The 137,228-nt window shown below is 54.0% G+C and overlaps 8 protein-coding genes, 1 long non-coding RNA gene, 9 pseudogenes and 8 gene segments (V, D, J or C); 25 read left to right on the top strand and 1 right to left on the bottom strand.

The window, feature by feature from the left end:
* The first annotated feature begins 13,850 nt into the window (after positions 1–13,850).
* On the top strand, positions 13,851–15,339 carry LOC148221151 (T cell receptor alpha variable 4-like). The segment is given in 3 exon segments: positions 13,851–13,902; positions 14,337–14,771; positions 15,296–15,339. Coding segments are annotated over 3 exon segments (531 nt in total).
* A 1,506-nt stretch (positions 15,340–16,845) lies between these two features.
* LOC148221150 (T cell receptor alpha variable 1-2 pseudogene) lies at positions 16,846–18,118 on the top strand (annotated as a pseudogene).
* An 838-nt stretch (positions 18,119–18,956) lies between these two features.
* On the top strand, positions 18,957–23,901 carry LOC148221149 (uncharacterized). Its single transcript, XM_088179503.1, has 4 exons — positions 18,957–19,008; positions 19,514–19,948; positions 22,924–23,159; positions 23,887–23,901. Exons 1-4 carry the CDS (start codon positions 18,957–18,959, stop codon positions 23,899–23,901), a joined length of 738 nt encoding a protein of 245 aa, XP_088035629.1.
* Positions 23,902–37,289: 13,388 nt separating this feature from the next.
* Positions 37,290–39,194, top strand: LOC148221148 (T cell receptor alpha variable 4 pseudogene; annotated as a pseudogene).
* Positions 39,195–40,278: 1,084 nt separating this feature from the next.
* On the top strand, positions 40,279–41,542 carry LOC148221147 (T cell receptor alpha variable 1-2 pseudogene; annotated as a pseudogene).
* Positions 41,543–42,409: 867 nt separating this feature from the next.
* On the top strand, positions 42,410–43,497 carry LOC148221146 (uncharacterized). The gene is made up of 2 exons (XM_088179502.1): positions 42,410–42,461; positions 42,899–43,497. The coding sequence occupies exons 1-2, from the start codon at positions 42,410–42,412 to the stop codon at positions 43,495–43,497; spliced, it is 651 nt and encodes a 216-aa protein (XP_088035628.1).
* Positions 43,498–49,866: 6,369 nt separating this feature from the next.
* LOC148221144 (T cell receptor alpha variable 1-2-like) lies at positions 49,867–53,505 on the top strand. The segment is given in 3 exon segments: positions 49,867–49,915; positions 50,784–51,064; positions 53,440–53,505. Coding segments are annotated over 3 exon segments (396 nt in total).
* LOC148221145 (uncharacterized) lies at positions 51,990–53,077 on the top strand. The gene is made up of 2 exons (XM_088179463.1): positions 51,990–52,041; positions 52,479–53,077. The coding sequence occupies exons 1-2, from the start codon at positions 51,990–51,992 to the stop codon at positions 53,075–53,077; spliced, it is 651 nt and encodes a 216-aa protein (XP_088035589.1).
* A 2,996-nt stretch (positions 53,506–56,501) lies between the features above and the next one.
* Positions 56,502–57,379, top strand: LOC148221143 (T cell receptor alpha variable 4 pseudogene; annotated as a pseudogene).
* A 2,001-nt stretch (positions 57,380–59,380) lies between these two features.
* LOC148221142 (T cell receptor alpha variable 4-like) lies at positions 59,381–61,259 on the top strand. The segment is given in 3 exon segments: positions 59,381–59,432; positions 59,917–60,306; positions 61,189–61,259. Coding segments are annotated over 3 exon segments (513 nt in total).
* Positions 61,260–62,399: 1,140 nt separating this feature from the next.
* On the top strand, positions 62,400–63,691 carry LOC148221141 (T cell receptor alpha variable 1-1-like). The segment is given in 2 exon segments: positions 62,400–62,448; positions 63,308–63,691. Coding segments are annotated over 2 exon segments (411 nt in total).
* Positions 63,692–64,508: 817 nt separating this feature from the next.
* Positions 64,509–68,948, top strand: LOC148221140 (uncharacterized). The gene is made up of 4 exons (XM_088179500.1): positions 64,509–64,560; positions 65,047–65,433; positions 68,426–68,678; positions 68,942–68,948. The coding sequence occupies exons 1-4, from the start codon at positions 64,509–64,511 to the stop codon at positions 68,946–68,948; spliced, it is 699 nt and encodes a 232-aa protein (XP_088035626.1).
* A 681-nt stretch (positions 68,949–69,629) lies between these two features.
* Positions 69,630–70,717, top strand: LOC148221139 (uncharacterized). The gene is made up of 2 exons (XM_088179499.1): positions 69,630–69,681; positions 70,119–70,717. Exons 1-2 carry the CDS (start codon positions 69,630–69,632, stop codon positions 70,715–70,717), a joined length of 651 nt encoding a protein of 216 aa, XP_088035625.1.
* Positions 70,718–76,996: 6,279 nt separating this feature from the next.
* LOC148221138 (T cell receptor alpha variable 4 pseudogene) lies at positions 76,997–78,354 on the top strand (annotated as a pseudogene).
* A 1,628-nt stretch (positions 78,355–79,982) lies between these two features.
* On the top strand, positions 79,983–81,433 carry LOC148221137 (T cell receptor alpha variable 1-2-like). The segment is given in 2 exon segments: positions 79,983–80,031; positions 80,890–81,433. Coding segments are annotated over 2 exon segments (411 nt in total).
* A 656-nt stretch (positions 81,434–82,089) lies between these two features.
* LOC148221136 (uncharacterized) lies at positions 82,090–94,764 on the top strand. Its single transcript, XM_088179498.1, has 4 exons — positions 82,090–82,141; positions 82,579–83,013; positions 85,996–86,231; positions 94,726–94,764. The coding sequence occupies exons 1-4, from the start codon at positions 82,090–82,092 to the stop codon at positions 94,762–94,764; spliced, it is 762 nt and encodes a 253-aa protein (XP_088035624.1).
* A 573-nt stretch (positions 94,765–95,337) lies between these two features.
* LOC148221134 (uncharacterized) lies at positions 95,338–98,421 on the bottom strand. Its single transcript, XR_015808572.1, has 2 exons — positions 97,303–98,421; positions 95,338–95,575 (listed from the first exon to the last, which is right to left on the bottom strand). It is a non-coding gene; the product is annotated as an uncharacterized LOC148221134 (long non-coding RNA).
* LOC148221135 (T cell receptor alpha variable 4 pseudogene) lies at positions 95,951–97,193 on the top strand (annotated as a pseudogene).
* Positions 98,422–98,924: 503 nt separating the features above from the next.
* LOC148221133 (T cell receptor alpha variable 1-2 pseudogene) lies at positions 98,925–100,197 on the top strand (annotated as a pseudogene).
* Positions 100,198–101,035: 838 nt separating this feature from the next.
* LOC148221132 (T cell receptor alpha variable 26-2-like) lies at positions 101,036–102,600 on the top strand. The segment is given in 3 exon segments: positions 101,036–101,087; positions 101,592–102,026; positions 102,551–102,600. Coding segments are annotated over 3 exon segments (537 nt in total).
* A 3,585-nt stretch (positions 102,601–106,185) lies between these two features.
* On the top strand, positions 106,186–115,377 carry LOC148221131 (uncharacterized). The gene is given in 5 exon segments (XM_088179496.1): positions 106,186–106,237; positions 106,675–106,818; positions 106,821–106,994; positions 114,367–114,641; positions 115,363–115,377. Coding segments are annotated over 5 exon segments (660 nt in total).
* A 236-nt stretch (positions 115,378–115,613) lies between these two features.
* Positions 115,614–120,485, top strand: LOC148221130 (uncharacterized). The gene is made up of 5 exons (XM_088179495.1): positions 115,614–115,665; positions 116,100–116,534; positions 117,486–117,548; positions 119,508–119,743; positions 120,471–120,485. Exons 1-5 carry the CDS (start codon positions 115,614–115,616, stop codon positions 120,483–120,485), a joined length of 801 nt encoding a protein of 266 aa, XP_088035621.1.
* A 236-nt stretch (positions 120,486–120,721) lies between these two features.
* LOC148221129 (T cell receptor alpha variable 4 pseudogene) lies at positions 120,722–123,873 on the top strand (annotated as a pseudogene).
* Positions 123,874–125,832: 1,959 nt separating this feature from the next.
* LOC148221128 (T cell receptor alpha variable 2-like) lies at positions 125,833–127,706 on the top strand. The segment is given in 3 exon segments: positions 125,833–125,884; positions 126,371–126,805; positions 127,636–127,706. Coding segments are annotated over 3 exon segments (558 nt in total).
* A 1,144-nt stretch (positions 127,707–128,850) lies between these two features.
* On the top strand, positions 128,851–130,253 carry LOC148221127 (T cell receptor alpha variable 1-1-like). The segment is given in 2 exon segments: positions 128,851–128,899; positions 129,768–130,253. Coding segments are annotated over 2 exon segments (420 nt in total).
* Positions 130,254–130,977: 724 nt separating this feature from the next.
* LOC148221126 (T cell receptor alpha variable 4 pseudogene) lies at positions 130,978–131,905 on the top strand (annotated as a pseudogene).
* Positions 131,906–137,228: the final 5,323 nt, after the last annotated feature.

Below are 137,228 nucleotides of genomic sequence, written 5' to 3'. Positions count from 1 at the left end.
AGAAAAGGAAAAACTGCCAGAGATGTGTATGGGATCAGCAAGGATGATTGCAGGTTTCTTGTGTCAGCACAAGTGCTGGGAAGAATCCTCATCTCTTTGCACATCTCCTACCATCTTTTCTCTGCTCTGAGGCCTAAGAATGTAAAAGATTTGAAGGAGACCATAGAAGGGTAAGCCTTCACCTGGAAAATCTGTGACAACTTCAGGATCCTCCACTTCTCTAGAAACCTCCTTCTAAACCATGGAGGAGTGCAACATCTGCATGAAAATGTTCCTTTCACACCCATGATGATTACCTGCATCTTTGAACAACTTAATCCAGGAGAATTTTTATGAGAAACCTGTTATAGAGAAAGACCAAATGACCAGTAGGGGATCACTCTGGAGTTGATATGGAAAAGAGGGTGGGAGTGAGGGACCTGGGAAAGAGGCATTTGTCCCAGGAAGAGGAAGAAGGGAACAGGAGAAGGGGCAGAGACAGAGGAGTCCCCTGTTCACAGACGAAATTGCAATGAGCCCACACAGGTGAGAAAGCTCAGAGGGGAAGGAGCCGCTGAGCTCGCAAATGCCCAGCACGGGGTGTGCAGCAGAGCTGGCGATTGCAGCTGGGGAGGGGAGGACTCCACTGCGAGCTGAGCGGGAAGAGCCCCTTGCCATGGCTGAGGCCCCAGAGGCACGGAATGCTCCCAATGCCACTGGCTGAGGGACAAACGGCGGCTGCTGCTGGACGAGCCACAAACGCAGCAGGAGCATTTCAGGCACGCCAAGGACAGGCCATTGCTCTGCCTGCTCCCGCTGCTGCTCCCTTGGCTCCCGCACAGAGGCGTTTCCGGCACCTCTGTTCTCTCGCCGCTGCGACGTGCTTTCTGACTCTTCCTCACTCAGCAAACACGCAGCTTGCTCTCGCCATGCACCTCGCACATCTCATCCTCACCGTCTTGCTGGGACAGCTCCTGGGTAAGTCCTGCCTTTTCCCCAAGGCACCCGGCGCCTTCTACTTACTCCTTCCCCCAGGAAACCCTCAACAGCCCGTTCAGGAAACTGTAGAGAAATGTGGCGGATTCGAAGGGAAAGGCTGAGAAAAATCGTCTCCTCTTTGTGATTTTGCATGTGTTTGCTCAAAAAGCTCTTGGATTTGTAAAAGAAAGTGGAAGGGGAGAAGAGAAACCTCAGATCGCTTCTCTGTCTTTTCTCTCCCCTTCAATCCATCTCCTTCTGCCTCTCTTCTCATCCTCCTGCTGTCACCTCAGCAGATCGCAGCTTTCTCTTCTGTCCCACATTCTACCTCTTTATATGTAAATTCCCAGATCCTATCAAACCTGCCCCGAAATCCCAAATTCTTATTTCACTGACTTGAATAGGCTGTCCCTGTTTGCCTCCAAGCTGACACAGCTCTGCCATGCCTTCCAGTGATCGATCTCTGGGCTGGCAGCACAACCAGGGCTCCCTCATTTCAAGCTCAGCTTTGTCGGTACTCAGGGATCGAGGAGCCCTCAGAGGTGACAGGGATGTGAAAGCAGGATGAAACCCTTTGTTGAACTTTGGTGAGTTCCTCAGGCAGTTGGAAGAGTGCTGGTTACAGCACACGATGTTCAGCCAGGACAGGCTGTTGCCTGGTACGCTGAGCAGGAGGAGCCGGAGCAGAGACGCAGCCCAGCTCTCGTTTGGGTGATGCAAAGCAAAGAGCTCTGAACTCATGCCCGAAATCTCTCTGGACTCTTCTTTAAGCCAGGGAGTTTACTCCACCAGGGCTTTCTATACACTTCGTATTGCTTCCGTAGTCCTTCCCTGAGGAGATGCTGACATTGACTTTCTTCCAGGCACCACGGGGCAGATCACGGTCACCCAGGAAGATGGAGAAATCACGGTGAAGCAGGGACACCCCTTCCACACCACCTGCAAATACCAGATCACTGGTTTTCCTGCGGTGCTCTGGTACCTGCTGAAGAAAGGCCAATCCCCCCAGCTGGTCTCCTATCAATCAGGGACTGGCCCCAAGCACAGCGGCCGTATCACCACGCACCTGAACACCACGGGGAAATACAGTGTCCTGAAGGTGGAGGAAGTGGAGCTGTCTGACAGCGCCTTGTACCTGTGTGCTGTGCAAGACACCCTGGTGCAGGGAGCTTCCTCGGCTGTGCAACAACCCAGGGGAGGGAGGGCATGGGTCAGTGAAATCCTGCTTTTCAGACAGTGAAAAAGATCTCACCCCAGTACTCATCAGAAGTTGCATCTAATCTGTGTACAATGGTGTCTTGGTTTAGTTTTGATTTCTTGGCCAATGCACCAAATTAATGTCTTTGTTTTGAGTTGTCTATTTAAATAAACTTATTTTTGCTGTTGTGAGACAGAACCAGGAGTAAAAGAGGAAGGCAGGCTTAAAACTTGAGAGATTATAAAAGAAAATTTATTAATTACACAAACAAAGAGAAAGGAAAAAACATTCAGACTAAGATTTTTCAGATCACTCCTTCCCTCCCTTTCCCAATCTTCATAACAACAAAACAAACATAACAAATACTTCGGTCAGTTCCTAATTTAGTTTTTTCCGTTCTTTTCTGGAGAGAGAATTTTTTTCTTGTTCAGGTTGTAGGGATTTTTCCTACAAGAAGGAAAAAGACAGTTCTTTTGTGGTTTTGTTTTTTATGATTTCTATCTGCCTGGGAACTTGTAACTGTGACACTCCTTCCAACTTCACAGCTGTCCTAAAACTGTAAATTTGGGCCATGTCTGTCTTATGGGGTATTATTTTTAAGAATGAAATGTTCGACAGCAAAGATTTTCTCTGTCTCTTTTTTTTCTGCTCAGGCTTCATTTTCAGAAAACTGAAATCTCTTTCTTTTCTCAGGGCAGAAATTCTCAACACAGATACTCTTTAGTTAAAATATCTTAAATGGAATATTTCCATTCCCCCATGGGTTTTTTTTTCTATGGTTTATAGGAATATTCAATACATCAGTTCATTCCTACGATTTTACAAAAAGATTTTCAGTTATTTTAGCATTTTTTCATTTTCCTTTCATCTTAAAAACTTAGCTCTTATGTTACTGACTTCAGAAATCTTCTTATTTTCTTTCAAATTTAAAAGAAAGACCGGAGGCTTTGTAAATCTTATTTCAGCACTAAAGAAGTAAAATTTAACACAACTACAAAAGTTGGGCCAGGCTCAGGCCGCGCTGGGGGGGGGGGGGGGGGAGGGCAGCTGAGGTGTCAATCAGCCTTTTTGGGACTGGGCTGCAGCCCCACACTGCTCATGGCCACCCGGGCAGGCCCGGCCCGTCCGGCAGCAGCAAGAGTCGGCCTCCCCCCCCCACGCCAGAGCCGCAGGCCCGTAGAGAAGGAAGCCGTGAAAGTCTTATCACACAATTATTTTTCCTCCCGGCCACTGGGTCCTCTCGTTGGCAAAAGGAGCCCAAGCGACCTCCCGAGCCTCCCCCTTGCATAGGGGAGGGGGAAGCTTGGGTTGGTCTTACCTGTTCAGCCGCCGGAAAAAGAAAAAGAGTAAATTCCGAATTACTTCCTTTAAAACGTGTGTTCACGAAACAAATTAACTTTCTTCAATTAACTGTTACAGGTGTCCCAACCCCCACAAAAAAATTGCCTTAGGAAGAACTTCTCTCTAAGTTTCTTCTTCCTAAGTCAACCTATCATAAATGGTCTGATGGTTTTTACAACATCCATCCTGACGTTTCCCTTGGGAAAATATTCTGGACAATTGTGATTTATTTCCACATCGTGCAGTCTCGAAGAAAAATCTCGCTTGTGCATACTTGGGACCTTGTCCTTCCACACTCCACCCATGCTGCTTTTGGCCCCACATGTTCTCAGCACAGCCCAGGGCTGGTTCTGTGTTCCTGCCCTGCGTGCTCTTGCAGCAGCCCCCTTTGCATGGACACACGTCAAGCACAGATTTGTGGATGGCTCCACACTGCTGTGCACGAGCCTGTGTCTGTCCGTGTGTGTCCCTCATCGCGAGGGAATTCCCTGACTGTGCCAGGGACACCGAGCACTGCTCTGGCCCTGCACAGCACAGAGCAGCAGCTTCCCAGGCTCAGAAGGAGCCCGAGTGCAGCTGAGTGCTGACGGCAGCTGCTCGCTGCAGATGTGTGCAGGGAAGAGGCGCGGAAATGCAGCCCCTGTGTGCCGAGCCCTCCCTTTCGTGTCCTTGCAAAGCTGACGCTCCTCTGATGCGGATGGATGTGCTTGCGATGCAGTGTGGGTGGTGTGTGGGACGGGACCCAGCTGTGTCCTGTCCCTGGCCGTGCCAAACGTCCTTGTGTCGCTCGTTGTGCTGCTGCTGCTGGCAGAGGCGGGGGCTGAGGCCGGCCGGGGCGGAGCTGGCGGCGTGCGAGAGGAGGCGGCACGGCCGCAGCAGAGAGCCGGGGCTCAGGGCCACAGCGATGCTCGGCCGGCGGAGCGGCGCCATGCGGCGGGCTCGGGGCGCGGGGCTGGCGGCGCTGGCCGCGCTGCTGCTCGGTGCGCGGGGGTGGCGGTCGCGGTCACCGGGCTACGTGAGATCGGTCCCTGCCCAGGAATCATTTCTTTCTCTCCTGTTCCTTTCGGGTCTTGTTTAGCCCGTGTTGTGTCCTCTGTCGTACTACATTATTCCCTCCGTGAAGTCATTGCTTTCAAATCTGCCTTTTTTACTCCACGTCGTTATTCAGACATCCATACGTGCATGTATGCATATATCCCGCGCTCTCAGCCATTGCATTTTTGTAACTCTCTTCTGTTTTTTTTTCCTCAAACCGACCCTTATTGATGCTTTTCTTCAAACAAATACGCTCACTGAAATAATCTCTCCATATTTTATATCCAGAACATATCCCAGTTCGCTGTGATCCGTCTTCCTCTTCCTTCTGCCCCTGCATGGTCTTTTCTACTAAAGAAATGTTGTTCTTTTATCCCGTACAGTGGCTGCAGGCAGAGCCCAGGTACAGCAGGAGCTGTCAGTGGAGACTACGGAGGGCACTGGAGTCAACATCAGCTGCTCACACGCCAATATACAGATAGGCGAGACCATCTTCTGGTACCGTCAGCTCCCGGGCCGAGGACTCGACTTCCTCGCACTCACTGTGAAAGCGTCCAAAGAGCTGCCGGAGATTGCAGGACTGCTGTGGGTGTCGGCAGATCGCCGTTCGAGCTCGCTGTGGCTCAGGGGGCCCCGGCGCGGGGACGCGGCCGTGTATTACTGCGCGCTGGGGCCACGGGCAGAGGAGCCGGGGCTGCGGCCGGGCACGAACCGCCGCGGGCGGGGCCGGGCGGGGCCGGGGGCACAGCGCCGCCCGCGGCCAGCAGGGGGCGCTGCCGCTCCGCCCGCCGGGGCAGCCTCGCCCCGCTCGTCCCCGCCCAGCAGGGGGCGCTCCCCACACCGGAACCGACACCGGCACCGGCAGCTCCAACTCGGAGTCTCCGAGCGCGCTCAGCCCCTCTTCTCACTGCGGCCTCCGTGCAGCTCAGCTCCTGACGGCAGCAAACAGTCCCGCCCGGCCACAGCTCCCTGTGCACACTGAGATGGTCTGTGTGAGGCACGGACCGCAGCAGGGTCCTGCACAAGCCATCTCTTGCTCCTTCCCAAAGGGCTCTGTTCCTTCTGGGGAACGTGGCATCCTCCGGCCTGTCTACAAAGGTCTGCAAATATTGTCTCTAAAATACATCCATGAGGGCACACATTCCCACCCAGCCCATGTCAGGCTGGTTCTCCTCTTACCTCTGTTCTTCTCTTCCCACCGCTGCTGAGCTCTTTTTGCCTTTTCTGAAGGTCAAGTGACAGCTCAAGTTCGTTGCTCTGACCACACAGCACTGGGAGTTCATCGGAAAACAAATTACTTGATCCTGATATATTCTGTGTTGCTGTGGTCATTCTTGAATCTAGATTCGGCTGCCACTATTTAGGGAAGGCATAAAGCAAAATATGTCCCGCGGTGGGGAACTGAGATGATGACTGAGTTTTAAGAAAGCCCTGTCACGAGAAATTGCTAACTTTGTCTTAATCCAGGTTGCAAAAAAGTATTCTGCAAGATGACTCTACTACAAAATATTAGGAAAAAGCTTATTCCCTTGTCTTCCCTTCCCGGAACTTCCCTTCCTTCAATACCCATCTGGGACATGACGCCTCCATCTGCCTTAAGCTGCACTCTGGGCACACACAACACCACCACAGCTCACAGCCACACATCTTGCTCACCTGCTCAGGCCTGTTACAACATGTGCCCATTGAAATACAGCTGGACTGCAACTCCCACTCAAACAGCTCATTCCAGAAAAGCTGCACACATCAGGTCTCACTCAGCTCTCCTGCGTGCTACTGGGTTGCCCACCAGGATCTTCCCTTTAGCAGGGGCATCAATCAAGGTCACTCCTCAAGGCTGAGGAATCCTGATCTTATACTTGGTGTGTCAGTTGGCAAGAAGAGCACTGAAGCCTTGAAATCTTAGCTAAGTGATAGAAAGGATGCATGGTCCAAGATAGAATTGTTTAGACTTAAAGCATTGACCAAGGCTGGGACAAAGCCAGGAGCCAGCTGCACGTGAACTCCCCATATGAGAAGGAGTTTGGAATGCAAGGGGGTCCTTTCTCAACTTCCTGACTCACTGGCAGTCTCCCTGACAGCTTTAGCTGACCCTGTAAATAATCAAGTGGACTTTGCTAACAAATCTATGTAAGCCACCCTCGTCTTAACCTTCTTACCTCACTACTTCACATCAATCCAATGTCTTGCTGCTTTTCCCCCACATGTATGGGGTATCATCAGAAACAATGCTCAAGACTGAACCAACTGCTTGCTTAGGTAGCACACATACACAGACATACACAAATCTACATCTCCAGTCCTCTTGAGTTCATTGAGAAGCCTCAAGCCAGCCAAAGAGGCTGCTTGCACTCTCCACGGCCACTGCACAACTCTTGGACTAGGCAGAGTCAAATTGTGCAACTCGGGTTTCCAGGCCTTCTGTGTGGCTGGGAAAAGAGTGATGGGAGTTCGCTGAGAGTGGGAGATGCCCACCTTGAGCCCACTCACCCACACTAAAGCCCTTCCCTGCACTGTGCCTGAGTATTGCGGCTGTGGTGTTGGGAGGAATAGGTGAAAAGTGGGCCAGGGCTGAGGAGGATTGTCATTCATCAAGTGACCTTGCAGCTGCAAAGAGCCCTTGGGAAAGTGGTGTGCAGAGCCCATGGTGATCCTTTAGCATGCACCGAGTTTCACTGTGCCTGCATCTCTGCTTTTGTAATTCTGCCCACAGGTGGCTTCAGGGATCCCAAGGTACCTGAGAGAAGGGAATCACATTTTTCATTTTAGCTGTGGCTTGGGGATTGTTCTGTCTGTCTGCCAGTGCTGATTCACACACAACTCTCTGTTCAATTTCACACACAACTCTCTCAATTTCTTACCTGGCACTGAGAGACCCTTGCCTTTCTGATTATGGGGAGACTCCCTATTAGCAACAGATCATCACAAGATTTCATGATGGATCAATACTCACGAAATGCGTGCAGTCAATTCCTTCAGACATAAGCGATTGTCTCAGTCTGACACTAAGTTTTGACTGAGACACACCAAAGCTCCATCAGGTGTTTTAAAAGCAGCAAGGGGTTACAATCTAAATGTTAGGAGTCAATGGGAGGGCTCTAATACACTTTGGAATGTTTGGTCTCTGTATACAACATTCTGGTTTGCTTCTATCTTGTTTTTTCTAAGTATTTTCTTCCATGTAGTAGCCATAGAAATAGGCAGGAGTAATTGGTAAGACCTCAGGGATTAGATCTGCCTATCTTTACTGCCCTTCATTTCCACAGGCCTAGAGGACACCTTTGCACAGGGAACAATTTCCCCACAAGCTCATCTGAGTGCAAACCAACACACCTAATGCTGGAGGCTGTGCTTTTATTTCCTGCACTGCTGCCCTTTCTTTTCCAGGTTTGGGCCATGCCCATTCCAAACAGAAGGCTTCTTCTGAACACTGGGATGAAAGGCTCCAGGATATTTTGGACAGGGACACAGCAGTAAAGGCAGAAGCCTCAGCTGCAGTGCTGAATGGATCCACAACAGGAGAGTGATGTGTCAGCCAGCGTGCCTCTGCTTTTATCACTCCCAGGAGGAAGCCCCAGTCATCCTCAATGGGACACTCATGGGCTGTTGTGCTGGATGACATCCCCCAGTCCTGTCTGGCCTTCTGCCCCAGCTCATGCCGATGTTCAGTCCTGGTTCTCTCCCCACGGGTGTGCCTGTCCTGCTATGATTGCCCTCAGGAAGGTATGCTGGTCTAGTTTGACTCATCTCCATTTTGGGTACAACAAAACCGTTGCACTTTGCTTAACTGGAACCTCGTCCTTCCACACAATGCCCCTGCCCTGCTACTTCTGGCACCGTGTGTCCTCAGCAAAGTCAACAGCTGATATTGCTCCTTCGTGTGTTCCTGCCTTGTGAGCTCTTGGAGCAGCAGCGTTTGCAGGGACACATGAGAAGCACAAATTTCTGAATGACTCCACACTGGTGTGCACAAGCATTTGTGTATCTGTGTTTGTCCATGAGTGATCCTTTATAGGAAGGGAATTCCCTGACTATGGCGGCAGGGACACCGAGCACTGCTCAGGCCCTGCACAGCACAGAGCAGCAGCTTCCCAGGCTCAGGAGGAGCCTGAGCATAGCTGAGAGCTGACAGCACCTGCCCGCGAGAGATGTGTTCAGGAAGGATGTGCTTGCGGTGCAGTGTGGGTGGTGTGTGGGACGGGACCCAGCTGTGTCCTGTCCCTGGCCGTGCCAAACGTCCTTGTGTCGCTCGTTGTGCTGCTGCTGCTGGCAGAGGCGGGGGCTGAGGCCGGCCGGGGCGGAGCTGGCGGCGTGCGAGAGGAGGCGGCACGGCCGCAGCAGAGAGCCGGGGCTCAGGGCCACAGCGATGCTCGGCCGGCGGAGCGGCGCCATGCGGCGGGCTCGGGGCGCGGGGCTGGCGGCGCTGGCCGCGCTGCTGCTCGGTGCGCGGGGGTGGCGCCCAAGGGGCAGCGCCCGGGTCACGGGGCTATGTTAGACCGGCCCCAGCCCAAGATTCATCTCTTACCCTCCTGTTTCCTTTCCGTTCTTATTTCCCCTCTGATCTGTCCTCTGCCAGAACTCTTTCATCCCTCCGTGAAGTCATTGCTTTCAAATCTGCCTTTTTTACTCCACGTCGTTATTCAGACATCCATACGTGCATGTATGCATATATCCCGCGCTCTCAGCCATTGCATTTTTGTAACTTTCTTCTGTTTTTTTCCTCAAACCGACCCTTATTGATGCTTTTCTTCAATCAAATACGCTCACTGAAATAATCTCTCCATATTTTATATCCAGAACATATCCCAGTTCGCTGTGATCCGTCTTCCTCTTCCTTCTGCCCCTGCATGGTCTTTTCTACTAAAGAAATGTTGTTCTTTTATCCCGTACAGTGGCTCCAGGCAGAGCCCAGGTACAGCAGGAGCCGTCATCGGAGACTACCGAGGGCACTGGAGTCAACATCAGCTGCTCACACGCCAATATACAGATAGGCGAGACCATCTTCTGGTACCGTCAGCTCCCGGGCCGAGGACTCGACTTCCTCGCACTCACTGTGAAAGCGTCCAAAGAGCTGCCGGACATTGCAGGACAGCTGTGGGTGTCGGCAGATCGCCGTTCGAGCTCGCTGTGGCTCAGGCGGCCCCGGCGCGGGGACGCGGCCGTGTATTACTGCGCGCTGGGGCCACGGGCAGAGGAGCCGGGGCTGCGGCCGGGCACGAACCGCCCCGAGCCCGCGCACAGCGACACAGCGTTTCAATTCGTAAAGGGGCTCTCTCACTCCCACCTACCAGCTGAAACTGGTTGGTCCCCTTTCCTACACCTTAGTATCCTCTCAGGTATACAAAAGCATATGACAATGTTTAGCACAGTTGCAACGGTTTGGGGGACACTCTTGAAAGAATGAGCTCCACATGGGCTTTCACTCCACACACATTCCCTACAAATTCCATTTCATTTGAGGGCAAGAGCTTTTCTGCACCTTCAGGAACTCATTGGAATGAGCAAGTTCAGCAGAGGCCACAGTCAGGACATGTAAAGGGCGAAAATGTCTGGCTCTCTAAGGTTCACATCACGTCCGTTTACCTTTCCAAGGGAAGAACAACGAAAAGGGAAAGCGATGACAAAAGCACACATTTACACCAATGTAGCAGTCGGTGATAAGGGATTCAAAGGGGGAGCTCAGAGTTCATCAGCCTCTAATTGATGAGCCTTTAGGAACCAGGGGCTGTGGCTGTGAATTGGCTCCGGCTGAGCTTTGTCAAGGGTAAAGGGTTAGAAAAGATGAGAGAGAGCATGAAACCCCCAGGAAAGGAGAGACTGCAGTGATGTGTATGGCATCAGCAAGGACGGTTGCAGGTTTCTTGTCTCAGTACAAATGCTGGGAAGAATCCTCCTCCCCTTGAACATCTTCTACCATCTTTTCTCTGCTCTGAAACCTAAGAAGGCACAGTCTTGGAAGGAGTCCGTAGAAGCACAAGCTTACAACTTAAAAATCTGTGAGACGACAGGACCCTCCACTTCTCCTTCGAAACTATGGAGCGGTGCAACACCTGCATGAGAATGTTCCTATTATACAAGTTGTCAGTCCCTGCATCATTTTTCATGTTATTCCAGGGAGTTTTGTGTGACAAACGCGTTTTGGACAAAAACAAAATTATTATAATATCACTGTGGAGTTGATACGGAAAAGCGGATGGGAGTGAGGCACCTGGGAGAGAGGTGTTCGTACCAGGAAGATGAAGAATGGCAGGGGAGAAGGCACAAAGACAGAGGAGTCCCCTGTTAACAGAGGAAATTGCAATGAGCCCACAAAGGTGAGAGGAATGTTGAATTTGTCTTTCCAAATGAGCTGTGGATCTGCTTGTAGATAAGGCTAGCTCTGAGAGATAAAAGAAACACTGGGATGGATTCCACTGATTGATGAATGGAAAAAGATATTTGCCTTTACAAACAAACTGTAGGGCTGCTGATAAATGAAATTGGATATCGAAAGATGAAAGAAGCAACGGGGGGAAAACCATGAATTCTATAAGAATTAAAAATTAAAAGGGAGGGTTATACATTAGAGGAGAATTTCAGGTATCAGGCGTTCCGGGAAGTCTGTTCCTCTCAAGTGCCACAGCCAAAGGGAAAGGAGAGAGGGAAATTCGGCCGGGAAAATAGGATAAAAAGGAGGCTGCGTCCTCCAAAAATTTGAGAGCTTCCAGAGGAATGTCCCATGACCTCTACCTTTATTCGAATAAAGCAAAAGGGACACTTCTGTTTACTTTTTGGACATAAAACCTCTGGTGTTTATGGATTAATTTTCCTGACACAGGTGAGAAAGCTCAGAGGAGAAGGAGCCGCTGAGCTCGCAAATGCCCAGCACGGGGTGTGCAGCAGAGCTGGCGATTGCAGCTGGGGAGGGGAGGACTCCACTGCGAGCTGAGCGGGAAGAGCCCCTTGCCATGGCTGAGGCCCCAGAGGCACGGAATGCTCCCAATGCCACTGGCTGAGGGACAAACGGCGGCTGCTGCTGGACGAGCCACAAACGCAGCAGGAGCATTTCAGGCACGCCAAGGACAGGCCATTGCTCTGCCTGCTCCCGCTGCTGCTCCCTTGGCTCCCGCACAGAGGCGTTTCCGGCACCTCTGTTCTCTCGCCGCTGCGACGTGCTTTCTGACTCTTCCTCACTCAGCAAACACGCAGCTTGCTCTCGCCATGCACCTCGCACATCTCATCCTCACCGTCTTGCTGGGACAGCTCCTGGGTAAGTCCTACTTTTTCCCCAAGGCACCCGTCTCCTTCTTCGTATTCTTTTCCCAGGAAACCCTCAACAGCCCGATCAGGAAGCTGTTGAGAAATATCGGTGATTCGAGGGGAAAGGCTGAGAAAAATCGGCTCCTTTTTGTGGTTTTGCATGTGTTTGCCCAAAAAGTTCTTGGATTTGTAAAGGAAAGTGGAAGGGAGAGAAACCTCAGATACTTTCTCCGTCTTTTCTGTCACCTTCAATCCATCTCCCTCTGCCCCTCTCTTCTCATTCTCCTGCTGTCACCTCACGACATCTCAGCTGTCTCTACTGTCCCGCATTGTTCCCATTTACATGTAAATCGTCCGATTCTGTCAAACCTGCCCCGGCATCTCAAGTTCTCATACCACTGACATTGACAGAGTGTCCCTTTCTGCCACCAGGCTGACACAGCTCTGACACAGCTTTCAGTGATCGACCTCTGGGCTGGCAGCTCAACCAGGGCTCCCTCATTTCAAGCTCAGCTTGGTGTGTACTCAGGGATCGAGGAGACCTCAGACATGGACAGGGATGGGGAAGCAAGATAAATCCTTCTGCTGAACGTCGGTGTGCTCCTTAGCCTCCCTTAGCACACAAAATTCAGACTGTTCCGATGTCGTCTGAGCGGTGAAGTAGGAGCAGGGACCCAGCCCAGCTCCTTTCAATGTCTGGTTGTGCTGAGAGCTCTGAAACCCTGCCCAAAATCACTCTCATCTGTCTGTCTGCACATCTCAGGTCTTCCCTGCAGGGCAGACTGCTTTCTCCACTAGGGTTTTGCACCCAATTTGCTCTTCCTGCCTCTAGTTCTTCCCTGTGGAACTATTGACATTGACTTTCTTCCAGGCACCGCGGGGCAGATCACGGTTACCCAAGAAGATGGACAAGTCACGGTGAAGCAGGGACACCCCTTCCACACCACCTGCAAATACCAGACCAGTGGATTTTATGCCTTGTTCTGGTACCAGCTGCGGAAAGGCCAATCCCCCCAGCTGGTCTCCTATCAAGCAGTGACTGGACCCAAGCACAGCGGCCGTATCACCACGCACCTGAACACCACGGGGAAATACAGTGTCCTGAAGGTGGAGGAAGTGGAGCTGTCTGACAGTGCCTTGTACCTGTGTGCTGTGCAAGACACACTGGTGCAGGGAGCTTCCTCGGCTGTGAAATAACCCAGGGGAGGGAGGGAGAGAGAGATTTACATGTGCGAGCCTGAATTTCGAGGAAGGGACCCAGGGCTGACCTCAATGCTCACCAGAAACTGCCTGTCCACCTGTCGACTATGATCTCATGGGTCTTAGAGCATCCATTCTAGCACTTTCGTTTTGTCGTGCTGGACTGTTTTGACTCATTTCCACATTGACAAATCTCTAACTAATGAAAAAAATCCCCTATGAATGCCTTTGACTTTGTCCTTCCACACTCGAGACCACCTGCTTTTGGCCCCACATGTTCTCAGCACAGCCCAGGGCTAGTTCTGTGTTCCTGCCCTGCGTGCTCTTGCAGCAGCCCCGTTCCAATGGACACACGTCAAGCACAGATTTGTGGATGGCTCCACACTGCTGTGCACGAGCCTGTGTCTGTCCGTGTGTGTCCCTCATCGCGAGGGAATTCCCTGACTGTGCCAGGGACACCGAGCACTGCTCCGGCCCTGCACAGCACAGAGCAGCAGCTTCCCAGGCTCAGAAGGAGCCCGAGTGCAGCTGAGTGCTGACGGCAGCTGCTCGCTACAGATGTGTGCAGGGAAGAGGCGCTGAAATGCAGCCCCTGTGGGCCGAGCTCTCCCTGTCGTGTCCTTGCAAAGCTGACGCTCCTCTGATGTGGATGGATGTGCTTGCGATGCAGTGTGGGTGGTGTGTGGGACGGGACCCAGCTGTGTCCTGTCCCTGGCCGTGCCAAACGTCCTTGTGTCGCTCGTTGTGCTGCTGCTGCTGGCACAGGCGGGGGCTGAGGCCGGCCGGGGCGGAGCTGGCGGCGTGCGAGAGGAGGCGGCACGGCCGCAGCAGAGAGCCGGGGCTCAGGGCCACAGCGATGCTCGGCCGGCGGAGCGGCGCCATGCGGCGGGCTCGGGGCGCGGGGCTGGCGGCGCTGGCCGAGCTGCTGCTCGGTGCGTGGGGCTGGCGGCCGCGGTCACCGGGCTACGTGAGATCGGCCCCAGCCCAGGAATCATTTCTTTCTCTCCTGTTCCTTTCCGGTTCTTGTTTAGCCCGTGTTGTGTCCTCTGCCGTCATACATTCTTCTCTCCGTGAAGTCAATGCTTTTAATATGTCTTTTTTTACTCCACGTCGTCATGCAGACATCCATACGTGCATGTATACATATATCCCGCGCTCTCAGCCATTGCATTTTTATAGTTTTGTTCTTTTTTTTCCTCAATCGCCACTTATAGATGCTTTTCTTCAAACAAATACGCTCACTGAAATAATTTCTCGTTATTTTATAACCAGAACATATCCCAGTTCGCTGTGATGTGTCTTTCTCTTACATCTGACCCTGCACGGGATTTTCTAGTAAAGAAATGTTATCTTTTCTCCTGTACAGTGACTGCAGGCAGAGCCCAGGTACAGCAGGAGCCGTCAGTGGAGACTACGGAGGGCACTGGAGTCAACATCAGCTGCTCACACGCCAACATAGGGACAGGGGATACCATCTACTGGTACCGTCAGCTCCCGGAGAAGGGCCCTGAATTCCTCTTCAGCGCTTTCCAAGGCGTCAGAGAGCTGCCGGAGATGGCAGGACAGCTGTGGGTGTCGGCAGATCGCCGTTCGAGCTCGCTGTGGCTCGGGCGGCCCCGGCGCGGGGACGCGGCCGTGTATTACTGCGCGCTGGGGCCACGGGCAGAGGAGCCGGGGCTGCGGCCGGGCACGAACCGCCGCGGGCGGGGCCGGGCGGGGCCGGGGGCACAGCGCCGCCCGCGGCCAGCAGGGGGCGCTGCCGCTCCGCCCGCCGGGCCCCAGGCGGCTCCGCAGCTCCTTCGTGTGCCCCGAGCCCGCGCACAGCGACACCGCACAGCCCGGCACGGCCCCGACACACGGCTGCCAGCCTGCCTGCTGCGGGACACAGCCGCCACACACAGCCCCGCCTGCCCTCGCTCCCGAGACGCCCTCTGCCTCTCACCAAACTGCTGCGCCCGCCGCCTCTGCCATCGCCTTCGGCCCTCCGCCCACGTCTCATGCTGCTCTCAGCCTGCTTGGCAAAGCAAACAGCTGCTCCGGGACAGCATCTGTGCTGGCAGCTGACAAAGCAGCTGCACTCACAGGCAAACTGGGACTCATTCAGCTACTGTTGTCTCCTCAGTAGGTCATGGCATGAGAAGTGTTTATAGGGATGCTTTCTGAGGTGACAAAGAAATCTCCATCTCTGTCCCCGCAGAAATGTCTCTGTTCCGTACTGGAACGTGTGTAAGAAGCTGCATACTCACCTGGATGTGTAAGGGACGGGTACTTTGAATCTCAGATGATATTTCAAATAGTTTCTCTACATTTTCTTCTCTTCCACAGGTTTCCCATACACCCATGTATCTGCATTCAGCACCTTCGTGTAGGACTAGGACATATAGGACGGAAAAGAATAAATTTCTTGAACTGTAGGAGCATTTCGATTCATCTTATACACACCTTCACCCCTAACTTATTGCTCCCTTTTCCTTCACATTAGTAACCTCTCAGGCATGCTGAAAAGCAGATGCCAAGGTTTCAGCAGTCTTGCAAGTGTTCGGGACAGACACTTGAAAGAGTAAGCTCCACATGAGGTTTCTCTCCTGAGAATCGCTCTAGAGACCCCCATTTCCTCTGGGGACAGGAGCCTTTCAGCATCCTCAGGAAATCATTGGAATGAGCAAGTTCAGCAAAGACCACAGCCAGGGCATGGGAAAGGCAGGAATATCTAGTTCTCTAAGGCTCAAATCACGCCCATTTTCCTTTCCAGGGGAAGAACAAGGAAAAGGGAAAGCGATGAGGGAAGCCCACAATGACACCAATGTAGCACTAGGTAATAAGGGAATGAAAGGGGCAGCTCAGAGCTCATCAACATATAACTGGTCAGCCTTGAGTAACCAGCGGCTATGAATTGGTTCAGGCCGAGTTTTCTCAATGGAAAAAGGTTAGAGATTATGAGAGAGGACATAGAAGCCCCAGGAAAGGAGAATCTGCGGTGATGTTGCTATAGGGTCAGCAAGGATGGTTGCAGGTTTCTCTTCTCAGCACAAATGCAGAATTCTCATCTTCCTGTACATGTCTTAGCGTCTTATTACCTCTCTGAAGCCCAAGAAGGCACAACCATCGAAATAGCTTTTAGCAGAGAAAGCCTAATCCTGTACATTCAGCTGGTAAATCTGTAACAACTTCAGGACCATCCACTTCTCTAGAAACCTCCTTGTAAATCATGGAGCGCTGCAATACCCGCAGGAGAATGTTCCTATTGCACCCAATATCATTATTTCCTTAGCTGTTCACATCGTTCCAGGAAATTTGCTGTGAAAAATACGTTTTAGAGAAAACCAAAATAACCAGTATGGGAACACTCTGGAGTTGATTTGGGAAAGAGGAGGGGAGTGAGGGACCTGGGAAAGAGGCATTTGTCCCAGGAAGAGGAAGAAGGGAACAGGAGAAGGGGCAGAGACAGAGGAGTCCCCTGTTCACAGAGGAAATTGCAATGAGCCCACACAGGTGAGAAAGCTCAGAGGAGAAGGAGCCGCTGAGCTCGCAAATGCCCAGCACGGGGTGTGCAGCAGAGCTGGCGATTGCAGCTGGGGAGGGGAGGACTCCACTGCGAGCTGAGCGGGAAGAGCCCCTTGCCATGGCTGAGGCCCCAGAGGCACGGAATGCTCCCAATGCCACTGGCTGAGGGACAAACGGCGGCTGCTGCTGGACGAGCCACAAACGCAGCAGGAGCATTTCAGGCACGCCAAGGACAGGCCATTGCTCTGCCTGCTCCCGCTGCTGCTCCCTTGGCTCCCGCACAGAGGCGTTTCCGGCACCTCTGTTCTCTCGCCGCTGCGACGTGCTTTCTGACTCTTCCTCACTCAGCAAACACGCAGCTTGCTCTCGCCATGCACCTCGCACATCTCATCCTCACCGTCTTGCTGGGACAGCTCCTGGGTAAGTCCTGCCTTTTCCCCAAGGCACCCGTCTCCTCTTTCTTATTCCTTCTTCCAGGAAATCCTCAACATCCCGTTCAGGAAACTAGAGAAGATCGCTGATTAGAGGAGAAATGCTAAGAAAAATCTGCTCCTCTTTGTGATTTTGCATGTGTTTGCTCAAAAAGCTCTTGGATTTGTAAAGAAAAGAGCAAGAGAGAGAAGAGAATCCTTAGAGCCTCTCGCTGTCTTTTCTCTCCCCTTCAATCCATCTCCCTCTGCCCCTCTCTTCTCATTCTCCTGCTGTCACCTCACGACATCTCAGCTGCCTCTACTGTCCCGCATTGTTCCCATTTACATGTAAATCGTCCGATTCTGTCAAACCTGCCCGGCATCTCAAGTTCTCATACCACTGACATTGACAGAGTGTCCCTTTCTGCCACCAGGCTGACACAGCTCTGACACAGCTTTCAGTGATCGACCTCTGGGCTGGCAGCACAACTAGGGATCCCTCTTTCCAAACTCAGCTTTGAATATACTCAGGGATCGAGGAGACCTCAGACATGACAGGGATGGGGAAGCAAGATAAATCCTTCTGCTGAAGGTCGGTGGGCTCTTCAGCCTCCCTTTGAACACAGAATTCAGACTGTTCCGATGTCGTCTGAGCGCTGAAGTAGGAGCAGGGACCCAGCCCAGCTCTTGTCACGATCTGGCTGTGCTGAGATCTCGCAAACCCTGCCCAAAATCACTCTCATCTGTCTGTCTGCACATCTCAGGTCTTCCCTGCAGGGCAGACAGCTTTCTCCACTAGGGTTTTGCACCCAATTTGCTTTTCCTGACTCTAGTTCTTCCCTATGGAAGTATTGACATTGACTTTCTTCCAGGCACCACGGGGCAGATCACGGTCACCCAGGAAGATGGACAAGTCACGGTGAAGCAGGGACACCCCTTCCACACCACCTGCAAATACCAGACCAGTGGTTTTACTGCCTTACACTGGTACCAGCTGCGGAAAGGCCAGTCCCCCCAGCTGGTCTCCTATCAAGCAGTGACTGGCCCCAAGCACAGCGGCCGTATCACCACGCACCTGAACACCACGGGGAAATACAGTGTCCTGAAGGTGGAGGAAGTGGAGCTGTCTGACAGTGCCTTGTACCTGTGTGCTGTGCAAGACACCCTGGTGCAGGGAACTTCCTCGGCTGTGCAACAACCCGGGGGAGGGAGGGCACTTGTCAGTGCAAGGTAGAGGATGGAAGGGACTCTGATATCCCCAATATGCTCACCACAACTTGCAACCCCTGTGTGCACAATGGTCTGATAGTTTTCACTATGTGCATTATGTCGTTTCCCTTGGGAAAATATTCTGGACAATATTAACTAATCTCAGCATTATGCAGTCTCTAAGTAAAGAAAAATATCCCCTTTGCATACCTGGGACTTTGTCCTTCCACACTCCTCCCATGCTAGTTTGTCCCCACATGTTCTCAGCACAGCGCAGGGCTGGTTCTGTGTTCCTGCCCTGCGTGCTCTTGCAGCAGCCCCGTTTCAATGGACACACGTCAAGCACAGATTTGTGGATGGCTCCACACTGCTGTGCACGAGCCTGTGTCTGTCCGTGTGTGTCCCTCATCGCGAGGGAATTCCCTGACTGTGCCAGGGACACCGAGCACTGCTCTGGCCCTGCACAGCACAGAGCAGCAGCTTCCCAGGCTCAGAAGGAGCCCGAGTGCAGCTGAGTGCTGACGGCAGCTGCTCGCTACAGATGTGTGCAGGGAAGAGGCGCTGAAATGCAGCCCCTGTGTGCCGAGCCCTCCCTTTCGTGGCCCTGCAAAGCTGACGCTCCTCTGATGTGAACTGATGTGCTTGCGATGCAGTGTGGGTGGTGTGTGGGACGGGACCCAGCTGTGTCCTGTCCCTGGCCGTGCCAAACGTCCTTGTGTCGCTCGTTGTGCTGCTGCTGCTGGCAGAGGCGGGGGCTGAGGCCGGCCGGGGCGGAGCTGGCGGCGTGCGAGAGGAGGCGGCACGGCCGCAGCAGAGAGCCGGGGCTCAGGGCCACAGCGATGCTCGGCCGGCGGAGCGGCGCCATGCGGCGGGCTCGGGGCGCGGGGCTGGCGGCGCTGGCCGCGCTGCTGCTCGGTGCGCGGGGGTGGCGCCCAAGGGGCCGCACCCGGGGCTGGGCTCATCCCGCACGTCCCTGGAGGCTGCTCTCCTTCCTGGCTAATTCACACAACTCTTCTTTCGAACTCTCCTGCTGTTCATCCCTCCCTTTTCTCCGTCCCATACTCTCACAGAAATCTCCTGATTCCATTCTATGCCCATCCCTGCACTAGCATTGCTTCTTTATAACACATGAAGTCAGTTTTTAACCCTTGTTACCTTTCTTTTTATCTTTTCTTGTTTTTTCCCATCTCCTCTCTTTTTCCAGTGACTCCACCGATCCTCCTATCATTCAGGCATTCATCTCTCCACAAAAGATTCATGGACGCTTCCGTTCCTACCTATCTTAAAATCATTTGGAAATTCTTTTCCTCGTCGTCTCTTTGTGCTTCGGTCTGCTTCTGTGGGCTTTCTTCTGGGGATTGGCGGGCAGGGCTAAGTAGAAAGTAAGAGTTGAGTTTTGTTCTTTTTGTCTGCTTGGCAGTGGCTGGGGTCACAGCCCAAGTACAGCAGGAGCCATTCCTGGAGACCACTGAGGGTACCAGTATCGATATCAAGTGCTCCCACCCCAATATCCGGATGGGAGATTTCATCCATTTCTACCGTCATCTCCCGGGACAAAGACCTCAACTCCTGGCGGTCACTGCTAAAGCAACCAAGGAAGTGCGAGCTCCTGAAGGGCGTCTGTTGGTGTCGGAGGATCGGCGTTCAAGCTCGCTGTGGCTCAGGCGGCCCCGGCGCGGGGACGCGGCCGTGTATTACTGCGCGCTGGGGCCACGGGCAGAGGAGCCGGGGCTGCGGCCGGGCACGAACCGCCGCGGGCGGGGCCGGGCGGGGCCGGGGGCACAGCGCCGCCCGCGGCCAGCAGGGGGCGCTGCCGCTCCGCCCGCCGGGCCCCAGGCGGCTCCGCAGCTCCTTCGTGTGCCCCGAGCCCGCGCACAGCGACACCGCACAGCCCGGCACGGCCCCGACACACGGCTGCCAGCCTGCCTGCTGCGGGACACAGCCGCCACACACAGCCCCGCCTGCCCTCGCTCCCGAGACGCCCTCTGCCTCTCACCAAACTGCTGCGCCCGCCGCCTCTGCCATCGCCTTCGGCCCTCCGCCCACGCCTCATGCTGCTCTCAGCCCGCTTGGCAAAGCAAACAGCTGCTCCGGGACAGCATCTGTGCTGGCAGCTGACAAAGCAGCTGCACTCACAGGCAAACTGGGGCTGTAACCTCTGTAGGTCATGGCATGAGAGGTGTTTGCAGTCATGCTTTCAGAGGTGACAAAGAAATCTCCATCTCTGTCCCCGCAGAAATATCTCTGTTCCATACTGGAACGTGTGTAAGAAGCTGCATACTCACCTGGATGTGTAAGGGACGGGTACTTTGAATCTCAGATGATATTTCAAATAGTTTCTCTACATTTTCTTCTCTTCCACAGGTTTCCCATACACCCATGTATCTGCATTCAGCACCTTCGTGTAGGACTAGGACATATAGGACGGAAAAGAATAAATTTCTTGAACTGTAGGAGCATTTCGATTCATCTTATACACACCTTCACCCCTAACTCATTGCTCCCTTTTCCTTCACATTAGTAACCTCTCAGGCATGCTGAAAAGCAGATGCCAAGGTTTCAGCAGTCTTGCAAGTGTTCGGGACAGACACTTGAAAGAGTAAGCTCCACATGAGGTTTCTCTCCTGAGAATCGCTCTAGAGACCCCCATTTCCTCTGGGGACAGGAGCCTTTCAGCATCCTCAGGAAATCATTGGAATGAGCAAGTTCAGCAAAGACCACAGCCAGGGCATGGGAAAGGCAGGAATATCTAGTTCTCTAAGGCTCAAATCACGCCCATTTTCCTTTCCAGGGGAAGAACAAGGAAAAGGGAAAGCGATGAGGGAAGCCCACAATGACACCAATGTAGCACTAGGTAATAAGGGAATGAAAGGGGCAGCTCAGAGCTCATCAACATATAACTGGTCAGCCTTCAGGAACCAGCGGCTATGAATTGGTTCAGGCCAAGTTTTCTCAATGGAAAAAGGTTAGAGATTATGAGAGAGGACATAGAAGCCCCAGGAAAGGAGAATCTGCGGTGATGTTGCTATAGGGTCAGCAAGGATGGTTGCAGGTTTCTCTTCTCAGCACAAATGCAGAATTCTCATCTTCCTGTACATGTCTTAGCGTCTTATTACCTCTCTGAAGCCCAAGAAGGCACAACCATCGAAATAGCTTTTAGCAGAGAAAGCCTAGTCCTGTACATTCAGCTGGTAATTCTGTGACAACTTCAGGATCCTCCACTTCTCTAGAAACCTCCTTGTAAATCATGGAGCGCTGCAATACCCGCAGGAGAATGTTCCTATTGCACCCAATATCATTATTTCCTTAGCTGTTCATATCGTTCCAGGAAATTTGCTGTGAAAAATACGTTTTAGAGAAAACCAAAATAACCAGTATGGGAACACTCTGGAGTTAATATGGGAAAGAGGAGGGGAGTGAGGGACCTGGGAAAGAGGCATTTGTCCCAGGAAGATGAAGAAGGGAACAGGAGAAGGGGCAGAGACAGAGGAGTCCCCTGTTCACAGAGGAAATTGCAATGAGCCCACACAGGTGAGAAAGCTCAGAGGAGAAGGAGCCGCTGAGCTCGCAAATGCCCAGCACGGGGTGTGCAGCAGAGCTGGCGATTGCAGCTGGGGAGGGGAGGACTCCACTGCGAGCTGAGCGGGAAGAGCCCCTTGCCATGGCTGAGGCCCCAGAGGCACGGAATGCTCCCAATGCCACTGGCTGAGGGACAAACGGCGGCTGCTGCTGGACGAGCCACAAACGCAGCAGGAGCATTTCAGGCACGCCAAGGACAGGCCATTGCTCTGCCTGCTCCCGCTGCTGCTCCCTTGGCTCCCGCACAGAGGCGTTTCCGGCACCTCTGTTCTCTCGCCGCTGCGACGTGCTTTCTGACTCTTCCTCACTCAGCAAACACGCAGCTTGCTCTCGCCATGCACCTCGCACATCTCATCCTCACCGTCTTGCTGGGACAGCTCCTGGGTAAGTCCTGCCTTCTCTCTCAACCACTCGTCTCCTTCTTCCTATTCCTTTCCTCACGAAATCCTCAACAGCCCCTTGAGGACCGTGTTGGGAAATGTCAGTGATTCGAGGGGAAAGGCTCAGAAGAATCGGCTACTCTTTGTTGTTTTGCAAGTGTTTGCTGAAGAAAGTCTTAGATTTGTAAAGGAAAAGGGCAGAGAGAGTGAAGAAAACTCCGACCCCTTCCCTGTCTTTTCTCTCCCCTTCAATCCATCTCCCTCTGCCTCTCTCTTCTCATCCTCCTGCTCTCAGCTCAGGACATAGAAACTGTCTGTACTCTCTAACATTCTTTCGATTTGAATATAAATGCCCAGATCCTGTCAAACGTCTCCCAGGCACCTCAAAGTTCGCATTTCACTGACATTAACAATGTGTCTATTGCTGCCCTCAGGCTGAAACTGCTCTGCCACGGCTTCCAGTGATCGATCTCTGGGCTGGCAGCACAACCAGGACTCCCTCTTTCCAAGCTCAGCTTTGTGTTACTCAGGGATAGAGGAACCCTCAGAGGTGACAAGAATGGGGAAGCAGGATGAATCTTTTCTACTGAACCTCGGTGGGCTCCTGAGGCTACTGAAGGTGTGCTAGTTACAGCAAACAAAGTTCAGGCATGACAAGTTGTTCCCTGGTCCATTGAACAGGAGGAGCAGGAGCAGGGACACAGCCTAGCTCAGCTTTGGGTGATGCAAAGGAAAGAGCTCTGAACTCATGTCCTAAATCTGTCTCAGCTCTGCTTCAAGGCAGGGATCTTTCTCGATTAGGGTTTTCCATGCACTTCGTAGCTTCCCGTAGTCCTTCCTTAAGGAGCTGCTCACCATCACTTTCTTCCAGGCACCACGGGGCAGATCACGGTCACCCAGGAAGATGGACAAGTCACGGTCAAGCAGGGACACCCCTACCACACCACCTGCAAATACCAGACCAGTGATTTTCGGGGGTTACTCTGGTACCAGCTGCAAAAAGGCCAATCCCCCCAGCTGGTCTCCTATCAAATAGGGACTGGCCCCAAGCACAGTGGCCGTATCAGCACGCACCTGAACACCACGGGGAAATACAGTGTCCTGAAGGTGGAGGAAGTGGAGCTGTCTGACAGTGCCTTGTACCTGTGTGCTGTGCAAGACACCCTGGTGCAGAGAGCTTCCTCGGCTGTGCAACAACCCGGGGGAGGGAGGGAGTGAGGGAGGTGATTTATCTGTGCGAGGCTAAGCTTGGAGGAAAGGACCCAGGGCTCATCCCAATGCTTACAAGAAACTGCCTCCCCACGTGTCCACTGTGGGCTCGTGAGTTTTACACCATCCATCCTAGAACTTGTCTTGTGCCATTCTGGACTCTTTTGACTCATTTCCACATTGTGGAATCTCCAAATAAAGAAAAATATCCCCTGGGCATACCTAGGACTTTGTCCTTCCACACTCCAGCTCCGCTGCTTTTGGCCCCACATGTTCTCAGCACAGCCCAGGGCTGGTTCTGTGTTCCTGCCCTGCGTGCTCTTGCAGCAGCCCCCTTTGCATGGACACACGTCAAGCACAGATTTGTGGATGGCTCCACACTGCTGTGCACGAGCCTGTGTCTGTCCGTGTGTGTCCCTCATCGCGAGGGAATTCCCTGACTGTGCCAGGGACACCGAGCACTGCTCTGGCCCTGCACAGCACAGAGCAGCAGCTTCCCAGGCTCAGAAGGAGCCCGAGTGCAGCTGAGTGCTGACGGCAGCTGCTCGCTACAGATGTGTGCAGGGAAGAGGCGCTGAAATGCAGCCCCTGTTTGCCGAGCCCTCCCTTTCGTGGCCCTGCAAAGCTGACGCTCCGCTGATGTGGATGGATGTGCTTGCGATGCAGTGTGGGTGGTGTGTGGGACGGGACCCAGCTGTGTCCTGTCCCTGGCCGTGCCAAACGTCCTTGTGTCGCTCGTTGTGCTGCTGCTGCTGGCAGAGGCGGGGGCTGAGGCCGGCCGGGGCGGAGCTGGCGGCGTGCGAGAGGAGGCGGCACGGCCGCAGCAGAGAGCCGGGGCTCAGGGCCACAGCGATGCTCGGCCGGCGGAGCGGCGCCATGCGGCGGGCTCGGGGCGCGGGGCTGGCGGCGCCGGCCGCGCTGCTGCTCGGTGCGCGGGAGTGGCGGTCGCGGTCACCGGGCTATGTTAGACAGGCCCCAGCCCAACATTCCTCTCTTACCTTCCTGTTCCCTTTCCGTTCTTATTTCCCCTCTGATCTGTCCTCTGCCGGCATACTTTCTTCCCTCCGTGAAGTCATTGCTGGTCAGTTTGCATTTTTTGCTCCACGTCTTTATTCATCCATCCATGTATGCATGTATGCATGAATCAATCAATCTCAGCGACTCTTTTTCGAAAAATCTTCCTGATTTTAACTCAAAACACCCCTCATAGGTTCTTGTCCTCAAACGAACAAGCTCAGTGAAGTAATCTCTCCGTCATTCATAATTAGACCATATCCCGTTTCGCTCTGATTTTTCCTTCTCTCCCATCTCCCCCTCCATGGTATTTTCGATAAAGGAAAGTGATTGTTTTTTTCTCCCATACAGTGGCCATGGCTAGAGCCCAGGTACAGCAGGAGCCGTCAGTGGAGACCATCGAGGGCATCGGAATCAACATCAGCTGCTCGCATCCCAAAATCCAGACCAACGACTGGATCCAGTGGTACCGACAGCTCCCGGGGCAAGGGCCCGAACTTGTGGCGGTCACTGCTAAAGCGTCCAAAGAGCTGCCGGAGATTGCAGGACAGCTGTGGGTGTCGGCAGATCGCCGTTCGAGCTCGCTGTGGGTCGAGCGGCCCCGGCGCGGGGACGCGGCCGTGTATTACTGCGCGCTGGGGCCACGGGCAGAGGAGCCGGGGCTGCGGCCGGGCACGAACCGCCGCGGGCGGGGCCGGGGGCACAGCGCCGCCCGCGGCCAGCAGGGGGCGCTGCCGCTCCGCCCGCCGGGCCCCAGGCGGCTCCGCAGCTCCTTCGTGTGCCCCGAGCCCGCGCACAGCGACACCGCACAGCCCGGCACGGCCCCGACACACGGCTGCCAGCCTGCCTGCTGCGGGACACAGCCGCCACACACAGCCCCGCCTGCCCTCGCTCCCGAGACGCCCTCTGCCTCTCACCAAACTGCTGCGCCCGCCGCCTCTGCCATCGCCTTCGGCCCTCCGCCCACGCCTCATGCTGCTCTCAGCCCGCTTGGCAAAGCAAACAGCTGCTCCGGGACAGCATCTGTGCTGGCGGCTGACAAAGCAGCTGCACTCACAGGCACACAGGGACTCATTCAGCTACTGTTGTCTCCTCAGTAGGTCATGGCATGAGAAGTGTTTATAGGGATGCTTTCTGAGGTGACGAAGAAATCTCCATCTCTGTAACCGCAGAAATGTCTCTGTTCCTTACTGGGCCGTGCATAAGAAGCAGAATTCATATAGGGACGGGTAGGGAAGTGTACTTTGAATCATAGATTAGGCTGGCATTCACTTCTCAACGTTTTCTTCTCATCTACATGTTTCCCCAAACACCCCTGCATCTGCATGCAGCTCTTTCCTAACACAATAGAATATCTGGGAAAGAAAATAATCATTCTTTTGGAGTAGAGAAACTTTTCAAATCAACTGAGGGCTCTGTAACACCCACCTCCCACCTGAAACTCATTGGAGCCTTTCCCTTCACATTAGTAACCTCTCAGGTATCCTGGAAAGCAGATGCCCACGTTCAGGAACGCTGCAAATGTTGGAGTGAGACACCTGAAAGAATGAGCTGCTCATTAACTTTCTCTCGTGACACTTGCTCGAGAGACCTCAATTCCTTTAGGGACAGTAGCCGTTCAGCATCGTGAGGAGACCATTTGAATTAGCAAGTTCAGTAGAGGCCGCAGTCAGAGTGTGTGAAAGGCGAGAGTGTCAGGTTCTCTAAGGTTCACATCACGTCCATTTACCTTTCCAAGGGAAGATCAAGAGAAATTGATGATCAAAGCACACAATGACACCAATGTAGCAGTAGGTGATAAGGGATTCAAAGAGGGAGGTCAGAGCTCATCAACCTCTAATTGATGAGCCTTAAGGAACCAGCAGCCGTGGCTATGAATTCGCTCAGGCTGAGCTTTCTCAGCGAGAAAGGGTTAGAGATGATGAGAGAGGACATCAAAGCCCAAGGAAAGAAGAAACTGCTAGTGATGTGTCTCCGGGATCAACAAGAATAGTTACAGCATTCTCGTCTAAGCACAAATGCTGGGAAGAGTCCTCATCTCCTTGAACACCTCCTGCCATCTTTTCTCTGTTCTGTAGCCTAAGAAGGTACAATTTTTGAAAGAGCCCGTAGAAGGGTAAGCCTTCAACCGGAAAATCTGTGACAACTTCAGGATCCTCCATTTCTCTAGAAACCTCCTTCTAAACAATGGAGGAGTGCAACACCTACATGAAAATATTCCTCTCATACCTATTATTATTACCTGCTTCTTTGATCAACTTAATCCAGGAGAATTTTTATGACAAACCAGTTGGAGAGAAAGACCAAATGTCCAGTAGGGGATCACTCTGGACTTGATATGGAAAAGAGGGTGGGAGTGAGGGACCTGGGAGACAGGCATTTGTCCCAGGAAGATGAAGAAGGGCAGGGGAGAAGGGGCAGAGACAGAGGAGTCCCCTGTTCACAGACGAAATTGCAATGAGCCCACACAGGTGAGAAAGCTCAGAGGAGAAGGAGCCGCTGAGCTCGAAAATGCCCAGCACGGGGTGTGCAGCAGAGCTGGCGATTGCAGCTGGGGAGGGGAGGACTCCACTGCGAGCTGAGCGGGAAGGGCCCCTTGCCATGGCTGAGGCCCCAGAGGCACGGAATGCTCCCAATGCCACTGGCTGAGGGACAAACGGCGGCTGCTGCTGGACGAGCCACAAACGCAGCAGGAGCATTTCAGGCACGCCAAGGACAGGCCATTGCTCTGCCTGCTCCCGCTGCTGCTCCCTTGGCTCCCGCACAGAGGCGTTTCCGGCACCTCTGTTCTCTCGCCGCTGCGACGTGCTTTCTGACTCTTCCTCACTCAGCAAACACGCAGCTTGCTCTCGCCATGCACCTCGCACATCTCATCCTCACCGTCTTGCTGGGACAGCTCCTGGGTAAGTCCTGCCTTTTCCCCAAGGCACCCGTCTCCTCCTTCTTATTCCTTCTTCCAGGAAATCCTCAACAGCCCGATCAGGAAACTAGAGAAGATCGGTGATTAGAGGAGAAATGCTAAGAAAAATCGGCTCCTCTTTGTGTTTTTGCAAGCGTTTGCCCAAAAAGTTCTTGGATTTGTAAAGGAAAGAGGAAGGGAGAGAAGAGAATCCTTAGAGCCTCTCTCTGTCTTTTCTCTCCCCTTCAATCCATCTCCCTCTGCCCCTCTCTTCTCATTCTCCTGCTGTCACCTCACGACATCTCAGCTGTCTCTACTGTCCCGCATTGTTCCCATTTACATGTAAATCGTCCGATTCTGTCAAACCTGCCCCGGCATCTCAAGTTCTCATACCACTGACATTGACAGAGTGTCCCTTTCTGCCACCAGGCTGACACAGCTCTGACACAGCTTTCAGTGATCGACCTCTGGGCTGGCAGCACAACCAGGGCTCCCTCTTTCCAAACTCAGCTTTGTGTGTACTCAGGGATCGAGGAGACCTCAGACATGACAGGGATGGGGAAGCAAGATAAATCATTCTGCTGAACGTCGGTGGGCTCTTAAGCCTCCCTTTGAGCACAAAATTCAGACTGTTCTGATGTCGTCTGAGCGGTGAAGTAGGAGCAGGGACCCAGCCCAGCTCCTTTCAATGTCTGGTTGTGCTGAGAGCTCTGAAACCCTGCCCAAAAGCACTCTCATCTGTCTGTCTGCACATCTCAGGTCTTCCCTGCAGGGCAGACTGCTTTCTCCACTAGGGTTTTGCACCCAATTTGCTTTTCCTGACTCTAGTTCTTCCCTATGGAACTATTGACATTGACTTTCTTCCAGGCACCGCGGGGCAGATCACGGTCACCCAGGAAGATGGACAAGTCACGGTGAAGCAGGGACACCCCTTCCACACCACCTGCAAATACCAGACCAGTAACTTTAATGGCTTGTTCTGGTACCAGCTGCAGAAAGGCCAATCCCCCCAGCTGGTCTCCTATCAATCAGTGACTGGACCCAGGCACAGCGGCCGTATCACCACGCACCTGAACACCACGGGGAAATACAGTGTCCTGAAGGTGGAGGAAGTGGAGCTGTCTGACAGTGCCTTGTACCTGTGTGCTGTGCAAGACACCCTGGTGCAGGGAACTTCCTCGGCTGTGCAACAACCCGGGGGAGGGAGGGCATGTGTAAGTTCATGGTTGGGGATGGAAGGGACTCTGATCTCGACAAGATTGTCGCCACAATTTGCATCCAGTGTTTGTACAAAGCTGTGATAGTTTGCATTAGGTCCATTCTGACACTTTTTTTGGGAAAATATTCTGGACAATTTTAACTGATCTCTGCATTATGCGGTCTCTAAGTAAAGAAATATATCCCCTCTGCATGCCTGGGACCTTGTCCTTCCACAATCCACCCGTGCTGATGTTGGCCCCACATGTTCTCATCACCGCCCAGGGCTGGTTCTGTGTTCCTGCCCTGCGTGCTCTTGCAGCAGCCCCGTTTGCATGGACACACGTCAAGCACAGATTTGTGGATGGCTCCACACTGCTGTGCACGAGCCTGTGTCTGTCCGTGTGTGTCCCTCATCGCGAGGGAATTCCCTGACTGTGCCAGGGACACCGAGCACTGCTCTGGCCCTGCACAGCACAGAGCAGCAGCTTCCCAGGCTCAGAAGGAGCCCGAGTGCAGCTGAGTGCTGACGGCAGCTGCTCGCTACAGATGTGTGCAGGGAAGAGGCGCTGAAACGCAGCCCCTGTGTGCCGAGCCCTCCCTTTCGTGGCCCTGCAAAGCTGACGCTCCTCTGATGTGGATGGATGTGCTTGCGATGCAGTGTGGGTGGTGTGTGGGACGGGACCCAGCTGTGTCCCGTCCCTGGCCGTGCCAAACATCCTTGTGTCGCTCGTTGTGCTGCTGCTGCTGGCAGAGGCGGGGGCTGAGGCCGGCCGGGGCGGAGCTGGCGGCGTGCGAGAGGAGGCGGCACGGCCGCAGCAGAGAGCCGGGGCTCAGGGCCACAGCGATGCTCGGCCGGCGGAGCGGCGCCATGCGGCGGGCTCGGGGCGCGGGGCTGGCGGCGCTGGCCGCGCTGCTGCTCGGTGCGCGGGAGTGGTGCCCAAGGGGCCGCGCCCGGGGCCGGGCTCATCCCGCACGTCCCTGGAGGCTGCTCTCCTTCCTGGCTAATTCACACAACTCTTCTTTCGAACTCTCCTTCTGTTCATCCCTCCCCTTTTTCCGTCCCATATACTCACAGAAATCTCCGGATTCCATTCTCTGCCCATCCTTGAACTAGCATTCCTTCTTTATAACTCATGTAGTCAGATTTTAACCCTCGGTAACTTTCTTTTTATCTTTTCTTGTTTTTGCCCATCTCCTCTCTTTCTACAGTGACTCCACCGATCCTCCTATCATTCAGGCATTCATCTCTCCACAAAAGATTCATGGACGCTTCTTTTCCTACCTATCTTGAAATCATCTGGAAATTCTTTTCCTCGCCGTGTCTTTGTGCTTCGGTCTGCTTCTGTGGGCTTTCTTCTGGGGATTGGCGGGCAGGGCTAAGTAGAAAGTAAGAGCTGAGTTTTGTTCTTTTTCTCTGCTTGACAGTGGCCGGGGCCAGAGCCCAAGTGCAGCAGGAGCCATTCCTGGAGACCACTGAGGGCACCAGTATCGATATCAAGTGCTCCCACCCCAATATCCGGATGGGAGATTTCATCCATTTCTACCGTCATCTCCCGGGACAAAGACCTCAACTCCTGGCGGTCACTGCTAAAGCAACCAAGGAAGTGCGAGCTCCTGAAGGGCGTCTGTTGGTGTCGGAGGATCGGCGTTCGAGCTCGCTGTGGCTCAGGCGGCCCCGGCGCGGGGACGCGGCCGTGTATTACTGCGCGCTGGGGCCACGGGCAGAGGAGCCGGGGCTGCGGCCGGGCACGAACCGCCGCGGGCGGGGCCGGGCGGGGCCGGGGGCACAGCGCCGCCCGCGGCCAGCAGGGGGCGCTGCCGCTCCGCCCGCCGGGCCCCAGGCGGCTCCGCAGCTCCTTCGTGTGCCCCGAGCCCGCGCACAGCGACACCGCACAGCCCGGCACGGCCCCGACACACGGCTGCCAGCCTGCCTGCTGCGGGACACAGCCGCCACACACAGCCCCGCCTGCCCTCGCTCCCGAGACGCCCTCTGCCTCTCACCAAACTGCTGCGCCCGCCGCCTCTGCCATCGCCTTCGGCCCTCCGCCCACGCCTCATGCTGCTCTCAGCCTGCTTTGCAAAGCAAACAGCTGCTCCGGGACAGCATCTGTGCTGGCAGCTGACAAAGCAGCTGCACTCACTGGCACACAGGAACTAATTCATTTGCTGCTGTACCTGACTCGATCATGGCATGAGAGGGATTTGAAGTGATGCTTTCTGAAGTGACAAAACTATCTCCATCTCTGTCTCTGCAGAAATGTCTCTGTTCCATACTGCAACGTGCATAAGAACCAGCATTCTCACCGGTATAAGTAGGGGAGGTGGACTTAGAATCCCAGCTGATGCTAGAATTATTTTCTCTACAATTTCTTCTCTTCCAAAAGTTCGCCCAAAACCCCATGGAATTGCATTCCATAGCTTTCTGAAACACTAGAATATCTGGGACGGAAAAGAGTAACTCTGTTAGAGAACCATTAAAATTCATATAAGGGCTCTCTCACACCCACCTCCCACCTGAAACTGGTTGGTCCCCTTTCCTACACGTTAGTACCCTCTCAGGTCTAATAAAACTCAGATGCCCTAGTTTAGCAATGCTGCAAGGCTTGGAGGGAGATATTTGAAAGAATGGGCTCCGCATGGGGTTTCACTCCACAGACGTGCCCTACAGACCCCATTTCCTTTGGGGACAGGAGCCTTTCTGCATCTTCAGGATCTCATGGCAATGATCAAGTTCAGCAGGGGCCACAGTCAGGGCATGTAAAGGGTGAGAGTGTCTGCTTCTCTAAGGCTCGTGTCACGTCCGTTTTCCTTTCCAAGGGAAGAACAAGGAAAAGGGAAAGTGACGACCAAAGCACACAATGACACCAATGTAGCAGTCGGTGACAAGGGATCCAAAGGGGCAGCTCAGAGCTCATCAACATCTAATTGATGAGCCTTTAGGAACCTGGGGCTGTGCCTGTGAATTGGCGCAGGCTGAGATTTCTCAGGGAGATAGGGTTAGAGACGATGAGGGAGGACATGAAAGCCCCAGAAAAGGAAAAACTGCCAGAGATGTGTATGGGATCAGCAAGGATGTTTGCAGGTTTCTTGTCTCAGCACAAATGCTGGGAAGAATCCTCATCTCTTTGCACATCTCCTACCATCTTTTCTCTGCTCTGAGGCCTAAGAATGTAAAAGATTTGAAGGAGACCATAGAAGGGTAAGCCTTCACCTGGAAAATCTGTGACAAACACAGGACCATCCACTTCTCTAGAAACAGCCTTGTAAATCATGGAGCGCTGCAATACCTGCAGGAGAATGTTCCTTTCACACCCATGACGATTACCTGCATCTTTGAACAACTTAATCCAGGAGAATTTTTATGACAAACCTGTTGTAGAGAAAAAACAAATGACCAGTAGGGGATCACTCTGGAGATGATATGGAAAAGAGGGTGCGAGTGAGGCACCTGGGAGAGCGGCATTTGTCCCAGGAAAATGAAGAAGGGCAGGGGAGAAGGGGCAGAGACAGAGGAGTCCCCTGTTCACAGAGGAAATTGCAATGAGCCCACACAGGTGAGAAAGCTCAGAGGGGAAGGAGCCGCTGAGCTCGCAAATGCCCAGCACGGGGTGTGCAGCAGAGCTGGCGATTGCAGCTGGGGAGGGGAGGACTCCACTGCGAGCTGAGCGGGAAGAGCCCCTTGCCATGGCTGAGGCCCCAGAGGCACGGAATGCTCCCAATGCCACTGGCTGAGGGACAAACGGCGGCTGCTGCTGGACGAGCCACAAACGCAGCAGGAGCATTTCAGGCACGCCAAGGACAGGCCATTGCTCTGCCTGCTCCCGCTGCTGCTCCCTTGGCTCCCGCACAGAGGCGTTTCCGGCACCTCTGTTCTCTCGCCGCTGCGACGTGCTTTCTGACTCTTCCTCACTCAGCAAACACGCAGCTTGCTCTCGCCATGCACCTCGCACATCTCATCCTCACCGTCTTGCTGGGACAGCTCCTGGGTAAGTCCTGCCTTTTCCCCAAGGCACCCGTCTCCTTCTTCTTGTTCCCCCAGGTAATCCTCAACAGCCCGATCAGGAAGCTGTTGAGAAATATCGGTGATTCGAGGGGAAAGGCTGAGAAAAGTCGGCTCCTCTTTCTGGTTTTCCAAATGTTTGCTCAAAAAGCTCTTGGATTTGTAAAGGAAAGTAGAAGGGAGAGAAGAGAAACCTCAAAGCCCCTCTCTGTCTTTTCTCTCCCCTTCAATCCATCTCCTTCTGTCTCTCTCTTCTCATCCTCCTGATGTTATCTCACGACATCTCTGCTGTCTCTACTGCCTCGCACTGTTCCCATTTATGTGCAAATCGTCCGATTCTGTCAAATCTGCCCCGGCATCTCAAGTTCTCATTCCACTGACATTAACATAGTGTCCATTGCTGCCACCAGGCTGACAGCTCTGCCACGGCTTTCAGTGATCGACCTCTGGGCTGGCAGCACAACCAGGGCTCCCTCTATCCAACTGAGGTTTGTGCGTACTCAGGGATCGAGGAGCCCTCAGACATGACAGGGATGGGGAAGCAAGATCAATCCTTCTGCTGAACGTCGGTGGGCTCCTCACGCAGCTGGAAGAGTGCTGGTTGCACCACACAAATTTCAGCTAGGACAGGTTGTTCCCTGGTCTTCTGTACAGGAGGAGGAGGAGCAGGTGCAGAGGCGCAGAGCAGCTCACCTTTCTGAGATACAAAGAAGAGAGCTCTGAATTCATGCCCATAAAGTCTCAGGACTTCATTGCTACAAGGCAGGGATCATTCTACTCCAGAGCTTTCCATGCACTTCCTTTTGCTTCCCGTAGTCCTTCCCTAAGGAGCTGCTGACATTGACTTTCTTCCAGGCACCACGGGGCAGATCACGGTCACCCAGGAAGATGGACAAGTCACGGTCAAGCAGGGACACCCCTTCCACACCACCTGCAAATACCAGATGAGTAATTTTGGTGGATTACTCTGGTATCAGCTGCGGAAACGCCAATCCCCCCAGCTGGTCTCCTATCAATCAGTGACTGGACCCAGGCACAGCGGCCGTATCACCACGCACCTGAACACCACGGGGAAATACAGTGTCCTGAAGGTGGAGGAAGTGGAGCTGTCTGACAGTGCCTTGTACCTGTGTGCTGTGCAAGACACCCTGGTGCAGGGAGCTTCCTCGGCTGTGCAACAACCCGAGGGAGGGAGGGGATTGACCTGTGCCGGCTTGAACTTGGAGGAAAGGAAGCAGGGCCCATCCTAATGCTTACCAGAAACTGCCTCCCCACGTGTCGACTGTGGTCTTAAGAGTTTTACACCATCCATCCCAGCACTTCCCTTGTGCCATTCTGGACTCTTTTAACTATTCTACATTGTGCAATATCTAAATAAAGAAAAATATCCCCTGCAATTTCCTGCGACTTGAGTCCTTCCACACTCCAGCTCTACTGATTTCGGCCCAACAAATGTTCGGCACAACCCAAGACTGGTTCTGTGTTCCTGCCCTGCGTGCTCTTGCAGCAGCCCCCTTTGCATGGACACACGTCAAGCACAGATTTGTGGATGGCTCCACACTGCTGTGCACGAGCCTGTGTCTGTCCGTGTGTGGCCCTCATCGCGAGGGAATTCCCTGACTGTGCCAGGGACACCGAGCACTGCTCTGGCCCTGCACAGCACAGAGCAGCAGCTTCCCAGGCTCAGAAGGAGCCCGAGTGCAGCTGAGTACTGACGGCAGCTGCTCGCTACAGATGTGTGCAGGGAAGAGGCGCTGAAATGCAGCCCCTGTGTGCCGAGCCCTCCCTGTCGTGTCCTTGCAAAGCTGACGCTCCGCTGATGTGGATGGATGTGCTTGCGGTGCAGTGTGGGTGGTGTGTGGGACGGGACCCAGCTGTGTCCTGTCCCTGGCCGTGCCAAACGTCCTTGTGTCGCTCGTTGTGCTGCTGCTGCTGGCAGAGGCGGGGGCTGAGGCCGGCCGGGGCGGAGCTGGCGGCGTGCGAGAGGAGGCGGCACGGCCGCAGCAGAGAGCCGGGGCTCAGGGCCACAGCGATGCTCGGCCGGCGGAGCGGCGCCATGCGGCGGGCTCGGGGTGCGGGGCTGGCGGCGCTGGCCGCGCTGCTGCTCGGTGCGCGGGGGTGGCGGCCGCGGTCACCGGGCTACGTGAGATCGATCCCAGCCCAAGAATCATTTCTTACTCTCCTGTTCCTTTTCGGTTGTATTTTACCCTCTGTTCCCTCCTTTGCTATCATACTTATCTGCCTCCGTAAAGTCATTGCGTCTGAGTTTGCGTTTTTTCCCCCACATCTTTACTCAGCCATCCATGAATGCATGTGTGCATCAATACCTCCCTATAGCCATTGTATTTGTGTAATTTCGTTCTGATTTTTCCTCAAACCACCCTCACAGATCCCTGTCCTCTAACGTACAGGCTTCCTAAAATAATCTCTCCATAATTTATAATCAGAACACATCCCAGTTCGATCTCATCTGTCTTCCTATCCCATATCTCTCTGCATGATATTTTCTACAAAAGGAAAATTATTTTTCTTTTCTCCGGTACAGTGGCCGTGGCCACAGCCCAGGTGAAACAGGAGCCGTCACGGGAGACTGTCGAGGGCACCGGAATCAACATCAGCTGCTCACACCCCAACATAGGAACAGGGGATAGGATCTACTGGTACCGTCAGCTTCAGGAGAAGGGCCCTGAATTCCTCTTGAGCGCTTTCCAAGGTGTCAGAGAGCTGCCGGACAGTGCGGGACACGTGTGGGTGTCGGCAGATCGCCGTTCGAGCTCGCTGTGGCTCAGGCGGCCCCGGCGCGGGGACGCGGCCGTGTATTACTGCGCTCTGGAACCACGGGCAGAGGAGCCGGGGCTGCGGCCGGGCACGAACCGCCGCGGACGGGGCCGGCAGGGGCCGCTCCGCTCCCGCCTGACGCCGCTGGGCGGGACCGGGACCGAGCCACGCGTGGAACCCGCCGGACCCCGGCCGGGAGCCACCACGGGCCCAGCCTTCCACGAGAGACTCCTTCGAGCACAAGGATGCTGCCCTGCAATGTGTACAAAACAATTCTGCTGGAGAGGGACATTTAGCAGCGGTCGAGGGAATCACGGAAGGTGTTTCTGAGCGTAGTGGTGGCCGAAGAAAGGCTCAGGAAATGTCGGCTCGTTGCTCGGTGAGGAAGGGGACCTGCTCAAACGACAGGGAAAAGGCTGACACACTCAGTGCCTATTTGCCCTCATTTTAACTGGTGTCGCTTCTCCTCAGTTCCAGCACATCGCTGAGCCTTCATGAAGACTTTCTGGGAATAAATCAGCACCCAGAGTAGAAGAAGAAGAAGTAATTCAAGAACTCCTACTGCACATGCACGAGTTCACAGTATCACAAAGACACTCTGGAGCTTGGACACACCCAAAGAGTAACTCACAGCTCTGCATTTATGAAGAGGTGTGTGCACACACATTTCCAAAGCTGACCCTAGCACTGACACTTCTCCTTCTGGCATGTCCCCACCGATGTGCAAACACACACGCTCACTCCTATTCCTGCTCCTGCACCCAAGTCCTTGCACACACATCTACGTGAACATTCCGGTCCAGAGATGTGCACACATAAAGCACATCCCAAGATGTATCTATTCCCACACACTTACACATACGCCCTCCCTTCTTCCCTCCTCAGCTCACCCTGATGCTCACCGGTTTTTGCCTCCTGATAGGTCAGCATTGGGCTGCTGCTTTCGATCCTGCCCTGTTAAAAGTGCCTTCAGGAAAGTATTGGGGCCTCGTTGGACCTCTTACCCACTGTTCAGCCTGCGAGTACACAAACTATGCCATGGCCTTGCCTGACTCCTTGTCCTTCCCCACAAGGCTCCAGCCCTGCTGCTGTTGGTCCCAGGTTTCCTCAGCAGCGTCCATGGCTGATTGTGTCCTTCCCTGTGTTCCTGGTTTGTGTGTGCTTGTGTTCAGGCAGGGTCCACGAGAATCCATATGGGAGCACAAATTCATGCAGGAATCCATCCCGATGTGCACGACTGTGTGTGTGTGTGTTCTATTGTGTTACTCAACAGTGAAATGTGTTGATCGCACTGGAGACGCTCTCTGCTGCTCTGCCCTGAGCATCACAGAGCAGCATTTTCCCAGACTCAGAAGGAGCTTGAGTGCAGTTGAACAGCGATGTAGCAGCCTGTATTAGATGAGTCCAGGGAAGAGGTGCTGAAATGCAGCCCCTGCTTCCCGAGCCCTCCTTTTCCAGCTGCTCTAAACATCATGCTCTGCTACTGCCAATGGCCGGCCCCAAGAAGAATGGTATCACCCAAGTTTGGCTCTTTAGCTTAATCCTGTTTGAAATGTTCGCAATGTCTCAGCATGGCTGTGAGTGCTCACACAAACAAAAACACAGACACACGGACACACAGATACACGGACAGGTCTCTGCAGCGCAGTGCACAGCTGTTCTCCCCTGTGCTCTATCAGGTTGGTTTCATGGACGAGGAGAAAGGCTGAGGCTTCATTCCGACCTTCCGGATCCCGTGTGAGGGGATTTCTTTCCAGTGCCCTGAAGGACAATTCAGGAGTCCCCACATGACAGCAAAAGAAGGACGTGACGAAGCAGGTTATGGGAGGGAAAGAAGCACAGGTATTGTCAATCTTGAGCTCCATCACACCAGCCCGACCCTCTGCCATCCACCCCGGCCCCGCTGCTCCCGACGTACAGACACCCGACCGCCGCCCCACTCCCACCGCGCTCGCCTCCCCTCCGTGCCCTGCCCAGACTCGCCGAGCAGCGGCGGCGCAGGGCGCTGTCCCGGGGCGGAGCTGGAGGCGGTGGAGAGGACAGGAGAGGAGTGGAGGCGTGCGAGACGAGGCGGCACGGCCGCAGCAGAGAGCCGGGGCTCAGGGCCACAGCGATGCTCGGCCGGCGGAGCGGCGCCATGCGGCGGGCTCGGGGCGCGGGGCTGGCGGCGCTGGCCGCGCTGCTGCTCGGTGCGCGGGGGTGGCGGTCGCGGTCATCAGGCTACGTGAGATCGGCCCTACCCCAAAACTCATTTCTTACTCTCCTGTTCCTTTCCGGTTCTTGTTTAGCCAGTATTGTGTCCTCTCCCGTCATACTTTCTTCCCTCCGTGATGTCATTTCTTTTTAATGTGTCTTTTTTACTCCTCGTCCTTATTCAGACATACATACGTGCATGTATATATTAATCCCGCAGTCTCAGCCATTGCATTTTTGTAATTTCGTTCTGATTTATCCTCAAACCTCCCGTAATAGATTATTTTCTTCAAACAAATATGCTCAATTAAATAATTTCTCATATTTCATAGTCAGAAAATATACCAGTTCGCTGTGATCTGTCTTCCACTGCCATCTCCACCTGCACAGTATTTTCTACTAAAGACATGTTGTTCTTTTCTCCGGTACAGGGGCCGTGGCCAGAGCCCAGGTACAGCAGGAGCCATCATCGGAGACTACCGAGGGCACTGGAGTCAACATCAGCTGTTCACACGCCAACATAAGGACAGGGGATACCATCTACTGGTACCGTCAGCTCCCGGGCCGAGGACTCGACTTCCTCGCACTCACTGTGAAAGCGTCCAAAGAGCTGCCGGAGATTGTAGGGCAGCTGTGGGTGTCGGAGGATCGGCGTTCGAGCTCGCTGTGGCTCAGGCGGCCCCGGCGCGGGGACGCGGCCGTGTATTACTGCGCGCTGGGGCCACGGGCAGAGGAGCCGGGGCTGCGGCCGGGCACGAACCGCCGCGGGCGGGGCCGGGCGGGGCCGGGGGCACAGCGCCGCCCGCGGCCAGCAGGGGGCGCTGCCGCTCCGCCCGCCGGGCCCCAGGCGGCTCCGCAGCTCCTTCGTGTGCCCCGAGCCCGCGCACAGCGACACCGCACAGCCCGGCACGGCCCCGACACACGGCTGCCAGCCTGCCTGCTGCGGGACACAGCCGCCACACACAGCCCCGCCTGCCCTCGCTCCCGAGACGCCCTCTGCCTCTCACCAAACTGCTGCGCCCGCCGCCTCTGCCATCGCCTTCGGCCCTCCGCCCACGCCTCATGCTGCTCTCAGCCTGCTTGGCAAAGCAAACAGCTGCTCCGGGACAGCATCTGTGCTGGCAGCTGACAAAGCAGCTGCACTCACAGGCAAACTGGGACTCATTCAGCTACTGCTGTCACCTCAGCTTGATTATGGCGTCAGAGATGTTTGCAGTGATGCTTTCTGAAATGGCAAAAGAATCTCCATCTCTGTCCCCTCAAAAATGTCTCTGTTCCGTACTGGACCGTGCATAAGAAGCAGAATTCATATAGGGATGGGTAGGGAAGTGTACTTTGAATCACAGCTTAGGCTGGCATTCACTTCTCAACGTTTTCTTCTCATCTACATGTTTCCCCAAACACCCCTGCATCTGCATTCAGCTCTTTCCTAATACAATAAAATATCTGGGAAGGAAAAGAATAACTCTTTTGGAGTAGAGAAGGTTTTCAAATCAAGTGATGGCTCTGTCACACCCACCTCCCACCTGAAACTCATTGGAGCCTTTTGCTTCACATTAGTAACCTCTCAGGTATCCTGGAAAGCAGATGCCCACGTTCAGGAACGCTGCAAGTGTTGGAGGGAGACACCTGAAAGAATGAGCTGCTCATGAACTTTCCCTCGTGACACTTGCTCGAGAGTCCACATGTCCCTTAGGGATAGGAGCCTTTCACTATCGTCTGGAAATCACTGGAATTAGCAAGTTCAGTAGAGGCTACAGTCAGAGTGTGTGAAAGGCGAGAGTGTCAGGTTCTCTAAGGTTCACATCACGTCCATTTACCTTTCCAAGGGAAGATCAAGAGAAATTGATGATCAAAGCACACAATGACACCAATGTAGCAGTAGGTGATAAGGGAATGAAACAGGGAGGTCAGAGCTCATCAACCTCTAATTGATGAGCATTTAGGAACCAGCGGCCGTGGCTGTGAATTGGCTCAGGCTGAACTTTCTCAGTGAGAAAGGGTTAGAGATGATGAGAGAGGACATGGAACTCCCAGGAAAGGAGAGACTGCCAGAGATGTGTCTCTGGGATCACCAAGGAAAGATACAGGATTCTAGTCTCAGTACAAATGCTGGGAAGAATCCTCATCTTCCGGTATATGTCTTACCGTTATTTTTCTACTCTGAAGCCCAAGAATATAGATTTTTTGAAAGAGCCCAAAAAAGGATAATTTTTCAGTTGGAAAATCTGTGACAACCACGTCTCCCCACTTGTCCTTCTAAGCCGTGGAGCGGTGCAACATCTACATGATAATGTTCCTATTACACCAATTCTCGTTACCTACAGCACTGGTCACGTTATTCCAGGAATATTTTTATCACAAACCTGTTTTAGTGGAAACCAAAATGACCACTATGGGATCACTCCGAACTAGATATGGAAAAGAGGGGGAGTGTGAGGCACGTGGCAGAGTGGCATTTGTCCCAGGCAGATGAAGAGGGGCAGGGGAGAACGGGCAGAGACAGAGGAGTCCCCTGTTCACAGACGAAATTGCAATGAGCCCACACAGGTGAGAAAGCTCAGAGGGGAAGGAGCCGCTGAGCTCGCAAATGCCCAGCACGGGGTGTGCAGCAGAGCTGGCGATTGCAGCTGGGGAGGGGAGGACTCCACTGCGAGCTGAGCGGGAAGAGCCCCTTGCCATGGCTGAGGCCCCAGAGGCACGGAATGCTCCCAATGCCACTGGCTGAGGGACAAACGGCGGCTGCTGCTGGACGAGCCACAAACGCAGCAGGAGCATTTCAGGCACGCCAAGGACAGGCCATTGCTCCGCCTGCTCCCGCTGCTGCTCCCTTGGCTCCCGCACAGAGGCGTTTCCGGCACCTCTGTTCTCTCGCCGCTGCGACGTGCTTTCTGACTCTTCCTCACTCAGCAAACACGCAGCTTGCTCTCGCCATGCACCTCGCACATCTCATCCTCACCGTCTTGCTGGGACAGCTCCTGGGTAAGTCCTGCCTTCTCTCTCAACCACTCCTCTCCTTCTTCCTATTACTTTCCTCAGGAAATCCTCAACAGCCCCTTGAGGACCGTGTTGGTAAATTTCAGTGATTCGAGGGGAAAGGCTCAGAAGAATCGGCTCCTCTTTGTTGTTTTGCAAGTGTTTGCTGAAGAAAGTCTTAGATTTGCAAAGGAAAAGGGCAGGGAGAGTGAAGAAAACTCCGACCCCTTCCCTGTCTTTTCTCTCCCCTTCAATCCATCTCCCTCTGCCTCTCTCTTCTCATCCTCCTGCTCTCAGCTCAGGACATAGAAACTGTCTGTACTCTCTAACATTCTTTCGATTTAAATATAAATGCCCAGATCCTGTCAAACGTCTCCCAGGCACCTCAAAGTTCGCATTTCACTGACATTAACAATGTGTCTATTGCTGCCCTCAGGCTGAAACTGCTCTGCCACGGCTTCCAGTGATCGATCTCTGGGCTGGCAGCACAACCAGGACTCCCTCTTTCCAAGCTCAGCTTTGTGTTACTCAGGGATAGAGGAACCCTCAGAGGTGACAAGAATGGGAAGCAGGATGAATCTTTTCTACTGAACCTCGGTGGGCTCCTGAGGCTACTGAAGGTGTGCTAGTTACAGCAAACAAAGTTCAGGCATGACAAGTTGTTCCCTGGTCCATTGAACAGGAGGAGCAGGAGCAGGGACACAGCCTAGCTCAGCTTTGGGTGATGCAAAGGAAAGAGCTCTGAACTCATGTCCTAAATCTGTCTCAGCTCTGCTTCAAGGCAGGGATCTTTCTCGATTAGGGTTTTCCATGCACTTCCTATAGCTTCCCGTAGTCCTTCCTTAAGGAGCTGCTCACCATCACTTTCTTCCAGGCACCACGGGGCAGATCACGGTCACCCAGGAAGATGGACAAGTCACGGTGAAGCAGGGACACCCCTTCCACACCACCTGCAAATACCAGACCAGTGATTTTAATGGCTTGCTCTGGTACCAGCTGCGGAAAGGCCAATCCCCCCAGCTGGTCTCCTATCAATCAGGGACTGGCCCCAAGCACAGCGGCCGTATCAGCACGCACCTGAACACCACGGGGAAATACAGTGTCCTGAAGGTGGAGGAAGTGGAGCTGTCTGACAGTGCCTTGTACCTGTGTGCTGTGCAAGACACCCTGGTGCAGAGAGCTTCCTCGGCTGTGCAACAACCCGGGGGAGGGAGGGAGTGAGGGAGGTGATTTATCTGTGCGAGGCTAAGCTTGGAGGAAAGGACCCAGGGCTCATCCCAATGCTTACAAGAAACTGCCTCCCCACGTGTCCACTGTGGTCTCATGAGATGTAAACCATCTATCCTAGCACTTCATTCGTGCCATTCTGGACTCTTTTGACTCATTTCCACATTGTCAAATCTCCACAAAAAGAAAAATATCTCCTGGGCATTCCTGGGACCTTGTCCTTCCACACTCCATCCATGCTACTTTTGGCCCCACATGTTCTCAGCACAGCCCAGGGCTGGTTCTGTGTTCCTGCCCTGCGTGCTCTTGCAGCAGCCCCCTTTGCATGGACACACGTCAAGCACAGATTTGTGGATGGCTCCACACTGCTGTGCACGAGCCTGTGTCTGTCCGTGTGTGTCCCTCATCGCGAGGGAATTCCCTGACTGTGCCAGGGACACCGAGCACTGCTCTGGCCCTGCACAGCACAGAGCAGCAGCTTCCAAGGCTCAGATGGAGCCCGAGTGCAGCTGAGTGCTGACGGCAGCTGCTCGCTACAGATGTGTGCAGGGAAGAGGCGCTGAAACGCAGCCCCTGTGTGCCGAGCCCTCCCTTTCGTGGCCCTGCAAAGCTGACGCTCCGCTGATGTGGATGGATGTGCTTGCGATGCAGTGTGGGTGGTGTGTGGGACGGGACCCAGCTGTGTCCTGTCCCTGGCCGTGCCAAACGTCCTTGTGTCGCTCGTTGTGCTGCTGCTGCTGGCACAGGCGGGGGCTGAGGCCGGCCGGGGCGGAGCTGGCGGCGTGCGAGAGGAGGCGGCACGGCCGCAGCAGAGAGCCGGGGCTCAGGGCCACAGCGATGCTCGGCCGGCGGAGCGGCGCCATGCGGCGGGCTCGGGGCACGGGGCTGGCGGCGCTGGCCGCGCTGCTGCTCGGTGCGCGGGGGTGGCGGTCGCGGTCACCGGGCTATGTTAGACCGGCCCCAGCCCAAGATTCCTCTCTTACCTTCCTGTTCCCTTTTCGTTCTTATTTCACCTCTGATCTGTCCTCTGCCGGCATACTTTCTTCCCTCCGTGAAGTCATTGCTGGTCAGTTTGCATTTTTTACTCCACGTCTTTATTCAGCCATCCATGTATGCATGTATGCATGAATCAATCAATCTCAGCGAATCTTTTTCGAAAAATCTTCCTGATTTTAACTCAAAACACCCCTCATAGGTTCTTGTCCTCAAACCAACAAGCTCAGTGAAGTAATCTCTCCGTCATTTATAATTAGACCATATCCCGTTTCGCTCTGATTTTTCGTTCTCTCCCATCTCCCCCTACATGGTATTTTCGATAAAGGAAAGTGATTGTTCTTTTCTTCCATACAGTGGCCGTGGCCAGAGCCCAGGTACAGCAGGAGCCGTCAGTGGAGACCATCGAGGGCATCGGAATCAACATCAGCTGCTCGCATCCCAAAATCCAGACCAACGACTGGATCCAGTGGTACCGACAGCTCCCGGGGCAAGGACCCGAACTTGTGGCGGTCACTGCTAAAGCGTCCAAAGAGCTGCCGGACATTGCAGGACAGCTGTGGGTGTCGGCAGATCGCCGTTCGAGCTCGCTGTGGCTCGGGCGGCCCCGGCGCGGGGACGCGGCCGTGTATTACTGCGCGCTGGGGCCACGGGCAGAGGAGCCGGGGCTGCGGCCGGGCACGAACCGCCGCGGGCGGGGCCGGGCGGGGCCGGGGGCACAGCGCCGCCCGCGGCCAGCAGGGGGCGCTGCCGCTCCGCCCGCCGGGGCCGCCTCGCCCCGCTCGTCCCCGCCCAGCAGGGGGCGCTCCCCACACCGGAACCGACACCGGCACCGGCAGCTCCAACTCGGAGTCACCGAGCGCGCTCAGCCCCTCTTCTCACTGCGGCCTCCGTGCAGCTCAGCTCCTGACGGCAGCAAACAGTCCCGCCCGGCCACAGCTCCCTGTGCACACTGAGATGGTCTGTGTGAGGCACGGACCGCAGCAGGGTCCTGCCCAAGCCATCTCTTGCTCCTTCCCAAAGGGCTCTGTGCCTTCTGGGGAACGTGGCATCCTCCGGCCTGTCTACAAAGGCCTGCAAATATTGTCTCTAAAATACATCCATGAGGGTACACATTCCCACCCAGCCCATGTCAGGCTGGTTCTCCTCTTACCTCTGTTCTTCTCTTCCCACCGCTGCTGAGCTCTTTTTGCCTTTTCTGAAGGTCAAGTGACAGCTCAAGTTCGTTGCTCTGACCACACCGCACTGGGAGTTCATCGGAAAACAAATTACCTGATCCTGATTTATTCTGTGTTGCTGTGGTCATTCTTGAATGTAGATCCGGCTGCCACTATTTAGGGAAGCCATAAAGCAAAATATGTCCCGCGGTGGGGAACTCAGATGATGACTGAGTTTTAAGAAAGCCCTGTCACAAGAAATTGCTACCTTTGTGTTAATCCAGGTTGCAAAAAAGTATTCTGCAAGATGACTCTACTTCAAAATATTAGGCAAAAGATTATTCTCTTTATTCCCTTGTCTTCCCTTCCCGGAACTTCCCTTCCTTCAATACCCATCTGGGACATGACGCCTCCATCTGCCTTAAGCTGCACTCTGGGCAAACACAACATCACCACAGCTCACAGCCACACATCTTGCTCGCCTGCTCAGGCCTGTTACAACATGTGTCCATGTGTCTAAATACAGCTGGACTGCAACTCCCACTCAAACAGCTCATTCCAGAAAAGCTGCACACATCAGGTCTCACTCAGCTCTCCTGCGTGCTACTGGGTTGCCCACCAGGATCTTCCCTTTAGCAGGGGCTTCAATCAAGGTCACTCCTCAAGGCTGAGGAATCCTGATCTTATACTTGGTGTGTCAGTTGGCAAGAAGAGCACTGAAGCCTTGAAATCTTAGCTAAGTGATAGAGAGGATGGATGGTCCAATATAGAATTGTTTAGACTTAAAGCATTGACCAAGGCTGGGACAAAGCCAGGAGCCAGCTGCACGTGAACTCCCCATATGAGAAGGAGTTTGGAATGCAAGGGGGTCCTTTCTCAACTTCCTGACTCACTGGCAGTCTCCCTGACAGCTTTAGCTGACCCTGTAAATAATCAAGTGGACTTTGCTAACAAATCTATGTAAGCCACCCTCGTCTTAACCTTCTTACCTCACTACTTCACATCAATCCAATGTCTTGCTGCTTTTCCCCCACATGTATGGGGTATCATCAGAAACAACGCTCAAGACTGAACCAACTGCTTGCTTAGGTAGCACACATACACAGACATACACAAATCTACATCTCCAGTCCTCTTGAGTTCATTGAGAAGCCTCAAGCCAGCCAAAGAGAGGCTGCTTGCACTCTCCACGGCCACTGCACAACTCTTGGACTAGGCAGAGTCAAATTGTGCAACTCGGGTTTCCAGGCCTTCTGTGTGGCTGGGAAAAGAGTGATGGGAGTTTGCTGAGAGTGGGAGATGCCCACCTGAGCCCACTCACACACACTAAAGCCCTTCCCTGCACTGTGCCTGTGCCTGAGTATTGCGGCTGTGGTGTTGGGAGGAATAGGTGAAAAGTGGGCCAGGGCTGAGGAGGATTGTCATTCATCAAGTGACCTTGCAGCTGCAAAGAGCCCTTGGGAAAGTGGTGTGCAGAGCCCATGGTGATCCTTTAGCATGCACCGAGTTTCACTGTGCCTGCATCTCTGCTTCTGTAATTCTGCCCACAGGTGGCTTCAGGGATCCCAAGGTACCTGAGAGAAGGGAATCACATTTTTCATTTTAGCTGTGGCTTGGGGATTGTTCTGTCTGTCTGCCAGTGCTGATTCACACACAACTCTCTGTTCAATTTCACACACAACTCTCTCAATTTCTTACCTGGCACTGAGAGACCCTTGCCTTTCTGATTATGGAGAGACTCCCTATTAGCAACAGATCATCACAAGATTTCATGATGGATCAATACTCACGAAATGCATGCAGTCAATTCCTTCAGACATAAGCGATTGTCTCAGTCTGACACTAAGTTTTGACTGAGACACACCAAAGCTCCATCAGGTGTTTTAAAAGCAGCAAGGGGTTACAATCTAAATGTTAGGAGTCAATGGGAGGTCTCTAATACACTTTGGAATGTTTGGTCTCTGTATACAACATTCTGGTTTGATTCTATCTTGTTTTTTCTAAGTATTTTCTTCCATGTAGTAGCCATAGAAATAGGCAGGAGTAATTGGTAAGACCTCAGGGATTAGATCTGCCTATCTTTACTGCCCTTCATTTCCACAGGCCTAGAGGACACCTTTGCACAGGGAACAATTTCCCCACAAGCTCATCTGAGTGCAAACCAGCACACCTAATGCTGGAGGCTGCGCTTTTATTTCCTGCACTGCTGCCCTTTCTTTTCCAGGTTTGGGCCATGCCCATTCCAAACAGAAGGCTTCTTCTGAACACTGGGATGAAAGGCTCCAGGATATTTTGGACAGGGACACAGCAGTAAAGGCAGAAGCCTCAGCTGCAGTGCTGAATGGATCCACAACAGGAGAGTGATGTGTCAGCCAGCGTGCCTCTGCTTTTATCACTCCCAGGAGGAAGCCCCAGTCATCCTCAATGGGACACTCATGGGCTGTTGTGCTGGATGACATCCCCCAGTCCTGTCTGGCCTTCTGCCCCAGCTCATGCCGATGTTCAGTCCTGGTTCTCTCCCCACGGGTGTGCCTGTCCTGCTATGATTGCCCTCAGGAAGGTATGCTGGTCTAGTTTGACTCATCTCCATTTTGGGTACAACAAAACCTTTGCACTTTGCTTGACTGGATCCTCGTCCTTCCACACAATGCCCCTGCCCTGCTACTTCTGGCACCGTGTGTCCTCAGAAAAGTCAACAGCTGATATTGCTCCTTCGTGTGTTCCTGCCTTGTGAGCTCTTGGAGCAGCAGCGTTTGCAAGGACACATGAGAAGCACAAATTTCTGAATGACTCCACACTGGTGTGCACAAGCATTTGTGTATCTGTGTTTGTCCATGAGTGATCCTTCATAGGAAGGGAATTCCCTGACTATGGCAGGGACACCGAGCACTGCTCTGGCCCTGCACAGCACAGAGCAGCAGCTTCCCAGGCCCAGAAGGAGCTTGAGCACAGCTGAGAGCTGACGGCAGTTGTGTCCTGTCCCTGGCCGTGCCAAACGTCCTTGTGTCGCTCGTTGTGCTGCTGCTGCTGGCACAGGCGGGGGCTGAGGCCGGCCGGGGCGGAGCTGGCGGCGTGCGAGAGGAGGCGGCACGGCCGCAGCAGAGAGCCGGGGCTCAGGGCCACAGCGATGCTCGGCCGGCGGAGCGGCGCCATGCGGCGGGCTCGGGGCGCGGGGCTGGCGGCGCTGGCCGCGCTGCTGCTCGGTGCGCGGGGGTGGCGCCCAAGCGGCCGCGCCCGGGGCTGGACTCATCCCGCACGTTCCTCGAGACTGCTCTCCTCTCTGGTTGCTTCATACAGCTTCTCTTACGAACTATTCTCCTGTTCATCCCTCCCTCTTCTCCATCCCACACTCTCACAGAAATCTCTGGATTCCATTCTCTGCAAAACCAGAGCTTTTTTACATTTTATGGAGTCTGTACGTTATCCCTTATCTCTTACTCCTTCTCACTTTTCTGTCTTTAGGTGCTTTCTCCCACCTCATCCTTTTCTCAAATACCCATCTGTAGCGTCGTGCCGTTCATGGTTTCACCTCTCCACAAACGATGAATATACGCTTGTGTTCCTGCTTATCATGAAAACCTCTGGAAACAGCTTTCCTCACCCTCTCTGTACATACGCGCTTTCTTCTATGCAGCAGGGCAATGTAGGATTTCAGGTTTGTCCTTTTCTTCCCCCGGCAGCGGCTGCAGGCACAGCCCAGGTGCTGCAAGAGGCATTCCTGGAGACCCCCGAGGGCACCGGAATCAACATCAGCTGCTCACACTCCAAAATCCAGACCAATGATTACATCTACTGGTACCGTCAGCTCCCGGGACAAAGCCCCGAATTCCTCGCACTCGCTGCTAGAGGGTCCAAGCCTGTGCCGGAGATTGCAGGACAGCTGTGGGTGTCGGAGGATCGGCGTTGGAGCTCGCTGTGGCTCAGGCGGCCCCGGCGCGGGGACGCGGCCGTGTATTACTGCGCGCTGGGGCCACGGGCAGAGGAGCCGGGGCTGCGGCCGGGCACGAACCGCCGCGGGCGGGGCCGGGCGGGGCCGGGGGCACAGCGCCGCCCGCGGCCAGCAGGGGGCGCTGCCGCTCCGCCCGCCGGGCCCCAGGCGGCTCCGCAGCTCCTTCGTGTGCCCCGAGCCCGCGCACAGCGACACCGCACAGCCCGGCACGGCCCCGACACACGGCTGCCAGCCTGCCTGCTGCGGGACACAGCCGCCACACACAGCCCCGCCTGCCCTCGCTCCCGAGACGCCCTCTGCCTCTCACCAAACTGCTGCGCCCGCCGCCTCTGCCATCGCCTTCGGCCCTCCGCCCACGCCTCATGCTGCTCTCAGCCTGCTTGGCAAAGCAAACAGCTGCTCCGGGACAGCATCTGTGCTGGCAGCTGACAATGCAGCTGCACTCACAGGCAAACTGGGGCTGTAACCTCTGTAGGTCATGGCATGAGAGGTGTTTGCAGTCATGCTTTCACAGGTGACAAAGAAATCTCCATCTCTGTCCCTGCAGAAATGTCTCTGTTCCGTACTGGAACGTGCGTAAGAAGCTGCATACTCACCTGGATGTGTAAGGGACGTGTACTTTCAATCTCAGATGGTATATTGGGAATCGTTTCTGTATATTTTCTTCTCTTCCACAGGTTTCCCATGTATCTGCATTCAGCACCTTCGTGTAGGACTAGGACATATAGGAGGGAAAAGAATAAATCTCTTGAAGTATACACGCATTTCAATTCATCTTATACTCACGTTCCACCCTAAACTAATTACTTCCTTTCCCTACACATTAGTAACCTCTCAGGCATGCTGATAAGCAGATTCCAGGTTTCAGCAGTCTTGCGAGTGTTCGGGACAGACACTTGAAAGAGTACGCTCCACATGAGGTTTCTCTCCTGAGAATCGCTCTAGAAACCCCCATTTCCTCTGGCGACAGGAGCCTTTCAGCATCCTCAGGAAATCATTGGAATGAGCAAGTTCAGCAAAGACCACAGGCAGGGCATGTGAAAGGCAGGAATATCTAGTTCTCTAAGGCTCAAATCACGCCCATTTTCCTTTCCAGGTGAAGAACAATGGAAAGGGAAAGCGATGAGGGAAGCCCACAATGACACCAATGTAGCACTAGGTAATAAGAGAATGAAAGGGGCAGCTCAGAGCTCATCAACATATAACTGGTCAGCCTTCAGGAACCAGCGGCTATGAATTGGTTCAGGCCGAGTTTTCTCAATGGAAAAAGGTTAGAGATTATGAGAGAGGACATAGAAGCCCCAGGAAAGGAGAATCTGCGGTGATGTTGCTATAGGGTCAGCAAGGATGGTTGCAGGTTTCTCTTCTCAGCACAAATGCAGAATTCTCATCTTCCTGTACATGTCTTAGCGTCTTATTACCTCTCTAAAGCCCAAGAAGGCACAACCATCGAAATAGTTTTTAGCAGAGAACGCCTAATCCTGTTCTTTCACCTGGAAGATATGTGACAACTTCAGGATCCTCCACTTCTCTAGAAACCTCCTTCTAAACAATGGAGCGCTGCAATACCCGCAGGAGACTGTTCCTATTGCACCCATTATAATTATTTCCTTCGCTGTTCACATCGTTCCAGAAAATTTGCTGTGAAAAACACGTTTTAGAGAAAACCAAAATAACCAGTATGGGAACACTCTGGAGTTAATATGGGAAAGAGGAGGGGAGTGAGGCACCTGGGAAAGAGGCATTTGTCCCAGGAAGATGAAGAAGGGAACAGGAGAAGGGGCAGAGACAGAGGAGTCCCCTGTTCACAGACGAAATTGCAATGAGCCCACACAGGTGAGAAAGCTCAGAAGGGAAGAAGCCGCTGAGCTCGCAAATGCCCAGCACGGGGTGTGCAGCAGAGCTGGCGATTGCAGCTGGGGAGGGGAGGACTCCACTGCGAGCTGAGCGGGAACAGCCCCTTGCCATGGCTGAGGCCCCAGAGGCACGGAATGCTCCCAATGCCACTGGCTGAGGGACAAACGGCGGCTGCTGCTGGACGAGCCACAAACGCAGCAGGAGCATTTCAGGCACGCCAAGGACAGGCCATTGCTCTGCCTGCTCCCGCTGCTGCTCCCTTGGCTCCCGCACAGAGGCGTTTCCGGCACCTCTGTTCTCTCGCCGCTGCGACGTGCTTTCTGACTCTTCCTCACTCAGCAAACACGCAGCTTGCTCTCGCCATGCACCTCGCACATCTCATCCTCACCGTCTTGCTGGGACAGCTCCTGGGTAAGTCCTGCCTTCTCTCTCAAGCACTCGTCTCCTTCTTCCTATTACTTTCCTCACGAAATCCTCAACAGCCCCTTGAGGACCGTGTTGGGAAATTTCAGTGAATCGAGGGGAAAGGCTCAGAAGAATAGGCTCCTCTTTGTTGTTTTGCAAGTGTTCGCTGAAGAAAGTCTTAGATTTGCAAAGGAAAAGGGCAGGGAGAGTGAAGAAAACTCCGACCCCTTCCCTGTCTTTTCTCTCCCCTTCAATCCATCTCCCTCTGCCTCTCTCTTCTCATCCTCCTGCTCTCAGCTCAGGAGATAGAAACTGTCTCTACTCTCTAACAATCTTTCGATTTGAATATAAATGCCCAGATCCTGTCAGACGTCTCCCAGGCACCTCAAAGTTCGCATTTCACTGACATTAACAATGTGTCTATTGCTGCCCTCAGGCTGAAACTGCTCTGCCACGGCTTCCAGTGATCGATCTCTGGGCTGGCAGCACAACCAGGACTCCCTCTTTCCAAGCTCAGCTTTGTGTTACTCAGGGATAGAGGAACCCTCAGAGGTGACAAGAATGGGAAGCAGGATGAATCTTTTCTACTGAACCTCGGTGGGCTCCTGAGGCTACTGAAGGTGTGCTAGTTACAGCAAACAAAGTTCAGGCATGACAAGTTGTTCCCTGGTCCATTGAACAGGAGGAGCAGGAGCAGGGACACAGCCTAGCTCAGCTTTGGGTGATGCAAAGGAAAGAGCTCTGAACTCATGTCCTAAATCTGTCTCAGCTCTGCTTCAAGGCAGGGATCGTTCTCGATTAGGGTTTTCCATGCACTTCCTATAGCTTCCCGTAGTCCTTCCTTAAGGAGCTGCTCACCATCACTTTCTTCCAGGCACCACGGGGCAGATCACGGTCACCCAGGAAGATGGACAAGTCACGGTGAAGCAGGGACACCCCTTCCACACCACCTGCAAATACCAGACCAGTTATTTTAATGGCTTGCTCTGGTACCAGCTGCGGAAAGGCCAAGCCCCCCAGCTGGTCTCCTATCAAGCAGGGACTGGTCCCAAGCACAGCGGCCGTATCAGCACGCACCTGAACACCACGGGGAAATACAGTGTCCTGAAGGTGGAGGAAGTGGAGCTGTCTGACAGTGCCTTGTACCTGTGTGCTGTGCAAGACACCCTGGTGCAGGGAGCTTCCTCGGCTGTGCAACAACCCGGGGGAGGGAGGGAGGTGATTTATCTGTGCGAGGCTAAGCTTGGAGGAAAGGACCCAGGGCTCATCCCAATGCTTACAAGACACTGCCTCCCCACGTGTCCACTGTGGGCTCGTGAGTTTTACACCATCCATCCTAGCACTTGTCTTGTGCCATTCTGGACTCTTTTGACTCATTTCCACATTGTCAAATCTCCAAATAAAGAAAAATATCCCCTAGGCATACCTAGGACTTTGTCCTTCCACACTCCAGCTCTGCTGCTTTTGGCCCCACATGTTCTCAGCACAGCCCAGGGCTGGTTCTGTGTTCCTTCCCTGAGTGCTCTTGCAGCAGCCCCGTTTGCATGGACACACGTCAAGCACAGATTTGTGGATGGCTCCACACTGCTGTGCACGAGCCTGTGTCTGTCCGTGTGTGTCCCTCATCGCGAGGGAATTCCCTGACTGTGCCAGGGACACCGAGCACTGCTCTGGCCCTGCACAGCACAGAGCAGCAGCTTCCCAGGCTCAGAAGGAGCCCGAGTGCAGCTGAGTGCTGACGGCAGCTGCTCGCTACAGATGTGTGCAGGGAAGAGGCGCTGAAATGCAGCCCCTGTGTGCCGAGCCCTCCCTTTCGTGTCCTTGCAAAGCTGACGCTCCTCTGATGTGGATGGATGTGCTTGCGGTGCAGTGTGGGTGGTGTGTGGGACGGGACCCAGCTGTGTCCTGTCCCTGGCCGTGCCAAACGTCCTTGTGTCGCTCGTTGTGCTGCTGCTGCTGGCAGAGGCGGGGGCTGAGGCCGGCCGGGGCGGAGCTGGCGGCGTGCGAGAGGAGGCGGCACGGCCGCAGCAGAGAGCCGGGGCTCAGGGCCACAGCGATGCTCGGCCGGCGGAGCGGCGCCATGCGGCGGGCTCGGGGCGCGGGGCTGGCGGCGCTGGCCGCGCTGCTGCTCGGTGCGCGGGGGTGGCGGTCGCGGTCACCGGGCTACGTGAGATCGGTCCCTGCCCAGGAATCATTTCTTTCTCTCCTGTTCCTTTCGGGTCTTGTTTAGCCCGTGTTGTGTCGTCTGTCGTCCTACATTATTCCCTCCGTGAAGTCATTGCTTTCAAATCTGCCTTTTTTTACTCCACGTCGTTATTCAGACATCCATACGTGCATGTATGCATATATCCCGCGCTCTCAGCCATTGCATTTTTGTAACTCTCTTCTGTTTTTTTCCTCAAACCGACCCTTATTGATGCTTTTCTTCAAACAAATACGCTCACTGAAATAATCTCTCCATATTTTATATCCAGAACATATCCCAGTTCGCTGTGATCCGTCTTCCTCTTCCTTCTGCCCCTGCATGGTCTTTTCTACTAAAGAAATGTTGTTCTTTTATCCCGTACAGTGGCTCCAGGCAGAGCCCAGGTACAGCAGGAGCCGTCAGTGGAGACTACGGAGGGCACTGGAGTCAACATCAGCTGCTCACACGCCAATATACAGATAGGGGAGACCATCTTCTGGTACCGTCAGCTCCCGGGCCGAGGACTCGACTTCCTCGCACTCACTGTGAAAGCGTCCAAAGAGCTGCCGGAGATTGCAGGACAGCTGTTGGTGTCGGCAGATCGCCGTTCGAGCTCGCTGTGGCTCAGGGGGCCCCGGCGCGGGGACGCGGCCGTGTATTACTGCGCGCTGGGGCCACGGGCAGAGGAGCCGGGGCTGCGGCCGGGCACGAACCGCCGCGGGCGGGGCCGGGCGGGGCCGGGGGCACAGCGCCGCCCGCGGCCAGCAGGGGGCGCTGCCGCTCCGCCCGCCGGGGCCGCCTCGCCCCGCTCGTCCCCGCCCAGCAGGGGGCGCTCCCCACACCGGAACCGACACCGGCACCGGCAGCTCCAACTCGGAGTCACCGAGCGCGCTCAGCCCCTCTTCTCACTGCGGCCTCCGTGCAGCTCAGCTCCTGACGGCAGCAAACAGTCCCGCCCGGCCACAGCTCCCTGTGCACACTGAGATGGTCTGTGTGAGGCACGGACCGCAGCAGGGTCCTGCACAAGCCATCTCTTGCTCCTTCCCAAAGGGCTCTGTGCCTTCTGGGGAACGTGGCATCCTCCGGCCTGTCTACAAAGGTCTGCAAATATTGTCTCTAAAATACATCCATGAGGGCACACATTCCCACCCAGCCCATGTCAGGCTGGTTCTCCTCTTACCTCTGTTCTTCTCTTTCCACCGCTGCTGAGCTCTTTTTGCCTTTTCTGAAGGTCAAGTGACAGCTCAAGTTCGTTGCTCTGACCACACCGCACTGGGAGTTCATCGGAAAACAAATTACCTGATCCTGATATATTCTGTGTTGCTGTGGTCATTCTTGAATGTAGATCCGGCTGCCACTATTTAGGGAAGGCATAAAGCAAAATATGTCCCGCAGTGGGGAACTGAGATGATGACTGAGTTTTAAGAAAGCCCTGTCACGAGAAATTGCTAACTTTGTGTTAATCCAGGTTGCAAAAAAGTATTCTGCAAGATGACTCTACTACAAAATATTAGGAAAAAGATTATTCTCTTTATTCCCTTGTCTTCCCTTCCCGGAACTTCCCTTCCTTCAATACCCATCTGGGACATGACGCCTCCATCTGCCTTAAGCTGCACTCTGGGCACACACAACACCACCACAGCTCACAGCCACACATCTTGCTGACCTGCTCAGGCCTGTTACAACATGTGCCCATTGAAATACAGCTGGACTGCAACTCCCACTCAAACAGCTCATTCCAGAAAAGCTGCACACATCAGGTCTCACTCAGCTCTCCTGCGTGCTACTGGGTTGCCCACCAGGATCTTCCCTTTAGCAGGGGCATCAATCAAGGTCACTCCTCAAGGCTGAGGAATCCTGATCTTATACTTGGTGTGTCAGTTGGCAAGAAGAGCACTGAAGCCTTGAAATCTTAGCTAAGTGATAGAAAAGATGGATGGTCCAAGATAGAATTGTTTAGACTTAAAGCATTGACCAAGGCTGGGACAAAGCCAGGAGCCAGCTGCACGTGAACTCCCCATATGAGAAGGAGTTTGGAATGCAAGGGGGTCCTTTCTCAACTTCCTGACTCACTGGCAGTCTCCCTGACAGCTTTAGCTGACCCTGTAAATAATCAAGTGGACTTTGCTAACAAATCTATGTAAGCCACCCTCGTCTTAACCTTCTTACCTCACTACTTCACATCAATCCAATGTCTTGCTGCTTTTCCCCCACATGTATGGGGTATCATCAGAAACAATGCTCAAGACTGAACCAACTGCTTGCTTAGGTAGCACACATACACAGACATACACAAATCTACATCTCCAGTCCTCTTGAGTTCATTGAGAAGCCTCAAGCCAGCCAAAGAGAGGCTGCTTGCACTCTCCACGGCCACTGCACAACTCTTGGACTAGGCAGAGTCAAATTGTGCAACTCGGGTTTCCAGGCCTTCTGTGTGGCTGGGAAAAGAGTGATGGGAGTTTGCTGAGAGTGGGAGATGCCCACCTGAGCCCACTCACCCACACTAAAGTCCTTCCCTGCACTGTGCCTGTGCCTGAGTATTGCGGCTGTAGTGTTGGGAGGAATAGGTGAAAAGTGGGCCAGGGCTGAGGAGGATTGTCATTCATCAAGTGACCTTGCAGCTGCAAAGAGCCCTTGGGAAAGCGGTGTGCAGAGCCCATGGTGATCCTTTAGCATGCACCGAGTTTCACTGTGCCTGCATCTCTGCTTTTGTAATTCTGCCCACAGGTGGCTTCAGGGATCCCAAGGTACCTGAGAGAAGGGAATCACATTTTTCATTTTAGCTGTGGCTTGGGGATTGTTCTGTCTGTCTGCCAGTGCTGATTCACACACAACTCTCTGTTCAATTTCACACACAACTCTCTCAATTTCTTACCTGGCACTGAGAGACCCTTGCCTTTCTGATTATGGAGAGACTCCCTATTAGCAACAGATCATCACAAGATTTCATGATGGATCAATACTCACGAAATGCGTGCAGTCAATTCCTTCAGACATAAGCGATTGTCTCAGTCTGACACTAAGTTTTGACTGAGACACACCAAAGCTCCATCAGGTGTTTTAAAAGCAGCAAGGGGTTACAATCTAAATGTTAGGAGTCAATGGGAGGGCTCTAATACACTTTGGAATGTTTGGTCTCTGTATACAACATTCTGGTTTGCTTCTATCTTGTTTTTTCTAAGTATTTTCTTCCATGTAGTAGCCATAGAAATAGGCAGGAGTAATTGGTAAGACCTCAGGGATTAGATCTGCCTATCTTTACTGCCCTTCATTTCCACAGGCCTAGAGGACACCTTTGCACAGGGAACAATTTCCCCACAAGCTCATCTGAGTGCAAACCAGCACACCTAATGCTGGAGGCTGCGCTTTTATTTCCTGCACTGCTGCCCTTTCTTTTCCAGGTTTGGGCCATGCCCATTCCAAACAGAAGGCGTCTTCTGAACACTGGGATGAAAGGCTCCAGGATATTTTGGACAGGGACACAGCAGTAAAGGCAGAAGCCTCAGCTGCAGTGCTGAATGGATCCACAACAGGAGAGTGATGTGTCAGCCAGCGTGCCTCTGCTTTTATCACTCCCAGGATGAAGCCGCAATCATCCTCAATGGGACACTCATGGGCTGTTGTGCTGGATGACATCCCCCAGTCCCGTCTGGCCTTCTGCCCCAGCTCATGCCGATGTTCAGTCCTGGTTCTCTCCCCACGGGTGTGCCTGTCCTGCTATGATTGCCCTCAGGAAGGTATGCTGGTCTAGTTTGACTCATCTCCATTTTGGGTACAACAAAACCTTTGCACTTTGCTTGACTGGAACCTCGTCCTTCCACACAATGCCCCTGCCCTGCTACTTCTGGCACCGTGTGTCCTCAGCAAAGTCAACAGCTGATATTGCTCCTTCGTGTGTTCCTGCCTTGTGAGCTCTTGGAGCAGCAGCGTTTGCAGGGACACATGAGAAGCACAAATTTCTGAATGACTCCACACTGGTGTGCACAAGCATTTGTGTATCTGTGTTTGTCCATGAGTGATCCTTTATAGGAAGGGAATTCCCTGACTATGGCGGCAGGGACACCGAGCACTGCTCAGGCCCTGCACAGCACAGAGCAGCAGCTTCCCAGGCTCAGGAGGAGCCTGAGCACAGCTGAGAGCTGACAGCACCTGCCCGCGAGAGATGTGTTCAGGAAGGATGTGCTTGCGGTGCAGTGTGGGTGGTGTGTGGGACGGGACCCAGCTGTGTCCTGTCCCTGGCCGTGCCAAACGTCCTTGTGTCGCTCGTTGTGCTGCTGCTGCTGGCAGAGGCGGGGGCTGAGGCCGGCCGGGGCGGAGCTGGCGGCGTGCGAGAGGAGGCGGCACGGCCGCAGCAGAGAGCCGGGGCTCAGGGCCACAGCGATGCTCGGCCGGCGGAGCGGCGCCATGCGGCGGGCTCGGGGCGCGGGGCTGGCGGCGCTGGCCGCGCTGCTGCTCGGTGCGCGGGGGTGGCGGCCGAGGTTACCGGGCTACGTGAGATCGGTCCCAGCCCAAGAATCATTTCTTACTCTCCTGTTCCTCTTCGGTTGTTTTTTACCCTCTCTTCCCTCCTTTGCTATCATACTTATCTGCCTCCGTAAAGTCAATGCGTCTGAGTTTACGTTTTTTCCCCCACATCTTTACTCAGCCATCCATGAATGCATGTGTGCATCAATACCTCCCTATAGCCATTGTATTTGTGTAATTTCGTTCTGATTTTTCCTCAAACCACCCTCACAGATCCCTGTCCTCTAACGTACAGGCTTCCTAAAATAATCTCTCCATAATTTATAATCAGAACACATCCCAGTTCGATCTCATCTGTCTTCCTCTCCCATATCCCTCTGCATGATATTTTCTACAAAAGGAAAATTATTTTTCTTTTCTCCGGTACAGTGGCCGTGGCCAGAGCCCAGGTACAGCAGGAGCCGTCACGGGAGCCTGTCGAGGGCACCGGAGTCAACATCAGCTGCTCACACCCCAACATCGGGACAGGGGATAGGATCTACTGGTACCGTCAGCTTCCGGAGAAGGGCCCTGAATTCCTCTTGAGCGCTTTCCAAGGTGTCAGAGAGCTGCCGGACAGTGCGGGACACGTGTGGGTGTCGGCAGATCGCCGTTCGAGCGCGCTGTGGCTCAGGCGGCCCCGGCGCGGGGACGCGGCCGTGTATTACTGCGCTCTGGAACCACGGGCAGAGGAGCCGGGGCTGCGGCCGGGCACGAACCGCCGCGGGCGGGGCCGGCAGGGGCCGCTCCGCTCCCGCCTGACGCCGCTGGGCGGGACCGGGACCGAACCACGCGTGGAACCCGCCGGACCCCGGCCGGGAGCCACCACGGGCCCAGCCTTCCACGAGAGACTCCTTCGAGCACAAGGATGCTGCCCTGCAATGTGTACAAAACAATTCTGCTGGAGAGGGACATTTAGCAGCGGTCGAGGGAATCACGGAAGGTGTTTCTGAGCGTAGTGGTGGCCGAAGAAAGGCTCAGGAAATGTCGGCTCGTTGCTCGGTGAGGAAGGGGACCTGCTCAAACGACAGGGAAAAGGCTGACACACTCAGTGCCTATTTGCCCTCATTTTAACTGGTGTCGCTTCTCCTCAGTTCCAGCACATCGCTGAGCCTTCATGAAGACTTTCTGGGAATAAATCAGCACCCAGAGTAGAAGAAGAAGAAGTAATTCAAGAACTCCTACTGCACATGCACGAGTTCACAGTATCACAAAGACACTCTGGAGCTTGGACACACCCAAAGAGTAACTCACAGCTCTGCATTTATGAAGAGGTGTGTGCACACACATTTCCAAAGCAGACCCTAGCACTGACACTTCTCCTTCTGGCATGTCCCCACCGATGTGCAAACACACACGCTCACTCCTATTCCTGCTCCTGCACCCAAGTCCTTGCACACACATCTACGTGAACATTCCGGTCCAGAGATGTGCACACATAAAGCACATCCCAAGATGTATCTATTCCCACACACTTACACATACGCCCTCCCTTCTTCCCTCCTCAGCTCACCCTGATGCTCACCGGTTTTTGCCTCCTGATAGGTCAGCATTGGGCCGCTGCTTTCGATCCTGCCCTGTTAAAAGTGCCTTCAGGAAAGTATTGGGGCCTCGTTGGACCTCTTACCCACTGTTCAGCCTGCGAGTACACAAACTATGCCATGGCCTTGCCTGACTCCTTGTCCTTCCCCACAAGGCTCCAGTCCTGCTGCTGTTGGTCCCAGGTTTCCTCAGCAGCGTCCATGGCTGATTGTGTCCTTGCCTGTGTTCCTGGTTTGTGTGTGCTTGTGTTAAGGCAGGGTCCACGAGAATCCATATGGGAGCACAAATTCATGCAGGAATCCATCCCGATGTGCACGACTGTGTGTGTGTGTGTGTGTGTGTGTGTGTGTGTGTTCTATTGTGTTACTCAACAGTGAAATATGTTGATCGCACTGGAGACGCTCTCTGCTGCTCTGCCCTGAGCATCACAGAGCAGCATTTTCCCAGACTCAGAAGGAGCTTGAGTGCAGTTGAACAGTGATGTAGCAGCCTGTATTAGATGAGTCCAGGGAAGAGGTGCTGAAATGCAGCCCCTGCTTCCCGAGCCCTCCTTTTCCAGCTGCTCTAAACATCATGCTCTGCTACTGCCAATGGCCGGCCCCAAGAAGAATGGTATCACCCAAGTTTGGCTCTTTAGCTTAATCCTGTTTGAAATGTTCGCAATGTCTCAGCACGGCTGTGAGTGCTCACACAAACAAAAACACAGACACACGGACACACAGACACACGGACAGGTCTCTGCAGCGCAGTGCACAGCTGTTCTCCCCTGTGCTCTATCAGGTTGGTTTCATGGACGAGGGGAAAGGCTGAGGCTTCATTCCGACCTTCCGGATCCCGTGTGAGGGGATTTCTTTCCAGTGCCCTGAAGGACAATTCAGGAGTCCCCACATGACAGCAAAAGAAGGACGTGACGAAGCAGGTTATGGGAGGGAAGGAAGCACAGGCACTGTCAATCTTGAGCTCCATCACACCAGCCCGACCCTCTGCCATCCACACCGGCCCCGCTGCTCCCGACGTGCAGACACCCGACCGCCGCCCCACTCCCACCGCGCTCGCCTCCCCTGCGTGCCCTGCCCAGACTCGCCGAGCAGCGGCGGCGCAGGGCGCTGTCCCGGGGCGGAGCTGGAGGCGGTGGAGAGGACAGGAGAGGAGTGGAGGCGTGCGAGAGGAGGCGGCACGGCCGCAGCAGAGAGCCGGGGCTCAGGGCCACAGCGATGCTCGGCCGGCGGAGCGGCGCCATGCGGCGGGCTCGGGGCGCGGGGCTGGCGGCGCTGGCCGCGCTGCTGCTCGGTACGCGGGGGTGGCGCCCATGGGGCCTCACCCTGGGCTGGGCTCATGCCACACGTCCCTGGAGGCTGCCCTTCTGTCTGATTTTTTCATACAGCTGCTCTTTCGAACTGTTCTCCTGTTGATCCCTCCCTCTTCTCCATCCCATACTCCCACAGAAATCTCCGGATTCCATTCTCTGCCCAGCCCTGCACAAGCATTCCATCTTTATAACTCATGAAATCAGTCCTTACAACTTTTATCTTTTCTGTCTTTTAGTGCTTTCTCCCATCTCCTGCTGTCCTCCAATGACTCTCCTGAGCGTTTTCTCATTCAGGCATTCATCTCTCCACAAATGATTAATGGACAGTTCGATTCCTGCTTATCTTGAAATCCTTTGGGAACTGTTTTCCTCACCGTCTCTATATGCTCCTGACTGTTTCTGCGACCGTTGTTCTCTGCAATAGGGAAATGTAGAATTTCAGTTTTGTCCATTTTCTGTTCCCAGCAGTAGCCTCAGCCAGAGCCCAGGTGCAGCAGGATCCGTTCCTGGAGACCACCGAGGGCACTGGAATCAACATCAGCTGCTCACACCCCAAAAAACAGATTGAGGACATTGTCCATTTCTACCGTCAGCACCCAGGACAAAGCCCCGAATTCATCGCACTCACTGTGAAAGCGTCCAAAGAGCTGCCGGAGATTGCAGGACAGCTGTTGGTGTCGGCAGATCGGCGTTCGAGCTCGCTGTGGCTCGGGCGGCCCCGGCGCGGGGACGCGGCCGTGTATTACTGCGCGCTGGGGCCACGGGCAGAGGAGCCGGGGCTGCGGCCGGGCACGAACCGCCGCGGGCGGGGCCGGGCGGGGCCGGGGGCACAGCGCCGCCCGCGGCCAGCAGGGGGCGCTGCCGCTCCGCCCGCCGGGCCCCAGGCGGCTCCGCAGCTCCTTCGTGTGCCCCGAGCCCGCGCACAGCGACACCGCACAGCCCGGCACGGCCCCGACACACGGCTGCCAGCCTGCCTGCTGCGGGACACAGCCGCCACACACAGCCCCGCCTGCCCTCGCTCCCGAGACGCCCTCTGCCTCTCACCAAACTGCTGCGCCCGCCGCCTCTGCCATCGCCTTCGGCCCTCCGCCCACGCCTCATGCTGCTCTCAGCCTGCTTGGCAAAGCAAACAGCTGCTCCGGGACAGCATCTGTGCTGGCAGCTGACAAAGCAGCTGCACTCACAGCAAACTGGGGCTCATTCAGCTACTGCTGTCACCTCAGCAGGTCCTGGCCTGAGAGGTGTTTGCAGTGAGGCTTTCTGAGGTGACAAAGCAATCTCCATCTCTGTCCCTCTAGAAATTTCTCTGTTCCATACTGCACGGTGCATAAGGAGCAGCATTCTCACCTAGATGGGTAAGGGGGATTTACTTTCAATACCAGCTGATGTTGGAATTAATTTCTTTGCATTTTCTTCTCCTCCACGGGTTTTCCCAAACACCCATGTATGTGCATTCCCTACCTTTCTGAAACTGTAGAATATCTCGAGGGAAGACTGTATCTCTGTTAGAGTAGAGAAACATTGCAATCCATAAAAGGGCTCTCTCACACCCACTTCCCACCTGAAACTGATTGGTCCCCTTTCCTACACGTCAGTACCCTCTCAGGTATACTAAAACTAAGATGTCCTGGTTTAGCAAACCTGCAAGAGTTGGAAGGAGATACTTGAAAGAACGGGCTCCACATGGGGTTTCACGCTACAGACGTCCCCTACAGGCCCCATTTCCTTTGGGCACAGGAACCTTTCTGCATCTTCAGGATCTCATGGCAATGATCAAGTTCAGCAGAGGCCACAGTCAGGGCATGTAAAGGGTGAGAGTGTCTGCTTCTCTAAGGCTCATGTCACGTCCGTTTTCCTTTCCAAGGGACGAACAAAGCACACAATGACACCAATGTATCAGTAGGTGATAAGGGAATCAAAGGGGCAGCTCAGAGCTCATCAGCCTCTAACTGATGACCAGTTAGGAACCAGAGGCCATGGTTGGGAATTGGCTCAGGCTGAGCTTTCTCACTGAGAAAGTGTTAGAGATGATGAGAGAGGATATGGAAGCCCGAGGAAAGGAAAGACTGCCAGCGATGTGTCTCAGATCAGCAAGAATGGTTGCAGTTTTCTTGTCTCGGCACAAATTCTGGGAAGAATCCTCATCTCCTTGAACATCTCCTACCACATTTTCTCTGCTCTGAGGCCTAAGAAGTCACTATCTTTGAAGGAGTCCGTAAAAGGATAAGCCTACAACGTCAAAATCTGTGACAAACACAGGACCCTCCACTTCACCTTCGAAATTATGGAGCGGTGCAACACGGGCATGAGAATGTTCCTATTACAACAATTATCATTACCTTAATCATTGTTCATATGATTCCAGATAGTTTTCTATGACAAACAGATTTTGGAAAAAACCAAAACCAGTATCAGATCGCTTTTCAGTTGATATGGAAAAGAGGGTGGGAGTGAGGCACCTGGGAAAGAGGCATTTCTCCATGGCAGATGAAGAAGGGCAGGGGAGAAGGGGCAGAGACAGAGGAGTCCCCTGTTCACAGACGAAATTGCAATGAGCCCACACAGGTGAGAAAGCTCAGAGGAGAAGGAGCCGCTGAGCTCGCAAATGCCCAGCACGGGGTGTGCAGCAGAGCTGGCGATTGCAGCTGGGGAGAGGAGGACTCCACTGCGAGCTGAGCGGGAACAGCCCCTTGCCATGGCTGAGGCCCCAGAGGCACGGAATGCTCCCAGTGCCACTGGCTGAGGGACAAACGGCGGCTGCTGCTGGACGAGCCACAAACGCAGCAGGAGCATTTCAGGCACGCCAAGGACAGGCCATTGCTCTGCCTGCTCCCGCTGCTGCTCCCTTGGCTCCCGCACAGAGGCGTTTCCGGCACCTCTGTTCTCTCGCCGCTGCGACGTGCTTTCTGACTCTTCCTCACTCAGCAAACACGCAGCTTGCTCTCGCCATGCACCTCGCACATCTCATCCTCACCGTCTTGCTGGGACAGCTCCTGGGTAAGTCCTGCCTTTTCCCCAAGGCACCCGTCTCCTTCTTCTTGTTCCCCCAGGTAATCCTCAACAGCCCGATCAGGAAACTCGAGAAGATCGCTGATTAGAGGAGAAATGCTAAGAAAAATCGGCTCCTCTTTGTGTTTTTGCAAGCGTTTGCCCAACAAGTTCTTGGATTTGTAAAGGAAAGAGGAAGGGAGAGAAGAGAATCCTTAGAGCCTCTCTCTGTCTTTTCTCTCCCCTTCAATCCATCTCCCTCTGCCCCTCTCTTCTCATTCTCCTGCTGTCACCTCACGACATCTCAGCTGCCTCTACTGTCCCGCATCGTTCCCATTTACATGTAAATCGTCGGATTCTGTCAAACCTGCCCCGGCATCTCAAGTTCTCATACCACTGACATTGACAGAGTGTCCCTTTCTGCCACCAGGCTGACACAGCTCTGACACAGCTTTCAGTGATCGACCTCTGGGCTGGCAGCACAACCAGGGCTCTCTCTTTCCAAACTCAGCTTTGTGTGTACTCAGGGATCGAGGAGACCTCAGACATGACAGGGATGGGGAAGCAAGAGAAATCCTTCTGCTGAACGTCGGTGGGCTCTTCAGCCTCCCTTTGAACACAAAATTCAGACTGTTCTGATGTCGTCTGAGTGGTGAAGTAGGAGCAGGGACCCAGCCCAGCTCTTGTCACGATCTGGCTGTGCTGAGATCTCGCAAACCCTGCCCAAAATCACTCTCATCTGTCTGCCTGCACATCTCAGGTCTTCCCTGCAGGGCAGACAGCTTTCTCCACTAGGGTTTTGCACCCAATTTGCTTTTCCTGCCTCTAGTTCTTCCCTATGGAACTATTGACATTGACTTTCTTCCAGGCACCGCGGGGCAGATCACGGTCACCCAGGAAGATGGACGAGTCACGGTCAAGCAGGGACACCCCTTCCACACCACCTGCAAATACCAGACCAGTAACTTTTATGCCTTGCTCTGGTACCAGCTGCAAAAAGGCCAATCCCCCCAGCTGGTCTCCTATCAATCAGTGACTGGACCCAGGCACAGCGGCCGTATCACCACGCACCTGAACACCACGGGGAAATACAGTGTCCTGAAGGTGGAGGAAGTGGAGCTGTCTGACAGTGCCTTGTACCTGTGTGCTGTGCAAGACACCCTGGTGCAGGGAGCTTCCTCGGCTGTGCAACAACCCGGGGGAGGGAGGGCACTTGTCAGTGCAAGGTAGAGGATGGAAGGGACTCAGATATCCCCAATATGCTCACCACAACTTGCAACCCATGTGTGCACAATGGTCTGACAGTTTTCACTATGTGCATTATGTCGTTTCCCTTGGGAAAATATTCTGGACAATATTAACTAATCTCAGCATTATGCAGTCTCTAAGTAAAGAAAAATATCCCCTTTGCATACCTGGGACTTTGTCCTTCCACACTCCACCCATGCTGATTTTGGCCCCACATGTTATCAGCATGGCCCAAGACTGGTTCTGTGCTCCTGCCCTGCGTGCTCTTGCAGCAGCCCCGTTTGCATGGACACACGTCAAGCACAGATTTGTGGATGGCTCCACACTGCTGTGCACGAGCCTGTGTCTGTCCGTGTGTGTCCCTCATCGCGAGGGAATTCCCTGACTGTGCCAGGGACACCGAGCACTGCTCTGGCCCTGCACAGCACAGAGCAGCAGCTTCCCAGGCTCAGAAGGAGCCCGAGTGCAGCTGAGTGCTGACGGCAGCTGCTCGCTACAGACTTGTGCAGGGAAGAGGCGCTGAAATGCAGCCCCTGTGTGCCGAGCCCTCCCTTTCGTGGCCCTGCAAAGCTGACGCTCCTCTGATGCGGATGGATGTGCTTGCGATGCAGTGTGGGTGGTGTGTGGGACGGGACCCAGCTGTGTCCTGTCCCTGGCCGTGCCAAACGTCCTTGTGTCGCTCGTTGTGCTGCTGCTGCTGGCAGAGGCGGGGGCTGAGGCCGGCCGGGGCGGAGCTGGCGGCGTGCGAGAGGAGGCGGCACGGCCGCAGCAGAGAGCCGGGGCTCAGGGCCACAGCGATGCTCGGCCGGCGGAGCGGCGCCATGCGGCGGGCTCGGGGCGCGGGGCTGGCGGCGCTGGCCGCGCTGCTGCTCGGTGCGCGGGGGTGGCGCCCAAGGGGCTGCGCCCGGGGCTGGGCTCATCCCGCACATCCCTGGAGACTGCCATTCTACTTGGCTTCTTCACACAACTCTTCCCGCGAACTCTCCTCCTCTTCATGCTTCCCTCTTCTCCATCCCATTCCCCCTCAGAATTCTCTGGATTCTATTCTCTGCCTTACCCTAAAAACAGTTTGCTTTTTTGCAACTTACGCCCTCAATAGATTGCCCCTCAGCTCTTCCCACTTCTAAATTTTCTTTCTTTTAGTGCTATCTCCCACATCCTCCCGTCGTCAAGGGAATCTCCTGAGCGTTCTCTCCTGGACATATTCATCCCTCCACAAACCTTAATGGAGACTTCTGTTTCTGCCTATCTTGATATCATTTGGAAACTTTTTTCTTCACCGTCTCTGTATTTGCGGACTTGGTTCTCTGCAGCAGGGCAATGTAGGATTTCAGGTATGTCCTTTTGTTTCCCCGGCAGTGGCTTCAGGTAATGCCCAGGTACAACAGGAGCCATTCCTGGAGACCACTGAGGGCACCGGCATCAGAATCAACTGCTCACACCCCAACGAAAAGATCGTGGATTTCATCCATTTCTACCGTCAGCTCCCGGGCCGGGGACTCGAATTCCTCGCATCCAGTCCTAAAAAGTCCAAGCCTGTGCCGGAGATTGCAGGACAGCTGTGGGTGTCGGAGGACGGGCGTTGGAGCTCGCTGTGGCTCGAGCAGCCCCGTCGCGGGGACGCGGCCGTGTATTACTGCGCGCTGGGGCCACGGGCAGAGGAGCCGGGGCTGCGGCCGGGCACGAACCGCCGCGGGCGGGGCCGGGCGGGGCCGGGGGCACAGCGCCGCCCGCGGCCAGCAGGGGGCGCTGCCGCTCCGCCCGCCGGGCCCCAGGCGGCTCCGCAGCTCCTTCGTGTGCCCCGAGCCCGCGCACAGCGACACCGCACAGCCCGGCACGGCCCCGACACACGGCTGCCAGCCTGCCTGCTGCGGGACACAGCCGCCACACACAGCCCCGCCTGCCCTCGCTCCCGAGACGCCCTCTGCCTCTCACCAAACTGCTGCGCCCGCCGCCTCTGCCATCGCCTTCGGCCCTCCGCCCACGCCTCATGCTGCTCTCAGCCGGCTTGGCAAAGCAAACAGCTGCTTCGGGACAGCATCTGTGCTGGCAGCTGACAATGCAGCTGCACTCACAGCAAACTGGGGCTCATTCAGCTACTGCTGTCACCTCAGCAGGTCCTGGCCTGAGAGGTGTTTGCAGTGCGGCTTTCTGAGGTGACAAAGCAATCTCCATCTTTGTCCCTGTAGAAATTTCTCTGTTCCATACTGCAAGGTGCATAAGAACCAGCATTCTCACCTAGATGGGTAAGGGGGATTTACTTTCAATACCAGATGATTTTGGAATTAATTTCTCTGCATTTTCTTCTCCTCCACAGGTTTCCCCAAACACCCATGTATGTCCATTCCCTACCTTTCTGAAACTGTAGAATATCTCGAGGGAAGACTGTATCTCTGTTAGAGTAGAGAAACATTGCAATCCATAAAAGGGCTCTCTCACACCCACTTCCCACCTGAAACTGATTGGTCCCCTTTCCTACACGTCAGTACCCTCTCAGGTATACTAAAAGTAAGATGTCCTGGTTTAGCAAACCTGCAAGAGTTGGAAGGAGATACTTGAAAGAACGGGCTCCACATGGGGTTTCACTCCACAGACGTCCCCTACAGGCCCCATTTCCTTTGGGCACAGGAACCTTTCTGCATCTTCAGGATCTCATGGCAATGATCAAGTTCAGCAGGGGCCACAGTCAGGGCATATGAAAGTTGAGAGTGTCTGCTTCTCTAAGGCTCATGTCACGTCCGTTTTCCTTTCCAAGGGACGAACAAAGCACACAATGACACCAATGTATCAGTAGGTGATAAGGGAATCAAAAGGGCAGCTCAGAGCTCATCAGCCTCTAACTGATGACCAGTTAGGAACCAGAGGCCATGGTTGGGAATTGGCTCAGGCTGAGCTTTCTCACTGAGAAAGTGTTAGAGATGATGAGAGAGGATATGGAAGCCCGAGGAAAGGAAAGACTGCCAGCGATGTGTCTCAGATCAGCAAGGATGGTTGCAGTTTTCTTGTCTCGGCACAAATTCTGGGAAGAATCCTCATCTCCTTGAACATCTCCTACCATATTTTCTCTGCTCTGAGGCCTAGGAAGTCACTATCTTTGAAGGAGTCCGTAAAAGGATAAGCTTACAACGTCAAAATCTGTGACAACCACAGGACCCTCCACTTCACCTTCGAAATTATGGAGCGGTGCAACACGGGCATGAGAATGTTCCTATTACAACAATTATCATTACCTTAATCATTGTTCATATGATTCCAGATAGTTTTCTGTGACAAACAGATTTTGGAGAAAACCAAAATAACCAGTATGGGAACACTCTGGAGTTAATATGGGAAAGAGGATGGGAGTGAGGGACCTGGGAAAGAGGCATTTCTCCATGGCAGATGAAGAAGGGCAGGGGAGAAGGGGCAGAGACAGAGGAGTCCCCTGTTCACAGACGAAATTGCAATGAGCCCACACAGGTGAGAAAGCTCAGAGGGGAAGGAGCCGCTGAGCTCGCAAATGCCCAGCACGGGGTGTGCAGCAGAGCTGGCGATTGCAGCTGGGGAGGGGAGGACTCCACTGCGAGCTGAGCGGGAAGAGCCCCTTGCCATGGCTGAGGCCCCAGAGGCACGGAATGCTCCCAATGCCACTGGCTGAGGGACAAACGGCGGCTGCTGCTGGACGAGCCACAAACGCAGCAGGAGCATTTCAGGCACGCCAAGGACAGGCCATTGCTCTGCCTGCTCCCGCTGCTGCTCCCTTGGCTCCCGCACAGAGGCGTTTCCGGCACCTCTGTTCTCTCGCCGCTGCGACGTGCTTTCTGACTCTTCCTCACTCAGCAAACACGCAGCTTGCTCTCGCCATGCACCTCGCACATCTCATCCTCACCGTCTTGCTGGGACAGCTCCTGGGTAAGTCCTGCCTTTTCCCTAAACACCCGTCTCCTCCTTCTTATTCCTTCTTCCAGGAAACCCTCAACACCCCGTTGAGCACCGTATTGGGAAATGTCACTGGTTAGAGGGGAAAAGCTGGGAAATATTGTCGCCACTTTGTGTTTTTGCAAGTATTTGTTTAAGAAGCTCTTCGACTTATAAAGGAAAAGACAATGGAGAGAAAAGAAACCTCAGATCCCTTCTCTCTCTTTTCTCTCTCCTTCAATACATCTCCCTCTGCCTCTCTCTTCTCATCCTCCTGCGGTCACTTCAGGAGATCTCAGCTGTCTCTGCAGTGCCATATTGCTCCGGTTTCAATGTTAATTCCAAAATGCTATCAAACCTGCCTCACACACCTCACTGGTTTTCATTCCATTACATTAATGGGGAGTACAAATTTTGCCTCCAGGCTTAACCAACTCTGCCACAACTTTCACTTTCCTTTCGACTGGACAAAACCAGAACTCCCTCTTTCTAAGCTGAGCTCTGTGTCTACTCAGGAGCCCTCAGAGTTGACAGGGATGGGGAAGCAGAATGAACCTTTCTTCTGTACCTCGGTGGGTTCCTCAGGCACCTGGAGGGCTGCTGGTTCCAGCACTCGAATTTCAGGCATAACAGGCAGGCGGTTCCCTGGTCCACTGAGTAGCAGGAGCAGAGACCTACCCAGCTCAACTTTAGATGATGCAAAGAGCTCAGAACTCATGCCCTAAATCTCTCAGGACTCTGCTACAAGACTGGGACCTTCATCCACCAGGCTTTTCTATGCACTTCATTTTGCTTCCCATAGTCCTTCCCTAAGGAGCTGCTGACGCTGACTTTCTTCCAGGCACCACAGGGCAGGTCACGGTCACCCAGGAAGATGGACAAGTCACGGTGAAGCAGGGACACCCCTTCCACACCACCTGCAAATACCAGAGCAGTGGTTTCCCTACAGTGCTCTGGTACCAGCTGCGGAAAGGCCAATCCCCCCAGCTGGTCTCCTATCAAGCAGGGACTGGCCCCAGGCACAGCGGCCGTATCACCACGCACCTGAACACCACGGGGAAATACAGTGTCCTGAAGGTGGAGGAAGTGGAGCTGTCTGACAGCGCCTTGTACCTGTGTGCTGTGCAAGACACCCTGGTGCAGGGAGCTTCCTCGGCTGTGCAACAACCCCGTGGAGGGAATGCATATGTCAGTGCAAGGCTGAGGATGGGAAAAGAGATGCAGTTCTCATCGCAGTGATCACCAGAAGTTGAAACCCTTTTGTAAATAATGGTTTCATGTTTTTCACTTCGTCCATCCTGACACTTCCCATGGGAAAGCATTCGGGATTATTTTGACTCACTTCCACATTGTACAGTCTCTAACTAAAGAAAAATATCCCCTGTACGTGCCTGGAAACTTGTCCTTACACACTCCACCCATGCTGATTTTGGCCCCACATGTTCTCAGCACAGCCCAGGGCTGGTTCTGTGCTCCTGCCCTGCGTGCTCTTGCAGCAGCCCCGTTTGCATGGACACACGTCAAGCACAGATTTGTGGATGGCTCCACACTGCTGTGCACGAGCCTGTGTCTGTCCGTGTGTGTCCCTCATCGCGAGGGAATTCCCTGACTGTGCCAGGGACACCGAGCACTGCTCTGGCCCTGCACAGCACAGAGCAGCAGCTTCCCAGGCTCAGAAGGAGCCCGAGTGCAGCTGAGTGCTGACGGCAGCTGCTCGCTACAGATGTGTGCAGGGAAGAGGCGCTGAAATGCAGCCCCTGTGTGCCGAGCCCTCCCTTTCGTGTCCTTGCAAAGCTGACGCTCCTCTGATGTGGATGGATGTGCTTGCGATGCAGTGTGGGTGGTGTGTGGGACGGGACCCAGCTGTGTCCCGTCCCTGGCCGTGCCAAACGTCCTTGTGTCGCTCGTTGTGCTGCTGCTGCTGGCAGAGGCGGGGGCTGAGGCCGGCCGGGGCGGAGCTGGCGGCGTGCGAGAGGAGGCGGCACGGCCGCAGCAGAGAGCCGGGGCTCAGGGCCACAGCGATGCTCGGCCGGCGGAGCGGCGCCATGCGGCGGGCTCGGGGCGCGGGGCTGGCGGCGCTGGCCGCGCTGCTGCTCGGTGCGCGGGGGTGGCGGTCGCGGTCACCGGGCTACGTGAGATCGGTCCCTGCCCAGGAATCATTTCTTTCTCTCCTGTTCCTTTCGGGTCTTGTTTAGCCCGTGTTGTGTCGTCTGTCGTCCTACATTATTCCCTCCGTGAAGTCATTGCTTTCAAATCTGCCTTTTTTTACTCCACGTCGTTATTCAGACATCCATACGTGCATGTATGCATATATCCCGCGCTCTCAGCCATTGCATTTTTGTAACTCTCTTCTGTTTTTTTCCTCAAACCGACCCTTATTGATGCTTTTCTTCAAACAAATACGCTCACTGAAATAATCTCTCCATATTTTATATCCAGAACATATCCCAGTTCGCTGTGATCCGTCTTCCTCTTCCTTCTGCCCCTGCATGGTCTTTTCTACTAAAGAAATGTTGTTCTTTTATCCCGTACAGTGGCTCCAGGCAGAGCCCAGGTACAGCAGGAGCCGTCAGTGGAGACTACGGAGGGCACTGGAGTCAACATCAGCTGCTCACACGCCAATATACAGATAGGGGAGACCATCTTCTGGTACCGTCAGCTCCCGGGCCGAGGACTCGACTTCCTCGCACTCACTGTGAAAGCGTCCAAACAGCTGCCGGAGATTGCAGGACTGCTGTGGGTGTCGGCAGATCGGCGTTCGAGCTCGCTGTGGCTCAGGCGGCCCCGGCGCGGGGACGCGGCCGTGTATTACTGCGCGCTGGGGCCACGGGCAGAGGAGCCGGGGCTGCGGCCGGGCACGAACCGCCGCGGGCGGGGCCGGGCGGGGCCGGGGGCACAGCGCCGCCCGCGGCCAGCAGGGGGCGCTGCCGCTCCGCCCGCCGGGGCCGCCTCGCCCCGCTCGTCCCCGCCCAGCAGGGGGCGCTCCCCACACCGGAACCGACACCGGCACCGGCAGCTCCAACTCGGAGTCACCGAGCGCGCTCAGCCCCTCTTCTCACTGCGGCCTCCGTGCAGCTCAGCTCCTGACGGCAGCAAACAGTCCCGCCCGGCCACAGCTCCCTGTGCACACTGAGATGGTCTGTGTGAGGCACGGACCGCAGCAGGGTCCTGCACAAGCCATCTCTTGCTCCTTCCCAAAGGGCTCTGTTCCTTCTGGGGAACGTGGCATCCTCCGGCCTGTCTACAAAGGTCTGCAAATATTGTCTCTAAAATACATCCATGAGGGCACACATTCCCACCCAGCCCATGTCAGGCTGGTTCTCCTCTTACCTCTGTTCTTCTCTTCCCACCGCTGCTGTGCTCTTTTTGCCTTTTCTGAAGGTCAAGTGACAGCTCAAGTTCGTTGCTCTGACCACACAGCACTGGGAGTTCATCGGAAAACAAATTACCTGATCCTGATATATTCTGTGTTGCTGTGGTCATTCTTGAATGTAGATTCGGCTGCCACTATTTAGGGAAGGCATAAAGCAAAATATGTCCCGCGGTGGGGAACTGAGATGATGACTGAGTTTTAAGAAAGCCCTGTCACGAGAAATTGCTAACTTTGTGTTAATCCAGGTTGCAAAAAAGTATTCTGCAAGATGACTCTACTACAAAATATTAGGAAAAAGCTTATTCCCTTGTCTTCCCTTCCCGGAACTTCCCTTCCTTCAATACCCATCTGGGACATGACGCCTCCATCTGCCTTAAGCTGCACTCTGGGCACACACAACACCACCACAGCTCACAGCCACACATCTTGCTGACCTGCTCAGGCCTGTTACAACATGTGCCCATTGAAATACAGCTGGACTGCAACTCCCACTCAAACAGCTCATTCCAGAAAAGCTGCACACATCAGGTCTCACTCAGCTCTCCTGCGTGCTACTGGGTTGCCCACCAGGATCTTCCCTTTAGCAGGGGCATCAATCAAGGTCACTCCTCAAGGCTGAGGAATCCTGATCTTATACTTGGTGTGTCAGTTGGCAAGAAGAGCACTGAAGCCTTGAAATCTTAGCTAAGTGATAGAAAGGATGGATGGTCCAAGATAGAATTGTTTAGACTTAAAGCATTGACCAAGGCTGGGACAAAGCCAGGAGCCAGCTGCACGTGAACTCCCCATATGAGAAGGAGTTTGGAATGCAAGGGGGTCCTTTCTCAACTTCCTGACTCACTTGCAGTCTCCCTGACAGCTTTAGCTGACCCTGTAAATAATCAAGTGGACTTTGCTAACAAATCTATGTAAGCCACCCTCGTCTTAACCTTCTTCACTCACTACTTCACATCAATCCAATGTCTTGCTGCTTTTCCCTCACATGTATGGGGTATCATCAGAAACAATGCTCAAGACTGAACCAACTGCTTGCTTAGGTAGCACACATACACAGACATACACAAATCTACATCTCCAGTCCTCTTGAGTTCATTGAGAAGCCTCAAGCCAGCCAAAGAGAGGCTGCTTGCACTCTCCAGGGCCACTGCACAACTCTTGGACTAGGCAGAGTCAAACTGTGCAACTCGGGTTTCCAGGCCTTCTGTGTGGCTGGGAAAAGAGTGATGGGAGTTCGCTGAGAGTGGGAGATGCCCACCTTGAGCCCACTCACCCACACTAAAGCCCTTCCCTGCACTGTGCCTGAGTATTGCGGCTGTGGTGTTGGGAGGAATAGGTGAAAAGTGGGCCAGGGCTGAGGAGGATTGTCATTCATCAAGTGACCTTGCAGCTGCAAAGAGCCCTTGGGAAAGTGGTGTGCAGAGCCCATGGTGATCCTTTAGCATGCACCGAGTTTCACTGTGCCTGCATCTCTGCTTCTGCAATTCTGCCCACAGGTGGCTTCAGGGATCCCAAGGTACCTGAGAGAAGGGAATCACATTTTTCATTTTAGCTGTGGCTTGGGGATTGTTCTGTCTGTCTGCCAGTGCTGATTCACACACAACTCTCTGTTCAATTTCACACACAACTCTCTCAATTTCTTACCTGGCACTGAGAGACCCTTGCCTTTCTGATTATGGAGAGACTCCCTATTAGCAACAGATCATCACAAGATTTCATGATGGATCAATACTCACGAAATGCGTGCAGTCAATTCCTTCAGACATAAGCGATTGTCTCAGTCTGACACTAAGTTTTGACTGAGACACACCAAAGCTCCATCAGGTGTTTTAAAAGCAGCAAGGGGTTACAATCTAAATGTTAGGAGTCAATGGGAGGGCTCTAATACACTTTGGAATGTTTGGTCTCTGTATACAACATTCTGGTTTGCTTCTATCTTGTTTTTTCTAAGTATTTTCTTCCATGTAGTAGCCATAGAAATAGGCAGGAGTAATTGGTAAGACCTCAGGGATTAGATCTGCCTATCTTTACTGCCCTTCATTTCCACAGGCCTAGAGGACACCTTTGCACAGGGAACAATTTCCCCACAAGCTCATCTGAGTGCAAACCAGCACACCTAATGCTGGAGGCTGTGCTTTTATTTCCTGCACTACTGCCCTTTCTTTTCCAGGTTTGGGCCATGCCCATTCCAAACCGAAGGCTTCTTCTGAACACTGGGATGAAAGGCTCCAGGATATTTTGGACAGGGACACAGCAGTAAAGGCAGAAGCCTCAGCTGCAGTGCTGAATGGATCCACAACAGGAGAGTGATGTGTCAGCCAGCGTGCCTCTGCTTTTATCACTCCCAGGAGGAAGCCCCAGTCATCCTCAATGGGACACTCATGGGCTGTTGTGCTGGATGACATCCCCCAGTCCCGTCTGGCCTTCTGCCCCAGCTCATGCCGATGTTCAGTCCTGGTTCTCTCCCCACGGGTGTGCCTGTCCTGCTATGATTGCCCTCAGGAAGGTATGCTGGTCTAGTTTGACTCATCTCCATTTTGGGTACAACAAAACCTTTGCACTTTGCTTGACTGGAACCTCGTCCTTCCACACAATGCCCCTGCCCTGCTACTTCTGGCACCGTGTGTCCTCAGCAAAGTCAACAGCTGATATTGCTCCTTCGTGTGTTCCTGCCTTGTGAGCTCTTGGAGCAGCAGCGTTTGCAGGGACACATGAGAAGCACAAATTTCTGAATGACTCCACACTGGTGTGCACAAGCATTTGTGTATCTGTGTTTGTCCATGAGTGATCCTTTATAGGAAGGGAATTCCCTGACTATGGCGGCAGGGACACCGAGCACTGCTCAGGCCCTGCACAGCACAGAGCAGCAGCTTCCCAGGCTCAGGAGGAGCCTGAGCACAGCTGAGAGCTGACAGCACCTGCCCGCGAGAGATGTGTTCAGGAAGGATGTGCTTGCGGTGCAGTGTGGGTGGTGTGTGGGACGGGACCCAGCTGTGTCCTGTCCCTGGCCGTGCCAAACGTCCTTGTGTCGCTCGTTGTGCTGCTGCTGCTGGCAGAGGCGGGGGCTGAGGCCGGCCGGGGCGGAGCTGGCGGCGTGCGAGAGGAGGCGGCACGGCCGCAGCAGAGAGCCGGGGCTCAGGGCCACAGCGATGCTCGGTCGGCGGAGCGGCGCCATGCGGCGGGCTCGGGGCGCGGGGCTGGCGGCGCTGGCCGCGCTGCTGCTCGGTGCGCGGGGGTGGCGGCCGCGGTCACCGGGCTACGTGAGATCGGTCCCAGCCCAAGAATCATTTCTTACTCTCCTGTTCCTTTTCGGTTGTTTTTTACCCTCTCTTCCCTCCTTTGCTATCATACTTATCTGCCTCCGTAAAGTCATTGCGTCTGAGTTTACGTTTTTTCCCCCACATCTTTACTCAGCCATCCATGAATGCATGTGTGCATCAATACCTCCCTATAGCCATTGTATTTGTGTAATTACGTTCTGATTTTTCCTCAAACCACCCTCACAGATCCCTGTCCTATAACGTACAGGCTTCCTAAAATAATCTCTCCATAATTTATAATCAGAACACATCCCAGTTCGATCTCATCTGTCTTCCTCTCCCATATCCCACTGCATGATATTTTCTACAAAAGGAAAATTATTTTTCTTTTCTCCGGTACAGTGGCCGTGGCCACAGCCCAGGTGAAACAGGAGCCGTCACGGGAGACTGTCGAGGGCACCGGAATCAACATCAGCTGCTCACACCCCAACATAGGAACAGGGGATAGGATCTACTGGTACCGTCAGCTTCCGGAGAAGGGCCCTGAATTCCTCTTGAGCGCTTTCCAAGGTGTCAGAGAGCTGCCGGACAGTGCGGGACACGTGTGGGTGTCGGCAGATCGCCGTTCGAGCGCGCTGTGGCTCAGGCGGCCCCGGCGCGGGGACGCGGCCGTGTATTACTGCGCTCTGGAACCACGGGCAGAGGAGCCGGGGCTGCGGCCGGGCACGAACCGCCGCGGGCGGGGCCGGCAGGGGCCGCTCCGCTCCCGCCTGACGCCGCTGGGCGGGACCGGGACCGAACCACGCGTGGAACCCGCCGGACCCCGGCCGGGAGCCACCACGGGCCCAGCCTTCCACGAGAGACTCCTTCGAGCACAAGGATGCTGCCCTGCAATGTGTACAAAACAATTCTGCTGGAGAGGGACATTTAGCAGCGGTCGAGGGAATCACGGAAGGTGTTTCTGAGCGTAGTGGTGGCCGAAGAAAGGCTCAGGAAATGTCGGCTCGTTGCTCGGTGAGGAAGGGGACCTGCTCAAACGACAGGGAAAAGGCTGACACACTCAGTGCCTATTTGCCCTCATTTTAACTGGTGTCGCTTCTCCTCAGTTCCAGCACATCGCTGAGCCTTCATGAAGACTTTCTGGGAATAAATCAGCACCCAGAGTAGAAGAAGAAGAAGTAATTCAAGAACTCCTACTGCACATGCACGAGTTCACAGTATCACAAAGACACTCTGGAGCTTGGACACACCCAAAGAGTAACTCACAGCTCTGCATTTATGAAGAGGTGTGTGCACACACATTTCCAAAGCAGACCCTAGCACTGACACTTCTCCTTCTGGCATGTCCCCACCGATGTGCAAACACACACGCTCACTCCTATTCCTGCTCCTGCACCCAAGTCCTTGCACACACATCTACGTGAACATTCCGGTCCAGAGATGTGCACACATAAAGCACATCCCAAGATGTATCTATTCCCACACACTTACACATACGCCCTCCCTTCTTCCCTCCTCAGCTCACCCTGATGCTCACCGGTTTTTGCCTCCTGATAGGTCAGCATTGGGCCGCTGCTTTCGATCCTGCCCTGTTAAAAGTGCCTTCAGGAAAGTATTGGGGCCTCGTTGGACCTCTTACCCACTGTTCAGCCTGCGAGTACACAAACTATGCCATGGCCTTGCCTGACTCCTTGTCCTTCCCCACAAGGCTCCAGCCCTGCTGCTGTTGCTCCCAGGTTTCCTCAGCAGCGTCCATGGCTGGTTGTGTCCTTGCCTGTGTTCCTGGTTTGTGTGTGCTTGTGTTCAGGCAGGGTCCACGAGAATCCATATGGGAGCACAAATTCATCAAATTCATGCAGGAATCCATCCCGACGTGTACGACTGTGTGTGTGTGTGTGTTCTATTGTGTTACTCAACAGTGAAATGTGTTGATCGCACTGGAGACGCTCTCTGCTGCTCTGCCCTGAGCATCACAGAGCAGCATTTTCCCAGACTCAGAAGGAGCTTGAGTGCAGTTGAACAGTGATGTAGCAGCCTGTAGGAGATGAGTCCAGGGAAGAGGTGCTGAAATGCAGCCCCTGCTTCCCGAGCCCTCCTTTTCCAGCTGCTCTAAACATCATGCTCTGCTACTGCCAATGGCCGGCCCCAAGAAGAATGGTATCACCCAAGTTTGGCTCTTTAGCTTAATCCTGTTTGAAATGTTGGCAATGCCTCAGCATGGCTGTGAGTGCTCACACAAACAAAAACACAGACACACGGACACACAGATACACGGACAGGTCTCTGCAGCGCAGTGCACAGCTGTTCTCCCCTGTGCTCTATCAGGTTGGTTTCATGGACGAGGAGAAAGGCTGAGGCTTTATTCCGACCTTCCGGATCCCGTGTGAGGGGATTTCTTTCCAGCGCCCTGAAGGATAATTCAGGAGTCCCCACATGACAGCAAAAGAAGGACGTGACGAAGCAGGTTATGGGAGGGAAAGAAGCACAGGCACTGTCAATCTTGAGCTCCATCACACCAGCCCGACCCTCTGCCATCCACCCCGGCCCCGCTGCTCCCGACGTGCAGAGACACCCGACCGCCGCCCCACTCCCACCGCGCTCGCCTCCCCTCCGTGCCCAGCCCTGACTCGCCGAGCGGCGGCGGCGCAGGGCGCTGTCCCGGGGCGGAGCTGGAGGCGGTGGAGAGGACAGGAGAGGAGTGGAGGCGTGCGAGAGGAGGCGGCACGGCCGCAGCAGAGAGCCGGGGCTCAGGGCCACGATGCTCGGCCGGCGGAGCGGCGCCATGCGGCGGGCTCGGGGCGCGGGGCTGGCGGCGCTGGCCGCGCTGCTGCTCGGTGCGCGGGGGTGGCGGCCGCGGTCACCGGGCTACGTGAAATCGGCCCCAGCCCAAGAATCATTTCTTACTCTCCTGTTCCTTTCCGGTTCTTGTTTAGCCAGTGTTGTGTCCTCTCCCGTCATACTTTCTTCCCTCCGTGATGTCATTTCTTTTTAATGTGTCTTTTTTACTCCTCGTCCTTATTCAGACATACATACGTGCATGTATATATTAATCCCGCAGTCTCAGCCATTGCATTTTTGTAATTTCGTTCTGATTTATCCTCAAACCTCCCGTAATAGATTATTTTCGTCAAACAAATATGCTCAATTAAATAATTTCTCATATTTTATAGTCAGAAAATATACCAGTTCGCTGTGATCTGTCTTCCTCTGCCATCTCCACCTGCACAGTATTTTCTACTAAAGACATGTTGTTCTTTTCTCCGGTACAGGGGCCGTGGCCAGAGCCCAGGTGCAGCAGGAGTCATCATCGGAGACTACCGAGGGCACTGGAGTCAACATCAGCTGCTCACACGCCAACATAAGGACAGGAGATACCATCTACTGGTACCGTCAGCTCCCGGGCCGAGGACTCGACTTCCTCGCACTCACTGTGAAAGCGTCCAAAGAGCTGCCGGAGATTGCAGGACAGCTGTGGGTGTCGGAGGATCGCCGTTCGAGCTCGCTGTGGCTCAGGCGGCCCCGGCGCGGGGACGCGGCCGTGTATTACTGCGCGCTGGGGCCACGGGCAGAGGAGCCGGGGCTGCGGCCGGGCACGAACCGCCGCGGGCGGGGCCGGGCGGGGCCGGGGGCACAGCGCCGCCCGCGGCCAGCAGGGGGCGCTGCCGCTCCGCCCGCCGGGCCCCAGGCGGCTCCGCAGCTCCTTCGTGTGCCCCGAGCCCGCGCACAGCGACACCGCACAGCCCGGCACGGCCCCGACACACGGCTGCCAGCCTGCCTGCTGCGGGACACAGCCGCCACACACAGCCCCGCCTGCCCTCGCTCCCGAGACGCCCTCTGCCTCTCACCAAACTGCTGCGCCCGCCGCCTCTGCCATCGCCTTCGGCCCTCCGCCCACGCCTCATGCTGCTCTCAGCCTGCTTGGCAAAACAAACAGCTGCTCCGGGACAGCATGTGTGCTGGCGGCTGACAAAGCAGCTGCACTCACAGGCAAACTGGGGCTCATTCAGCTACTTCTGCCACCTCATTCGGTCATGGCATGAGAGGGATTGCAAGTGACGCTTTCTGAAATGGCAAAGGAATCCTCATCTCTGTCCCCGCTGAAATGTCTCTGTTCCAAAGTGGAACGTGCGTAAGAAGTAGCATTCTCACCTAGATGTGTAAGGGAGGTGTACTTTGAATCTCAGATGATATTTCAAATAGTTCCTCTGCATTTTCTTCTTTTTCACAAGTTTCCCCAAACAGACATGTGTCTGCATTCAGCACCTTCGTGTAGGACTAGGACATATAGGAGGGAAAAGAATAAATCTCTTGAAGTACACAAGCATTTCAATTCATCTTATACTCATCTTCCGCCCTAAAGTTGATTGGTCCCTTTCCCTTCACATTAGTAACCTCTCAGGCAGGCTGAAAAGCAGATGCCAGGTTTCAGGAATGTTGCAAGTGTTCGGGAGAGACACATGAAAGAATGAGCTGCACATGAGGTTTCTCTCCTGAGAATCGCTCTAGAAACCCCCATTTCCTCTGGCGACAGGAGCCTCTCAGCATCTTCAGGAAATCATTGGAATGAGTAAGTTCAGCAAAGACCACAGGCAGGACATGTGAAAGGCAGGAATATCTGGTTCTCTAAGGCTCAAATCACGCCCATTTTCCTTTCCGGGGAAGAACAAGGGAAAGGGAAAGCGATGAGGGAAGCCCACAATGACACCAATGTAGCACTAGGTAATAAGGGAATGAAAGGGGCAGCTCACAACTCATCAACATTTAATTGTTCAGCCTTGAGTAACCAGCGGCTTTGAATTGGCTCAGGCTGAGCTTTGTCAGGGGTAACGGGTTAGAGATGATGAGAGAGGACATGGAAAGGAGAATCTGCGGTGATGTTGCTATAGGGTCAGCAAGGATTGTTGCAGGTTTCTCTTCTCAGCACAAATGCAGAATTCTCATCTTCCTGTACATGTCTTATCATCTTATCACCATTGTGAAGCCTAAGAAGTCACAACCATTGAAGTAGCTGTTAGAAGGGAAGACTAATCCTGTTCTTTCACCTGGAAAATCTGTGACAACTTCAGGATCCTCCACTTCTCTAGAAACAGCCTTGTAAATCATGGAGCGCTACAATATCTGCAGGAGAATGTTCCTATTGCACCCATTATCATTATTTGCCTCGCTGTTCACATTGTTCCAGGAAATTTCCTTTGACAAACGCGTTTTAGAGAAAACCAAAATAACCAGTATGGGATCACTCTGGAGTTGATATGGAAAAGAGGAGGGGAGTGAGGGACCTGGGAAAGAGGCATTTGTCCCAGGAAGATGAAGAAGGGAACAGGAGAAGGGGCAGAGACAGAGGAGTCCCCTGTTCACAGACAAAATTGCAATGAGCCCACACAGGTGAGAAAGCTCAGAGGGGAAGGAGCCGCTGAGCTCGCAAATGCCCAGCACGGGGTGTGCAGCAGAGCTGGCGATTGCAGCTGGGGAGGGGAGGACTCCACTGCGAGCTGAGCGGGAAGAGCCCCTTGCCATGGCTGAGGCCCCAGAGGCACGGAATGCTCCCAATGCCACTGGCTGAGGGACAAACGGCGGCTGCTGCTGGACGAGCCACAAACGCAGCAGGAGCATTTCAGGCACGCCAAGGACAGGCCATTGCTCTGCCTGCTCCCGCTGCTGCTCCCTTGGCTCCCGCACAGAGGCGTTTCCGGCACCTCTGTTCTCTCGCCGCTGCGACGTGCTTTCTGACTCTTCCTCACTCAGCAAACACGCAGCTTGCTCTCGCCATGCACCTCGCACATCTCATCCTCACCGTCTTGCTGGGACAGCTCCTGGGTAAGGCCTGCCTTTTCCCCAAGGCACCCGTCTCCTCTTTCTTATTCCTTCTTACAGGAAATCCTCAACATCCCGTTCAGGAAACTAGAGAAGATCGCTGATTAGAGGAGAAATGCTAAGAAAAATCTGCTCCTCTTTGTGATTTTGCATGTGTTTGCTCAAAAAGCACTTGGATTTGTAAAGAGGAAGAGAGAGAAGAGAATCCTTAGAGCCTCTCGCTGTCTTTTCTCTCCCCTTCAATCCATCTCCCTCTGCCCCTCTCTTCTCATTCTCCTGCTGTCACCTCACGACATCTCAGCTGTCTCTACTGTCCCGCATTGTTCCCATTTACATGTAAATCGTCCGATTCTATCAAACCTGCCCCGGCATCTCAAGTTCTCATACCACTGACATTGACAGAGTGTCCCTTTCTGCCACCAGGCTGACACAGCTCTGACACAGCTTTCAGTGATCGACCTCTGGGCTGGCAGCACAACTAGGGATCCCTCTTTCCAAACTCAGCACTGTGTGTACTCAGGGATCGAGTAGACCTCAGACATGACAGGGATGGGGAAGCAAGATAAATCCTTCTGCTGAACGTCGGTGTGCTCCTCAACCTCCCTTCGAACACAGAATTCAGACTGTTCCGATGTCGTCTGAACGGTGAAGCAGGAGCAGGGACCCAGCCCAGCTCTTTTCACGATCTGGCTGTGCTGAGATCTTGCAAACCCTGCCCAAAATCACTCCCATCTGTGTGTCTGCACATCTCAGGACTTCCCTGCAGGGCAGACTGCTTTCTCCACTAGGGTTTTGCACCCAATTTGCTTTTCCTGCCTCTAGTTCTTCCCTATGGAACTATTGACATTGACTTTCTTCCAGGCACCACGGGGCAGATCACGGTCACCCAGGAAGATGGAGAAGTCATGGTCAAGCAGGGACACCCCTTCCACACCACCTGCAAATACCAGATCAGTGGTTTTACTGCCTTGCTCTGGTACCAGCTGCAGAAAGGCCAAGCCCCCCAGCTGGTCTCCTATCAAGCAGGGACTGGCCCCAAGCACAGCGGCCGTATCACCACGCACCTGAACACCACGGGGAAATACAGTGTCCTGAAGGTGGAGGAAGTGGAGCTGTCTGACAGTGCCTTGTACCTGTGTGCTGTGCAAGACACCCTGGTGCAGGGAGCTTCCTCGGCTGTGCAACAACCCAGGGGAGGGAGGGCACATGTCAGAGCAAGGTAGAGGACGGAAGGGACTCTGATATCCCCAATATGCTCACCACAACTTGCAACACATGTGTGCACAATGGTCTGATAGTTTTCACTATGTGCATTATGTCGTTTCCCTTGGGAAAATATTCTGGACAATATTAACTAATCTCAGCATTATGCAGTCTCTAAGTAAAGAAAAATATCCCCTTTGCATACCTGGGACTTTGTCCTTCCACACTCCTCCTATGCTAGTTAGTCCCCACATGTTCTCAGCACAGCCCGGGGCTGGTTCTGTGCTCCTGCCCTGCGTGCTCTTGCAGCAGCCCCGTTTGCATGGACACACGTCAAGCACAGATTTGTGGATGGCTCCACACTGCTGTGCACGAGCCTGTGTCTGTCCGTGTGTGTCCCTCATCGCGAGGGAATTCCCTGACTGTGCCAGGGACACCGAGCACTGCTCTGGCCCTGCACAGCACAGAGCAGCAGCTTCCCAGGCTCAGAAGGAGCCCGAGTGCAGCTGAGTGCTGACGGCAGCTGCTCGCTACAGATGTGTGCAGGGAAGAGGCGCTGAAATGCAGCCCCTGTGTGCCGAGCCCTCCCTTTCGTGTCCTTGCAAAGCTGACGCTCCTCTGATGTGGATGGATGTGCTTGCGGTGCAGTGTGGGTGGTGTGTGGGACGGGACCCAGCTGTGTCCTGTCCCTGGCCGTGCCAAACGTCCTTGTGTCGCTCGTTGTGCTGCTGCTGCTGGCAGAGGCGGGGGCTGAGGCCGGCCGGGGCGGAGCTGGCGGCGTGCGAGAGGAGGCGGCACGGCCGCAGCAGAGAGCCGGGGCTCAGGGCCACAGCGATGCTCGGCCGGCGGAGCGGCGCCATGCGGCGGGCTCGGGGCGCGGGGCTGGCGGCGCTGGCCGCGCTGCTGCTCGGTGCGCGGGGGTGGCGGTCGCGGTCACCGGGCTATGTTAGACCGGCCCCAGCCCAAGATTCCTCTCTTACCTTCCTGTTCCCTTTCCGTTCTTATTTCCCCTCTGATCTGTCCTCTGCCGACATACTTTCTTCCCTCCGTGAAGTCATTGCTGGTCAGTTTGCATTTTTTGCTCCACGTCTTTATTCAGCCATCCATGTATGTATGTATGCATTAATCAATCAATCTCAGCGACTCTTTTTCGAAAAATCCTCCCGATTTTAATTCAAAACACCCCTCATAGGTTCTTGTCCTCAAACGAACAGGCTCAGTGAAGTAATCTTTCCGTCATTTATAATTAGAACATATCCCGTTTCGCTCTGATTTTTCTTTCTCTCCCATCTCCCCCTATATGGTATTTTCTATAAAGAAAAGTGATTGTTCTTTTCGTCCATACAGTGGCCGTGGCCAGAGCCCAGGTACAGCAGGAGCCGTCAGTGGAGACCATCGAGGGCATCGGAATCAACATCAGCTGCTCGCATCCCAAAATCCAGACCAACGAATGGATCCAGTGGTACCGACAGCTCCCGGGACGAGGACCCGAACTTGTGGCGGTCACAGCTAAAGCGTCCAAAGAGCTGCCGGAGATTACAGGACAGCTGTGGGTGTCGGAGGATCGCCGTTCGAGCTCGCTGTGGCTCGGGCGTCCCCGGCGCGGGGACGCGGCCGTGTATTACTGCGCGCTGGGGCCACGGGCAGAGGAGCCGGGGCTGCGGCCGGGCACGAACCGCCGCGGGCGGGGCCGGGCGGGGCCGGGGGCACAGCGCCGCCCGCGGCCAGCAGGGGGCGCTGCCGCTCCGCCCGCCGGGCCCCAGGCGGCTCCGCAGCTCCTTCGTGTGCCCCGAGCCCGCGCACAGCGACACCGCACAGCCCGGCACGGCCCCGACACACGGCTGCCAGCCTGCCTGCTGCGGGACACAGCCGCCACACACAGCCCCGCCTGCCCTCGCTCCCGAGACGCCCTCTGCCTCTCACCAAACTGCTGCGCCCGCCGCCTCTGCCATCGCCTTCGGCCCTCCGCCCACGCCTCATGCTGCTCTCAGCCTGCTTGGCAAAGCAAACAGCTGCTCCGGGACAGCATCTGTGCTGGCAGCTGACAAAGCAGCTGCACTCACAGGCACACAGGGACTAATGAATTTGCTGCTGTACCTGACTCGATCATGGCATGAGAGGGATTTCAAGTGATGCTTTCTGAAGTGACAAAACAATCTCCATCTCTGTCACTGCAGAAATGTCTCTGTTGCATACTGCAACGTGCATAAGAACCAGCGTTTTTACCGGGATAATTAGGGGAGGTGGACTTTGAATCCCAGCTGATGCTAGAATTAATTTCTCTACAATTTCTTCTCTTCCAAAATTTTCCCCAAAACCCCATAGATGTGCATTCCATAGCTTTCTGAAACACTAGAATATCTGGGACGGAAAAGAGTAACTCTGTTCGAGAACCACTGAAATTCATATAAGGGCTCTCTCACACCCACCTCCCACCTGAAACTGGTTGGTCCCCTTTCCTACACGTTCAGAACCTCTCAGGTCTAATAAAACTCAGAGGCCCTAGTTTAGCAATGCTGCAAGGCTTGGAGAGAGATACTTCAAAGAATGGGCTCCACATGGGGTTTCACTCCACAGACGTGCCCTACAGACCCCATTTCCTTTGGGGACAGGATCCTTTCTGCATCTTCAGGATCTCATGGCAATGATCAAGTTCAGCAGGGGCCACAGTCAGGGCATGTAAAGGGTGAGAGTGTCTGCTTCTCTAAGGCTCGTGTCACGTCCGTTTTCCTTTCCAAGGGAAGAACAAGGAAAAGGGAAAGTGACGACCAAAGCACACGATGACACCAATGTAGCAGTCGGTGATAAGGGATTCAAAGGGGCGGCTCAGAGCTCATCAACCTCTAATTGATGAGGAACCTGGTGCTGTGCCTGTGAATTGGCGCAGGCTGAGATTTCTCAGTGAGAAAGGGTTAGAGACGATGAGGGAGGACATGAAAGCCACAGGAAAGGAAAAACTGCCAGAGATGTGTATGGGATCAGCAAGGATGATTGCAGGTTTCTTCTTTCAGCACAAATGCTGGGAAGAATCCTCATCTCTTTGCACATCTCCTACCATCTTTTCTCTGCTCTGAGGCCTAAGAATGTAAAAGATTTGAAGGAGACCGTAGAAGGGTAAGCCTTCACCTGGAAAATCTGTGACAACTTCAGGATCCTCCACTTCTCTAGAAACCTCCTTCTAAACCATGGAGCAGTGCAACACCTGCATTAAAATATTACTTTCATACCCATGATGATTACCTGCATCTTTGAACAACTTAATCCAGGAGAATTTTTATGACAAACCTGTTATAGAGACAGACCAAATGACCAGTAGGGGATCACTCTGGAGTTGATATGCAAAAGAGGATGGGAGTGAGGGACCTGGGAAAGAGGCATTTGTCCCAGGAAGATGAAGAAGGGAACAGGAGAAGGGGCAGAGACAGAGGAGTCCCCTGTTCACAGACAAAATTGCAATGAGCCCACACAGGTGAGAAAGCTCAGAGGGGAAGGAGCCGCTGAGCTCGCAAATGCCCAGCACGGGGTGTGCAGCAGAGCTGGCGATTGCAGCTGGGGAGGGGAGGACTCCACTGCGAGCTGAGCGGGAAGAGCCCCTTGCCATGGCTGAGGCCCCAGAGGCACGGAATGCTCCCAATGCCACTGGCTGAGGGACAAACGGCGGCTGCTGCTGGACGAGCCACAAACGCAGCAGGAGCATTTCAGGCACGCCAAGGACAGGCCATTGCTCTGCCTGCTCCCGCTGCTGCTCCCTTGGCTCCCGCACAGAGGCGTTTCCGGCACCTCTGTTCTCTCGCCGCTGCGACGTGCTTTCTGACTCTTCCTCACTCAGCAAACACGCAGCTTGCTCTCGCCATGCACCTCGCACATCTCATCCTCACCGTCTTGCTGGGACAGCTCCTGGGTAAGTCCTGCCTTTTCCCCAAGGCACCCAGCGCCTTCTACTTACTCCTTCCCCAGGAAACCCTCAACAGCCCGTTCAGGAAACTGTAGAGAAATGTCGGGGATTCGAAGGGAAAGGCTGAGAAAAATCGTCTCCTCTTTGTGATTTTGCATGTGTTTGCTCAAAAAGCTCTTGGATTTGTAAAAGAAAGTGGAAGGGAGAGAAGAGAAACCTCAGATCGCTTCTCTGTCTTTTCTCTCCCCTTCAATCCATCTCCTTCTGCCTCTCTTCTCATCCTCCTGCTGTCACCTCAGCAGATCGCAGCTTTCTCTTCTGTCCCACATTCTACCTCTTTATATGTAAATTCCCAGATCCTATCAAACCTGCCCCGAAATCCCAAATTCTTATTTCACTGACTTGAATAGGCTGTCCCTGTTTGCCTCCAGGCTGACACAGCTCTGCCATGCCTTCCAGTGATCGATCTCTGGGCTGGCAGCACAACCAGGGCTCCCTCATTTCAAGCTCAGCTTTGTCGGTACTCAGGGATCGAGGAGCCCTCAGAGGTGACAGGGATGTGAAAGCAGGATGAAACCCTTTGTTGAACTTTGGTGAGTTCCTCAGGCAGTTGGAAGAGTGCTGGTTACAGCACACGATGTTCAGCCAGGACAGGCTGTTGCCTGGTACGCTGAGCAGGAGGAGCCGGAGCAGAGACGCAGCCCAGCTCTCGTTTGGGTGATGCAAAGCAAAGAGCTCTGAACTCATGCCCGAAATCTCTCTGGACTCTTCTTTAAGCCAGGGAGTTTACTCCACCAGGGCTTTCCATACACTTCGTATTGCTTCCGTAGTCCTTCCCTGAGGAGATGCTGACATTGACTTTCTTCCAGGCACCACGGGGCAGATCACGGTCACCCAGGAAGATGGAGAAATCACGGTGAAGCAGGGACACCCCTTCCACACCACCTGCAAATACCAGATCACTGGTTTTCCTGCGGTGCTCTGGTACCTGCTGAAGAAAGGCCAATCCCCCCAGCTGGTCTCCTATCAAGCAGGGACTGGCCCCAGGCACAGCGGCCGTATCACCACGCACCTGAACACCACGGGGAAATACAGTGTCCTGAAGGTGGAGGAAGTGGAGCTGTCTGACAGCGCCTTGTACCTGTGTGCTGTGCAAGACACCCTGGTGCAGGGAGCTTCCTCGGCTGTGCAACAACCCAGGGGAGGGAGGGCATGGGTCAGTGAAATCCTGCTTTTCAGACAGTGAAAAAGATCTCACCCCAGTACTCATCAGAAGTTGCATCTAATCTGTGTACACTGGTGTCTTGGTTCAGTTTTGATTTCTTGGCCAATGCACCAAATTAATGTCTTTGTTTTGAGTTGTCTATTTAAATAAACTTATTTTTGCTGTTGTGAGACAGAACCAGGAGTAAAAGAGGAAGGCAGGCTTAAAACTTGAGAGATTATAAAAGAAAATTTATTAATTACACAAACAAAGAGAAAGGAAAAAACATTCAGACTAAGATTTTTCAGATCACTCCTTCCCTCCCTTTCCCAATCTTCATAACAACAAAACAAACATAACAAATACTTCGGTCAGTTCCTAATTTAGTTTTTTCAGTTCATTTCTGGAGAGAGAATTTTTTCTTGTTCAGGTTGTAGGGATTTTTCCTACAAGAAGGAAAAAGACAGTTCTTTTGTGGTTTTGTTTTTTATGATTTCTATCTGCCTGGGAACTTGTAACTGTGACACTCCTTCCAACTTCACAGCTGTCCTAAAACTGTAAATTTGGGCCATGTCTGTCTTATGGGGTATTATTTTTAAGAATGAAATGTTCGACAGCAAAGATTTTCTCTGTCTCTTTTTTTTCTGCTCAGGCTTCATTTTCAGAAAACTGAAATCTCTTTCTTTTCTCAGGGCAGAAATTCTCAACACAGATACTCTTTAGTTAAAATATCTTAAATGGAATATTTCCATTCCCCCATGGGTTTTTTTTTTCTATGGTTTATAGGAATATTCAATACATCAGTTCATTCCTACGATTTTACAAAAAGATTTTCAGTTATTTTAGCATTTTTTCATTTTCCTTTCATCTTAAAAACTTAGCTCTTATGTTACTGACTTCAGAAATCTTCTTATTTTCTTTCAAATTTAAAAGAAAGACCGGAGGCTTTGTAAATCTTATTTCAGCACTAAAGAAGTAAAATTTAACACAACTACAAAAGTTGGGCCAGGCTCAGGCCGCGCTGGGGACGGCAGCTGAGGTGTCAATCAGCCTTTTTGGGACTGGGCTGCAGCCCCACACTGCTCATGGCCACCCGGGCAGGCCCGGCCCGTCCGGCAGCAGCAAGAGTCGGCCTCCCCCCCCCACGCCAGAGCCGCAGGCCCGTAGAGAAGGAAGCCGTGAAAGTCTTATCACACAATTATTTTTCCTCCCGGCCACTGGGTCCTCTCGTTGGCAAAAGGAGCCCAAGCGACCTCCCGAGCCTCCCCCTCGCATAGGGGAGGGGGAAGCTTGGGTTGGTCTTACCTGTTCAGCCGCCGGACAAAGAAAAAGAGTAAATTCCGAATTACTTCCTTTAAAACGTGTGTTCACGAAACAAATTAACTTTCTTCAATTAACTGTTACAGGTGTCCCAACCCCCACAAAAAAATTCCCTTAGGAAGAACTTCTCTCTAAGTTTCTTCTTCCTAAGTCAACCTATCATAAATGGTCTGATGGTTTTTACAACATCCATCCTGACGTTTCCCTTGGGAAAATATTCTGGACAATTGTGATTTATTTCCACATCGTGCAGTCTCGAAGAAAAATCTCGCTTGTGCATACTTGGGACCTTGTCCTTCCACACTCCACCCATGCTGCTTTTGGCCCCACATGTTCTCAGCACAGCCCAGGGCTGGTTCTGTGTTCCTGCCCTGCGTGCTCTTGCAGCAGCCCCGTTTGCATGGACACACGTCAAGCACAGATTTGTGGATGGCTCCACACTGCTGTGCACGAGCCTGTGTCTGTCCGTGTGTGTCCCTCATCGCGAGGGAATTCCCTGACTGTGCCAGGGACACCGAGCACTGCTCTGGCCCTGCACAGCACAGAGCAGCAGTTTCCCAGGCTCAGAAGGAGCCCGAGTGCAGCTGAGTGCTGACGGCAGCTGCTCGCTACAGATGTGTGCAGGGAAGAGGCGCTGAAAGGCAGCCCCTGTGTGCCGAGCCCTCCCTTTCGTGTCCTTGCAAAGCTGACGCTCCTCTGATGCGGATGGATGTGCTTGCGATGCAGTGTGGGTGGTGTGTGGGACGGGACCCAGCTGTGTCCCGTCCCTGGCCGTGCCAAACGTCCTTGTGTCGCTCGTTGTGCTGCTGCTGCTGGCAGTGGCGGGGGCTGAGGCCGGCCGGGGCGGAGCTGGCGGCGTGCGAGAGGAGGCGGCACGGCCGCAGCAGAGAGCCGGGGCTCAGGGCCACAGCGATGCTCGGCCGGCGGAGCGGCGCCATGCGGCGGGCTCGGGGCGCGGAGCTGGCGGCAGTGGCCGCGCTGCTGCTCGGTGCGCGGGGGTGGCGGTCGCGGTCACCGGGCTACGTGAGATCGGTCCCTGCCCAGGAATCATTTCTTTCTCTCCTGTTCCCTTTCGGGTCTTGTTTAGCCCGTGTTGTGTCCTCTGTCGTACTACATTATTCCCTCCGTGAAGTCATTGCTTTCAAATCTGCCTTTTTTACTCCACGTCGTTATTCAGACATCCATACGTGCATGTATGCATATATCCCGCGCTCTCAGCCATTGCATTTTTGTAACTCTCTTCTGTTTTTTTTCCTCAAACCGACCCTTATTGATGCTTTTCTTCAATCAAATACGCTCACTGAAATAATCTCTCCATATTTTATATCCAGAACATATCCCAGTTCGCTGTGATCCGTCTTCCTCTTCCTTCTGCCCCTGCATGGTCTTTTCTACTAAAGAAATGTTGTTCTTTTATCCCGTACAGTGGCTGCAGGCAGAGCCCAGGTACAGCAGGAGCTGTCAGTGGAGACTACGGAGGGCACTGGAGTCAACATCACCTGCTCACACGCCAATATACAGATAGGCGAGACCATCTTCTGGTACCGTCAGCTCCCGGGCCGAGGACTCGACTTCCTCGCACTCACTGTGAAAGCGTCCAAAGAGCTGCCGGAGATTGCAGGACTGCTGTGGGTGTCGGCAGATCGCCGTTGGAGCTCGCTGTGGCTCGGGCGGCCCCGGCGCGGGGACGCGGCCGTGTATTACTGCGCGCTGGGGCCACGGGCAGAGGAGCCGGGGCTGCGGCCGGGCACGAACCGCCGCGGGCGGGGCCGGGCGGGGCCGGGGGCACAGCGCCGCCCGCGGCCAGCAGGGGGCGCTGCCGCTCCGCCCGCCGGGGCCGCCTCGCCCCGCTCGTCCCCGCCCAGCAGGGGGCGCTCCCCACACCGGAACCGACACCGGCACCGGCAGCTCCAACTCGGAGTCACCGAGCGCGCTCAGCCCCTCTTCTCACTGCGGCCTCCGTGCAGCTCAGCTCCTGACGGCAGCAAACAGTCCCGCCCGGCCACAGCTCCCTGTGCACACTGAGATGGTCTGTGTGAGGCACGGACCGCAGCAGGGTCCTGCCCAAGCCATCTCTTGCTCCTTCCCAAAGCGCTCTGTTCCTTCTGGGGAACGTGGCATCCTCCGGCCTGTCTACAAAGGTCTGCAAATATTGTCTCTAAAATACATCCATGAGGGCACACATTCCCACCCAGCCCATGTCAGGCTGGTTCTCCTCTTACCTCTGTTCTTCTCTTCCCGCTGCTGAGATCTTTTTGCCTTTTCTGAAGGTCAAGTGACAGCTCAAGTTCGTTGCTCTGACCACACAGCACTGGGAGTTCATCGGAAAACAAATTACTTGATCCTGATATATTCTGTGTTGCTGTGGTCATTCTTGAATGTAGATTCGGCTGCCACTATTTAGGGAAGGCATAAAGCAAAATATGTCCCGCGGTGGGGAACTGAGATGATGACTGAGTTTTAAGAAAGCCCTGTCACGAGAAATTGCTAACTTTGTGTTAATCCAGGTTGCAAAAAAGTATTCTGCAAGATGACTCTACTACAAAATATTAGGAAAAAGCTTATTCCCTTGTCTTCCCTTCCCGGAACTTCCCTTCCTTCAATACCCATCTGGGACATGACGCCTCCATCTGCCTTAAGCTGCACTCTGGGCACACACAACACCACCACAGCTCACAGCCACACATCTTGCTGACCTGCTCAGGCCTGTTACAACATGTGCCCATTGAAATACAGCTGGACTGCAACTCCCACTCAAACAGCTCATTCCAGAAAAGCTGCACACATCAGGTCTCACTCAGCTCTCCTGCGTGCTACTGGGTTGCCCACCAGGATCTTCCCTTTAGCAGGGGCATCAATCAAGGTCACTCCTCAAGGCTGAGGAATCCTGATCTTATACTTGGTGTGTCAGTTGGCAAGAAGAGCACTGAAGCCTTGAAATCTTAGCTAAGTGATAGAAAGGATGGATGGTCCAAGATAGAATTGTTTAGACTTAAAGCATTGACCAAGGCTGGGACAAAGCCAGGAGCCAGCTGCACGTGAACTCCCCATATGAGAAGGAGTTTGGAATGCAAGGGGGTCCTTTCTCAACTTCCTGACTCACTGGCAGTCTCCCTGACAGCTTTAGCTGACCCTGTAAATAATCAAGTGGACTTTGCTAACAAATCTATGTAAGCCACCCTCGTCTTAACCTTCTTCACTCACTACTTCACATCAATCCAATGTCTTGCTGCTTTTCCCCCACATGTATGGGGTATCATCAGAAACAATGCTCAAGACTGAACCAACTGCTTGCTTAGGTAGCACACATACACAGACATACACAAATCTACATCTCCAGTCCTCTTGAGTTCATTGAGAAGCCTCAAGCCAGCCAAAGAGAGGCTGCTTGCACTCTCCAGGGCCACTGCACAACTCTTGGACTAGGCAGAGTCAAACTGTGCAACTCGGGTTTCCAGGCCGTCTGTGTGGCTGGGAAAAGAGTGATGGGAGTTCGCTGAGAGTGGGAGATGCCCACCTGAGCCCACTCACCCACACTAAAGCCCTTCCCTGCACTGTGCCTGAGTATTGCGGCTGTGGTGTTGGGAGGAATAGGTGAAAAGTGGGCCAGGGCTGAGGAGGATTGTCATTCATCAAGTGACCTTGCAGCTGCAAAGAGCCCTTGGGAAAGTGGTGTGCAGAGCCCATGGTGATCCTTTAGCATGCACCGAGTTTCACTGTGCCTGCATCTCTGCTTCTGCAATTCTGCCCACAGGTGGCTTCAGGGATCCCAAGGTACCTGAGAGAAGGGAATCACATTTTTCATTTTAGCTGTGGCTTGGGGATTGTTCTGTCTGTCTGCCAGTGCTGATTCACACACAACTCTCTGTTCAATTTCACACACAACTCTCTCAGTTTCTTACCTGGCACTGAGAGACCCTTGCCTTTCTGATTATGGAGAGACTCCCTATTAGCAACAGATCATCACAAGATTTCATGATGGATCAATACTCACGAAATGCGTGCAGTCAATTCCTTCAGACATAAGCGATTGTCTCAGTCTGACACTAAGTTTTGACTGAGACACACCAAAGCTCCATCAGGTGTTTTAAAAGCAGCAAGGGGTTACAATCTAAATGTTAGGAGTCAATGGGAGGGCTCCAATACACTTTGGAATGTTTGGTCTCTGTATACAACATTCTGGTTTGCTTCTATCTTGTTTTTTCTAAGTATTTTCTTCCATGTAGTAGCCATAGAAATAGGCAGGAGTAATTGGTAAGACCTCAGGGATTAGATCTGCCTATCTTTACTGCCCTCCATTTCCACAGGCCTAGAGGACACCTTTGCACAGGGAACAATTTCCCCACAAGCTCATCTGAGTGCAAACCAACACACCTAATGCTGGAGGCTGTGCTTTTATTTCCTGCACTACTGCCCTTTCTTTTCCAGGTTTGGGCCATGCCCATTCCAAACAGAAGGCTTCTTCTGAACACTGGGATGAAAGGCTCCAGGATATTTTGGACAGGGACACAGCAGTAAAGGCAGAAGCCTCAGCTGCAGTGCTGAATGGATCCACAACAGGAGAGTGATGTGTCAGCCAGCGTGCCTCTGCTTTTATCACTCCCAGGAGGAAGCCGCAATCATCCTCAATGGGACACTCATGGGCTGTTGTGCTGGATGACATCCCCCAGTCCTGTCTGGCCTTCTGCCCCAGCTCATGCCGATGTTCAGTCCTGGTTCTCTCCCCACGGGTGTGCCTGTCCTGCTATGATTGCCCTCAGGAAGGTATGCTGGTCTATTTTGACTCATCTCCATTTTGGGTACAACAAAACCTTTGCACTTTGCTTGACTGGAACCTCGTCCTTCCACACAATGCCCCTGCCCTGCTACTTCTGGCACCGTGTGTCCTCAGAAAAGTCAACAGCTGATATTGCTCCTTCGTGTGTTCCTGCCTTGTGAGCTCTTGGAGCAGCAGCGTTTGCAGGGACACATGAGAAGCACAAATTTCTGAATGACTCCACACTGGTGTGCACAAGCATTTGTGTATCTGTGTTTGTCCATGAGTGATCCTTTATAGGAAGGGAATTCCCTGACTATGGCGGCAGGGACACCGAGCACTGCTCAGGCCCTGCACAGCACAGAGCAGCAGCTTCCCAGGCTCAGAAGGAGCCTGAGCACAGCTGAGAGCTGACAGCACCTGCCCGCGAGAGATGTGTTCAGGAAGGATGTGCTTGCGGTGCAGTGTGGGTGGTGTGTGGGACGGGACCCAGCTGTGTCCTGTCCCTGGCCGTGCCAAACGTCCTTGTGTCGCTCGTTGTGCTGCTGCTGCTGGCAGAGGCGGGGGCTGAGGCCGGCCGGGGCGGAGCTGGCGGCGTGCGAGAGGAGGCGGCACGGCCGCAGCAGAGAGCCGGGGCTCAGGGCCACAGCGATGCTCGGCCGGCGGAGCGGCGCCATGCGGCGGGCTCGGGGCGCGGGGCTGGCGGAGCTGGCCGCGCTGCTGCTCGGTGCGCGGGGGTGGCGGCCGCGGTTACCGGGCTACGTGATATCGGTCCCAGCCCAAGAATCATTTCTTACTCTCCTGTTCCTTTTCGGTTGTTTTTTACCCTCTCTTCCCTCCTTTGCTATCATACTTATCTGCCTCCGTAAAGTCATTGCGTCTGAGTTTACGTTTTTTCCCCCACATCTTTACTCAGCCATCCATGAATGCATGTGTGCATCAATACCTCCCTATAGCCATTGTATTTGTGTAATTACGTTCTGATTTTTCCTCAAACCACCCTCACAGATCCCTGTCCTATAACGTACAGGCTTCCTAAAATAATCTCTCCATAATTTATAATCAGAACACATCCCAGTTCGATCTCATCTGTCTTCCTCTCCCATATCCCACTGCATGATATTTTCTACAAAAGGAAAATTATTTTTCTTTTCTCCGGTACAGTGGCCGTGGCCACAGCCCAGGTGAAACAGGAGCCGTCACGGGAGACTGTCGAGGGCACCGGAATCAACATCAGCTGCTCACACCCCAACATAGGAACAGGGGATAGGATCTACTGGTACCGTCAGCTTCCGGAGAAGGGCCCTGAATTCCTCTTGAGCGCTTTCCAAGGTGTCAGAGAGCTGCCGGACAGTGCGGGACACGTGTGGGTGTCGGCAGATCGCCGTTCGAGCGCGCTGTGGCTCAGGCGGCCCCGGCGCGGGGACGCGGCCGTGTATTACTGCGCTCTGGAACCACGGGCAGAGGAGCCGGGGCTGCGGCCGGGCACGAACCGCCGCGGGCGGGGCCGGCAGGGGCCGCTCCGCTCCCGCCTGACGCCGCTGGGCGGGACCGGGACCGAACCACGCGTGGAACCCGCCGGACCCCGGCCGGGAGCCACCACGGGCCCAGCCTTCCACGAGAGACTCCTTCGAGCACAAGGATGCTGCCCTGCAATGTGTACAAAACAATTCTGCTGGAGAGGGACATTTAGCAGCGGTCGAGGGAATCACGGAAGGTGTTTCTGAGCGTAGTGGTGGCCGAAGAAAGGCTCAGGAAATGTCGGCTCGTTGCTCGGTGAGGAAGGGGACCTGCTCAAACGACAGGGAAAAGGCTGACACACTCAGTGCCTATTTGCCCTCATTTTAACTGGTGTCGCTTCTCCTCAGTTCCAGCACATCGCTGAGCCTTCATGAAGACTTTCTGGGAATAAATCAGCACCCAGAGTAGAAGAAGAAGAAGTAATTCAAGAACTCCTACTGCACATGCACGAGTTCACAGTATCACAAAGACACTCTGGAGCTTGGACACACCCAAAGAGTAACTCACAGCTCTGCATTTATGAAGAGGTGTGTGCACACACATTTCCAAAGCAGACCCTAGCACTGACACTTCTCCTTCTGGCATGTCCCCACCGATGTGCAAACACACACGCTCACTCCTATTCCTGCTCCTGCACCCAAGTCCTTGCACACACATCTACGTGAACATTCCGGTCCAGAGATGTGCACACATAAAGCACATCCCAAGATGTATCTATTCCCACACACTTACACATACGCCCTCCCTTCTTCCCTCCTCAGCTCACCCTGATGCTCACCGGTTTTTGCCTCCTGATAGGTCAGCATTGGGCTGCTGCTTTCGATCCTGCCCTGTTAAAAGTGCCTTCAGGAAAGTATTGGGGCCTCGTTGGACCTCTTACCCACTGTTCAGCCTGCGAGTACACAAACTATGCCATGGCCTTGCCTGACTCCTTGTCCTTCCCCACAAGGCTCCAGCCCTGCTGCTGTTGCTCCCAGGTTTCCTCAGCAGCGTCCATGGCTGGTTGTGTCCTTGCCTGTGTTCCTGGTTTGTGTGTGCTTGTGTTCAGGCAGGATCCACGAGAATCCATATGGGAGCACAAATTCATCAAATTCATGCAGGAATCCATCCCGACGTGTACGACTGTGTGTGTGTGTGTGTTCTATTGTGTTACTCAACAGTGAAATGTGTTGATCGCACTGGAGACGCTCTCTGCTGCTCTGCCCTGAGCATCACAGAGCAGCATTTTCCCAGACTCAGAAGGAGCTTGAGTGCAGTTGAACAGTGATGTAGCAGCCTGTAGGAGATGAGTCCAGGGAAGAGGTGCTGAAATGCAGCCCCTGCTTCCCGAGCCCTCCTTTTCCAGCTGCTCTAAACATCATGCTCTGCTACTGCCAATGGCCGGCCCCAAGAAGAATGGTATCACCCAAGTTTGGCTCTTTAGCTTAATCCTGTTTGAAATGTTGGCAATGCCTCAGCATGGCTGTGAGTGCTCACACAAACAAAAACACAGACACACGGACACACAGATACACGGACAGGTCTCTGCAGCGCAGTGCACAGCTGTTCTCCCCTGTGCTCTATCAGGTTGGTTTCATGGACGAGGAGAAAGGCTGAGGCTTTATTCCGACCTTCCGGATCCCGTGTGAGGGGATTTCTTTCCAGCGCCCTGAAGGATAATTCAGGAGTCCCCACATGACAGCAAAAGAAGGACGTGACGAAGCAGGTTATGGGAGGGAAAGAAGCACAGGCACTGTCAATCTTGAGCTCCATCACACCAGCCCGACCCTCTGCCATCCACCCCGGCCCCGCTGCTCCCGACGTGCAGAGACACCCGACCGCCGCCCCACTCCCACCGCGCTCGCCTCCCCTCCGTGCCCAGCCCTGACTCGCCGAGCGGCGGCGGCGCAGGGCGCTGTCCCGGGGCGGAGCTGGAGGCGGTGGAGAGGACAGGAGAGGAGTGGAGGCGTGCGAGAGGAGGCGGCACGGCCGCAGCAGAGAGCCGGGGCTCAGGGCCACGATGCTCGGCCGGCGGAGCGGCGCCATGCGGCGGGCTCGGGGCGCGGGGCTGGCGGCGCTGGCCGCGCTGCTGCTCGGTGCGCGGGGGTGGCGGCCGCGGTCACCGGGCTACGTGAAATCGGCCCCAGCCCAAGAATCATTTCTTACTCTCCTGTTCCTTTCCGGTTCTTGTTTAGCCAGTGTTGTGTCCTCTCCCGTCATACTTTCTTCCCTCCGTGATGTCATTTCTTTTTAATGTGTCTTTTTTACTCCTCGTCCTTATTCAGACATACATACGTGCATGTATATATTAATCCCGCAGTCTCAGCCATTGCATTTTTGTAATTTCGTTCTGATTTATCCTCAAACCTCCCGTAATAGATTATTTTCGTCAAACAAATATGCTCAATTAAATAATTTCTCATATTTTATAGTCAGAAAATATACCAGTTCGCTGTGATCTGTCTTCCTCTGCCATCTCCACCTGCACAGTATTTTCTACTAAAGACATGTTGTTCTTTTCTCCGGTACAGGGGCCGTGGCCAGAGCCCAGGTGCAGCAGGAGTCATCATCGGAGACTACCGAGGGCACTGGAGTCAACATCAGCTGCTCACACGCCAACATAAGGACAGGAGATACCATCTACTGGTACCGTCAGCTCCCGGGCCGAGGACTCGACTTCCTCGCACTCACTGTGAAAGCGTCCAAAGAGCTGCCGGAGATTGCAGGACAGCTGTGGGTGTCGGAGGATCGCCGTTCGAGCTCGCTGTGGCTCAGGCGGCCCCGGCGCGGGGACGCGGCCGTGTATTACTGCGCGCTGGGGCCACGGGCAGAGGAGCCGGGGCTGCGGCCGGGCACGAACCGCCGCGGGCGGGGCCGGGCGGGGCCGGGGGCACAGCGCCGCCCGCGGCCAGCAGGGGGCGCTGCCGCTCCGCCCGCCGGGCCCCAGGCGGCTCCGCAGCTCCTTCGTGTGCCCCGAGCCCGCGCACAGCGACACCGCACAGCCCGGCACGGCCCCGACACACGGCTGCCAGCCTGCCTGCTGCGGGACACAGCCGCCACACACAGCCCCGCCTGCCCTCGCTCCCGAGACGCCCTCTGCCTCTCACCAAACTGCTGCGCCCGCCGCCTCTGCCATCGCCTTCGGCCCTCCGCCCACGCCTCATGCTGCTCTCAGCCTGCTTGGCAAAGCAAACAGCTGCTCCGGGACAGCATCTGTGCTGGCAGCTGACAAAGCAGCTGCACTCACAGGCAAACTGGGGCTGTAACCTCTGTAGGTCATGGCATGAGAGGTGTTTGCAGTCATGCTTTCACAGGTGACAAAGAAATCTCCATCTCTGTCCCTGCAGAAATGTCTCTGTTCCGTACTGGAACGTGCGTAAGAAGCTGCATACTCACCTGGATTTGTAAGGGACGTGTACTTTCAATCTCAGATGGTATATTGGGAATCATTTCTGTACATTTCCTTCTCTTCCACAGGTTTCCCATGTACCTGCATTCAGCACCTTCGTGTAGGACTAGGACATATAGGAGGGAAAAGAATAAATCTCTTGAAGTATACACGCATTTCAACTCATCTTATACTCACGTTCCACCCTAAAGTAATTACTTCCTTTCCCTACACATTAGTAACCTCTCAGGCATGCTGATAAGCAGATGCCAAGGTTTCAGCCGTCTTGCGAGTGTTCGGGACAGACACTTGAAAGAGTAAGCTCCACATGAGGTTTCTCTCCTGAGAATCGCTCTAGAGATCCCCATTTCCTCTGGCGACAGGAGCCTTTCAGCATCCTCAGGAAATCATTGGAATGAGCAAGTTCAGCAAAGACCACAGGCAGGGCATGTGAAAGGCAGGAATATCTGGTTCTCTAAGGCTCAAATCATGCCCATTTTCCTTTCCAGGGGAAGAACAAGGGAAAGGGAAAGCGATGAGGGAAGCCCACAATGACACCAATGTAGCACTAGGTAATAAGGGAATGAAAGGGGCAGCTCAGAGCTCATCAACATATAACTGGTCAGCCTTTAGGAACCAGCGGCTATGAATTGGTTCAGGCCGAGTTTTCTCAATGGAAGAAGGTTAGAAATGATGAGAGAGGACATAGAAGCCCCAGGAAAGGATAATCTGCGGTGATGTTGTTATAGGGTCACCAAGGATGGTTGCAGGTTTCTCTTCTCAGCACAAATGCAGAATTCTCATCTTCCTGTACATGTCTTATCGTCTTATTACCTCTCTGAAGCCCAAGAAGGCACAGCCATCGAAATAGTTTTTAGCAGAGAACGCCTAATCCTGTTCTTTCACCTGGAAGATATGTGACAACTTCAGGATCCTCCACTTCTCTAGAAACCTCCTTCTAAACAATGGAGCGCTGCAATACCCGCAGGAGACTGTTCCTATTGCAGCCATTATCATTATTTCCTTCGCTGTTCACATCGTTCCAGAAAATTTGCTGTGAAAAACACGTTTTAGAGAAAACCAAAATAACCAGTATGGGAACACTCTGGAGTTAATATGGGAAAGAGGAGGGGAGTGAGGGACCTGGGAAAGAGGCATTTGTCCCAGGCAGATGAAGAAGGGAACAGGAGAAGGGGCAGAGACAGAGGAGCCCTGTTCACAGACGAAATTGCAATGAGCCCACACAGGTGAGAAAGCTAAGAGGGGAAGGAGCCGCTGAGCTCGCAAATGCCCAGCACGGGGTGTGCAGCAGAGCTGGCGATTGCAGCTGGGGAGAGGAGGACTCCACTGCGAGCTGAGCGGGAAGAGCCCCTTGCCATGGCTGAGGCCCCAGAGGCACGGAATGCTCCCAATGCCACTGGCTGAGGGACAAACGGCGGCTGCTGCTGGACGAGCCACAAACGCAGCAGGAGCATTTCAGGCACGCCAAGGACAGGCCATTGCTCTGCCTGCTCCCGCTGCTGCTCCCTTGGCTCCCGCACAGAGGCGTTTCCGGCACCTCTGTTCTCTCGCCGCTGCGACGTGCTTTCTGACTCTTCCTCACTCAGCAAACACGCAGCTTGCTCTCGCCATGCACCTCGCACATCTCATCCTCACCGTCTTGCTGGGACAGCTCCTGGGTAAGTCCTGCCTTTTCCCCAAGGCACCCGTCTCCTTCTTCTTATTCCTTCTTCCAGGAAATCCTCAACAGCCCGTTCAGGGAACTAGAGAAGATCGCTGATTAGAGGAGAAATGCTAAGAAAAATCTGCTCCTCTTTGTGATTTTGCATGTGTTTGCTCAAAAAGCTCTTGGATTTGTAAAGAAAAGAGCAACAGAGAGAAGAGAATCCTTAGAGCCTCTCTCTGTCTTTTCTCTCCCCTTCAATCCATCTCCCTCTGCCCCTCTCTTCTCATTCTCCTGCTGTCACCTCACGACATCTCAGCTGCCTCTACTGTCCCGCATTGTTCCCATTTACATGTAAATCGTCCGATTCTGTCAAACCTGCCCGGCATCTCAAGTTCTCATACCACTGACATTGACAGAGTGTCCCTTTCTGCCACCAGGCTGACACAGCTCTGACACAGCTTTCAGTGATCGACCTCTGGGCTGGCAGCACAACCAGGGCTCCCTCTTTCCAAACTCAGCTTTGAATATACTCAGGGATCGAGGAGACCTCAGACATGACAGGGATGGGGAAGCAAGAGAAATCCTTCTGCTGAACGTCGGTGGGCTCTTCAGCCTCCATTTGAACACAGAATTCAGACTGTTCCGATGTCGTCTGAGCGGTGAAGTAGGAGCAGGGACCCAGCCCAGCTCTTGTCACGATCTGGCTGTGCTGAGATCTCGCAAACCCTGCCCAAAATCACTCTCATCTGTCTGTCTGCACATCTCAGGTCTTCCCTGCAGGGCAGACTGCTTTCTCCACTAGGGTTTTGCACCCAATTTGCTTTTCCTGCCTCTAGTTCTTCCCTATGGAACTATTGACATTGACTTTCTTCCAGGCACCACGGGGCAGATCACGGTCACCCAGGAAGATGGACAAGTCACGGTGAAGCAGGGACACCCCTTCCACACCACCTGCAAATACCAGACCAGTAGTTTTACTGCCTTACACTGGTACCAGCTGCGGAAAGGCCAGTCCCCCCAACTGGTCTCCTATCAAGCAGTGACTGGACCCAGGCACAGCGGCCGTATCACCACGCACCTGAACACCACGGGGAAATACAGTGTCCTGAAGGTGGAGGAAGTGGAGCTGTCTGACAGTGCCTTGTACCTGTGTGCTGTGCAAGACACCCTGGTGCAGGGAGCTTCCTCGGCTGTGCAACAACCCGGGGGAGGGAGGGCACTTGTCAGTGCAAGGTAGAGGACGGAAGGGACTCTAATATCCCCAAGATGCTCACCACAACTTGCAACCCCTGTGTGCACAATGGTCTGATAGTTTTCACTATGTGCATTATGTCGTTTCCCTTGGGAAAATATTCTGGACAATATTAACTAATCTCAGCATTATGCAGTCTCTAAGTAAAGAAAAATATCCCCTTTGCATACCTGGGACTTTGTCCTTCCACACTCCTCCCATGCTAGTTTGTCCCCACATGTTCTCAGCACAGCCCAGGGCTGGTTCTGTGTTCCTGCCCTGCGTGCTCTTGCAGCAGCCCCGTTTGCATGGACACACGTCAAGCACAGATTTGTGGATGGCTCCACACTGCTGTGCACGAGCCTGTGTCTGTCCGTGTGTGTCCCTCATCGCGAGGGAATTCCCTGACTGTGCCAGGGACACCGAGCACTGCTCTGGCCCTGCACAGCACAGAGCAGCAGCTTCCCAGGCTCAGAAGGAGCCCGAGTGCAGCTGAGTGCTGACGGCAGCTGCTCGCTACAGATGTGTGCAGGGAAGAGGCGCTGAAATGCAGCCCCTGTGTGCCGAGCCCTCCCTTTCGTGGCCCTGCAAAGCTGACGCTCCTCTGATGTGAACTGATGTGCTTGCGATGCAGTGTGGGTGGTGTGTGGGACGGGACCCAGCTGTGTCCTGTCCCTGGCCGTGCCAAACGTCCTTGTGTCGCTCGTTGTGCTGCTGCTGCTGGCAGAGGCGGGGGCTGAGGCCGGCCGGGGCGGAGCTGGCGGCGTGCGAGAGGAGGCGGCACGGCCGCAGCAGAGAGCCGGGGCTCAGGGCCACAGCGATGCTCGGCCGGCGGAGCGGCGCCATGCGGCGGGCTCGGGGCGCGGGGCTGGCGGCGCTGGCCGCGCTGCTGCTCGGTGCGCGGGGGTGGCGCCCAAGGGGCCGCACCCGGGGCTGGGCTCATCCCACACGTCCCTGGAGGCTGCTCTCCTGCCTGGCTAATTCACACAACTCTTCTTTCGAACTCTCCTGCTGTTCATCCCTCCCTTTTCTCCGTCCCATACTCTCACAGAAATCTCCTGATTCCATTCTATGCCCATCCCTGCACTAGCATTGCTTCTTTATAACACATTAAGTCAGTTTTTAACCCTTGTTACCTTTCTTTTTATCTTTTCTTGTTTTTTCCCATCTCCTCTCTTTTTCCAGTGACTCCACCGATCCTCCTATCATTCAGGCATTCATCTCTCCACAAAAGATTCATGGACGCTTCCGTTCCTTCATATCTTGAAATCATTTGGAAATTCTTTTCCTCGCCTTGTCTTTGTGCTTCGGTCTGCTTCTGTGGGCTTTCTTCTGGGGATTGGCGGGCAGGGCTAAGTAGAAAGTAAGAGTTGAGTTTTGTTCTTTTTTCTGCTTGGCAGTGGCTGGGGTCACAGCCCAAGTACAGCAGGAGCCATTCCTGGAGACCACTGAGGGCACCAGTATAGATATCAAGTGCTCCCACCCCAATATCCGGATGGGCGATTTCATCCATTTCTACCGTCAGCTCCCGGGACAAAGACCTCAACTCCTGGCGGTCACTGCTAAAGCAACCAAGGAAGTGCGAGCTCCTGAAGGGCGTCTGTTGGTGTCGGAGGATCGGCGTTCAAGCTCGCTGTGGCTCAGGCGGCCCCGGCGCGGGGACGCGGCCGTGTATTACTGCGCGCTGGGGCCACGGGCAGAGGAGCCGGGGCTGCGGCCGGGCACGAACCGCCGCGGGCGGGGCCGGGCGGGGCCGGGGGCACAGCGCCGCCCGCGGCCAGCAGGGGGCGCTGCCGCTCCGCCCGCCGGGCCCCAGGCGGCTCCGCAGCTCCTTCGTGTGCCCCGAGCCCGCGCACAGCGACACCGCACAGCCCGGCACGGCCCCGACACACGGCTGCCAGCCTGCCTGCTGCGGGACACAGCCGCCACACACAGCCCCGCCTGCCCTCGCTCCCGAGACGCCCTCTGCCTCTCACCAAACTGCTGCGCCCGCCGCCTCTGCCATCGCCTTCGGCCCTCCGCCCACGCCTCATGCTGCTCTCAGCCTGCTTGGCAAAGCAAACAGCTGCTCCGGGACAGCATCTGTGCTGGCGGCTGACAAAGCAGCTGCACTCACAGGCAAACTGGGACTCATTCAGCTACTCTTGTCTCCTCAGTAGGTCATGGCATGAGAAGTGTTTATAGGGATGCTTTCTGAGGTGACAAAGAAATCTCCATCTCTGTCCCTGCAGAAATGTCTCTGTTCCATACTGGAACGTGTGTAAGCAGCTGCATACTCACCTGGATGTGTAAGGGACGGGTACTTTGAATCTCAGATGATATTTCAAATAGTTTCTCTACAATTTCTTGTCTTCCACAGGTTTCCCATACACCCATGTATCTGCATTCAGCACCTTCGTGAAAAACTAGGACATATAAGAGGGAAAAGAATAAATCTCTTGAAGTACACAAGCATTTCAATCCATCTTATACTCATCTTCCGCCCTAAACTTGATTGCTCCCTTTCCCTTTACATTAGTAACCTCTCAGGCAGGCTGAAAAGCAGATGCCAGGTTTCAGGAATGTTGAAAGTGTTCGGTAGAGACACATGAAAAAATGAGCTGCACATGAGGTTCCTCTCCTGAGAATCGCTCTAGAGGCCCCCATTTCCTCTGGGGACAGGAGCCTCTCAGCATCTTCAGGAAATCATTGGAATGAGTAAGTTCAGCAAAGACCACAGGCAGGGCATGTGAAAGGCAGGAATATCTGGTTCTCTAAGGCTCAAATCACGCCCATTTTCCTTTCCAGGGGAAGAACAAGGGAAAGGGAAAGCGATGAGGGAAGCCCACAATGACACCAATGTAGTACTAGGTAATAAGGAAATGAAAGGGGCAGCTCACAGCTCATCAACATTTAATTGTTCAGCCTTGAGTAACCAGCGGCTTTGAATTGGCTCAGGCTGAGCTTTGTCAGTGGTAACGGGTTAGAGATGATGAGAGAGGACATGGAAAGGAGAATCTGCGGTGATCTTGCCATGGGGTCAGCAAGGATTGTCGCAGGTTTCTCTTCTCAGCACAAATGCAGAATTCTCATCTTCCTGTACATGTCTTACCTCTCTAAAGCCCAAGAAGGCACAACCATCGAAATAGTTTTTAGCAGAGAACGCCTAATCCTGTTCTTTCACCTGGAAGATATGTGACAACTTCAGGATCCTCCACTTCTCTAGAAACCTCCTTCTAAACAATGGAGCGGTGCAACACCTACATGAAAATATTCCTCTCATACCTACTATTATTACCTGCTTCTTTGATCAACTTAATCCAGGAGAATTTTTATGACAAACCTGTTGTAGAGAAAAAACAAATTGCCAATATGGGATCTCTTTGGAGTTGATATATGGAAAGAGGGTGAGTGTGAGGCACCTGGGAGACAGGTATTTGTCCCAGGAAGATGAAGAAGGGCAGGGGAGATGGGGCAGAGACAGAGGAGTCTCCTGTTCACAGAGGAAATTGCAATGAGCCCACACAGGTGAGAAAGCTCAGAGGGGAAGAAGCCTCTGAGCTCGCAAATGCCCAGCACGGGGTGTGCAGCAGAGCCGGCGATTGCAGCTGGGGAGGGGAGGACTCCACTGCGAGCTGAGCGGGAAGAGCCCCTTGCCATGGCTGAGGCCCCAGAGGCACGGAATGCTCCCAATGCCACTGGCTGAGGGACAAACGGCGGCTGCTGCTGGACGAGCCACAAACGCAGCAGGAGCATTTCAGGCACGCCAAGGACAGGCCATTGCTCTGCCTGCTCCCGCTGCTGCTCCCTTGGCTCCCGCACAGAGGCGTTTCCGGCACCTCTGTTCTCTCGCCGCTGCGACGTGCTTTCTGACTCTTCCTCACTCAGCAAACACGCAGCTTGCTCTCGCCATGCACCTCGCACATCTCATCCTCACCGTCTTGCTGGGACAGCTCCTGGGTAAGTCCTACCTTTTCCCTAAGACATTCCTCTCCTCCTTCTTCTTATTCCTTTCCCAGGAAACCCTCAACAGCCCTTTCAGGACCGTATTGGGAAATGTCAGTGATTAGAGGGGAAAAGCTGGGAAATATTGTCGCCTCTTTGTGGTTTTGCAAGTGTTTGCTTAAGAAGCTCTTCGACTTATAAAGGAAAAAAGAAGGAAAAGAAACCTCAGACCCCTTCTCTCTCTTTTCTCTCTCCTTCAATACATCTCCCTCTGCCTCTCTCTTCTCATCCTCCTGCTGTCACTTCAGGAGATCTCAGCTGTCTCTGCAGTGCCATATTACTCCGGTTTCAATGTTAATTCCAAAATGCTATCAAACCTGCCCCACACACCTCACTGGTTTTCATTTCATTACATTAATGGGGAGTACAAATTTTGCCTCTAGGCTTACCCAACTCTGCCACGGCTTTCACTTTCCTTTCGGCTGGACAAAACCAGGACTCCCTCTTTCCAAGCTCAGCTCTGTGTCTACTCAGGAGCCCTCAGACATGACAGGGATGGAGAAGCAGGACGAACCTTTCTTCTGTACCTCGGTGGGCTCCTCAGGCACCTGGAGGGCTGCAGATTCCAGCACTCGAATTTCAGGCATAACAGGCAGGCGGTTCCCTGGTCCACTGAGTAGCAGGAGCAGAGACACAGCCCAGCTCAGCTTTGGGTGATGTAAAGCAAAGAGCTCAGAACTCATGGCCAAAATCTCTCAGGACTCTGCTACAAGACAGGGACCTTCATCCACCAGGCTTTTCCATGCACTTCATTTTGCTTCCAATAGTCCTTCCCTAAGGAGCTGCTGACGCTGACTTTCTTCCAGGCACCACGGGGCAGGTCACGGTCACCCAGGAAGATGGACGAGTCACGGTGAAGCAGGGACACCCCTTCCACACCACCTGCAAATACCAGACCAGTAACTTTAATGTCATGCTCTGGTACCAGCTACGGAAAGGCCAATCCCCCCAGCTGGTCTCCTATCAAATAGGGACTGGCCCCAGGCACAGCGGCCGTATCACCACGCACCTGAACACCACGGGAAAATACAGTGTCCTGAAGGTGGAGGAAGTGGAGCTGTCTGACAGTGCCATGTACCTGTGTGCTGTGCAAGACACCCTGGTACAGGGAGCTTCCTCGGCTGTGCAACAACCCAGGGCAGGGAATGCATATGTCAATGCAAGGCTGAGGGTGGGAAAAGAGATGCAGATCTCATCGCAGTGATCAAGAGAATTTGAAACCCTTTTGAATATAATGGTTTGATGTTTTTCACTTCGTCCATCCTGACACTTCCCATGGGAAAGGATTCGGGATTATTCTGACTCACTTCTACATTGTTCAATCTCCAAATAAAGAAAAATATCCCCTGTACATGCCTGGGACCTTGTCCTTCCAAAATCCATCCATGATGATTTTGGCCCCACATGTTCTCAGCACAGCCCAGGGTTGGTTCTGTGTTCCTGCCCTGAGTGCTCTTGCAGCAGCCCCGTTTGCATGGACACACGTCAAGCGCAGATTTGTGGATGGCTCCACACTGCTGTGCACGAGCCTGTGTCTGTCCGTCTGTGTCCCTCATCGCGAGGGAATTCCCTGACTGTGCCAGGGACACCGAGCACTGCTCTGGCCCTGCACAGCACAGAGCAGCAGCTTCCCAGGCTCAGAAGGAGCCCGAGTGCAGCTGAGTGCTGACGGCAGCTGCTCGCTACAGATGTGTGCAGGGAAGAGGCGCTGAAATGCAGCCCCTGTGTGCCGAGCCCTCTCTTTCGTGGCCCTGCAAAGCTGACGCTCCGCTGATGTGGATGGATGTGCTTGCGATGCAGTGTGGGTGGTGTGTGGGACGGGACCCAGCTGTGTCCTGTCCCTGGCCGTGCCAAACGTCCTTGTGTCGCTCGTTGTGCTGCTGCTGCTGGCAGAGGCGGGGGCTGAGGCCGGCCGGGGCGGAGCTGGCGGCGTGCGAGAGGAGGCGGCACGGCCGCAGCAGAGAGCCGGGGCTCAGGGCCACAGCGATGCTCGGCCGGCGGAGCGGCGCCATGCGGCGGGCTCGGGGCGCGGGGCTGGCGGCGCTGGCCGCGCTGCTGCTCGGTGCGCGGGGGTGGCGGTCGCGGTCACCGGGCTATGTTAGATCGGCCCCAGGCCAAGATTCCTCTCTTACCTTCCTGTTCCCTTTCCGTTCTTATTTCCCCTCTGATCTGTCCTCTGACGGCATACTTTCTTCCCTTCGTGAAGTCATTGCTTGTCAGTTTGCATTTTTTCCCCCACATCTTTATTCAGCCATCCATGTATGCATGTATGCATGAATCAATCAATCTCAGCGACTCTTTTTCGAAAAATCTTCCTGATTTTAACTCAAAACACCCCTCATAGGTTCTTGTCCTCAAACGAACAAGCTCAGTGAAGTAATCTCTCCGTCATTTATAATTAGACCATATCCCTCTTCGCTCTGATTTTTCGTTCTCTCCCATCTCCCCCTACATGGTATTTTCGATAAAGGAAAGTGATTGTTCTTTTCTTCCATACAGTGGCCGTGGCCAGAGCCCAGGTACAGCAGGAGCCGTCAGTGGAGACCATCGAGAGCATCGGAATCAACATCAGCTGCTCGCATCCCAAAATCCAGACCAACGACTGGATCCAGTGGTACCGACAGCTCCCGGGGCAAGGACCCGAATTGTGGCGGTCACTGTTAAAGCGTCCAAAGAGCTGCCGGACATTGCAGGACTGCTGTGGGTGTCGGTAGATCGCCGTTCGAGCTCGCTGTGGCTCGGGCGGCCCCGGCGCGGGGACGCGGCCGTGTATTACTGCGCGCTGGGGCCACGGGCAGAGGAGCCGGGGCTGCGGCCGGGCACGAACCGCCGCGGGCGGGGCCGGGCGGGGCCGGGGGCACAGCGCCGCCCGCGGCCAGCAGGGGGCGCTGCCGCTCCGCCCGCCGGGGCCGCCTCGCCCCGCTCGTCCCCGCCCAGCAGGGGGCGCTCCCCACACCGGAACCGACACCGGCACCGGCAGCTCCAACTCGGAGTCACCGAGCGCGCTCAGCCCCTCTTCTCACTGCGGCCTCCGTGCAGCTCAGCTCCTGACGGCAGCAAACAGTCCCGCCCGGCCACAGCTCCCTGTGCACACTGAGATGGTCTGTGTGAGGCACGGACCGCAGCAGGGTCCTGCCCAAGCCATCTCTTGCTCCTTCCCAAAGGGCTCTGTGCTCTCTGGGGAACGTGGCATCCTCCGGCCTGTCTACAAAGGCCTGCAAATATTGTCTCTAAAATACATCCATGAGGGCACACATTCCCACCCAGCCCATGTCAGGCTGGTTCTCCTCTTACCTCTGTTCTTCTCTTCCCACCGCTGCTGAGCTCTTTTTGCCTTTTCTGAAGGTCAAGTGACAGCTCAAGTTCGTTGCTCTGACCACACAGCACTGGGAGTTCATCGGAAAACAAATTACCTGATCCTGATATATTCTGTGTTGCTGTGGTCATTCTTGAATGTAGATTCGGCTGCCACTATTTAGGGAAGGCATAAAGCAAAATATGTCCCGCGGTGGGGAACTGAGATGATGACTGAGTTTTAAGAAAGCCCTGTCACGAGAAATTGCTAACTTTGTGTTAATCCAGGTTGCAAAAAAGTATTCTGCAAGATGACTCTACTACAAAATATTAGGAAAAAGCTTATTCCCTTGTCTTCCCTTCCCGGAACTTCCCTTCCTTCAATACCCATCTGGGACATGACGCCTCCATCTGCCTTAAGCTGCACTCTGGGCACACACAACACCACCATAGCTCACAGCCACACATCTTGCTGACCTGCTCAGGCCTGTTACAACATGTGCCCATTGAAATACAGCTGGACTGCAACTCCCACTCAAACAGCTCATTCCAGAAAAGCTGCACACATCAGGTCTCACTCAGCTCTCCTGCGTGCTACTGGGTTGCCCACCAGGATCTTCCCTTTAGCAGGGGCATCAATCAAGGTCACTCCTCAAGGCTGAGGAATCCTGATCTTATACTTGGTGTGTCAGTTGGCAAGAAGAGCACTGAAGCCTTGAAATCTTAGCTAAGTGATAGAAAGGATGGATGGTCCAAGATAGAATTGTTTAGACTTAAAGCATTGACCAAGGCTGGGACAAAGCCAGGAGCCAGCTGCACGTGAACTCCCCATATGAGAAGGAGTTTGGAATGCAAGGGGGTCCTTTCTCAACTTCCTGACTCACTGGCAGTCTCCCTGACAGCTTTAGCTGACCCTGTAAATAATCAAGTGGACTTTGCTAACAAATCTATGTAAGCCACCCTCGTCTTAACCTTCTTCACTCACTACTTCACATCAATCCAATGTCTTGCTGCTTTTCCCCCACATGTATGGGGTATCATCAGAAACAATGCTCAAGACTGAACCAACTGCTTGCTTAGGTAGCACACATACACAGACATACACAAATCTACATCTCCAGTCCTCTTGAGTTCATTGAGAAGCCTCAAGCCAGCCAAAGAGGCTGCTTGCACTCTCCAGGGCCACTGCACAACTCTTGGACTAGGCAGAGTCAAATTGTGCAACTCGGGTTTCCAGGCCTTCTGTGTGGCTGGGAAAAGAGTGATGGGAGTTCGCTGAGAGTGGGAGATGCCCACCTTGAGCCCACTCACACACACTAAAGCCCTTCCCTGCACTGTGCCTGTGCCTGAGTATTGCGGCTGTGGTGTTGGGAGGAATAGGTGAAAAGTGGGCCAGGGCTGAGGAGGATTGTCATTCATCAAGTGACCTTGCAGCTGCAAAGAGCCCTTGGGAAAGCGGTGTGCAGAGCCCATGGTGATCCTTTAGCATGCACCGAGTTTCACTGTGCCTGCATCTCTGCTTTTGTAATTCTGCCCACAGGTGGCTTCAGGGATCCCAAGGTACCTGAGAGAAGGGAATCACATTTTTCATTTTAGCTGTGGCTTGGGGATTGTTCTGTCTGTCTGCCAGTGCTGATTCACACACAACTCTCTGTTCAATTTCACACACAACTCTCTCAATTTCTTACCTGGCACTGAGAGACCCTTGCCTTTCTGATTATGGGGAGACTCCCTATTAGCAACAGATCATCACAAGATTTCATGATGGATCAATACTCACGAAATGCGTGCGGTCAATTCCTTCAGACATAAGCGATTGTCTCAGTCTGACACTAAGTTTTGACTGAGACACACCAAAGCTCCATCAGGTGTTTTAAAAGCAGCAAGGGGTTACAATCTAAATGTTAGGAGTCAATGGGAGGGCTCTAATACACTTTGGAATGTTTGGTCTCTGTATACAACATTCTGGTTTGCTTCTATCTTGTTTTTTCTAAGTATTTTCTTCCATGTAGTAGCCATAGAAATAGGCAGGAGTAATTGGTAAGACCTCAGGGATTAGATCTGCCTATCTTTACTGCCCTCCATTTCCACAGGCCTAGAGGACACCTTTGCACAGGGAACAATTTCCCCACAAGCTCATCTGAGTGCAAACCAACACACCTAATGCTGGAGGCTGTGCTTTTATTTCCTGCACTGCTGCCCTTTCTTTTCCAGGTTTGGGCCATGCCCATTCCAAACAGAAGGCTTCTTCTGAACACTGGGATGAAAGGCTCCAGGGTATTTTGGACAGGGACACAGCAGTAAAGGCAGAAGCCTCAGCTGCAGTGCTGAATGGATCCACAACAGGAGAGTGATGTGTCAGCCAGCGTGCCTCTGCTTTTATCACTCCCAGGAGGAAGCCGCAATCATCCTCAATGGGACACTCATGGGCTGTTGTGCTGGATGACATCCCCCAGTCCTGTCTGGCCTTCTGCCCCAGCTCATGCCGATGTTCAGTCCTGGTTCTCTCCCCACGGGTGTGCCTGTCCTGCTATGATTGCCCTCAGGAAGGTATGCTGGTCTAGTTTGACTCATCTCCATTTTGGGTACAACAAAACCGTTGCACTTTGCTTGACTGGAACCTCGTCCTTCCACACAATGCCCCTGCCCTGCTACTTCTGGCACCGTGTGTCCTCAGCAAAGTCAACAGCTGATATTGCTCCTTCGTGTGTTCCTGCCTTGTGAGCTCTTGGAGCAGCAGCGTTTGCAGGGACACATGAGAAGCACAAATTTCTGAATGACTCCACACTGGTGTGCACAAGCATTTGTGTATCTGTGTTTGTCCATGAGTGATCCTTTATAGGAAGGGAATTCCCTGACTATGGCGGCAGGGACACCGAGCACTGCTCAGGCCCTGCACAGCACAGAGCAGCAGCTTCCCAGGCTCAGGAGGAGCCTGAGCACAGCTGAGAGCTGACAGCACCTGCCCGCCAGAGATGTGTTCAGGAAGGATGTGCTTGCGGTGCAGTGTGGGTGGTGTGTGGGACGGGACCCAGCTGTGTCCTGTCCCTGGCCGTGCCAAACGTCCTTGTGTCGCTCGTTGTGCTGCTGCTGCTGGCAGAGGCGGGGGCTGAGGCCGGCCGGGGCGGAGCTGGCGGCGTGCGAGAGGAGGCGGCACGGCCGCAGCAGAGAGCCGGGGCTCAGGGCCACAGCGATGCTCGGCCGGCGGAGCGGCGCCATGCGGCGGGCTCGGGGCGCGGGGCTGGCGGCGCTGGCCGCGCTGCTGCTCGGTGCGCGGGGGTGGCGCCCAAGGGGCAGCGCCCGGGTCACGGGGCTATGTTAGACCGGCCCCAGCCCAAGATTCATCTCTTACCCTCCTGTTTCCTTTCCGTTCTTATTTCCCCTCTGATCTGTCCTCTGCCAGAACTCTTTCATCCCTCCGTGAAGTCATTGCTTTCAAATCTGCCTTTTTTACTCCACGTCGTTATTCAGACATCCATACGTGCATGTATGCATATATCCCGCGCTCTCAGCCATTGCATTTTTGTAACTTTCTTCTGTTTTTTTCCTCAAACCGACCCTTATTGATGCTTTTCTTCAATCAAATACGCTCACTGAAATAATCTCTCCATATTTTATATCCAGAACATATCCCAGTTCGCTGTGATCCGTCTTCCTCTTCCTTCTGCCCCTGCATGGTCTTTTCTACTAAAGAAATGTTGTTCTTTTATCCCGTACAGTGGCTGCAGGCAGAGCCCAGGTACAGCAGGAGCCGTCATCGGAGACTACCGAGGGCACTGGAGTCAACATCAGCTGCTCACACGCCAATATACAGATAGGCGAGACCATCTTCTGGTACCGTCAGCTCCCGGGCCGAGGACTCGACTTCCTCGCACTCACTGTGAAAGCGTCCAAAGAGCTGCCGGACATTGCAGGACAGCTGTGGGTGTCGGCAGATCGCCGTTCGAGCTCGCTGTGGCTCAGGCGGCCCCGGCGCGGGGACGCGGCCGTGTATTACTGCGCGCTGGGGCCACGGGCAGAGGAGCCGGGGCTGCGGCCGGGCACGAACCGCCCCGAGCCCGCGCACAGCGACACAGCGTTTCAATTCGTAAAGGGGCTCTCTCACTCCCACTACCAGCTGAAACTGGTTGGCCCCCTTTCCTACACCTTAGTATCCTCTCAGGTATACAAAAGCATATGACAATGTTTAGCACAGTTGCAACGGTTTGGGGGACACTCTTGAAAGAATGAGCTCCACATGGGCTTTCACTCCACACACATTCCCTACAAATTCCATTTCATTTGAGGGCAAGAGCTTTTCTGCACCTTCAGGAACTCATTGGAATGAGCAAGTTCAGCAGAGGCCACAGTCAGGACATGTAAAGGGCGAAAATGTCTGGCTCTCTAAGGTTCACATCACGTCCGTTTACCTTTCCAAGGGAAGAACAACGAAAAGGGAAAGCGATGACAAAAGCACACATTTACACCAATGTAGCAGTCGGTGATAAGGGATTCAAAGGGGGAGCTCAGAGTTCATCAGCCTCTAATTGATGAGCCTTTAGGAACCAGGGGCTGTGGCTGTGAATTGGCTCCGGCTGAGCTTTGTCAAGGGTAAAGGGTTAGAAAAGATGAGAGAGAGCATGAAACCCCCAGGAAAGGAGAGACTGCAGTGATGTGTATGGCATCAGCAAGGACGGTTGCAGGTTTCTTGTCTCAGTACAAATGCTGGGAAGAATCCTCCTCCCCTTGAACATCTTCTACCATCTTTTCTCTGCTCTGAAACCTAAGAAGGCACAGTCTTGGAAGGAGTCCGTAGAAGCACAAGCTTACAACTTAAAAATCTGTGAGACGACAGGACCCTCCACTTCTCCTTCGAAACTATGGAGCGGTGCAACACCTGCATGAGAATGTTCCTATTATACAAGTTGTCAGTCCCTGCATCATTTTTCATGTTATTCCAGGGAGTTTTGTGTGACAAACGCGTTTTGGACAAAAACAAAATTATTATAATATCACTGTGGAGTTGATACGGAAAAGCGGATGGGAGTGAGGCACCTGGGAGAGAGGTGTTCGTACCAGGAAGATGAAGAATGGCAGAGGAGAAGGCACAAAGACAGAGGAGTCCCCTGTTAACAGAGGAAATTGCAATGAGCCCACAAAGGTGAGAGGAATGTTGAATTTGTCTTTCCAAATGAGCTGTGGATCTGCTTGTAGATAAGGCTAGCTCTGAGAGATAAAAGAAACACTGGGATGGATTCCACTGATTGATGAATGGAAAAAGATATTTGCCTTTACAAACAAACTGTAGGGCTGCTGATAAATGAAATTGGATATCGAAAGATGAAAGAAGCAACGGGGGGAAAACCATGAATTCTATAAGAATTAAAAATTAAAAGGGAGGGTTATACATTAGAGGAGAATTTCAGGTATCAGGCGTTCCGGGAAGTCTGTTCCTCTCAAGTGCCACAGCCAAAGGGAAAGGAGAGAGGGAAATTCGGCCGGGAAAATAGGATAAAAAGGAGGCTGCGTCCTCCAAAAATTTGAGAGCTTCCAGAGGAATGTCCCATGACCTCTACCTTTATTCGAATAAAGCAAAAGGGACACTTCTGTTTACTTTTTGGACATAAAACCTCTGGTGTTTATGGATTAATTTTCCTGACACAGGTGAGAAAGCTCAGAGGAGAAGGAGCCGCTGAGCTCGCAAATGCCCAGCACGGGGTGTGCAGCAGAGCTGGCGATTGCAGCTGGGGAGGGGAGGACTCCACTGCGAGCTGAGCGGGAAGAGCCCCTTGCCATGGCTGAGGCCCCAGAGGCACGGAATGCTCCCAATGCCACTGGCTGAGGGACAAACGGCGGCTGCTGCTGGACGAGCCACAAACGCAGCAGGAGCATTTCAGGCACGCCAAGGACAGGCCATTGCTCTGCCTGCTCCCGCTGCTGCTCCCTTGGCTCCCGCACAGAGGCGTTTCCGGCACCTCTGTTCTCTCGCCGCTGCGACGTGCTTTCTGACTCTTCCTCACTCAGCAAACACGCAGCTTGCTCTCGCCATGCACCTCGCACATCTCATCCTCACCGTCTTGCTGGGACAGCTCCTGGGTAAGTCCTACTTTTTCCCCAAGGCACCCGTCTCCTTCTTCGTATTCTTTTCCCAGGAAACCCTCAACAGCCCGATCAGGAAGCTGTTGAGAAATATCGGTGATTCGAGGGGAAAGGCTGAGAAAAATCGGCTCCTTTTTGTGGTTTTGCATGTGTTTGCCCAAAAAGTTCTTGGATTTGTAAAGGAAAGTGGAAGGGAGAGAAACCTCAGATACTTTCTCCGTCTTTTCTGTCACCTTCAATCCATCTCCCTCTGCCCCTCTCTTCTCATTCTCCTGCTGTCACCTCACGACATCTCAGCTGTCTCTACTGTCCCGCATTGTTCCCATTTACATGTAAATCGTCCGATTCTGTCAAACCTGCCCCGGCATCTCAAGTTCTCATACCACTGACATTGACAGAGTGTCCCTTTCTGCCACCAGGCTGACACAGCTCTGACACAGCTTTCAGTGATCGACCTCTGGGCTGGCAGCTCAACCAGGGCTCCCTCATTTCAAGCTCAGCTTGGTGTGTACTCAGGGATCGAGGAGACCTCAGACATGGACAGGGATGGGGAAGCAAGATAAATCCTTCTGCTGAACGTCGGTGTGCTCCTTAGCCTCCCTTAGCACACAAAATTCAGACTGTTCCGATGTCGTCTGAGCGGTGAAGTAGGAGCAGGGACCCAGCCCAGCTCCTTTCAGTGTCTGGTTGTGCTGAGAGCTCTGAAACCCTGCCCAAAATCACTCTCATCTGTCTGTCTGCACATCTCAGGTCTTCCCTGCAGGGCAGACTGCTTTCTCCACTAGGGTTTTGCACCCAATTTGCTCTTCCTGCCTCTAGTTCTTCCCTGTGGAACTATTGACATTGACTTTGTTCCAGGCACCGCGGGGCAGATCACGGTTACCCAAGAAGATGGACAAGTCACGGTCAAGCAGGGACACCCCTTCCACACCACCTGCAAATACCAGACCAGTGGATTTTATGCCTTGTTCTGGTACCAGCTGCGGAAAGGCCAATCCCCCCAGCTGGTCTCCTATCAAGCAGTGACTGGCCCCAAGCACAGCGGCCGTATCACCACGCACCTGAACACCACGGGGAAATACAGTGTCCTGAAGGTGGAGGAAGTGGAGCTGTCTGACAGTGCCTTGTACCTGTGTGCTGTGCAAGACACACTGGTGCAGGGAGCTTCCTCGGCTGTGAAATAACCCAGGGGAGGGAGGGAGAGAGAGATTTACATGTGCGAGCCTGAATTTCGAGGAAGGGACCCAGGGCTGACCTCAATGCTCACCAGAAACTGCCTGTCCACCTGTCGACTATGATCTCATGGGTCTTAGAGCATCCATTCTAGCACTTTCGTTTTGTCGTGCTGGACTGTTTTGACTCATTTCCACATTGACAAATCTCTAACTAATGAAAAAAATCCCCTATGAATGCCTTTGACTTTGTCCTTCCACACTCGAGACCACCTGCTTTTGGCCCCACATGTTCTCAGCACAGCCCAGGGCTAGTTCTGTGTTCCTGCCCTGCGTGCTCTTGCAGCAGCCCCGCTTGCATGGACACACGTCAAGCACAGATTTGTGGATGGCTCCACACTGCTGTGCACGAGCCTGTGTCTGTCCGCGTGTGTCCCTCATCGCGAGGGAATTCCCTGACTGTGCCAAGGACACCGAGCACTGCTCTGGCCCTGCACAGCACAGAGCAGCAGCTTCCCAGGCTCAGAAGGAGCCCGAGTGCAGCTGAGTGCTGACGGCAGCTGCTCGCTACAGATGTGTGCAGGGAAGAGGCGCTGAAATGCAGCCCCTGTGTGCCGAGCCCTCCTTTCGTATCCCTGCAAAGCTGACGCTCCGCTGATGTGGATGGATGTGCTTGCGATGCAGTGTGGGTGGTGTGTGGGACGGGACCCAGCTGTGTCCTGTCCCTGGCCGTGCCAAACGTCCTTGTGTCGCTCGTTGTGCTGCTGCTGCTGGCAGAGGCGGGGGCTGAGGCCGGCCGGGGCGGAGCTGGCGGCGTGCGAGAGGAGGCGGCACGGCCGCAGCAGAGAGCCGGGGCTCAGGGCCACAGCGATGCTCGGCCGGCGGAGCGGCGCCATGCGGCGGGCTCGGGGCGCGGGGCTGGCGGCGCTGGCCGCGCTGCTGCTCGGTGCGCGGGGCTGGCGGCCGCGGTCACCGGGCTACGTGAGATCGGCCCCAGCCCAGGAATCATTTCTTTCTCTCCTGTTCCTTTCCGGTTCTTGTTTAGCCCGTGTTGTGTCCTCTGCCGTCATACATTCTTCTCTCCGTGAAGTCAATGCTTTTAATATGTCTTTTTTTACTCCACGTCGTCATGCAGACATCCATACGTGCATGTATACATATATCCCGCGCTCTCAGCCATTGCATTTTTATAGTTTTGTTCTTTTTTTTCCTCAATCGCCACTTATAGATGCTTTTCTACAAACAAATACGCTCACTGAAATAATTTCTCGTTATTTTATAACCAGAACATATCCCAGTTCGCTGTGATGTGTCTTTCTCTTACATCTGACCCTGCACGGGATTTTCTAGTAAAGAAATATTATCTTTTCTCTTGTACAGTGACTGCAGGCAGAGCCCAGGTACAGCAGGAGCCGTCAGTGGAGACTACGGAGGGCACTGGAGTCAACATCAGCTGCTCACACGCCAACATAGGGACAGGGGATACCATCTACTGGTACCGTCAGCTCCCGGAGAAGGGCCCTGAATTCCTCTTCAGCGCTTTCCAAGGCGTCAGAGAGCTGCCGGAGATGGCAGGACAGCTGTGGGTGTCGGCAGATCGCCGTTCGAGCTCGCTGTGGCTCAGGCGGCCCCGGCGCGGGGACGCGGCCGTGTATTACTGCGCGCTGGGGCCACGGGCAGAGGAGCCGGGGCTGCGGCCGGGCACGAACCGCCGCGGGCGGGGCCGGGCGGGGCCGGGGGCACAGCGCCGCCCGCGGCCAGCAGGGGGCGCTGCCGCTCCGCCCGCCGGGCCCCAGGCGGCTCCGCAGCTCCTTCGTGTGCCCCGAGCCCGCGCACAGCGACACCGCACAGCCCGGCACGGCCCCGACACACGGCTGCCAGCCTGCCTGCTGCGGGACACAGCCGCCACACACAGCCCCGCCTGCCCTCGCTCCCGAGACGCCCTCTGCCTCTCACCAAACTGCTGCGCCCGCCGCCTCTGCCATCGCCTTCGGCCCTCCGCCCACGCCTCATGCTACTCTCAGCCTGCTTGGCAAAGCAAACAGCTGCTCCGGGACAGCATCTGTGCTGGCAGCTGACAAAGCAGCTGCACTCACAGGCAAACTGGGACTCATTCAGCTACTCTTGTCTCCTCAGTAGGTCATGGCATGAGAAGTGTTTATAGGGATGCTTTCTGAGGTGACAAAGAAATCTCCATCTCTGTCCCTGCAGAAATGTCTCTGTTCCATACTGGAACGTGTGTAAGCAGCTGCATACTCACCTGGATGTGTAAGGGACGGGTACTTTGAATCTCAGATGATATTTCAAATAGTTTCTCTACATTTTCTTCTCTTCCACAGGTTTCCCATACACCCATGTATCTGCATTCAGCACCTTCGTGTAGGACTAGGACATATAGGACGGAAAAGAATAAATTTCTTGAACTGTAGGAGCATTTCGATTCATCTTATACACACCTTCACCCCTAACTTATTGCTCCCTTTTCCTTCACATTAGTAACCTCTCAGGCATGCTGAAAAGCAGATGCCAAGGTTTCAGCAGTCTTGCAAGTGTTCGGGACAGACACTTGAAAGAGTAAGCTCCACATGAGGTTTCTCTCCTGAGAATCGCTCTAGAGACCCCCATTTCCTCTGGGGACAGGAGCCTTTCAGCATCCTCAGGAAATCATTGGAATGAGCAAGTTCAGCAGAGGCCACAGGCTGGGCATGTGAAAGGCAGGAATATCTAGTTCTCTAAGGCTCAAATCACGCCCATTTTCCTTTCCAGGGGAAGAACAAGGAAAAGGGAAAGTGATGAGGGAAGCCCACAATGACACCAATGTAGCACTAGGTAATAAGGGAATGAAAGGGGCAGCTCAGAGCTCATCAACATATAACTGGTCAGCCTTGAGTAACCAGCGGCTATGAATTGGTTCAGGCCGAGTTTTCTCAATGGAAAAAGGTTAGAGATTATGAGAGAGGACATAGAAGCCCCAGGAAAGGAGAATCTGCGGTGATGTTGCTATAGGGTCAGCAAGGATGGTTGCAGGTTTCTCTTCTCAGCACAAATGCAGAATTCTCATCTTCCTGTACATGTCTTACCGTCTTATTACCTCTCTGAAGCCCAAGAAGGCACAACCATCGAAATAGCTTTTAGCAGAGAAAGCCTAATCCTGTACATTCAGCTGGTAAATCTGTGACAACTTCAGGATCCTCCACTTCTCTAGAAACCTCCTTGTAAATCATGGAGCGCTGCAATACCCGCAGGAGAATTTTCCTATTGCACCCAATATCATTATTTCCTTAGCTGTTCACATCGTTCCAGGAAATTTGCTGTGAAAAATACGTTTTAGAGAAAACCAAAATAACCAGTATGGGAACACTCTGGAGTTAATATGGGAAAGAGGAGGGGAGTGAGGGACCTGGGAAAGAGGCATTTGTCCCAGGAAGATGAAGAAGGGAACAGGAGAAGGGGCAGAGACAGAAGAGTCCCCTGTTCACAGACGAAATTGCAATGAGCCCACACAGGTGAGAAAGCTCAGAGGGGAAGAAGCCGCTGAGCTCGCAAATGCCCAGCATGGGGTGTGCAGCAGAGCTGGCGATTGCAGCTGGGGAGGGGAGGACTCCACTGCGAGCTGAGCGGGAAGAGCCCCTTGCCATGGCTGAGGCCCCAGAGGCACGGAATGCTCCCAATGCCACTGGCTGAGAGACAAACGGCGGCTGCTGCTGGACGAGCCACAAACGCAGCAGGAGCATTTCAGGCACGCCAAGGACAGGCCATTGCTCTGCCTGCTCCCGCTGCTGCTCCCTTGGCTCCCGCACAGAGGCGTTTCCGGCACCTCTGTTCTCTCGCCGCTGCGACGTGCTTTCTGACTCTTCCTCACTCAGCAAACACGCAGCTTGCTCTCGCCATGCACCTCGCACATCTCATCCTCACCGTCTTGCTGGGACAGCTCCTGGGTAAGTCCTGCCTTTTCCCTAAACACCCGTCTCCTCCTTCTTCTTATTCCTTTCCCACGAAAGCCTCAACAGCCCGTTCACGACCGTTTTGGGAAATGTCACTGGTTAGAGGGGAAAAGCTGGGAAATATTGTCGCCTCTTTTTGTTTTTGCAAGTATTTGTTTAAGAAGCTCTTCGACTTATAAAGGAAAAGAGAAGGAAAAGAAACCTCAGACCCCTTCTCTCTCTTTTCTCTCTCCTTCAATACATCTCCCTCTGCCTATCTCTTCTCATCTTCCTGCTGTCACCTCAGGGGATCTCAGCTGTCTCTGCAGTGCAATGTTGCTCCGGTTTCAATGTTAATTCCCAAATGCTATCAAATCTGCCCCACACACCTCACTGGTTTTCATTTCATTACATTAATGGGGAGTACAAATTTTGCCTCCAGGATTACCCAGCTCTGCCACGGCTTTCACTTTCCTTTGGGCTGGACAAAATCAGGACTCCCTGTTTCCAAGCTGAGCTCTGTGTCTACTCAGGAGGCCTCAGAGGTGACAGGGATGGGGAAGCAGGATGAACACTTGTCCTGTACCTCGGTGGGTTCCTCAGGCACCAGGAGGGGTGCTGGTTCCAGCGCTCAAATTTCAGGCATGACAGGCAGCCGGTTCCATGGTCCACTGAGTAGCAGGAGCAGAGACCCAGCCCAGCTCAGCTTTGGGTGATGTAAAGCAAAGAGCTCAGAACTCATGGCCAAAATCTCTCAGGACTCTGCTACAAGACAGGGACCTTCATCCACCAGGCTTTTCCATGCACTTCATTTTGCTTTCCATAGTCCTTCCCTGAGGAGGTGCTGACATTGACTTTCTTCCAGGCACCACGGGGCAGATCACGGTCACCCAGGAAGATGGACGAGTCACGGTGAAGCAGGGACACCCCTTCCACACCACCTGCAAATACCAGACCAGTAACTTTAATGGCTTGTTCTGGTACCAGGTGCAAAAAGGCCAAGGCCCTCAGCTGATGTCCTATCAAGCAGTGACTGGACCCAAGCACAGCGGCCGTATCACCACGCACCTGAACACCACGGGGAAATACAGTGTCCTGAAGGTGGAGGAAGTGGAGCTGTCTGACAGTGCCTTGTACCTGTGTGCTGTGCAAGACACCCTGGTGCAGGGAGCTTCCTCGGCTGTGCAACAACCCGGGGGAGGGAGGGAGTGAGGGAGGTGATTTATCTGTGCGAGGCTAAGCTTGGAGGAAAGGACCCAGGGCTCATCCCAATGCTTACAAGAAACTGCCTCCCCACGTGTCCACTGTGGGCTCGTGAGTTTTACACCATCCATCCTAGAACTTGTCTTGTGCCATTCTGGACACTTTTGACTCATTTCCACATTGTGGAATCTCCAAATAAAGAAAAATATCCCCTGGGCATACCTAGGACTTTGTCCTTCCACACTCCAGCTCCGCTGCTTTTGGCCCCACATGTTCTCAGCACAGCCCAGGGCTGGTTCTGTGTTCCTGCCCTGCGTGCTCTTGCAGCAGCCCCGTTTGCATGGACACACGTCAAGCACAGATTTGTGGATGGCTCCACACTGCTGTGCACGAGCCTGTGTCTGTCCGTGTGTGTCCCTCATGGGGAGGGAATTCCCTGACTGTGCCAGGGACACCGAGCACTGCTCTGGCCCTGCACAGCACAGAGCAGCAGCTTCCCAGGCTCAGAAGGAGCCCGAGTGCAGCTGAGTGCTGACGGCAGCTGCTCGCTACAGAAGTGTGCAGGGAAGAGGCGCTGAAATGCAGCCCCTGTTTGCCGAGCCCTCCCTTTCGTGGCCCTGCAAAGCTGACGCTCCGCTGATGTGGATGGATGTGCTTGCGATGCAGTGTGGGTGGTGTGTGGGACGGGACCCAGCTGTGTCCTGTCCCTGGCCGTGCCAAACGTCCTTGTGTCGCTCGTTGTGCTGCTGCTGCTGGCAGAGGCGGGGGCTGAGGCCGGCCGGGGCGGAGCTGGCGGCGTGCGAGAGGAGGCGGCACGGCCGCAGCAGAGAGCCGGGGCTCAGGGCCACAGCGATGCTCGGCCGGCGGAGCGGCGCCATGCGGCGGGCTCGGGGCGCGGGGCTGGCGGCGCCGGCCGCGCTGCTGCTCGGTGCGCGGGGGTGGCGGTCGCGGTCACCGGGCTATGTTAGACAGGCCCCAGGCCAACATTCCTCTCTTACATTCCTGTTCCCTTTTCGTTCTTATTTCCCCTCTGATCTGTCCTCTGCCGGCATACTTTCTTCCATCCGTGAAGTCATTGCTGGTCAGTTTGCATTTTTTGCTCCACGTCTTTATTCATCCATCCATGTATGCATGTATGCATGAATCAATCAATCTCAGCGACTCTTTTTCGAAAAATCTTCCTGATTTTAACTCAAAACACCCGTCATAGGTTCTTGTCCTCAAACCAACAAGCTCAGTGAAGTAATCTCTCCGTCATTTATAATTAGACCATATCCCGTTTCGCTCTGATTTTTCCTTCTCTCCCATCTCCCCCTACATGGTATTTTCGATAAAGGAAAGTGATTGTTTTTTTCTCCCATACAGTGGCCATGGCTAGAGCCCAGGTACAGCAGGAGCCGTCAGTGGAGACCATCGAGGGCATCGGAATCAACATCAGCTGCTCGCATCCCAAAATCCAGACCAACGAATGGATCCAGTGGTACCGACAGCTCCCGGGGCAAGGGCCCGAACTTGTGGCGGTCACTGCTAAAGCGTCCAAAGAGCTGCCGGAGATTGCAGGACAGCTGTGGGTGTCGGCAGATCGCCGTTCGAGCTCGCTGTGGCTCGGGCGGCCCCGGCGCGGGGACGCGGCCGTGTATTACTGCGCGCTGGGGCCACGGGCAGAGGAGCCGGGGCTGCGGCCGGGCACGAACCGCCGCGGGCGGGGCCGGGCGGGGCCGGGGGCACAGCGCCGCCCGCGGCCAGCAGGGGGCGCTGCCGCTCCGCCCGCCGGGCCCCAGGCGGCTCCGCAGCTCCTTCGTGTGCCCCGAGCCCGCGCACAGCGACACCGCACAGCCCGGCACGGCCCCGACACACGGCTGCCAGCCTGCCTGCTGCGGGACACAGCCGCCACACACAGCCCCGCCTGCCCTCGCTCCCGAGACGCCCTCTGCCTCTCACCAAACTGCTGCGCCCGCCGCCTCTGCCATCGCCTTCGGCCCTCCGCCCACGCCTCATGCTGCTCTCAGCCCGCTTGGCAAAGCAAACAGCTGCTCCAGGACAGCATCTCTGCTGGCGGCTGACAAAGCAGCTGCACTCACAGGCACACAGGGTCTCATTCAGCTACTGTTGTCTCCTCAGTAGGTCATGGCATGAGAAGTGTTTATAGGGATGCTTTCTGACGTGACGAAGAAATCTCCATCTCTGTAACCGCAGAAATGTCTCTGTTCCTTACTGGGCGGTGCATAAGAATCAGAATTCATATAGGGACGGGTAGGGAAGTGTACTTTGAATCATAGATTAGGCTGGCATTCACTTCTCAACGTTTTCTTCTCATCTACATGTTTCCCCAAACACCCCTGCATCTGCATGCAGCTCTTTCCTAACACAATAGAATATCTGGGAAAGAAAATAATCATTCTTTTGGAGTAGAGAAACTTTTCAAATCAACTGAGGGCTCTGTAACACCCACCTCCCACCTGAAACTCATTGGAGCCTTTCCCTTCACATTAGTAACCTCTCAGGTATCCTGGAAAGCAGATGCCCACGTTCAGGAACGCTGCAAATGTTGGAGTGAGACACCTGAAAGAATGAGCTGCTCATTAACTTTCTCTCGTGACACTTGCTCGAGAGACCTCAATTCCTTTAGGGACAGTAGCCGTTCAGCATCGTGAGGAGACCATTTGAATTAGCAAGTTCAGTAGAGGCCGCAGTCAGAGTGTGTGAAAGGCGAGAGTCTCAGGTTCTCTAAGGTTCACATCACGTCCATTTACCTTTCCAAGGGAAGATCAAGAGAAATTGATGATCAAAGCACACAATGACACCAATGTAGCAGTAGGTGATAAGGGATTCAAAGAGGGAGGTCAGAGCTCATCAACCTCTAATTGATGAGCCTTTAGGAACCAGCAGCCGTGGCTATGAATTCGCTCAGGCTGAGCTTTCTCAGCGAGAAAGGGTTAGAGATGATGAGAGAGGACATCAAAGCCCAAGGAAAGAAGAAACTGCTAGTGATGTGTCTCCGGGATCAACAAGAATAGTTACAGCATTCTCGTCTAAGCACAAATGCTGGGAAGAGTCCTCATCTCCTTGAACACCTCCTGCCATCTTTGCTCTGTTCTGTAGCCTAAGAAGGTACAATTTTTGAAAGAGCCCGTAGAAGGGTAAGCCTTCAACCGGAAAATCTGTGACAACTTCAGGATCCTCCATTTCTCTAGAAACCTCCTTCTAAACCATGGAGGAGTGCAACACCTACATGAAAATATTCCTCTCATACCTACTATTATTACCTGCTTCTTTGATCAACTTAATCCAGGAGGATTTTTATGACAAACCAGTTGGAGAGAAAGACCAAATGTCCAGTAGGGGATCACTCTGGAGTTGATATGGAAAAGAGGGTGGGAGTGAGGGACCTGGGAGAGTGGCATTTGTCCCAGGAAGATGAAGAAGGGCAGGGGAGAAGGGGCAGAGACAGAGGAGTCCCCTGTTCACAGACGAAATTGCAATGAGCCCACACAGGTGAGAAAGCTCAGAGGAGAAGGAGCCGCTGAGCTCGCAAATGCCCAGCACGGGGTGTGCAGCAGAGCTGGCGATTGCAGCTGGGGAGGGGAGGACTCCACTGCGAGCTGAGCGGGAAGAGCCCCTTGCCATGGCTGAGGCCCCAGAGGCACGGAATGCTCCCAATGCCACTGGCTGAGGGACAAACGGCGGCTGCTGCTGGACGAGCCACAAACGCAGCAGGAGCATTTCAGGCACGCCAAGGACAGGCCATTGCTCTGCCTGCTCCCGCTGCTGCTCCCTTGGCTCCCGCACAGAGGCGTTTCCGGCACCTCTGTTCTCTCGCCGCTGCGACGTGCTTTCTGACTCTTCCTCACTCAGCAAACACGCAGCTTGCTCTCGCCATGCACCTCGCACATCTCATCCTCACCGTCTTGCTGGGACAGCTCCTGGGTAAGTCCTGCCTTTTCCCCAAGGCACCCCTCTCCTTCTTCTTGTTCCCCCAGGTAATCCTCAACAGCCCGATCAGGAAACTCGAGAAGATCGCTGATTAGAGGAGAAATGCTAAGAAAAATCGGCTCCTCTTTGTGTTTTTGCAAGCGTTTGCCCAAAAAGTTCTTGGATTTGTAAAGGAAAGAGGAAGGGAGAGAAGAGAATCCTTAGAGCCTCTCTCTGTCTTTTCTCTCCCCTTCAATCCATCTCCCTCTGCCCCTCTCTTCTCATTCTCCTGCTGTCACCTCACGACATCTCAGCTGCCTCTACTGTCCCGCATTGTTCCCATTTACATGTAAATCGTCCGATTCTGTCAAACCTGCCCCGGCATCTCAAGTTCTCATACCACTGACATTGACAGAGTGTCCCTTTCTGCCACCAGGCTGACACAGCTCTGACACAGCTTTCAGTGATCGACCTCTGGGCTGGCAGCACAACCAGGGCTCCCTCTTTCCAAACTCAGCTTTGTGTGTACTCAGGGATCGAGGAGACCTCAGACATGACACGGATGGGGAAGCAAGAGAAATCCTTCTGCTGAACGTCGGTGGGCTCTTCAGCCTCCCTTTGAGCACAAAATTCAGACTGTTCTGATGTCGTCTGAGCGGTGAAGTAGGAGCAGGGACCCAGCCCAGCTCCTTTCAATGTCTGGTTGTGCTGAGAGCTCTGAAACCCTGCCCAAAAGCACTCTCATCTGTCTGTCTGCACATCTCAGGTCTTCCCTGCAGGGCAGACTGCTTTCTCCACTAGGGTTTTGCACCCAATTTGCTTTTCCTGCCTCTAGTTCTTCCCTATGGAACTATTGACATTGACTTTCTTCCAGGCACCGCGGGGCAGATCACGGTCACCCAGGAAGATGGACAAGTCACTGTGAAGCAGGGACACCCCTTCCACACCACCTGCAAATACCAGACCAGTAACTTTTATGCCTTGCTCTGGTACCAGCTGCAAAAAGGCCAATCCCCCCAGCTGGTATCCTATCAATCAGTGACTGGACCCAGGCACAGCGGCCGTATCAGCACGCACCTGAACACCACGGGGAAATACAGTGTCCTGAAGGTGGAGGAAGTGGAGCTGTCTGACAGTGCCTTGTACCTGTGTGCTGTGCAAGACACCCTGGTGCAGGGAGCTTCCTCGGCTGTGCAACAACCCGGGGGAGGGAGGGCACTTGTCAGTGCCAGGTAGAGGATGGAAGGGACTCAGATATCCCCAATATGCTCACCACAACTTGCAACCCATGTGTGCACAATGGTCTGATAGTTTTCACTATGTGCATTATGTCGTTTCCCTTGGGAAAATATTCTGGACAATATTAACTAATCTCAGCATTATGCAGTCTCTAAGTAAAGAAAAATATCCCCTTTGCATACCTGGGACTTTGTCCTTCCACACTCCACCCATGCTGATTTTGGCCCCACATGTTCTCAGCACAGCCCAGGGCTGGTTCTGTGTTCCTGCCCTGCGTGCTCTTGCAGCAGCCCCGTTTGCATGGACACACGTCAAGCACAGATTTGTGGATGGCTCCACACTGCTGTGCACGAGCCTGTGTCTGTCCGTGTGTGTCCCTCATCGCGAGGGAATTCCCTGACTGTGCCAGGGACACCGAGCACTGCTCTGGCCCTGCACAGCACAGAGCAGCAGCTTCCCAGGCTCAGAAGGAGCCCGAGTGCAGCTGAGTGCTGACGGCAGCTGCTCGCTACAGATGTGTGCAGGGAAGAGGCGCTGAAATGCAGCCCCTGTGTGCCGAGCCCTCCCTTTCGTGGCCCTGCAAAGCTGACGCTCCTCTGATGTGGATGGATGAGCTTGCGATGCAGTGTGGGTGGTGTGTGGGACGGGACCCAGCTGTGTCCCGTCCCTGGCCGTGCCAAACGTCCTTGTGTCGCTCGTTGTGCTGCTGCTGCTGGCAGAGGCGGGGGCTGAGGCCGGCCGGGGCGGAGCTGGCGGCGTGCGAGAGGAGGCGGCACGGCCGCAGCAGAGAGCCGGGGCTCAGGGCCACAGCGATGCTCGGCCGGCGGAGCGGCGCCATGCGGCGGGCTCGGGGCGCGGGGCTGGCGGCGCTGGCCGCGCTGCTGCTCGGTGCGCGGGGGTGGCGCCCAAGGGGCTGCGCCCGGGGCTGGGCTCATCCCGCACATCCCTGGAGACTGCCATTCTACTTGGCTTCTTCACACAACTCTTCCCGCGAACTCTCCTCCTCTTCATGCTTCCCTCTTCTCCATCCCATTCCCCCTCAGAATTCTCTGGATTCTATTCTCTGCCTTACCCTAAAAACAGTTTGCTTTTTTGCAACTTACGCCCTCAATAGATTGCCCCTTAGCTCTTCCCACTTCTAAATTTTCTTTCTTTTAGTGCTATCTCCCACATCCTCCCGTCGTCAAGGGAATCTCCTGAGCGTTCTCTCCTTGACATATTCATCCCTCCACAAACCTTAATGGAGACTTCTGTTTCTGCCTATCTTGATATCATTTGGAAACTTTTTTCTTCACCGTCTCTGTACTTGCGGACTTGGTTCTCTGCAGCAGGGCAATGTAGGATTTCAGGTTTGTCCTTTTCTTTCCCCGGCAGTGGCTTCAGGTAATGCCCAGGTACAACAGGAGCCATTCCTGGAGACCACTGAGGGCACCGGCATCAGAATCAACTGCTCACACCCCAACGAAAAGATCGTGGATTTCATCCATTTCTACCGTCAGCTCCCGGGCCGGGGACTCGAATTCCTCGCATCCAGTCCTAAAAAGTCCAAGCCTGTGCCGGAGATTGCAGGACAGCTGTGGGTGTCGGAGGACGGGCGTTGGAGCTCGCTGTGGCTCGGGCGGCCCCGGCGCGGGGACGCGGCCGTGTATTACTGCGCGCTGGGGCCACGGGCAGAGGAGCCGGGGCTGCGGCCGGGCACGAACCGCCGCGGGCGGGGCCGGGCGGGGCCGGGGGCACAGCGCCGCCCGCGGCCAGCAGGGGGCGCTGCCGCTCCGCCCGCCGGGCCCCAGGCGGCTCCGCAGCTCCTTCGTGTGCCCCGAGCCCGCGCACAGCGACACCGCACAGCCCGGCACGGCCCCGACACACGGCTGCCAGCCTGCCTGCTGCGGGACACAGCCGCCACACACAGCCCCGCCTGCCCTCGCTCCCGAGACGCCCTCTGCCTCTCACCAAACTGCTGCGCCCGCCGCCTCTGCCATCGCCTTCGGCCCTCCGCCCACGCCTCATGCTGCTCTCAGCCCGCTTGGCAAAGCAAGCAGCTGCTCCGGGACAGCATCTGTGCTGGCAGCTGACAATGCAGCTGCACTCACAGGCAAACTGGGGCTCATTCAGCTACTGCTGTCACCTCAGCTGGTCCTGGCCTGAGAGGTGTTTGCAGTGCGGCTTTCTGAGGTGACAAAGCAATCTCCATCTTTGTCCCTGTAGAAATTTCTCTGTTCCATACTGCAAGGTGCATAAGAACCAGCATTCTCACCTAGATGGGTAAGGGGGATTTACTTTCAATACCAGATGATTTTGGAATTAATTTCTCTGCATTTTCTTCTCCTCCACAGGTTTCCCCAAACACCCATGTATGTCCATTCCCTACCTTTCTGAAACTGTAGAATATCTCGAGGGAAGACTGTATCTCTGTTAGAGAAACATTGCAATCCATAAAAGGGCTCTCTCACACCCACTTCCCACCTGAAACTGATTGGTCCCCTTTCCTACACGTCAGTACCCTCTCAGGTATACTAAAACTAAGATGTCCTGGTTTAGCAAACCTGCAAGAGTTGGAAGGAGATACTTGAAAGAACGGGCTCCACATGGGGTTTCACTCCACAGACGTCCCCTACAGGCCCCATTTCCTTTGGGGGCAGGAGCCTTTCTGCATCTTCAGGATCTCATGGCAATGATCAAGTTCAGCAGGGGCCACAGTCAGGGCATATGAAAGTTGAGAGTGTCTGCTTCTCTAAGGCTCATGTCACGTCCGTTTTCCTTTCCAAGGGACGAACAAAGCACACAATGACACCAATGTATCAGTAGGTGATAAGGGAATCAAAAGGGCAGCTCAGAGCTCATCAGCCTCTAACTGATGACCAGTTTCCTAACCAGAGGCCATGGTTGTGAATTGGCTCAGGCTGAGCTTTCTCACTGAGAAAGTGTTAGAGATGATGAGAGAGGACATGGAAGCCCGAGGAAAGGAAAGACTGCCAGCGATGTGTCTCACATCAGCAAGGATGGTTGCAGTTTTCTTGTCTCGGCACAAATTCTGGGAAGAATCCTCATCTCCTTGAACATCTCCTACCATATTTTCTCTGCTCTGAGGCCTAGGAAGTCACTATCTTTGAAGGAGTCCGTAAAAGGATAAGCCTACAACGTCAAAATACGTGACAACCACAGGACCCTCCACTTCATCTTCGAAATTATGGAGCGGTGCAACACGGGCATGAGAATGTTCCTATTACAACAATTATCATTACCTTAATCATTGTTCATATGATTCCAGATAGTTTTCTGTGACAAACAGATTTTGGAGAAAACCAAAATAACCAGTATGGGAACACTCTGGAGTTAATATGGGAAAGAGGATGGGAGTGAGGGACCTGGGAGAGAGGCATTTCTCCATGGCAGATGAAGAAGGGCAGGGGAGAAGGGGCAGAGACAGAGGAGTCCCCTGTTCACAGACGAAATTGCAATGAGCCCACACAGGTGAGAAAGCTCAGAGGGGAAGGAGCCGCTGAGCTCGCAAATGCCCAGCACGGGGTGTGCAGCAGAGCTGGCGATTGCAGCTGGGGAGGGGAGGACTCCACTGCGAGCTGAGCGGGAAGAGCCCCTTGCCATGGCTGAGGCCCCAGAGGCACGGAATGCTCCCAATGCCACTGGCTGAGGGACAAACGGCGGCTGCTGCTGGACGAGCCACAAACGCAGCAGGAGCATTTCAGGCACGCCAAGGACAGGCCATTGCTCTGCCTGCTCCCGCTGCTGCTCCCTTGGCTCCCGCACAGAGGCGTTTCCGGCACCTCTGTTCTCTCGCCGCTGCGACGTGCTTTCTGACTCTTCCTCACTCAGCAAACACGCAGCTTGCTCTCGCCATGCACCTCGCACATCTCATCCTCACCGCCTTGCTGGGACAGCTCCTGGGTAAGTCCTGCTTTCTCTCTCAAGCACTCGTCTCCTTCTTCCTATTCCTTTCCTCACGAAATCCTCAACAGCCCCTTGAGGACCGTGTTGGGAAATGTCAGTGATTCGAGGGGAAAGGCTCAGAAGAATCGGCTACTCTTTGTGGTTTTGCAAGTGTTTGCTGAAGAAAGTCTTAGATTTGTAAAGGAAAAGGGCAGAGAGAGTGAAGAAAACTCCGACCCCTTCCCTGTCTTTTCTCTCCCCTTCAATCCATCTCCCTCTGCCTCTCTCTTCTCATCCTCCTGCTCTCAGCTCAGGACATAGAAACTGTCTGTACTCTCTAACATTCTTTCGATTTGAATATAAATGCGCAGATCCTGTCAAACGTCTCCCAGGCACCTCAAAGTTCGCATTTCACTGACATTAACAATGTGTCTATTGCTGCCCTCAGGCTGAAACTGCTCTGCCACGTCTTCCAGTGATCGATCTCTGGGCTGGCAGCACAACCAGGACTCCCTCTTTCCAAGCTCAGCTTTGTGTTACTCAGGGATAGAGGAACCCTCAGAGGTGACAAGAACGGGAAGCAGGATGAATCTTTTCTACTGAACCTCGGTGGGCTCCTGAGGCTACTGAAGGTGTGCTAGTTACAGCAAACAAAGTTCAGGCATGACAAGTTGTTCCCTGGTCCATTGAACAGGAGGAGCAGGAGCAGGGACACAGCCTAGCTCAGCTTTGGGTGATGCAAAGGAAAGAGCTCTGAACTCATGTCCTAAATCTGTCTCAGCTCTGCTTCAAGGCAGGGATCTTTCTCGATTAGGGTTTTCCATGCACTTCCTATAGCTTCCCGTAGTCCTTCCTTAAGGAGCTGCTCACCATCACTTTCTTCCAGGCACCACGGGGCAGATCACGGTCACCCAGGAAGATGGACAAGTCACGGTCAAGCAGGGACACCCCTTCCACACCACCTGCAAATACCAGACCAGTGGATTTTATGCCTTGTTCTGGTACCAGCTGCGGAAAGGCCAATCCCCCCAGCTGGTCTCCTATCAAGCAGTGACTGGCCCCAAGCACAGCGGCCGTATCACCACGCACCTAAACACCACGGGGAAATACAGTGTCCTGAAGGTGGAGGAAGTGGAGCTGTCTGACAGTGCCTTGTACCTGTGTGCTGTGCAAGACACCCTGGTGCAGGGAGCTTCCTCGGCTGTGCAACAACCCGGGGGAGGGAGGGAGGGAGGTGATTTATCTGTGCGAGGCTAAGCTTGGAGGAAAGGACCCAGGGCTCATCCCAATGCTTACAAGAAACTGCCTCCCCACGTGTCCACTGTGGTCTCATGAGATGTAAACCATCTATCCTAGCACTTCATTCGTGCCATTCTGGACTCTTTTGACTCATTTCCACATTGTCAAATCTCCACAAAAAGAAAAATATCTCCTGGGCATTCCTGGGACCTTGTCCTTCCACACTCCATCCATGCTGATTTTGGCCCCACATGTTCTCAGCACAGCCCAGGGCTGGTTCTGTGTTCCTGCCCTGCGTGCTCTTGCAGCAGCCCCGTTTGCATGGACACACGTCAAGCACAGATTTGTGGATGGCTCCACACTGCTGTGCACGAGCCTGTGTCTGTCCGTGTGTGTCCCTCATCGCGAGGGAATTCCCTGACTGTGCCAGGGACACCGAGCACTGCTCTGGCCCTGCACAGCACAGAGCAGCAGCTTCCCAGGCTCAGAAGGAGCCCGAGTGCAGCTGAGTGCTGGCGGCAGCTGCTCGCTACAGATGTGTGCAGGGAAGAGGCGCTGAAATGCAGCCCCTGTGTGCCGAGCCCTCCCTTTCGTGGCCCTGCAAAGCTGACGCTCCGCTGATGTGGATGGATGTGCTTGCGATGCAGTGTGGGTGGTGTGTGGGACGGGACCCAGCTGTGTCCTGTCCCTGGCCGTGCCAAACGTCCTTGTGTCGCTCGTTGTGCTGCTGCTGCTGGCACAGGCGGGGGCTGAGGCCGGCCGGGGCGGAGCTGGCGGCGTGCGAGAGGAGGCGGCACGGCCGCAGCAGAGAGCCGGGGCTCAGGGCCACAGCGATGCTCGGCCGGCGGAGCGGCGCCATGCGGCGGGCTCGGGGCGCGGGGCTGGCGGCGCCGGCCGCGCTGCTGCTCGGTGCGCGGGGGTGGCGGTCGCGGTCACCGGGCTATGTTAGACCGGCCCCAGGCCAAGATTCCTCTCTTACATTCCTGTTCCCTTTTCGTTCTTATTTCCCCTCTGATCTGTCCTCTGCCGGCATACTTTCTTCCCTCCGTGAAGTCATTGCTGGTCAGTTTGCATTTTTTACTCCACGTCTTTATTCAGCCATCCATGTATGCATGTATGCATGAATCAATCAATCTCAGCGACTCTTTTTCGAAAAATCTTCCTGATTTTAACTCAAAACACCCGTCATAGGTTCTTGTCCTCAAACCAACAAGCTCAGTGAAGTAATCTCTCCGTCATTTATAATTAGACCATATCCCTCTTCGCTCTGATTTTTCGTTCTCTCCCATCTCCCCCTACATGGTATTTTCGATTTCGAAAGTGATTGTTCTTTTCTTCCATACAGTGGCCGTGGCCAGAGCCCAGGTACAGCAGGAGCCGTCAGTGGAGACCATCGAGGGCATCGGAATCAACATCAGCTGCTCGCATCCCAAAATCCAGACCAACGACTGGATCCAGTGGTACCGACAGCTCCCGGGGCAAGGACCCGAACTTGTGGCGGTCACTGCTAAAGCGTCCAAAGAGCTGCCGGACATTGCAGGACAGCTGTGGGTGTCGGCAGATCGCCGTTCGAGCTCGCTGTGGCTCGGGCGGCCCCGGCGCGGGGACGCGGCCGTGTATTACTGCGCGCTGGGGCCACGGGCAGAGGAGCCGGGGCTGCGGCCGGGCACGAACCGCCGCGGGCGGGGCCGGGCGGGGCCGGGGGCACAGCGCCGCCCGCGGCCAGCAGGGGGCGCTGCCGCTCCGCCCGCCGGGGCCGCCTCGCCCCGCTCGTCCCCGCCCAGCAGGGGGCGCTCCCCACACCGGAACCGACACCGGCACCGGCAGCTCCAACTCGGAGTCACCGAGCGCGCTCAGCCCCTCTTCTCACTGCGGCCTCCGTGCAGCTCAGCTCCTGACGGCAGCAAACAGCCCCGCCCGGCCACAGCTCCCTGTGCACACTGAGATGGTCTGTGTGAGGCACGGACCGCAGCAGGGTCCTGCACAAGCCATCTCTTGCTCCTTCCCAAAGGGCTCTGTTCCTTCTGGGGAACGTGGCATCCTCCGGCCTGTCTACAAAGGCCTGCAAATATTGTCTCTAAAATACATCCATGAGGGTACACATTCGCACCCAGCCCATGTCAGGCTGGTTCTCCTCTTACCTCTGTTCTTCTCTTCCCACCGCTGCTGAGCTCTTTTTGCCTTTTCTGAAGGTCAAGTGACAGCTCAAGTTCGTTGCTCTGACCACACCGCACTGGGAGTTCATCGGAAAAAAAGTTACCTGATCCTGATTTATTCTGTGTTGCTGTGGTCATTCTTGAATGTAGATCCGGCTGCCACTATTTAGGGAAGGCATAAAGCAAAATATGTCCCGCGGTGGGAACTGAGATGATGACTGAGTTTTAAGAAAGCCCTGTCACAAGAAATTGCTACCTTTGTGTTAATCCAGGTTGCAAAAAAGTATTCTGCAAGATGACTCTACTACAAAATATTAGGAAAAAGCTTATTCCCTTGTCTTCCCTTCCCGGAACTTCCCTTCCTTCAATACCCATCTGGGACATGATGCCTCCATCTGCCTTAAGCTGCACTCTGGGCAAACACAACACCACCACAGCTCACAGCCACACATCTTGCTCGCCTGCTCAGGCCTGTTACAACATGTGCCCATGTGTCCAAATACAGCTGGACTGCAACTCCCACTCAAACAGCTCATTCCAGAAAAGCTGCACACATCAGGTCTCACTCAGCTCTCCTGCGTGCTACTGGGTTGCCCACCAGGATCTTCCCTTTAGCAGGGGCATCAATCAAGGTCACTCCTCAAGGCTGAGGAATCCTGATCTTATACTTGGTGTGTCAGTTGGCAAGAAGAGCACTGAAGCCTTGAAATCTTAGCTAAGTGATAGAAAGGATGCATGGTCCAAGATAGAATTGTTTAGACTTAAAGCACTGACCAAGGCTGGGACAAAGCCAGGAGCCAGCTGCACGTGAACTCCCCATATGAGAAGGAGTTTGGAATGCAAGGGGGTCCTTTCTCAACTTCCTGACTCACTGGCAGTCTCCCTGACAGCTTTAGCTGACCCTGTAAATAATCAAGTGGACTTTGCTAACAAATCTATGTAAGCCACCCTCGTCTTAACCTTCTTACCTCACTACTTCACATCAATCCAATGTCTTGCTGCTTTTCCCCCACATGTATGGGGTATCATCAGAAACAATGCTCAAGACTGAACCAACTGCTTGCTTAGGTAGCACACATACACAGACATACACAAATCTACATCTCCAGTCCTCTTGAGTTCATTGAGAAGCCTCAAGCCAGCCAAAGAGAGGCTGCTTGCACTCTCCACGGCCACTGCACAGCTCTTGGACTAGGCAGAGTCAAATTGTGCAACTCGGGTTTCCAGGCCTTCTGTGTGGCTGGGAAAAGAGTGATGGGAGTTCGCTGAGAGTGGGAGATGCCCACCTTGAGCCCACTCACCCACACTAAAGCCCTTCCCTGCACTGTGCCTGTGCCTGAGTATTGCGGCTGTGGTGTTGGGAGGAATAGGTGAAAAGTGTGCCAGGGCTGAGGAGGATTGTCATTCATCAAGTGACCTTGCAGCTGCAAAGAGCCCTTGGGAAAGCGGTGTGCAGAGCCCATGGTGATCCTTTAGCATGCACCGAGTTTCACTGTGCCTGCATCTCTGCTTTTGTAATTCTGCCCACAGGTGGCTTCAGGGATCCCGAGGTACCTGAGGGAAGGGAATCACATTTTTCATTTTAGCTGTGGCTTGGGGATTGTTCTGTCTGTCTGCCAGTGCTGATTCACACACAACTCTCTGTTCAATTTCACACACAACTCTCTCAATTTCTTACCTGGCACTGAGAGACCCTTGCCTTTCTGATTATGGAGAGACTCCCTATTAGCAACAGATCATCACAAGATATCATGATGGATCAATACTTGTAGAGAGCCTGGTGCAGGAATAGCTGGAAGAAAAAGGCCATAGTCAGATCAACTTAGTAAAGCTAGCAAAGTGGGCCTCAGTCTCACGGATACAGTGTCCTTGAGATAGGGAAGGCACGCAGAATTGAGAAAAACATGAATGCCGAAGTGCTTAGCTAAGCCGCACAGCTAGACCAATGATGAGCTCAGATTTTGCACTATGCATGAGCTAATTAAGCACTGTATTTAATCGCCACTCTGCGTATCAATAAACGAGACTTTGCTGATGACCGAATTGGTGTCCGCGTCTCCCTTCTCCGACAAATGGTGACCCCGACGTGCCTCCGTCGCTGAAAAGAAAACGGTTTCAGAAAACGGGGGAGAACGCGCCACGGTCGGTGAAGTAGAGTTGGGGCCTGCTGCAACCGGGTCGGTGTCAAACGACGTAGGGAAGACACCCCCAGGAGCCATAAAGGTGGTCCTGGGCCATACGTGCTGCCGAAGCCGGAGAGTTGCAACAGCGCTGACGACGAAAAATGGACAGGCAAGCAGCATATGATTTATTTATAATACATATACATATACTACATATATACATATATATATACTATATAGTACATATAGATAAGTTAGGGCTGAAAGAAATCAATCCCAGGAAGGACATACCGGGGTTGTTAGTCTGGGGTTATGCTAAAGGTTTATTCTCTAATCCTCACACCGTGCATGATTTAAATGAGTGGCGTAAGTTAGGGGATGCACTGTGGGAGGCGGTATTAGAGGATGATAAAACAGCAAAAAAGCTGGGAAAGATCTGGCAGGTAGTTCACAACGCACTGCTAAAGCAGCAGGCGGAGAGAAGGGCGGCTCGGGAGGCAGTAAAGGCATATAAAAGAAATGATCAGTATGGCGATAATGAGCCCCGAGCACCCAGCACGACCAGAGTTGAAATACCTATCTCTGGGGGGGCGGCAGGAATGACGGACATGGCCAGCTGCGCTTGGCCCTCGGCACCCCCCTTAAAAGAGCTTGAGGAGGATTCCGCCGCGGCGGCGGAGACAATTGCAGAAGGCGGAGTAACCCCGCCTTCCGAGGGCGAAGGGCCCCAGACCGGCGGCGAAAAATCCCCTTGCCGGTCTGAGCCTACCGCCCCTAAGCCCACCGTGGAGCCAGCTCCGGTCCCTAGGGCGGAAAGCGACCTGTGGGAGGAGATGGCAAGACGGCGGGGGGAGGCGTGGAGTATGCTAGCCAGACACGGCTTGGAGATTGGGGACGAAAGTGCTGTTGATGCAGCGAAAACCTGGGTTTTCCCCGTCACGTATACACAGGGGATAAATCAACAAGGACAAGCCGTCCAAGTGGGAGCATATTCGCCTCCCGACTGGAAGCTGCTAGCCCAGCTAAGACAGACAGTGAGTCAGTTTGGTTTCCGGAGTAAGCCAGCTAAGCAAATGCTAGATTTCTTGTTCGATACATACCTACTATTGCCAAATGATATGAGAAGTATAGTGAAACTGATTTTCACGCAACATCAGCAGTTGCTATTTAACGCCCACTGGCAAGCCCTTGTTCAGGAGTCAGTTGCAACACAGAGGGGCCCGGGAGATCCGTTAGCTGGAATTACCATAGACGAACTGATGGAATTGGGTCAATACCGCAGGACAGAAGCTCAAATGATTTCGGGACCCGACAAAGTTAGGGAAGCCATGCGTCTAGTAAGGAGTGCCATCGGTCAGGTCAAAGATAGCTCAGGCATACCCATGTATATGGGGATAAAACAGGGAAGAAATGAATCCTTTGGGGACTTTGTAGATAAGGCTGCTGCTGCTATTGAAAAGGCAGGAGTCCCAGAGTATATGAGAGGGGCGCTACTAAAGCAATGTGCGCTACAGAATAGCAATGAGGCAACAAAAAGGGTATTATCAACTTTAGGAGCCAATTGGTCGATAGAAGAGGCATTGGAAAGGATGGCTTTACAGCCGACAGGGGCACAGGTTTTCTTAGTTAATGCACTAAAAGAAATAGGCTTAGGGCTACAGAAACAAGCCGAGTCCACACAGTCACAGGTGCTAGCCGCTCTTGCTCCGCTCCGTGCTTCCACAGCGGCCCCAGCCACGTCGAGTGATCACCGACCTCCCTCAGCGCGCTGCTACAGATGCGGAGAAAGAGGCCACTTTCGACGTGAGTGCCGTGCCCCAGGAGTATGGTGCCAAAACTGCCAGAACAACACGCATAACACATCAGCTTGTCGCCGCAAGTCGGAAAACTCCCAGCGAAGCGCGCCCGGCAGCCGCGCCCAAACACAAGTAGCCGCCGTGACATCAGCGCCATCTCCTGTCTACAACCAGCCACAACAGGGAGCCTGGGACTCGACCTGGCAGCCGCAGTAAAAACATCTTTGATAACAGATCGCCCTGTCAAAGTCCCAACTGGAGTTTATAGCCCGATAAATATCAAAGGACAAGCTTATGGAGGACTAATAGTGGGACGCTCGTCGAGCTCCATTGTAGGACTGTTTGTGCTACCAGGTGTCATCGATGCAGACTACACGGGAGAAATACAAATAATGGTTTATACTCCTTTTCCTCCTCTAACAATTGAGGCAGGTCAGCGTATTGCTCAATTTATTCCACTTCCACAGTTGAGCCGGGGTGTTCAACCACAAAGACAAACCCCACGTGGAGACCAAGGATTCGGATCATCAGGTATTGCTATGCTCACAATGAATCTCCATACCAGACCCAAAAAGAAGGTGAAACTAACCTATGCAGGAGAGACAATAAAAATAATGGGACTCCTAGACACTGGGGCAGATACCAGCATTGTCTCACCAGAAAAATGGCCCCACAACTGGCCATCAGTGCAAACTACGGATACCGTCACAGGCGTCGGAGGATTCACCCTCGCTAGAAAAACACCTCCAGTAAGGGTCACTATAGATGGGCAAGATTTGGTGACTGTGTTGTCCGTAGTTGCGTTACCACCATCGGTACATTGCTTGATTGGAAGGGACATCTTAGCTCAGATGGGGGTCGTTTTATCCAACGAGCACCCTTTGGGGTAATTGCCATTGCTTGGACTTTCCCAATCCCAATCACCTGGACTACCAATGAACCGGTAATGGTTAAGCAATGGCCTCTAAAAAGGGAAAGTCTAATACAAGCACATCAACTCGTAAAAGAACAATTCCAACAAGGACATTTAAAA

Source organism: Sturnus vulgaris, chromosome 27 (assembly GCF_052056855.1).
Source record: "Sturnus vulgaris isolate bStuVul1 chromosome 27, bStuVul1.hap1, whole genome shotgun sequence".
In the NCBI taxonomy this organism is placed as follows: domain Eukaryota; kingdom Metazoa; phylum Chordata; class Aves; order Passeriformes; family Sturnidae; genus Sturnus; species Sturnus vulgaris.
Note: the sequence above shows the minus strand (reverse complement) of the source record. Positions and strands in the feature narration are given on the sequence as shown.

Excerpts from the sequence above, each read along its gene's own strand:
- LOC148221145 (XM_088179463.1), top strand. The coding sequence starts at position 51,990 with ATGCGGCGGGCTCGGGGCGCGGGGCTGGCGGCGCTGGCCGCGCTGCTG. Across the intron at positions 52,042-52,478 it reads GCTGGCCGCGCTGCTGCTCG|TGGCTCCAGGCAGAGCCCAG; the intron begins GTGCGCGGGGGT and ends TATCCCGTACAG.
- LOC148221136 (XM_088179498.1), top strand. The coding sequence starts at position 82,090 with ATGCGGCGGGCTCGGGGCGCGGGGCTGGCGGCGCTGGCCGCGCTGCTG. Across the intron at positions 82,142-82,578 it reads GCTGGCCGCGCTGCTGCTCG|TGGCCGTGGCCAGAGCCCAG; the intron begins GTGCGCGGGGGT and ends TCGTCCATACAG. Across the intron at positions 86,232-94,725 it reads GGAAATACAGTGTCCTGAAG|GTCAGCATTGGGCTGCTGCT; the intron begins GTGGAGGAAGTG and ends GCCTCCTGATAG.
- LOC148221146 (XM_088179502.1), top strand. The coding sequence starts at position 42,410 with ATGCGGCGGGCTCGGGGCACGGGGCTGGCGGCGCTGGCCGCGCTGCTG. Across the intron at positions 42,462-42,898 it reads GCTGGCCGCGCTGCTGCTCG|TGGCCGTGGCCAGAGCCCAG; the intron begins GTGCGCGGGGGT and ends TCTTCCATACAG.
- LOC148221139 (XM_088179499.1), top strand. The coding sequence starts at position 69,630 with ATGCGGCGGGCTCGGGGCGCGGGGCTGGCGGCGCTGGCCGCGCTGCTG. Across the intron at positions 69,682-70,118 it reads GCTGGCCGCGCTGCTGCTCG|TGGCTCCAGGCAGAGCCCAG; the intron begins GTGCGCGGGGGT and ends TATCCCGTACAG.
- LOC148221140 (XM_088179500.1), top strand. The coding sequence starts at position 64,509 with ATGCGGCGGGCTCGGGGCGCGGGGCTGGCGGCGCTGGCCGCGCTGCTG. Across the intron at positions 64,561-65,046 it reads GCTGGCCGCGCTGCTGCTCG|TGGCTTCAGGTAATGCCCAG; the intron begins GTGCGCGGGGGT and ends TTTCCCCGGCAG. Across the intron at positions 65,434-68,425 it reads CCGCCCGCGGCCAGCAGGGG|GCACCACAGGGCAGGTCACG; the intron begins GCGCTGCCGCTC and ends ACTTTCTTCCAG.
- LOC148221149 (XM_088179503.1), top strand. The coding sequence starts at position 18,957 with ATGCGGCGGGCTCGGGGCGCGGGGCTGGCGGCGCTGGCCGCGCTGCTG. Across the intron at positions 19,009-19,513 it reads GCTGGCCGCGCTGCTGCTCG|TGGCTGGGGTCACAGCCCAA; the intron begins GTGCGCGGGGGT and ends TCTGCTTGGCAG. Across the intron at positions 19,949-22,923 it reads GGCGGCTCCGCAGCTCCTTC|GCACCACGGGGCAGATCACG; the intron begins GTGTGCCCCGAG and ends ACTTTCTTCCAG.
- LOC148221130 (XM_088179495.1), top strand. The coding sequence starts at position 115,614 with ATGCGGCGGGCTCGGGGCGCGGGGCTGGCGGCGCTGGCCGCGCTGCTG. Across the intron at positions 115,666-116,099 it reads GCTGGCCGCGCTGCTGCTCG|TGACTGCAGGCAGAGCCCAG; the intron begins GTGCGCGGGGCT and ends TCTCTTGTACAG. Across the intron at positions 116,535-117,485 it reads GGCGGCTCCGCAGCTCCTTC|GGGAAGAACAAGGAAAAGGG; the intron begins GTGTGCCCCGAG and ends TTTCCTTTCCAG.